The sequence below is a fragment of the Erythranthe guttata genome, chromosome 10 (assembly GCF_056151865.1).
Source record: "Erythranthe guttata isolate IM_541 chromosome 10, IM_541, whole genome shotgun sequence".
Classification (NCBI taxonomy): Eukaryota; Viridiplantae; Streptophyta; class Magnoliopsida; order Lamiales; family Phrymaceae; genus Erythranthe; species Erythranthe guttata.
Genome location: NC_142542.1, coordinates 877,501 through 985,468, shown reverse-complemented (window position 1 = coordinate 985,468; position 107,968 = coordinate 877,501). Strand labels below are relative to the sequence as shown.

Genomic DNA, 107,968 nt, shown 5'->3' with positions numbered 1-107,968 from the left:
TTTCCCTCACCATCAAATCGGTCCAAATTATTACAGCATCTTCAAGAAAAAAGAAGAATAGGAAAAAAAATAAAAAAAACCCTCCAAAATATTCATAAACACTTCCCAAAAAATTCAGAAAACCCGATCAAAAATAAAGTAGCCCAGATTTTCACCTCAAAACCCATTGCTCGCAATTTTTTTCTTCTCCAGCTACATCTTTGCAACTTTCGGTTTTTCTCCGTGGTGGTTCATCCCCCTTCTTGTCGTTTATGCGATTTTTTTATGCGGCGGTTTGATGGTGGGCTATTGGTGGTGGTCGGCGACGGGTGGATGTTTCAATATCCAAAACCCTCATCTTCTGTATTCACATTTTCCTCGGCCCTGTTTTTTTTTTCGATTTTTGTCTTTTTTTATTGTTTTTTTTTTTTGCTATTAGATTTTGGTGGATAAATCCTTCAGTCCTCAACAAGTCATTTTAATTTTCTTCTGTAATTTTTAATTTATGTTTTATAATTTATGTATATTTTTATTTAAAAATAAAAGACTTAATGAACATATGTTTATTGAAGAAAAATATAAAATAATTATAAAGTCAGATATGTAATTTTGAGAAATAATTCATTTAGAATGAAAAAATATGTCATATAAATTTAAAACATAATTTTAATAAGAGGAAAATAAAAGATTGGTGTAACAATTTTTATTAAAGGAAAGACAAAAGGATAACATGGGTATTTTAAAAAAATAACCTTGGAAAATCTTCAACCACCTCAATTTGGGGCGAGTGATATGCACTCACGATTAACTTTAACGGATTTTTAGACGGACGCTACAATTTGACAACCCCAGGGGGTTAAGTGCCCAAATCGATATCAGAAGGGGATAAAGTGTCAAACTGTAAAACCACAGGGGGGTTAAATGCAATTTACCCTAAATTATATAGTAACATGTTAACAAATAACTATTGAATCCTTTTAAAAAGAAATCATTTTCATAGAAGCCAAATCAATCATCCTATGGAATAAAGTCAGTTTATCGGCAGTTGTTTGGGTAGATTAATTGTCCAGCATTTCCTATAATTGCGTCTTGTCTGATGCATTCATCAAATTCACCCCGAACCTGAGTATTTCATAATGAAAGGCGAAGAAAAATGATTTAACTTCAGATCTGCTTTCTGCTAGATCAACGTAACTTTGCATGATACCGGTCACAGGAATTTGGTATCTGGTAAATATATACAGAGAAGCAATTACAATACACGCTGGCCTCAGGGAAAATATTTACTTGTTAAGAGGCAACTCAATTACATCAAATTCCTGCTACTCAATTCTGGCTTCTTCGCTTTACTTGGGGATCCGGATAGCCTAAACATAAAAAGAAAAACAAATTACATTTATACACGTTTTCCAGTCAAAGCTAAAATTATAGTGCATGGATGGTAAATCAAAATCAATTAAGACTGCTAGGAGTTGAAAATATTTTGTCCAAGTTCCAATAGCTGCAATAAAAAGTCATTCTCCAACATCACAGAGCCATAAGCAGCACATGGCATGGCTCTTTGGTTCTTTTTGCGACACCAAGTGACAATCCCTTCTGACCAATTCAGCGAAATCAAGATTAAAAAATGTACAACAGAGTTAAAACATGACATAAAACTTTCCCCTATCTTAGGGTGGCCAATGTATGTTTGACTAATTCACCTAGTTTCAATGAAATTATAATCGTTGTAAATATTTGCCAACATAATAGCTTTTAAATTAAGCATCAGACAATCAAGTTTCGGCACAAAAAAAGGATGACAGCTACACTGAAAGGAGGACTTGGAACGATGAAAGAACAACCGTTCATCACATTTTGAATTTACGTGGAAAGAAAGATGAAAGAAAACAACGACATTTTTACCTTGGACAAACGTAGATGGTTTCGTGTTCTGATGATTCACTTGAATGGAACAAGGGCTGCTTCAATCCTTAGCTCAGCAACCTGTCAAATAATTTCAACAAAATCACATTAAAGTCAGCTTACAAAAAATAAGACAAGGCATGTCTCTGAATAGAGTTAAGCGTTTGTTGACAGATATCACTATAGGATGATTAACAACAAACTTCCTTTGGTAACACAAAAGTTTGTAGATTAAAAAGAGAAAAAAGAAGAATAAAAAAAAAAAAAAAAAAAAAGGAGATACAGTTTGACTATAGGATAACTCTTGGATAGCAGTTACAAAGTAGAGACTGATCCATCAGTTTTTTTGTTTTACCTCCAAAACAGGAGTTCTGGAACGAGGAAGAGACAGCAGCTGAGAAATGAAGCAACTCGATCCACCTCATCCTGTTTCCGGTTCCCATATCTTGGGCAAGCAGATTAAAAGAGATGAGTGGTTTATCTCAAGAAAATCACCACTCACCATGAAACATCCACACGGCACTTGTCCAAGAATCCCAGATATTTAAGCTACTGAATTAGATCAACCATTGGAAGTATTGTAAGAAATTCCCACTTCAGAAGTTTTTTGTTTTGAAACCCCATTACTAGCAAGGACTTCTTCTGATCCAGGCTTGACATCCCAAATAAACCCATTTTCTTTCTCCAGAAGAAGCCGATCAAGATCATTTTCCACAGCTGTTGATTGAGGTGCAACGTAAGATATGTAATGATCTGCAATAAGCAACTTAGTTAGCAGCTGTACGCTATAATCAAGTAAACATACTGATGAGCACTAAGAAAACTTAATATCAGGGTTCTCACATAAACACACAGCTTAGAATTAAATGCCACTTTGCACGTGCATTACTTATTACATGATTTTAAGGAGAGAGATGGGTCTTACCAGCCAAGCTACGAAGGGCATTCGCTGCTGCCTGTTGCTGGGCATCTTTCCTTGTCTTGCCCATCCCAACACCAACTTTTTCGCCAGTGAAATAAACCTACAAAATGATTTAGCTCATTGAGCCTCCAAAAATCAAAGCAACTCAAGTGAACAGCACAAAAATATATTAATATCAGACAGATGAAGTTCATCAAGATAATTTGAGAATTATCAACTAAGCTGAGATCTCCAAACGACAATATTTGGAAGTTTTACAAGCTAATGAATCTATTTGCAATAAATGAAGATAGTTATACTCTGTCTCTAATTTAGAAGCTAAATGTTTGGTTTCATTTCCCAAACCTCATTTTCTCCAAAATAAAACCAAATGTTCCAACAGTCATTTCCCTCCAATACAATATTACGTTCCCCTACCCCCAAAATATTTCAAAACATCCTAATTAATACACTCTAAAATATTGTAAAACAAAATCAAACATATATGTTCCCCAAAACAGAGGAAAACACCAGATATGCCCTATCAAAACAGTTTTTTGAAGATATCTTAAATAGAGAAGTTGCTTAAATAGAGAAGTTCAAATGACACTGGCAATTAAAAGTGCAACGTAATATGAGGTTGATAACACTGACCTCTACTGAAAACTGCAAATTGTCACTGGTACTTACAACGGGCCTAAATTCAACCTGAACAGTAATGCATATAAGATAACACCCAAAGAGAGAAAAAGGTAAAGGATGATCAAGAGTATTACTGGCTAATAATAGGATTTACCTTTGACTTGCATCTTCTTCCAATCTCTTGGAGCACGCCAATAGCCAAAGATGGCAGCAGATTTATTTTATCACCTTCGGTCTTTAGTTCTTTATTATTGGAGGACAGCTGATTGTTAGACACACCAAACTCTGCAAAGAAAGAAGAAATAACAAATTAAGCAAGGAAGAAAACGATGGATATTATAAGGTAAAATCATGGTGAGATCTGCTCCGTCTCAACTGTTACTGGTGATATGTTCACATGGCAAACTCTGCACATATTCCTATCCTTCACAGAGTGTTACAGTTCTAAATTCATAGATATGTTAAGGAAGGCTGGTACGGAAAATAACCAATTATATACCATCTTCATTACAAGAGACACAAATTCAAACAAGCAAGCCAACCATTAATTGTGGGGACATGTAAGCATGAAAGATTAAAATACCTGGAAACCGATTTTGTGCAAGAGGGTTCTGTTTAGGGCTGTCATAGCCTGCATTAGCCTGCATTACAAGTTTACAAATGAAAAAGTTGTTCAAATAGGGGAAATCTAATGTTAGGATAAACTAGAAATGGCATGTTTTTAACCTCTTCAGTCTTTACTTGAGACAACTCTGCAGGAACTGAAGATGATGTACCATGACCAAGTGAATTTTGATGAAGTCGTTGTCTGTCCGATGGATCAAATTCTGAAATTATTCCTGGGGCTCGGCTTCTGAAATTACCTCGATTAGTATCTTCTTCCAGCCAGCCTCCTTGTGGCTGCAAGACAGGTGCCTGCCAAGGCAATCTAGACAATAGAGGTGGTTCATTTGAACGTGGATACCTGCTATCTCTTCGAAATGGATCACCAAGTAAACTGGGCTCTGCAATTTAATTCGGCAAAATAAAAGAGAACATATAAATTCATGCATGGTATTTAAGAACCAAACCACATCAACTATCCTACGAAATACAATCAGCAAAAGTAAATGGGAATGCCACAACGTATCTCACATAGTGCTCAGCACCATGTGTCAAGTTCTAAGAGTGAAGAGATCTACAGAACAAAACCATACTTTCAGAAGGTAACACTACTCTTGTGGATGCTGGAGCAGTGGCACTTGCAACAGACACTACGGGAATCTTGCAGCTTTCAGATTTCAACTCAAGGTTGTTAGCCATGGGATAAGAAACAGCATTAACAGCATTCTTCTCTTCCTGGACAGTAACAAGAGGACAATAGTGCCAAAGATCATTAACAAGCACAAATGAATGGATAAAGACAAAATAGGAACAGACAAATGGTATTCCCTGTTTCAGGTAGAGAGGAACTACATATAATATGGAAAGTAAGGAGCTGGTGTAAAAAACTACCAGAGACTGCAATCTTTGTGCAACTTCAGTTCCATTCATTCCCTCAGCAATTGGAGCATTTGTATTTCCATTTGGTATAAAACTAGCATCCTGAAAATATAACACGCTGTCATTAAAATGAAATTCAACAGTAGGATTGGGACACCCAAATTATATGTGCATACCTCTGAAATCAAGTAGTTGCTGACATCTGGTGGACAAGGTAAGTTCACAACCTCGTCTTCGAAGAAAATATCGGATATTCTTCTCAGTAAATTTTCATCGTACTCTCTGATAGTTTTAAGAAATAAATAAATAGTTGCCACAAAACGTCAGTCCAGAAGAATACTAAAAGGACTAAAATTAACATATCTATTAACCAATAACTTTAACAGAATATAAATGCAACTCACTTGAAGAAACCACCTCTGACATTGCAAGCCACGTTTCTCGCCACACACAGGACAGGAACAGGATTGGCAATCTGGAATAGTAAATACTTAATCATTAAAATGGTTCTAATCAAACGCTAAGAGATTAAAACAATCTCATGAACATAAATGCGGTACCTCGGCCTGTGGAGCATAATATGGAGTGAATGCAGGAACTACATGAACACGAGGCTGATCTTTGTCTTCCCAAACCTTTAAACGATCATCTATAACCATTGCCATCTTTGGATGGCAACTGCCATTCTGGAAGACATTGAGCAAGGATTTCCTAGCCCCTAAGAAAAATTTATCATAATAGTTTAATCAAATAGCAAATGGGATGGAAAACTAAGGATGAAATTGATTCATCAAGACAAAATGAAGAACTTCTACACAGAAACATCTGAAAGGGTAGAAGATAAGTAATGACTTTTAGAATTTATGTATATTACAGTACAAGTAGCAATGCAATACACTTTCCAAATCCAACATGCTCTAGTAATTAATTAAATTAATTTAGAGAACCTTAAACTAATTGTACTGCATAAAGGTTAAGAATTTCTGCCTACAGGAAAATCAAGTTCACCTGGTTTGACACAGACAACGCGGTCCAGTAATTGCTTTGAGCTAATTAAGCGCGCTTCTGGGTCAAGCAGCCTCCACATTTCCAGTGCATAATCTCTTTCAGCCATGGTACAGACATAAACTTCAAATCTTTTTCGGCCTTTTGCAGTTAAATAGTTTCTCAAGTCTTCCCAAGCAGGTCGTAATCTTACTAACACACTGGTGTCACGTATCTATACAAGAGAACATCCACGAATAAGAAAGCAGACTAATCAAACTAGAGTACAGGTATTAGACGAATTCTATAACAATCACTTGTACTTGAAAAATCTGGGTGATTCTCAAGGCATGTGTGTGTGTGTGTGTGTGTGTGTGCGTGTGTGTGTGTGTGTGTGACGGAGGGAGGGAGGGAGGGAGGGAGGGAGGGAGAGAGAGAGAGAGAGAGAGAGAGAGAGAGAGAGAGAGAGAGAGAGAGAGAGAGAGAGAGAGAGAGAGAGAGAGAGAGAGAGAGAGAGAGAGAGAGAGAGAGAGAGTTCAAAATTTAGAGAAACTCTACTTGAATACAATATACAAGTGTAATTAAAAAAATCGAGTAAATAGTGTGTAACAATTGAAAATTTGACAATCACAACTCGAAAGTACAGTATGAACTAAAAAATGGAGAATACCAAGATATAGCAACAAAAATGGAATATACAAGCAACACTATCTTCTAACCTCGGGATTAATTCGCGTAAGAACGATGTTTTTCTCAGGTAACCTTACAACAGGCCGAAGAACACGATGCTTTCCATCAGATAGGAGAGGCACTTCCTCCAACTGGATCTTATAAACTTTCCCCCCATCCACAACACAATCAGTCTCTGCATATTGCTTCAATAATGCCCGATCCTCAATATATCTCTTCATCTCTGCTTTCATCCCAGATTCCCGAATTGCGTCAGACTCACGTGTAATCCAACCCGTCAAAGCTTCGATTCTATCTTCAAATGACTTCAATGTATTGGCCACAATGAGAGTTTCATCAAGATCAAACACAATGGCTAAACACCTCGTATTCAGCATCCATAAACACGCATTGTACAGACCAGATGGCACTGAATAGCACCAAAAACATGGAAATTTCTTCTGCTTGCTAGGCATCGCCACTAAATGAATTTCCTCATTACCAAGCAATACAACCGCCGTCTACATTAAAAAAAAATTGCAAAAGTATCAGCCAGACAACCATACATACAACCATCTGGCATAATACACATCTAGCCAACAATTCGATGTTTACATCTGGGGGAGTGGCTATATACGGCGCTAAGAGAATTTAATCAATTCCCACCGTTACAATTACAGTGATACAGATTATACATGAGTAAAATTACAAGAACAAATAAACTAACACTCTCGATATCATTTCCAGATGAATACAAACACCAAGCGAGCAGAATATAAAGTGAAATAAAAAAAAAACAATGCTCTATTCAACTGATAAAAGTAAAAATGGAGGAACAAAATGCAAAACCTTAAGCTCGTAGAAGCAAGAGGCGTGGAGAGTAATCAATGGAGACTGCTCGGCGTTAGAATTAGAATTGCTATTAGAACAGGGCTCCAGCTTGCAACGAACAGAGGCATACGAAATCGTCTGCAGAACGGATAGAGGATGGCATCTCTCGCTGTTCGGCGAGATGTAGTGAATCCGTATCTCATTATTCGGAAATTGAAAATTCCCATCCTTCACTGAAACTGCTTCCAGTTCCCCTAAATACAAATCCCCGTGATAAACCGCGGATTTAAACCCTAATCGACTCATTCTATTCTCAAAAATGAAAAGAGGAAAAAACAGGTGATGAAATTATGCCGATTCTGAAAACAAACACAGAATTGATTGTGAGAAGAAATCACTCCCCACTCTGCATGATCTCTCTGGCCTTTTGCAGCCTTCTCTCACTACTCTAAAAAAAATTCTCTCTCTAGAGGCACTTTCTCTCTCTTACTCCCTCCCCAAGCAGCGGTTTCAAACAATGGGGGGTCGTGCCTTTATATAGAAGCGTGAGAAGGGGCAAATTACGTAAATTGACCTGAGTTTTGTGAAAATTACGCATGTGCCACCGCTTGTCCGTACGGAGTGTTTTTGGGGGGTAAAGATGGCAACTGGAAAAGTGGGGAGGTCATGCTTTTTGAGCCATGGGATGGGATTATGGCATTGTACACGTGGCGGACGATGAGGTGGTGCATTTTTTGTGCTGTGTGATTATAATCGCCGTTGATTTTCATGGCATTTTTTTTGGCAGAGTGTGACGTTTGCTTTGGCATGGATTTCAAATTTTCAAATCTTTTATTATTAAAAGCAGATACCCAAATTTCCAAATCTTTTATAGACACTTTGAAATGTTACGATATTGACTTATTTAAATTATTTTCTATTTTTCTTATAGCAATTGTCTCCATTATAATTGTATACTTTTTTTTAATTAAAATAAAAAAAACTCTAGCACTTAATTAAAAACAACGATATGATATTATTCGTATTGAATACGATCGATAATAAATAATGAATAAATAAATAATACTCTCGATAATAAATAATACCCCAAAAAGTATACTTTGTTCGTACCTTTTTATTTGTTGTGTGAGGTTTAACCACACAAACCAAAAAAAAAATTAATTAGTTTTTATTTTTGAAGAAGAAAAAAAACTAGATTACCCCTCTAACAAGATTATTTCAACATTAATTAATATCCTACTCACCTTTCTAAATTCTAATAATATCATGTCTATTTTAGTATTTTTCTTTATGTGCAGTTAATGACCAATGATAAAATTAGCAAAAAGATAATTAACTTTTATGTATTGAATTTCAAAACGGGTAAATGATATAGATATTTTTTTTTATTTTTTATTTTGCCAAATAGAAAAATAAATTGGACGGAGATAGTATTATAATTGAAGGGAAATTATATTTAATGCATAACTTGTATATAAATTTACTAGAAACACAATTGGAAAAAATATATATTTAATGTGCAAATTGTGTGTTTTGGTACACATAATTAGGCCGCCCAATGACCCTCTAGGCTATAATAATAATTTTTTTAGTTAAAATCTCATTAATAGTCATCGTCTTATTATTTAGTTTCAATTTAGTCCCTCGTATCTCCGAAGTCTTATTTTTATTTTTCAATCCTACGATTTATTTCATTACAGTCCTTAAGATAATTTAGTTAACTTTAGCAAAATTTTTTATTTAACAGATTAAATATTCTATTCTAACTTACTTTTAATAAACTATAAGCAAAATAAGAACAATAGAAGAACATATAATCAAATTAATTCTTTAAATATTAACATAAACTCATAAAATATATAAATAAATTCAAATAAAGAATATATGTAAATGGTTTATCATAATCATTTGATATATTCCTAAATTCAAGTCATATCAACGAAATAAATCTAAATGATTGTTTGTATATTAATATAAATTAATATATTGTATAATTTTTTAAGTTATATTGTTTATAAACTATATTTTTCTTGGTTGTAAAGTGAATTTTAAATTACAAAATTAATTATTTTATCTATTTATTTATAATTTATCCAAAATAATTCATAAATGGAATATTCGGTCCACCCTTAAAAAGATTTCGTTAAAGTTAAAAAATTAATTCACCAAGAGACTATATTTAGATGAGTTATAATATTGAGGGATGAAAATGAGATAATAGAGGCATAAAGGACTAAAGCGGGAGTAAATAATAAAATGATGGACTCAAGTGAAATTTGGCCAATTTTTTTACTAATACAAAATTATTGAAGCAATAATCTTACAGATCAGCATGCATGGAACCAAGACTGGTGGGGCACGCGCCAAATACTAATTTACTCCGGGTGCAACTTAAAAATTGAACTTTTAATCTTTTAAGCAACAACGTACAATCCCAAACAGAACGCGTACTACTTCTACAGATAAACCGCGTAGCAGGTGATTATTGCTCGGCAGCTTAACAACAATTGAGTTCCATCGACGAAAACGAAGAGACGATCAATCCGAGTCATCGTCGGAATCTAAAGAGAGGGAATCATGTCATCAGACTTTGCCGATTCGTTCAGTGGAGCCTCAGCGCGTTTCGGCTACGAGCCGCGGCTCTCCTCGCAGCGCTTTGACTCGGCTCGTTTCGAGTCGTTTCTCGAAAGCGAGTGGATGAGTGAGGGAGGTTTAGAGGAGGACTCGCCGTCTTCCGGCAGCGGCGGTGCGGTGCTTCCACCTCCGACAGATCGCGAGTTTTCAGGTAACGAACCTATTCTGCCGCCTCCGGCGGCGGAGGGTTTTGCTCTGAGAGAGTGGAGAAGGTTAGTTCAAAGAAACGCATGTATTTGTATATGTGATATGTCACGCGCCTGTTTGTTATAATCATAAACGAAATGAAAGTATCTTAGAGAGATCCATGCTTAATTATTATCAAGCTATCGTTTCCGTGTTGAATGACGAAAACGTTGCAGGAAAAACGCGCTTCGATTAGAGGAGAAGGAAAGAAGGGAGAAGGAAATGGTTAAGGATATAATCGAGGAAGCCGATACGTATAAAACCGAGTACTACGATAAATGGAAGATTATGTGCGATAACAACAGAGCAGTCAACAGAGAAAAGGAAAAGGTTAGCTTTGTTTTATATATTTTTTTTCTGAATGAATTTTTGATGTCGATTTGCGAAATGAAGTTTCTTGTTGATTGCAGTTGTTTCTAGAAGGAAGAGAGAAGTTCCATGGTGAAGCGGATACAAATTACTGGAAGGCGATTGGCGAACTTATACCAAAAGAAATCCCGACAATCGAAAAGAAGGGTAAGAAGGCGAGTAAAGCTTCCGTTGTTGTTGTTCAAGGCCCTAAGCCAGGGAAGCCGACTGATTTGTCACGAATGCGTCAAATTCTCGTAAAACTCAAACACCAAACACCCAGTCATATTGTTTCGCCGAAACCTCAAACTGTATCTGCTCTTGCAAAGTGAAGTTCTCGTCTCCGAATAACGTGTAAAAAGTGATGTTGCTTCTTGAGTGTTTTAGTCTTTGAACTTTTTGGACGATGATATATTAGTGTTTGATAACATTTGTCCGGAGTTTTATCCGAACACTGTCCACATTTGGTCTGCCTCGATAGTGACGTGTCAACTACTTACCAAGAAGCTGTGGGCTAAAGAATGAATACAATTAATTACCTGTGGGAGACTACAATAATAACAATGTATATGTAGTAAATGAAGTAGCTGGGGTTATCTAGGAAGCATTTCTGTAAAAGTTTGAGCATCATCAAACCGATCTGAAGTCAGAAAAGGAGTGGCGGCTGATGTTTTGCCTTTGTCTGAGTGAGAACTCGTTCTCGATTGAAGGATACTATGTGGTCTGTATAAACCAGGCTCCGACAGTAAGTTCTCGTTGAGATTAACATCTGTGGAGAGCATTTTCAACACCTGTTTCATGTCTGGTCTTTGCTGAACTGCTGCTTGTGTGCAAAACAGTGCAACTTTCGCGAACCGAGTGATTTCGTCCGTTCGATACTCCTTCAGTTCTGGATCAACAATGTCTACTATTCTACCTTCTTTGAACAGTTTCCATGTCTGCAACAAGATTTATAAATCAGATTTAAAAAAAAAAAATTAAATCGCAAAATCAGCGGTTCAAAATCGTGATAGAAACTTACCCATTCAAGAAGAACCAAGAAATCCTCTCCAAAAGAAGCTTTGCCACTACTTCTTCCAGTTATAATTTCGAGCAAGAGGACCCCGAAACTATATACGTCGGCTTTCTTTGTGAGTTGCCCCATTAAAGCATATTCTGGAGCTAGATATCCCCTGCAGTTAATCAGACGATAATAATTATAAAAAATTTATATAATTTTTTTTACATGAAAATAAGCGGGAAAAAAAGAAAAAGAAAGAACTTTCACTAACACAGTTCCTGCTACTCGTGTGCTAACATGGGTGACATTATCAGGAAATAGTTTTGCCAAACCGAAATCTCCGATTTTGGGGTTGAAATTCTCATCAAGAAGGATGTTGCTGGCCTTTATATCTCGATGGACAATGCTCGGTTCAGCATCTTCGTGAAGAAACGCAAGGCCAGAAGCTGTACCCACACATATTGCAGCCCTCTTGGACCAATCCAGTTCAACAACACGTTTATCATGCGAGACTGGGAAAAATAACAAATTTGTATTATTATGCTAAATGAAAAAAATACCAATATTATTATTTCTTAAGAAATATTTATAAGCTAATCAATACCGAGTAAAGCACTGGTGAGGCTGTTGTTCTCCAAATATTCGTACACCAATATTCTGTTGTTTCCCTCAATGCAACAACCAATAAGCTGAACGAGGTTCGGGTGTTGGATATTTGATATCGTATTAATCTCCGTTAAGAACTCATTAGTCCCTTGCTTAGAAGCTGCCGAAAGACACTTGATTGCAACTTGAGTTCCGTCTCTCAAAACTCCCTGCAGTTATGTACAGTTACACAAGTTAAACATAAGACAGAGAAACGAAAAGGCTGTAAATGCAAGTACGAACTGACCTTATAGACTACGCCGAAACCACCTCTGCCGATTCTATTCAAAGGATGGAAAACCTGTGTAGCTGATCGCAGAGAATGATAAGTAAAGAGCCTCACATTGTTTGGAGCAATTCCTGACCACACCAAATAAAACAACGATTATTATATAAACAAACACGTGGAATCACATTAAATGCAATAAGACAATTACAACACATATAAGTTGTACTACAGTATAGTAATTAAGATTGTCAATCAAAACAACACAAGATCACTGTACTAGCAACTAACGACTAATCACCCATTTCATTATTTGCAGACTAATTACTCACTAATCCATGGCAACTTTTCAAGAAAACCTAAGGTCCTAAAATTGGTCAACATGAGATTCTCACTCATCACACTTATTACAACATTTCTTGTATAAGATCCATAATAGTAATATATTCAATCAATCAATCTAAACGAATATTTTACGAAACAAAAATTTGCCATTACTAAGAAGAAAAAACAGAACATAAATTAGTGGCAGCACAACAAGAATTGATCATAAACACAATAATTATGCTACTCTTACCTTTGGCTTCTGTGACAATCTTCTCTTTGCAGGAATCAAATGCACCAAAACAAGTCTTAAGCCCCATTACCATGCTCACTCGTTTCGAAATACTAATAATAATAATATTTTAAAAAAAAATCAAATCTTTAATGGAGTCTCGCATGTAATCCAATCCAATCAATCAACCATCTTCCAACTGCAGCACTGCATATAATCATAGCCCAGATAAGAACTTCACAAACATAAGCCGCCCACAAATTCACAATAAAAAAAAAGGAAGGAAGAGAAAAGAAGAACCACGTTCACACCTGAAGAAGTTGTACCGAATAAAAAGAAGAGATTGTGGCCTGACGTGAGGGACTGTGTGTATGTATTTTATTCCTATATGCTTATATATAACACCTTAATTAATCATCATTAAAATAGTATTATCGAGATAATGTGTTGTCTTGGTGTTTGATTGGTTTAATTTTCTTCTCGCTTTGGACTTTGGGGAGGTTTGACAATGAAGAGAGAGAAAAATCTAGAGAGAGAAAACTCAAAGGGGGAAATTGGAAGTAATAGAAAAAAACGGAGGGAAAGAGGAAGTGATGGTGACGGCCCCCGTGGCATATTTCACGGGGATGTAAATTTTTACAGTTCACACCATTTTCGTTCAGATTTGTCCTGTGAGGCTGTGACGAGTGATTAGTGACGTACGATGACGATACTTTTTTTTTTTTTTTTTAACATACTAGCCTTTTCCTCCGGTTCTATTGGTACGATGTTATTCAATTTGACCTGAAATCGAGGGAAGAGAGGCAGTTAAATTAGCGACAGCTTGGAATTGGAAAAAATAAAAAGTCGACGGGGAAATTTCTATTTTAAGTGCAACTTAACCTACAAACTCTAGAAAACCTAACCACCAAACTTTAACCTAACTTATATCAATTATTGCCACTTTTAATAAAGAAACCAAACTTTCAACATTCAACTTCACGGCAAAAATTATGACTGCAAACTGTTCAACTTTGTAATGATTACTGAGTCAAAGAGGTTTTAATTTGAACTATCAACAAATGCAATTGAGTCAAACTTAATTTCATATATGTTTTTTTTTTCTTTGATTTTTTTAAAGTGATTATTTTTATATATGCTTGAAATGAATAATATAGAAAGATGAAGGATAATTATTAGTACATGATCATGCTTGAATATGAAAAAAAAACTATTAGGACTACTCCTTTTCTCAAGGTAGAATGGAAAATTCGTAGACGAAGATCATAGTTGTGTTTCTAGAATTTCCTACAAATAAAACGGTGTCGCTTAATCTAAAGAATGGTTCGTAGAGAAACATTCATTTGAAGAATATAAAACTACAAAAACAAATAGCTGGTCAATGCTTTCCTATATCATCTTTAACCATGAAATTCAAAATTATGTTCCAAAGATTACAACTGAATGCACATATAAGATGGTTTGGGCCCATTTTGTGGGCCTAAAAAATAGTGAAATATCTTAATTATTATAGGCCCATTTATATTTCCCTTAAATCCAAAGCTAGATAGTTTATACTTGTCTAACCTTAATACAATCCTTTGCAATTACAACCCAAAATCATGTATAACAGTCATTATATTCAAATTGACACAATAGTATTTCAAAATCTTTATAATAAGTACGTGTGCCTCATGTAAGCATAAGTAGCAACTAATCCACATCTCCGTCATTCCCCGTAACAAACGAGAAAAAAAGAAGATAAAAACCCTTACGAAATTTGCACCAAGAGGCATATAAATGGGTTTAAAAACCCATAATCTAAGCATGCAAACAAATGTCAAGAAAGCCATTCACATTCATGCTAGAACGATAGAAAAGAAGGGGTTTCAAATTGAAAAATCGAAGATGAGGCAGAATCAAGAACATGGGAAACGCATACAAGAGCTCATTTCTCAAGTCTTACTCATAGAGTGTCACTGAGACATGGATCATGTAATGGCGATCTGGCCACAAATTGCTAAAATGCAACAACCCTCGTCAGACGAACGCAATACAGCAGTGGCGCAATCAATAAAAAATAAATCAAGATTACAAACATTTGTGAAGGACTCGATGATACTGCACTATTTGAAAATTAACAATTTTTTATATAAATATTAGATATAGATTTTTAAAACGTGTACGTGTGTGTGTGTGTCATCACTACAATGCCATGCCTCAAATACGAGATAAGAAAATATGAATAAAAATATGAGTCAAGAGTTTTTGTTTTGCAACAAATAATTCATCAGTTTCCATGTTTTCTAAAGAAGAAACAATAACCTGCGGTTAAGTTGTGAATGGCAATCTGTCCTCAGATACTCCACTGTCAACTTTACCCATTCTTTGAGGTGGCCATACAACATGTGTAATTCGGCCACAAATCAAACCAAGAGGAATCTGTCAAACAGTGCCATTTTCAAAGGAAACAAGGAAGTTACTATAATATTGTATAAGTAACGACTTCAAACATGAATCAGAACCGTATATACAAGAACATCATAACGTAAAGTATAAATTTCACACGAGTTGGTGTAGTAAAGCAAGTTGTGACTTACGGGGCCAAATGATCTCGAGTCTAGGCTACAAGCTGAACTGTCTCCCTCAACCCAACAATGCCCTGATGGAATCCTCACAGTGTCAAATGAAGGGAGATGAACAGAGTCACCTGGAAGGGCAGTAATTCTCTTTACATTTTTCTCTTTGTAATTACTCGGTGAACTGCACAATACGGTGACTATTTCATCAGCATCACCCATCACCACAGTCAGCTTAGTTAAGTAAAATTTTAAGCAGTAGATTATTTATCATATCACTCGACAAATTTAATACTAGTTGTTCCGGAAATGGGGAAAAACACACAAATTCTTATGTACCAAAATCATCGACTGCAATTCAGTGAGATGTGTGATTCACAAAGCTATTGTGTGCATATCTCAAGTCTCGGGTACAACATATCCGGCATTAAGATATTATCCTGTCCTTCCATAAAATGAAACACCGTAAGAGCTATTTTTGATGCAACTAACTCCACCATCAAGTTAGCTTGCCACATATGCATAAGATGCAAAATGACGATAAATGTTCCAGAACAATGGTTGCATTTCTAGATTCTGTGCTCTAATCCATCATATGTCATTCTTAATTTCTTCATTTTTTGTAATAACAAGAGCAAAATTTAGCAGGGACCTACTACATTTTATATTTTCTTATGCTCTAACACAAAAATATTCGACAGTGATCTATACATCTATGTATTTAAGAAAGTGAAACAATGATCTCAATCTCAAGCGAAAACCTAATCAACTAACTAGATCATGCATTTTACCTGACAAAATAAAACCATAACAGAATTGGGAGAAAAAAAACTTGTAAATTGAAGAATAAAAATTAAGAACTAGATTTACCGGAAAACAACGACATCACCCCGCACGAACTCGTATTTGTCGAGGCATAACTTCTCGACCAAGACGTAGTCATCTGTAACAGAAGTGAACACACATTCAAGCGAAAATGCTTTAATACTTCCGGCGTAGGAAAATAAGAAAAATTGTAATAAAATTAGAAAATAGCAAATTGACCTAATACAGATCCGCTGGATTTTTGCTCGTAGGGATTGAAAGTGGGAGCCATGGAGGAACCACGAACAGCCATTAAGCTGGCATAACGGTCGGATATTGCGAGGCCAATCGCACCGCCGGCGAAATACTTTCTACCGATATTCCAGATGAAATTTCCATTCGCCATATTTCTATATAAATCAACTGAACATTTCCTGAAACTTTCTTCATTTTAGAGATCAGATTAATTATGAAGAAGAATTAACAAAAAGAAAATGGTGATGATCACCCGAATCCATTTTGATACGGGCCGGGTTTTGTTGAAAATGGTTTGGACTTTGGATCCGAGTTCAAAGCCCAATTCTCATTCATTTTCGGGCCAATGTTTAATAAGCCCAATGCTGACTTAAGCAACACCGCCATTCAACGAGGCTGCGATCGCCTGGTTTCCCTTCGACGCGCCATCAACTCATCTGTCTCCACGTGTCATTTCCTGAAATGCCACATCATATTCCCATGTCATAGCATGCAGGCGATAACTTCGTCCCACATCCTTACTTAAATAAACCGGAGAATTTCCGGTCCACCTCTTTATCCTTTTCGGACGGTTCAACCAAGATGGATTCTCGAATGTGCTACTTTCATTAAATGCGATTTTTTAGTGTAAAAGTTAAGGTGCTGTTTACCGGCTACTGGCTAGTCAGGTAACCCAAAGTAAAGGTACGCCTTCTACATTTCTCCCCGGGTCGTACGATTCTCTTCTTTATTTTATTCTCTAATCGGTTCTAGCTATTATTCACTGATCAGTGATCACCGATCGCTTGTTATCTTCAAGGTATGCTTATTTCTTACTTATTTACATTTATTCTACTGTTTATTTTGTTGTTATAAGAAACTGAATTTGCTGCGTTTTTTTTCCTTCTCCAAATTCATACGCAAAATAGTGCTCACGTTTTGCTCGTCGCTTTTGGTATTTTTTTTGTTATTTGTTGTATTTTTTGGGTATTGATCTTAGCTAGCTGCCTAATCTGCTTGATTAACTATTTTTTAATATTTTGTTTTTTGTATTTTATTCTGAAGTATGCTGATTTGTGTAGCTTTGTATCAGCTGAACTCTTACTGTTTTTAGTCATAATTAGTCTGGGCATGTAATCAGTTCTTAAATTTGCAGAGATGATAGGAGAGACGGAGATGAACTGTTTATTTAGTTCTTAGATTTATGTTTGGCTGTTTTTCTTCATTTTCCCGAACCTTTTTCATTCGGTTTAGGTACATAATTTTGAATTGTATGAACAGATATAAAATTTTGGATGTATGAACTGTAGATTCTCATAATTTTAACATAAAATTTATAGCTTAAATGTTTTTGATTTACTGTGTTTATCTGTGTGTTACAGCTGTTTAGATATGAAGCCTAACAGCAGGAGTAGAGGGGTTACGAGGCAGGAAACTAAAGAAGCTCTGAAGCCTGTCGAAGATAGGTCGATCTTTGTTAACGGATTATTGTCGCCAAAATTTATTCGGAGTTGCAATTATATCCTTTCGAAATATTTAATATGTTCTGTTCATCATAACTTAAAGCATATTTATTCTTTCAGGAAAGTTGGGAAAAGGAAAGTTGCACCGAAGGCAGAGAAAAGGCAGACCAAGAAGGAAAAGAAGGCAAAGAAAGACCCAAACAAGCCTAAAAGGCCTCCCAGTGCCTTCTTTGTGTTTCTGTATGAACTATTATTCTTCGAATTTTATGAATATTTCTATATTTGTGAACTATTTTTTGGCTCGTTCTTAGTTCTATTTTATTGCAGTGAGGAGTTCCGGAAGACTTTCAAAAAGGAGAATCCTAATATCAAGGCCGTCTCAGCTGTATGAAGCTTTAATGATATTAATTAGTTCAGAGTTTGTAGATTCGGAAATTTATGGTGTGTGGTTTTCCGTGTGTCTACGTGTAGGTCGGAAAAGCTGGTGGAGAAAAATGGAAATCCTTGACCGATGCTGTAAGCGCTAACCACTGTCTCTTTACATAACTTTGGCTGAAATATTGTTACAGAAGTCAGCTAATTAGAGGATTTAACTCGAAGCGTTTATCACCTGTCTATTACGTTTCATGCCGTGTGGTTTTTACATATGAAATATGACCTTAACATACGCATAATCACTCTGCTTTCGGTTCTGGTTGTTTGTGCACAAAAACTTAGCAGATTATGCCATCCCTTTTTTTTCCCCAGCAAAAGAAGAAGTTATATTGATAATTTGTGTATTGTATCTCATGTTCGATTGGCAGGAAAAAGCTCCATACGAAGCTAAAGCTGCAAAGAGGAAGGTTGAATATGGTAAACTGATGGATGCTTATAACAAGAAGCAGGTGAACACATTTTCTTATCTTCCCTCTCTTTTCCTCCACGTGTGTTGGTTTCTGCTGAGACTTAGCTTATGAGCTGAATGTTTAAAATTATACCTGTCTTCTAATTGACAGGATAGCTCTGCTGATGAAGGTGACGAAGGATCCGAGAAATCCGCATCCGAAATTCATGATGACGAGGAGAGTGTACAGGTCTAGTTCAAATCTGCTTAAATACACAATTTTTTTTATTAAATCTCTCCTTGTGCATTTTGTTTCTTAAAGAACACAGGCTATAATCCGAGTTTTTTCTAGATTACAATATGCGAAATCATGATTGAAGTTTAGGAACAAGTTTGTAGTCCATAAAAAAGCACGAAAACATTATAGTACTAAAATATTCCATATCTTGGTTTTGTTTTTCACCCCACCAGTTCTCGAGGCCTTCCCATTTTTTTTCTTTTTTAGTTTTTTTTAGTTTTTTTTAGTGTTGGAAGTTTATATTTTTGGCTGCTTCGAGTTCGTTCTGATATTACAAGATTATCTTTTTGAAATAATTTATCATCCAATTAATTTTCTAAAACTGCTGCTTCACAGGAGGCGGAAGATGAGGAGTCAGGCGATGATGAGGATGAAGACGATGATTGAGGTTTGATTGTCTAGTTCAAGACTTTTGTCTTACGTACGGCAGGGATTAAGTGCTGTGTATGTTAAGATGTTTCTAGACTAATATTTTGGTATATGTAAAAATCGAACAAACTTCAAAATGTAGCTTATGTGCGCTATGTAGCTCCTTCCCGGCAACTCGGCCATTGTTAAATATATATCTCTACTGTTCGAATTGTGCCACAAAATCGTTGGAAGGCCTGCATAGTTTTCTACTCGCTCTTTTGGATTAAGATTTCAGTGTTTCCGTTGGTTGAGTTCGATTTACCATTGTCTACATAGCATTTTCGAATTTGACAGCTAGTATTTTTGTTAGACAGGTCAAAAATATTTTGAGTTTAATAATACAACGAATGGAAGATTCAACTCAATCGTAAATTATATAAACACGATGTATCAACGCAATAGAGGATTGTTAACAATTTAAATAATGAAGGCAATCCTATGTATTTACAGATACAAATGTCGAAGTAAAAAAAAAATGTATAAACACAATCCTATATACAATAATTTGATGCCCTATGTACGAAAATTCGACAAGAATCCTTCATAAAAAATGAGGATCATAAGGAACTGCTATTGAACCTGGAATAACGAGAGGCAATCTATTAATATACGCGAAGAATCTCTTCAAATTTTCCTTTGCAAAGAGAGATAAATCAATAATGTCACAATTGCTAGGGTATATCCAAAGTTCATTAGAATTCATTCTCTTCAAACTATCTCGACAGAATGGGCACGATTGAGATCTCGTCCGCCTGAAAATACACAAGAAAAAAAAACATGAAAAAATACGATTTTATTAATTAAATATTCAAAGGAATCTCGAAGAAAGATGCATATAAAATCGGAGATGACAAAAAAAAACGCGCGCAATAAAAGACGGTCCATTTGATTCTCTCTTACAAAAACAGTCTTGCCATACTATTTTCCAGCTCAAATTCAACACAAAACAATTAACTACGGACGTATATTATTGCGTTAGTCTACTTACCAATCTCTGTAGCACTTAATACACAAAGAATGACTGCAACTCGGTAGAACAACTTTAGTTTTTATCTCCATACAAATCTCACATTCTTCCTCTCGCTCGATTTCAATTTCGGACAGTTTACCCTTGTCCATCACATCATCTTTTCTCCTGTATTTGCTCGCACAAATCTCCCTCTGTTTCCTCTCTTCGGCATCGCTTATTCCGCCATTAAGTTGCACCAAAGATGGGAATATCACGCCTACATATATATCCAATATGTAATATCACCCGTTATTATTTATCAGATCAAGAAAGAAAGTGAATTCGAAATCTAAAATCTACTCACCGTAAAACTCCCTAATACTAGCTTTCCTCTCATGAATATACATAGTTGTCTTACCATCCTCATAAGCCTACAAATTACCAAAAAAAACTCGTCAATTTCCTTATTGATTTTGGCGTAGCACAATTAAAATCGAGCAATTATGAATACACGTTGGTGAACAAAACGCAATGCTACCTTGTAAATAAGGATCCTTATTAACCCGAGTGCACCTGCAAGATGACAATCGGTCCATTGAACAAGGAAGAGAAAAATATGCGCACAAGGACTATACGATAGTCTCATCTGAAGGCAAGCACCGTCGTATTCCTTCGGATAATCGGATGCCCTGCATCTCAATTAAATAAACTGCATTTAGAGAGAGAAAAAATATTTACTAAATTTCACCTCTGAATAAAGCTATTCTTATACAAATATTCAACCAATTAATCCATCAAAAAATTTCAAAAAAAAATAAAAAATGATAAAGTGAAGAAAAAAGACATACAGAGTGTTGGCATGTTGAATATCAGCTTCAAGCGCTTTGAGAGATTCTTTAAAAGAGTTCCTCATCAACCTCGCCCTTGATTTTGTTCACTCCCATCCAATTTTTCACCTCCGATTACTATTTTATTCGCAAACACCCCCCCTGAAAACTGTAAATTATCCTAAAATCCTCAACTTTAGATATTTAACAAACCCCAAAGGAAACAGAAAAGAAGAAGCTAAGTGAATGAGTTTTTTTGGCGAGGGTTTTTGGGTGGTTACAACTTACAATGAACAAAGATGTGTCTTTCGCTTGAACCGCACGCTTCGCTCACTGCTCCGCTTTCTGTAATTAAATCATATTTTTATAGGGAGTAAATTGCAAATACCACCCTTGTGTAATCCTTAATTGCTAAAAAAGTCATTGTGTTATAAAAATTAGCAAAAACCCCCCTATGATTAAAAGTCAAAGGCAAAAAAGTCCATTAAAGCTGCTCGTGGCACTCACGCGCGGGTTGTGCGGTTCTTTTTGAAAATTTGGGGGTAAAATGACATAAACATCCTTCTATACATATAAATAAAAAAATGTATGTTAAATTTGATATAATTATAAATAATTCAAATTCAAAGGACCAAAATAGCAATTTTTAAAATCTTAAATCCTAATCATCATCATCGTTCTCCCTATCAAAAAAAATCCAGCACCTAATTCTCTTCTTCCCCAAAATTTCTGGAACTCAAAACAACAGCAAAGGCAACAACCACGGTCACTAGTCACTACCGCCGCCGGAGCCGCCCCTAATTCTCTCAAATCCTGTAGCTCTGTCGAAGCAGTGGAGGAGAAGAGCAAGGTATTTGATGCCTCCAGATCCAAACCTCCCATTGTTTATCTATTTTTTATCGTCTTCTCCGACGATGGTTTTAGAGGTTGCGAAAGAAGAAAAGGCTGGTGTGGAACTGGTCGACGGCGCCCCGCAAAGGAGGCAGGGGGCTGTGCAATCCAGCTTGTGCGTAGTGTGTGTTTCAATCTAGGTTTAATAGTATTTTGGAAAATTACAATTCAATCACCTAATTAAGTTTCAGAAATTTAGTAAAATTACAATTTGGCCTCAATTATATAATAATTCAAATTGTATGCTATTAACAAGGGTATATTTATCTTTTCATCCCTGGTCAATGACTAAAATAACAATAGGTGCGGTGAGCTAATAAAAAAAATATATAGGGGGGTTTTTGCTAATTTTTATAACATAGGGACTTTTGTAGCAATTAAGGATTACACAGGGATAGTTTTTGCAATTTACTCTTTTTATAGGACTTGTTTGGTTGTTAATATTAAATCATTGATTAATTAATTGGATTTTAATAAAATTATTTATTCTCACTAAATCAAATACGACGCCGTGTGGATTTTCACCGACAGTGTCCAGCTTCCAAACATGGGAATGCTTGTTTTAAAAGCTAGCTGAAATCGGAGGGTGGGCTGATCTTCAATTATTGATTGAACTTGTTCTTCACAATTTAAAATTCCTATAATAAATGTGTGAAATTAATTAATTAATTAATTAAATTTTACCCACAATTGTTTTGTGTGTATTGAATTATTGATGGGTAAACGTAAATGCTCGTGCCGGCTATTCAACACTTTGCCTGCCTCCTAAATGTTAAAAAGTCTCTCAACATGATCACGTAGAAATCTATCGAAAATCGAATAATAACACAATATTTGTTGGTCGATAAATATATACATACGACTATATAATATGATGTTGCATGAGTAAATAGTATAAATAAATGAACTGGTAAGTGGTAACACAATTGGTTTTTGTTTCACTCTCTCCAAAATCAGGCCAAAAGTGAGAAATATTGCCGATTCTAATAAGTCAAATAAATTGAACGACGAGCTCGAAAAACAATAATTCAAGCAAACACAAGTTCTAACGGAATCCAAATAACAACCTAGCTAAGCTAATAAGTCCATCATCAACAAACACGAAAAAGAAAGAAAAAAAACTAATTAAGGTTTTATTTTAAATCGGGGTGGTGGTGGTTTGGAGTGAACCACATAGGCGAAGGTTCAATCCTTTGTATGCTCTCGTAATCACATGGATAATAGGACGGCGAAAACGTACCATCTTTATAGTTGAAAATGCGAACATCGTGCCCACCGTACGTATTTTCAAGCAAATCCGGTGGGGAATATGTGTCCGTAAAATAGATGGAATCGGGTTTTAACTCCGGGAATTCATCTCCCTTAAGCACAAACCCATGGTTGAGACCAATGAACAACACAAGTCCATCCAATGTATCCATGTAACAAGAACAAAATTTAGCAGGGACCTACTACAATTTATATTTTCTTATGATCTAGCACTTAAATATTTGAAAAGTGATCTATACATCTATGAATTTAAGAAAGGAAGACAATGATCTCAAGCGAAAACCTGATCAACTAACAAGATCCGCCGACAAAAAGAAACCATGACAAAATTGGGAGAAGAAAAAAACGTGCTAAATGAAGAACAGTAATTAAGAACTAAATTTACCGGAGACCAACAATATTATCCCGCAACAAAGTAACTACCAATGCATAACTTCTCGACCAATACGTAGCCCCTGCAAAATAAACACATTTCAAGAGAAAATGCTTAATACTGTCGGTGTATTGTGCTGGTGGTCCAGGAAAGTAGGCTTGAGCCGCTGGAGTGGACGGGTGGCCCGGTGTATTTGGAGCGGGTCCTAGAATTGACGGAAACGATTGTTATCGGTAAGGTGCGCGCCAGGGCTGAGATGCGCTATGAGCACTATGGTGGCCGTAGTGCTGCATGGGGTGACGATTAGTGCCGCGTCCTCCGCGTCGGTTGGATACCCCCACGCTGATAGCGCGAAGAACCACCTCCGCGGGAACTGTTGCAGAAACTATTGCAACTGTTGGATGGACAGTTCGCGTTGGAGGCGTAGAAAACAGCAGTGGTCTGCTCAGGTTCAGCAAGTCTTGTTTCTTCCATCTGAAGAAGCGATCGAATCTGTAGAAAATTCAGAAGGGGATTCTGAAAGGAGATGAGATTGGCGACGGTCCCGTAATTTTTCGGAAGGCCGTGTAGGGTTTGTACGACGAGTTGTTTGTCGGAGATTGAATTTCCGACATCGGCCAAGCTGTCCGCCGTGGTTTTGATTATTTGACAATAATCGTGAATGGAGAGAGTGCCTTTCTCGAGGGACTTGAATTTCTCTTCAAGTTGAATGGCCCGATAATCTTTCTTATCGGTGAAGAGAGAAGAGATGGCGGTCCAGAGATCACTGGTAGGGCTGGCAATCGGGCTATGTGAGCCGAGCTTGGGTCGGCTCAAGCTCACATACTATCGGGCCTCGTTATAGGTTCAAGCTCACATGTCATCGGGCCTCATTAGAATAGGCTCAAGTTCGGCTCATGTATTTTTTTGGGTTTCGGGTTTATATCAGGGCCCATTACTATATAATTGTAATGAGTAAATTTTTTTTATAAAAATAAGTGATGAACACGATTTACCTCCATTGAAGCCAATTAAAAAAAAAAAAAAACCCTAGACGATCTTTAAAAGTTATTGGAAAACTTGAAAATAAAACCGAAACAAGTAAAAAAAGATTAGTAACTCTTATTATTGGAAACATTTTATATTCTCAAATCTCGGTGATATGTTGCATTTGATTCATATTTAACTTATTGCCACTGTCACTATTTAATTCCTTTTATTTTGACTTTTTTCTTCGCAAAATCAAATAATCTTACACGGTCATAACTTGTATGTTGAGTCATAGTATTAAAATAATAAATATATTATATATTTTATTATTATACTAATCGGTCGGGCCTTATTCGGGTTGAGCCATGGTAAGCTCAAACTCGACTCATAAATAAATCGAGTTTAGTAAAATGGCTCAAACTCGGCCCGGCCCACTAAAAAGTAGGCTCGACTCAAATATAATCGGGCCGAGCCATTGGGCTTCGGTTAGGCCCGGCTCAATTTCCGGTCCTAATCACTGGCGGTGGATGTTTTGGAGAGAACCACGCTGGACAAATCATCGGAGATGGTGCCGCAGATCCAAGATTGGAGGAGATAGTCGGCGTGCTGCCATTCATCGGCAGAAATTGACTCGGGTCGCGCGCCATGGAGAAGGATAGAGGCGACGACTGAGAAGGGAAGGGTGGTGGTGACGGCTAGGTTAACCTGGTGTATGATACCATATAGGAGAAATAGAGTTGGAGAAAAAGAGAATTATGTCTCTTACGTATATTAATCATATATATAGTTACATGTATGAAACCCTAACTTATTACAAAAAATAACCTATTACACAAGGTAAATATAATAAATAATAATTATAATATATACGTAATACATACGCTAATAATCACGAACAGAAGCAGGCGGAGGGACAACATCACGAACAAGTGGCGGCGGAGCGACAGCGTCACGAACTGGTGGCGACGGATGGACAATACTACGAGTAGGCGCAGGCAAAGGGACAGCATCACGAACAGGAGCAGACGGAGGGACAACATCACGAACAGGTGGCGGCGGAGAGACAGCGTCACGAGCAGGCGCAGACGAAAGGACAGCATCACGAGCACGAACAAGTGGAGGAAAATCATCAATAGAAGGCACATGCGGAGGGATGGCTTCTTAAGGCAGATGGATTGCTTCCTCAGGCGACCGAGCGATAGCCGGTAGTAGTGGATGACGGCGTGCCCAGTTTCTGAGCGGGTGGTTCGGCATTTCTTTCTCTCTATTAAAACTGAAATTAAACAAACATAAATTAAAAAGTGAAAATGCGTGTGTTGCTTGCGTGTGTTGTTGGGTTATATAGACACGACCATGGGCCGGTTTGGGCCGGTTCTGGGCCAGTTCACTCTGGTTCACGGTTCATTTTTTCCGGAATTGAAACCGGCCCGTCCGGCACACGGTTCGGCTGGTCGGATCGGCCCACCGGTTCACTTTGGTTCTGGGTCGGCCCGAAAATATATATATATATATATATATATATATATATATATATATATATATATATATATATATATATATATATATATATATATATATATATATATATATATATTGAAAATACTTGATGGATAAATAAATTAAAAGAATTACTTTTAAATATGAAAAAAGACAAAAGAAAATAAATAAAATGACTTGAACTTAATTTTATAGGAAAAAATGGGGTGTGAGGGTATTTATCGGAAAAAAATGGGGGGGGGGAGGGAATTAAAAAAAAACGAATAACGACCGGTTCACTGGACCGGGTTCACGGGGTCGGTTCAAGTTTTTTAAGCTTTTTCAGCTTTTTAATTTTTTTTTTATTTCGGATGAACCGCCGAATTAGCCCGGCTGTTCACAGTTCACCTATTTCAAGAATCGGGACCGGCCCGAGGAACACGGGCCGGTTCACGGTACCGGGACCGGTTCACCGGTCAACGGACTGGTCCGATTTGTCAGGGCCAATTTGGACCGGTTCCGGACCAAAAACCGGCTCATGGCCATGTCTATATCTATACATATAGATCAGATGTATGTATACGTATGTATATAAAATAATACTGAGAGAAAAGATTTAACAAAAAACCGTTGGGGTCCTTCACGATCGGCACATAATTTCATACGATGTGAAGCGTTGATTACTTAATAATCAACGGCTCAGTCGACAATCCGCATCAGTCATGAACAAGAGCTGATGATTGGTCATTGGTTGGTGCAACTTGGGGTAAGTTAAGCTAAGGATCAGTATTTTACAATTTTATACATGTTCACCATATGATGGCCCCCTCTTTAAGTATGAACATATTTAATTCTCCGCCCACTGTTCGTGGAATGAAATCCCAGAAATGGTTAATTGCACATTACACCTTCACGATAATTTTTTTACATTTTCTTCAACCTTTCTCGATATTAGTTTTATTAGTTTTTTTCTTTCAATAATTATTTATTCTCTTCGTTTTATTTTATGTGACCATATTATTTTATCTAGATCGATTCTACTTTTTCCAAATAAGAAAATCTAATTATTTAGATTAGATTGACAAGTTTGTTTAAAAAAAAAAGAGCAAACAACAGCCGGTTCACTTGACCGGGTTCACGGGGCCTGTTCAAGTTTTTTAAGCTTTTTTAGCTTTTTAAATTTATTTATTTTATTTCGGATGAACCGTCGGGTCGGCCCGGTGGTTCACAGTTCACCTATTTCAAGAACCGGGACCGGCCCGAGGGACACGGGCCGGTTCACGGTTTCGAGGCCGGTTCACGGATCAACGGACTGGCCCGGTTTGTCAAGGCCAATTTGGACCAGTTCCGGGCCGAAAACCGACTCGTGGCCATGTCTATATCTATACATATAGATCAGATGTATGTATACGTATGTATATAAAATAGTACTGAGAGAAAAGATTTAACAAAAAATCGTTGGTCCTTCACGATGGGCACATATTTTCATATGATCTGAACCGTTGATTACTTAATAATCAACGGCTCAGTCGACAATTCGCGTCAGTCATGAACAAAAGCTGATGATTGGTCATTGATTAGTGCCAACTATGGGTAAGTTAAGCCTAAGGATCAGTATTTTACAATTTTATCCATGTCCACCATATGATGCGCCCCTCTTTAAGTATGAACATATTCAATTCTCGGCCCACTGTTCGTGGAATGAAATCCCAGAAATAGTTAATTGTGTTGGGAAAATTGGTTAAAAATTGAGTCATGAACAATTTTTTATCAATGTTATTGTACGGTCTAATTGAGTATATAAATCAATTTTGGATTAGAACCAATTTTGTGGTGAATGAAAAAATTACTAGTCCAAAATATAAGGAAAGTGGGATTTGAGTTATCCCACATTGGAAAAGTAGAGAAGTACTGAGCTGTATATATATCAAAATATTGGGACGGGCCAAAAACATTAGGTCATGGGCTTTTAACCCGTTAGGCTCTTATTACTCGAAGCCCATCTCGATTGGTCTGACTGGTCTGAATTGGTGCGGCCGAACCAATGCAAACCATTCGGCTCAACTCGAAATGGTGCAACCACTCCCAATTGGCTCAACTCGAAATGGTGCAACCATTCAAACAAAAGGTACCTTTGAAATGGTGCAACCATTCAAACAAAGGTACATTTTTGCTCCAAAGGACACTACTTTTCGAACCTTATAAATAGACCCTAACTTTCCCACAATTCCTCACTTCAATCCAAAACAAGCCTACTACATATTAAGCCTACCCTTCACAGATTCTCTCGAAAAGTTCTACACAAAGTACAGTTCGTCGTACTTGGGATTTGGAGTGCTCCTATTCCAAGTTTTGCCGTTGTATCTTGGGAGACGATTTCCATTTAATCCGTTAGCACCGTTGCGGGGAAATTTCGTCTTAAGGACAGAGTCAACTCGCCTCGGCAAATTTACGTTCATTGCAGATAATCTTTTCGTATTTTCACTAATTAATTTGTTCAACCAATTTACTAAATTCACTACCCGTTTTATGTATCGGGAACAACAATCTTAAGACGAAATTTTTGTGATTTAGTAAATTGTGTTTTCTGCACACGTGGGTAAACGAGATGGAGAAGAAGATAGTCTGCCAAAAATCAAGAAGTTACAAAATACAATTGGAAGAAAGTTCATTTTGCGGACAGAACATGAAGTCCACATTCTTTCCCATTTTCGAAGGTGTTAAAGTCCGAATATGGCAAATTAACATTTCACAAAAGTTGTAGATAATCAAATTAGCTTTCCAGAACGTGTTAAATCGTCAAAATCGGAGATCGTACGAAGAAGTTATGATGAAAACACGAAAGGGTGGCAGAACTGACGATGCACCTTTTCATGAAAAAATACAACCGTTCGTGACCAATGCAACTTGTCGCATATTAACGCCTCACCAATGTCCAATGCACGAAATTTTGGTGAAAGAAGACTGAATCGAAGATCAATAATGAGGTTTTATAATATTTTCGATTCATGAATATTATTTAATATTTTTTTGGTTCCATTGTAGGTGCAAATTTACAGCACACCTATTCCGACTTCGAGGCTTATTTTGATCATGACCCAGTCCGAATCTCAGAAAACGTAAAAGATAAAAGTTGTAGAAAATTTTGTTGGCTATTCGGATCATATTGAATCAACAAAATCGGACTTCAGACGGAAGAGATATGATTAAATTATTCAGCACTGCCATAATATTGACACGATTTGGTGCTACCCACAAAGTTTGAATTGACGAACATATAATTTATCGGGTACGTTTTTTTTTTATAAGATATCTATTTGTGCAATAAATTGATAATGATATATGATATAATGGTGGATTATTGCATGATAGTTTAATTTCAATATGTGGAAGAATGGTAAACTATATACAATAAACTATATACAATATATTTGCTTAATGAATATTCATTATGTTTGTGTATCTACATTAATATTTTTATCCTAAATGCAATAAAGTGATATGGTATGTGTTAATAGGTTTATCATAAACCGCATAACGTTTCTCATGAAAATGCAATATTTATTTTCATAAATTGCATATAGTTTTGATACGGGATTAACTTTCTCCCAATTTTCATTTGATGTGGAACCGTCCAATTGATTAATTTTCGAATATGTGAGTACGTGATCTTATTAACGTTTTTATTATTGTCTCGTATATTAAGTATGAGTTACTTAGTAAGAGGAATATTATTATACATATTATTATTATTTGCGTAAACCATAATAATTCCTTAGAATTGTGTTATTGCATGGACATGCATTGATTACGTGCTATAGAATGTTTATCAATTTATTATGTTGGACATGAATTTATTTATGCCATGAAATATTATGTTCAAATTTGATGTTATTATATACTCGTGTGTATACTATGTATATGTTGATATAATATGCTTGATATATTGTTTCTTTCTATGATCAACTAGTATGAAAGACGTGCTCACATGTCAAATATTATGTTTATTATAATATTAATGTACATATGTTTATATATGAATCATACTACGGTTTAATTAAAAGCATGATTTGAAATAAAATAGAAAGAAAGAGAAGCTCAATTCATGAGAGCACATGAGTAGTTCTTGTCTCAAGAACATAAAAGAAGATCGAGTCGTTGGGTTCGATTTGATTTGATATCACATTTGCAAAATAATGATCTACAATGTGAATGGATGAGATCGGATTTTGATTTTTCAAAGATCCGAACTAGTTGTTAACAACAATGGATGTTTTGTTGAAATAAAATTCGAGCAGTTTACTTAACAGCTCGTTTTGTAGAATTAAATCGTTGGATTTGTCTGAATTTTGAACAGCATGTTTAGGACATGCAATCCTAAATTATGAATGATTAAGATTAGAATTTATATATTCTAACTTTAATGTTGAATAGTGGAGATCAACCACCATTTGAAGAGATTAATATTCTCTTGTTTATTGACAAGATTTAAGTATCTTGACGAAGTTTATCTTTTGAGGAAAAGGAAGAAATCTTACTATCTCATTTGTTGACAAGATTTAAGTATCTTGAGAAGATTTCTCGTTTTGTGATTTCTTGAAATACAATTTCTTTTGTAATTAAATCATATTGGTGATCCAGTATATTTATCTAACTAAAGAAGAAATGTATTTTGTTACATTGTGTATCCTTATTGATAAATAAAAATAAGGATTTCAAAGCATTTAAATGCTATCTGAATGAAAGTTGGAAAATGCAACTTTGACAAATGAATTAAAAAATGAGTATTGAAACTCTTGCAAAAGGTTTATGGATATCATATTGACAAATTCTAGAATACATACTCTAGAATTTGTGGGGGTCTTTAGGCCCTAACCACATAAATTAAATATTCCGACCTAACCACATTAATATTTAGAAATGTGGGGGTGTTTAGGCAAAGGTAAAAAAGTACCTAAGTTAATATACAATGCCTAGTATAGTTAAGTGGATAAAATACTTAAGCATAAGATAGTCATTCTTGATGCAAATTACATTATATTTTTCTTGTAAAATAAGAAAATAAATAAGTTCTAAATAAGAGAACTAATAAATGTCTAAGTGGTAAATCATCAAAGTGATGAACAACCAAGTTAAAATATGTGTGATTGATAAATCATCAAAGTGATGAACAACCAAGATACAACAAGATAACAAAGAAAATCAATATGTTTGATTTTGATTTGATTTTATAATTTATGAGTTATAAAATGAACAAAGGACAATTATTGAAATATTGTCTACATTGGAAGAATGTACTTTGAAGTTAGTTTGTCTTCTTCCAAGTAGTAAACCATTAATGTTTAAATGGACTATTCAAAAGAAGAATTAAAACGGTGGTCCAATTAAGCTAAATTAAATAGCTATGGAAAATCTTGATTATTTATAACAAGATATTGAAACTCGTTAAGTGATTCTAAAGTAATATTTGATAAAATTGTGTTATCAAATAGTTCTCGTAATAACGAGTGTGACCAGTGTGTTTATATTAAAAGTAGTGGGAAGTGTATGTCCATAGACGACATTATAATCATGAGATAATGATCATGATATTATTTTGAACATATTGAAAATAAAAATAAAATTATGTTTGATGTCAAAAGACGAGGGTCTAGACGATGTAATCTTATAGATTAAAGTCACTAAGACAAAGATAGTCTTATTGAAAGTCTCATGTTGAGACACTACTAGAAAATTGATCTAGTTGTCTAAAATACCAAGTGTTTACCTTGCCAAAAATAATGATGAACAATGGTTCAATTACAAATATTTTTGGATAGCTTGGCAGCATAATGAATTACAAACTAGTAAATATGTAATTCCAAAATAAATAATCATTCAATGATATTATAAAGGTTCTTAGGTAATCTAAGTATCGCCTTTAAATGGATTACATTAAAGAAAATATCTTATTGTATTAGGAAAGTACATTGGATATTTGAGTCCACTAAGATTATGTATCTTGGAAATCCTCAAACAAAATTGAATAGCTCGATTCATGGACGAATTCGAATGTATAACTTGAGATAAGGTTAGAAAATAAGTTGAATAAATTTCATAAAATTATTGGAGGATGTTCCGTGTTGGACTTAGTCGGTGTCTACAATTATGAATAAACTGTGATAACCAATCGGTTACGTTAAAGGCACAAATGACATGTATAATGGCAAGTATTGATACACTCGTACACATAAGACCATTAGGCAATTGATCTCAAAAGAAATATTATAACATTGATTATGAAAATCAATGGTTATTAGCGGATCCGCGACTAAAAGTCAACTAAAGAGATCAAACATATTGCCTATCTAGGGGAATGGGATTAAAACCCATAAATTAAGGACAATCTTGGTGGTAACCCAACCATGCTGACTGGAGATCCCAAGAACTGGTTCAAAAGGGACAACTAAGCTAAGAAAGTTCAGTTGAGCACTAAGGAACTCATTCCTAACTCATTCCCGCGAAAGATAATAGTGCTACCTGCAGAGAGGGTAAAGGATAAGCGAAAGCTTCTAATGATTCCAAAACCTTGTAACAAAAGGTGAGGTATTGGCAGGATACCTTTAATAGGAGATCACCTATGTAAGTGTATGAAGTGAGGGCCGCTTCAAAAGAATTGACAAACACTTATGAATCCAAGATGTGTGTCCATGGCCAAAACGGACACAATCATGAGAACTAAGGAAATGTGAGAATAGTATTGTGTGGGTTGCATTGTCTTGGTTTACACGAACGGCTGACAGTTCAAGACATCGCGTTCACTACTCAGCCTAGTAAATCCGATGTAACTCCACTACGGAAGGTTCAAAGCTATATGCTACCTATCCCGATGCAATACTATTCGTGGGAACTCTAGAGAGAATCGACGCCCTCGTTTTCATTCATGTGGGGGATTGTTGGGAAAATTGGTTAAAAATTGAGTCATGAACAATTTTTTATCAATGTTATTGTACGGTCTAATTGAGTATATAAATCAATTTTGGATTAGAACCAATTTTGTGGTGAATGAAAAAATTACTAGTCCAAAATATAAGGAAAGTGGGATTTGAGTTATCCCACATTGGAAAAGTAGAGAAGTACTGAGCTGTATATATATCAAAATATTGGGACGGGCCAAAAACATTAGGTCATGGGCTTTTAACCCGTTAGGCTCTTATTACTCGAAGCCCATCTCGATTGGTCTGACTGGTCTGAATTGGTGCGGCCGAACCAATGCAAACCATTCGGCTCAACTCGAAATGGTGCAACCACTCCCAATTGGCTCAACTCGAAATGGTGCAACCATTCAAACAAAAGGTACCTTTGAAATGGTGCAACCATTCAAACAAAGGTACATTTTTGCTCCAAAGGACACTACTTTTCGAACCTTATAAATAGACCCTAACTTTCCCACAATTCCTCACTTCAATCCAAAACAAGCCTACTACATATTAAGCCTACCCTTCACAGATTCTCTCGAAAAGTTCTACACAAAGTACAGTTCGTCGTACTTGGGATTTGGAGTGCTCCTATTCCAAGTTTTGCCGTTGTATCTTGGGAGACGATTTCCATTTAATCCGTTAGCACCGTTGCGGGGAAATTTCGTCTTAAGGACAGAGTCAACTCGCCTCGGCAAATTTACGTTCATTGCAGATAATCTTTTCGTATTTTCACTAATTAATTTGTTCAATCAATTTACTAAATTCACTACCCGTTTTATGTATCGGGAACAACAAATTGCACATTACAGCTTCACGATAATTTTTTTACATTTTCTTCAACCTTTCCCGATATTAATTTTATTAGTTTTTTTCTTTCAATGATTATTTATTCTCTTCGTTTTATTTTATGTGACCATATTATTTTATCTAGATCCCATCTTGCTTCTACTTTTTCCAAATAAGAAAATCTAATTATTTAGATTAGATTGACAAGTTTGTTTAAAAAAAATGGGTGATTACAAATAAGTCCATCAATGGGTACTTATTCATAAAGAGATCCAAGTCATTTACCAATAAGTCCACACATGGTCCAGATTTTTGTAAAGGACTAAAATAACCCTCATACTTTAATATGCTCCAATTTCAACCTTAACATAATTTAACCTCAATTTGACCCTAAATTTCACAAATTATTCAATTTTGACCCAAAAAAATTTTCAAAACATTTTTTTTTAAAAAAAAAATTCCCGCCGGATTCCGGTGTTGACTTTTAAATTTTTTTTCTTTCTTTTTGTAACATTTTTTTCGTTTAAACAACAATATTGTTGTGATTTACAGTAATATTAACTATATTATTGTTAAACACAGTAAAATTAACTAAATTACAGTTTAACACAGTAATATTGCCATATTAATCTCTAGCACAGTAATATTACACAACAAAACTCATTATTATTGTGCAATAGAGTATTTTACTAAATTACAGTTTAACACAGTAATATTGCTATATTAATCTCTAGCACAGTAATATTACACAACAAAACTCATTATTATTGTGTAATATAGTAATATTACTATGTTGACCGTTCAACAAATGTAAACATAATAAAAAACCAAAAGAATTAATATTATTGTGAGTGACAGTAATATTACTATAACAACATTAATATTACCGTCAACCACAGTAATATTACAATAACAGACAGTAATATTATTACGTTACCCCGTGATAACTCAAACAAGCAAAAAAATTCAAACAAAATAATAATATTGATGTGGTTGAAGCAATATTACTATAACGACAGTATTATTACTGTCAACCACAGTAATATTATTGTGTTTACAGTAATATTACAATAATAGACAGTAATATTATTACGTTACTCCGTGAATAACTCAAACAAAACAAAAAACCCAAAAAGATAATAATATTGATGTTGTTGACAGTAATATTATTGTGTTTACAGTTATTTTACTGTCAACGACAGTAATATAATTACGTTGACTTGTCAACAAATCAAAAAAAATAAAAAAAAATAAAAAATAATAATATTACGTTAATTTACTGTCAACGGCAGAACAATTATATAAATGTATTGTCAACGGCAGTACAATTACATTAATTAACTGTCATTGACAGTATAATTACGTTAATTTACTATCAGTGACAGCACAATTACGATCAACGTTTAGCGGCGGACGTAAAAAAAAAATAAAAAAAAATAAAAAAAAAAATTAAAAAACACTATAAAAAGTCAACGCCGGAAATCGGCGAAAAAATTCGGAAGAAAAGAAAAAAGAAAAAGTCAACGCCGGAAACCGGCGAAAAAATCCGAAAAAAAAATGAAAAGTCAATGCTAGAATCCGGCGGCAAATTTGGGGTCAAAATTGAATAATTCATGAAATTTGGGGTCAAATTGAGATTAAATTAAGTTGAAGATGTAATTGGAGTATATTAGAGTATCCTCAAAAAAAAAAAGTTAAAATTAAATTTTTGTGGTCAAAATTGGATTTTTGTGAACAAAATTGGTTAAATTTGGGTTACAATTAAGAATTGAGTATAAATGATTGAGGGTAATATTGGCATGTATATGAATGTTTTCTTTATTTATAATAAATATTAAAGGGATGAGCTTATTGGTGAAAAAGATATATAGGTCATAAGAATAATAAATTAAAGATGTTTGGTTGGAGACGTATGCACAAAAACCCCTAAAAAACATCATCTCAATATTTGATATTATTTTAATCGAATTTAATAGTCGGAATTCTAGCCAGAATATTGACATGTATAATTCTATTTTTAACCAATTCAGTGCTTCGTCATCAGAATTATAGTATAGTTAGATATCTATATATTAATACAGTTGGGACCAACCAAATTTTATTAATTTAACGAAATATCTTTTAGCACGTTGTCCTCGACTTACGTTGTCCTTGAGTCGAGACCGAAAAAGAATATTATTTAAACGAGATTATTAATTTTATCGAGTTCTATTGTTTCCGTCATGCTGTAAAACATTATTTAAAGAAGTAACTAGGGAATGATTAGAGGGTAAGATGTTCCTGGATTGAGATTTCCTTTGGGACCTTGAGATTCATCTGATCTGTATCCCATCCACTCTCTTTTACTTGTATCAAAAAATCATCAAATTTATCCTTCAATTCAATCAAGCTTCCCTCAAGCTGGCTCGATACGTCATCATCGTCTGATCTGGTTCGATTCTGATGGAGCCAATACGATTGCCACACACTTCGAAGCACTGCAACATTTGTAGCTCCCTCCTACAACATGAATTCAAGTTTAGTTCGTATATGCATATATGTGTATATTTGATAGGGCAGCTATTCGACAATTTCATACCTTGAATGACACAAAGACCTCAAATTCCGTTTGCGTTTGGTTCACCACAAGAAAATACTTCTCCTCCGCATATAGTTTAACAAGTCTCCTCAACTACTCAAAAACAGATAAAAGAGTTGAATCCAGCTTTGATACAGGACCTTAAACACATCCACAGAACATAGACAATGCGTAGAGAAGAATGTAAACAAAGATCCATTCACTTTTTATTTTGATTCTCTCATATTCTCACTTTTCGTCTTTTAATATAATATTAAATTCATCCACCTCGTCTTTGCGAATACATTCACGTGCACAAAGATATGTAAATGTTTCCAACTCAAATCGGGTGATGTTTATACTAAATTATTTCAGGAAAAACATGAATCAAGAAAATGAGGTCGTACCACAGAGCCACGTTTTTTGCCAGCAACCATCTCTTCCAAGGGCACACCGAAAGTAATTTTCGGTCGAAGAAATCTTTCCCACACTAAAACATTTTCCATCCTGTTGCAGTCACTGATTCCTGATCAAAATATGTTATTTATTCCATTCAAACAAAATACTCAAAAAATGCTCAAGTCGACTGAAGAACAGAATCTTACCAGGAACCTTTTGGTGTAAAACATGCGAGTTCACTAGTATGCGAGCACGCTTGAGATTTATCTGTCAGAATATGAATAGTTAACAACGAGGATGTTTCCTTGTATTGGATTACTACGATCTTTTAAAGTACACTTCATCACATGTTACCGTGTTAAACCGCAGAACTGAGAGGGACAAATAGCGGAACCAGAGGTGAAGAAGACGCACACCCAACCATGTCGATACAAAAACAGTGTATGACGACGTAATACCAGGTGTATCCTAAATTGTTTTTCTGATTAAGCTATCAAAAAATAATTGAGATGAATCGAGATTTATGTTCAGATAAAGTGGAATTAAGAGTGAAGATAATCAATGTACCAGAGCAAGTATGCCTAAACCAAGGCCGACCAGCTGGGCGGCTACTTCCCAAACTTCCTCCTGCCAATTTCAACAACAAAAGTCAGTAAGATTACTATTTACAATAAGCACATTATTACGTTATATTACGATGAGCTGTAATTATAAATTGATTACATGCTCAAGGAAAATTTTATATATTAAATGAAAGCTCGTTAAAAATGAAGTTAAGAAAGTAAACTATGAAATGAGGAACATTCAGAAACAATTACATGGTATGACGTAAGTCATAAGTTACCAATAGAGAAGAGTGTCGAATGGCCTACCTTTGCAGATACATCTCCCAAATTTCCGGAGATTGCAAAATGGTTTTGTATTACTCGAAATGAAGGATCTCTGAGACCCCTCCCAACTGCCTGCAAAAATAGAACATTCAGTTGATAAACCCCTCGTAACCAAATATATCTTTAACAATGTTCTGTACTTAAAGATACTACAAGAAACATTTATTTCACAGTTTTGAGCTGTCTATTTTTCAGTCCATTGATTAGGATCCACGATGGAAACACAGTTCCTTAATTCCAGAATAGGAATATAATGAACCAATGACAGTTTTGAGAGAGCATATACTCAATAACTTTACCTTTGCAAGATTTCCTAGTGACGCCAACGGCAAGAAATAAGCAGGATATAGTTGGGTACTCAAATCAAAGATGCTGCAACAGAAGATGATATTTTCATCACAGAGTACACCAAATTACAAACACGATTTTTTCCTTAAGAACAATACGAGCCTAACCTCCCGGTGCTGCCAATGAAGTCTGCATACAAGCGCCATTGTTTAGGATCGTCGTCAAAAAGATTACCAAATCTTCCACCTGCAATAAATTAAATAAATAAAAACTATTAATTGAGCATTCATATGATTGGTTTTCTTGTATTTTGCAATAGATAGCCATACCAATGACTAAGCGCCCAACTGCACCAATGCCATCCTTTGACACCCATCTGCAGACGAACAAAGATGACCCTACTTAAATATGCTTAGTGCCCGCGTTTAAGAGAATGTACATCAACTTCTCAGATTTTTCCATAGGTGGGCAAGATATGTCAAACTAAACAGTTGAATAAGGATGCAAGCTATTACCTAATGGCAGCAGCAGAAGCTGCAGCTGTTGCTGCAGCTGTAGTTCCTGGAAACGATCCTACTCCAACAGCCTGCATATAGACTGCCAGATTTTAGAACCAACTTTTAAATTCTACCTTTGCCGGTGCGAGTTGGAACTTATGATATGCTCGAAATATTGGTTACAAACTGAAAAGGATAGGCCCAAAATGGTTGGATGCGTAACTGTTTCTATATGAACAGAAGGTTAATAGAACCAATTCTGAAATATTCCCACGACTTCTAATAAAGAGTAAAAAGTTGTGCTGGCAAAATTTTATAATACTTATCATACAGGACAGGGAGTAATTTTGTTGGATGTCATCTTTGTTGACTTCTAGTAAAGAGTAAAAAGTTGTGATGGCAAAATTTTATAATACTTATCATACGTTACAGGGAGTAATTTTGCTGGATTTCATCTATGTAACAACAGTAGCATACACAAGCTAAATTAAGGGCCAGAGTTAGATTCACGTGCCTTTAAAAGACTGGACGTCACCAAAGTATGACATATCCACCCTGTAACATTAGTTGGAAACTGAAGCAATATGTACTCCAAGTAATCATCTGAAACTGACTCTGCATCATAAATTGGAAACTAATTCAAACGACTGCAAACTATTCAAGAGAACTGAAAACCATGAACGAACATTATTTCAACTTCATATTTAGAACTGCAAATTCAAGAGAACTGAAAACCATGAACGAACATTATTTCAATTGTGATGAATGTTTTATTTTGTAATAAGTTTGTTTGATTGGTTTACAAATAAAATTTTACTTTGATATATATAGCTAGTACTTCATCTCCCTAGTTGTTAGATTGATCTAATATTGCGGTTGAGAGCTATTCTATAGAGCATTTCATATTCTAGTTATATTACAAAATATAAGTATAATCGAGATGTTTTAGAGAGTTCTTAAAAATCTTTACAACTTGATAACAAGTTCGTATCTACAAGTAGTCTATTTAGATAGGAGTGTGAACGAGCCAAACTCGCCTGTTTTAGAAGGCTCGAACTCGACTATTTGTACTTGAGTTCGGCGAGTTGAGATTTTCTGGCTCGAGCTTTAAAAATAATTAGGTCATTATTATTATTATTAAAAATTATTGTATAATATATAAAATAATAAATAAATAAGAAGCCAAGAGCCGGCTCGCGAGTTGTCGAACAAAATTCGGGCTCGGGCTCAAGCTCAAGCTCGAAAATCCGAGCTTGAGTTCGAGTCTTTGTCGAGTTGGCTCAGCTCGATTACCACCCTTATATTTAGGACTTTGTCGTTGGGGCAATTTCTTTTTTTATCCCAAGGAGAACAAATATGGCCAAATGAAATAACGTAAAATTGATGCAAAATAAGAGGACCGTGGCATCTCATTCTTGTTTGTTATTTAAAATTATTAATTATTACTAATTTTTTTTATAAACACCTTACTAAATCTTTTAAACACCCCCAAAGTGGATAATATATATCAAGATACCTGGGAAGCCTGCAGGCAGAACAAAATCCTTGATGACTTTTGGAAGCCAAGACAAGTCCGTGTCGTTTTCCACCGCACGCGAATTTTGCAACACATTAGTTGCGGGCAAGTGTTTCTCGAGTACTATTCTAATTTGCGAATCAGTTTCCAAAATATATCTGGATCAAAGTGCAACAGTTCAATATAAGTCAAAATTGACTATCTATGCCCTAATACTGCTGCAGAGAGGAAGGATACAAATAAACAGGTTTATGCAAACTGAACATATATAGCGAATAATATTATGCAAACTACACATGAACGAGAGATTAGTGAAATCTAACATCACTAATAATAAGTAAGTTAATAATACAACCTAAACTCAGTAAAACTTTTCATTAATTACCTCTTGGAAGTGCCATTCCCGTATTTTTCCAGCAAAACCAGATGCGGTTCACTTTCCTCCCTTCAATCAAACAGTATCAAATTGAATGAAAACTACGCATAGTATGAACAGAAAAGTGAAAACAGCAGTTGCTGATAATTCGAAGGCAAGTAAACTATTCATACTTGAAGGATCGGGAGTCATCTGCTCCGGCGGAATGCGGCGGCGAGGAATTGCAGAGAATCTGAAATCGGTCAACTCTAGCAGGTATCGAATTCCTCCGGCTGAAGCTATGGCAGGATAACCGCACAGCGGAAGCCATTTTCGATTTTTATTTTTGTTAGCTCGAGTTCAAGCATATTTTGTCTGGAGGAGATGTGAGAGTGTAGGTGATATTCGTACCAGCATATTTTATTGGATCTTTATTATTATCTTTATTTTATTCGCAACCAACTTTTTTTATTTTCAATGACTATTCTTTTAAGTATTTACAAATTGCACCCATGTACTTATTGCCAGTGTCGCAATATACCCCTATACTATAAAATGTGACAAAGTGGCTCCTGCTGTCAAACCATATTAAGAAATCCGTCAATTTTCAAAGTTGACCGACCATTCCACTAGATAAAGAGGTCATGTACCTGTATTTTCCTAATTCAATATGTTCGAATTTTGTTTGGTTAACGAACTCGAATTCGTTACGTTACAATCAAATTAATATGTGTACATGACCCAGACTGTGTTTTTAGTTACATACAGACTAGTGGCAAAACAATCGAAGCTCAACGAACAAATAAGCATATCGGATAATGCTTTTCCATTATTCAATTTAAGACGATAAAAACCTATTTGAAAATATTACAAAGACATATAGGTGAAATACAATACCAGAAAACTAACATCATCTCAATAGTTGTTTTAGACACTACAGCTGATTGTATCACGAAAAAATAGAGCCCGGAGTATAATCCGATTACCCGAAGCTAAATCTCACATTTCAAATACCTGTTTTTCATTCAGACATATTTTTCTAGTTCCTACAAAATAAATATGTCGAGGGAGACTAAAAACTAGATACCGTTGTCGCTAGAGCTTTGCTCTTGTTTCTTGCGATTCCCCTCTGTGATGCTTTCAAATTCTTTTTCTGCTGCTGCAATTAGACGCTTCACTGTGTCGAATGTAGTAAGCCTTATGCTGCAACATACAAATAACTGGAATGAATGAATGAATGTGTGTGTGTGTGTGTGTGTGTGTGTGTGTGTGTGTGTGTGTGTGTGTGTGTGTGTGTGTGTGAGTGAGAGAGAGAGAGAGAGAGAGAGAGAGAGAGAGAGAGAACCTGCTATTTGGTAGCGTTTTTAATGCATTGGGAAGGAAACCTCTGTAAAGTCCAACTAAACCATCACGAGCCACAATGCCTGATTCGAAAACGTTCGTCCAGACAATCAGCAATTGGAGTTATGCATAAACTTAACATTGATTAACTTAATTAGCCGTCTAAGTATAATTAATTACCAGGAAAGGCATCCAAAATTGTTACGTAAGGAGTGCCCCTCATTTGCATTTGTCGCCGAACTGTGTCCAAAGGATAGCACATGAGTGTGGCTACCGAGGCTGAAACAAGTGCTGTTACCAGAGACGCTTCGGTTTTCTTCTGGTATTTTTCAGGCAAAGACTTCTTCACCCTGAGATTCAGACAAGATTACGATTAAAGTCTGTAAACTTATTCTGCCTGAACAGCAAAAGAATTGGAGAAATACTAAAATTAGTAAAGCTCACAAGTCAAACACGCAAAAATTCACTGCAATGTAAGGCGCGATTCCGATAAGAGAAGGTCCTAGACCATTATAAAATGACGCAAATCCTTCCTCTCTCATCATGTTTATAGCAACCTGCACAACATATAAGATAAATTATATATTTTTCATCTCATACAGAGAGCCGAAAAGGGAACAAATAGTTTTTTTTTTTTTTTTTTTTTTTTTACCTCTGACATTGTTTTGTATCCAGGTTCAACAGCCAACCTCAATCGAAGGACATCGAGCGGATAGGTAACCTAGGAAAATAACATATAATTGAGATACAATCACTTTTTCGAAAAGCAAAAATTTACAAAATTCAGTAGTGGTGAGGACATGTAATAAATTCATTTCAACTTACAAAAGTAGAAGTCATGCCAGCACATGCACCTGCTGCTAATCTTCCAATTACAGAGAGCTCACCATCTTTCCCTCGAAAAAGTTTCTGAAAAACGAAACGTAATCAATTTACATCATTAAAAAATTAATATCTGATGTGGCGCTATGCTACTTATAGAATACAGTTTCACCGTCACCTTGTATGTTTCATAGGCGAAAAGCTGTACGGCACTGTAAGGAATGATCCGTATCACCTAGAGATTGAAAAAAATGGAGCAAAACCGTGTTTTAATAGAAGATCATAAACTAACTAAACTTCGGACGCTGTAGAAAATCTCGGAGTGCAGAGAGCAGATGAATACCTGAGGGAGATTCCCTTTCCAGTACCCTTTTAATCCTTCTTCCTTCCCGATCAACGTGAAAGCCTAATTTTAAATTCAAAAGATTACTGCATATGGAAACCTTGTACAGCTAATTCAGAAAATATACAGAATTATTCAAAGTAAAGATGAAAAAACTCGGGATTAATCAAATAGATAGCTTATATAGAAATTAGGAAACCAAAGAATCCATTAAATGGGCGTATCTTTTCATAACTATGGTGACGTCATCTTTTAATGAATGCTTTATGCTCGTTCACAAGTCGCAACATTTGTAGGCAATAGAAAATCAGAGATAAACCATTACTCATAAAGGATTAAAAGGTAATGCTTTACACATCGTCTTGTATTTCTACTGTCAACGAAAGTACTTGCGTTTCCCAATTGACAATAAAAAAAATTAAATTGTGGAATATTGTGCGAAAAAAGGAAAAACTCGTAATCAGCATCAGTAGGAAAGATGCAATTGGAGTACCTCTGCAAATCCTATTGCCTTCTTTGCGCCTTCTTGTCCAGCTCTAAGTCCATGAGTCTGCATAATACGACCGAATAAATAATCAGTAAATGCAATTAACATCACTAAGCTTTAGTAACGAGAACGAGTAATGCAACAAGTGCGTCAGATTCATTAACTTAATTTAATCATCTTATAAATTAGTAGAATCAACCCCCATAATTATATCAAAATTCTTCTTTTAGCAGCAGCTACAATTATTTTAGACAAGTATGGTAGTTGACACATGCAACAAAACTAGATGAATTCATTATTTTACAAATGCTTTTAAAACAAACGACAAAATCGCATGACACATGAATAAGGTAAAGAGTAGAAAGCATCAGCATTATCATTTTTTTAATACAGCATTAGCACAAAAAAAATTAGGAATAATATACCTAATAAAACCATAAATTAAATTAAATTATATTCACTAGAGATATATTAAAGTACACCAGCAAATGCAGAGTTAAAGCTTCTAAACCTGCCTAACTTTCATAAATAATGCAAAACTTTTCCTAACAGATTATGCATTCCCCCAAATACTGAACATAACCGAGAAAAAAATTTAAAAAATAAAATTAAAAAATAAAACCTTAGAATACAACAACAAAATCGGGGGCGAAAAAATCAGTCGATTTACAAAAAACCACAAAAAATTCTGATTTTTAGAAAAAACAAACCTGCAACAGAAGCTTAATTCGGTCGAGCGGCGCGGTGACGGTTTTGGCGGAGGCGCCGGCAATTGCGCCGGCGGCGAAGAGCGCGGCGTCTTTAGGAAGCAATGCAACCATAGCCAATGGGTGCTTGAGAAGCTGGTCGAACGAAGGCGAGAATTCCTTTTCATCTCGTTTCTCCGCAAGCGATACACACGCGAAATTGGACCTTCTGACATTGCGACCGTTGGGGAACAATTTGGTTCGACATTGAACCGGTTCTGGTGAATTATCCGGGTCAAGACCCGGAATTTTGCGCCATACTAATTTAGCTCGATTATTATCGGTCATAGCTGAATAGAGGTTGGGCTTCTGTTTTTCTCCCCCTCGGTTCAGATAAGGTGCCGAAGTTTGGTTGCAGTTTTCTTGCAGACAAGAGAGAGAAAGAGGAGAGAGAGAGAGGGAATGAAATAGAAAGAGAGGACAGTTTTTGGGGGTTTTATTCTATTTTTGTTTAATTTTTAATTACTGGGTCTCTGTCTTTATTTATTTTCATACACCCCCAAATCTGAAAGTGGGTTGGATTTTTCAATATTTTATTTGAAAACGACTGCGATTTCATAAAATGTTATATTTTATTTTAAATATATTTTTTGTTTATAGCATAGTTGCTATAAAAAAAATTATTTTGTAATTTATTAGAAATAATTTTATTTTTTTAAACTAATTTCTGCGGGAATCTTTTTTCTTCTCTGAAATATTTAAAAAAAAAACTGTTATGCAATATTTTATTTTCTGCATGCATTTTGCATGCACCAAAATTGCAAGTAGAATAATAGTGGAGAATTACCAAACGATGTCGTTTTGATGAAGGAGGCCCGTATATTGGGCTTTTGGTTCACTTAATTCAGTAACATAGGCCCATAAAACATAGGGCCGCCAGCCACTAGATCGCAATAATTCAAACTCTCAAAGCCTTAATTATGCTACTGATTTAGGTCTACTGTATTTATGTGATGCAAAAAAGTTGTATTTATGAGTGTATATAATATAATTTTATTAAGTTATGATTATTAATTAGCCTAATTATCAAATTTATTAATTTGTAAAATATCTTATCTTGATTTTATGGCTACTGCGATTCATTCACACGTAAAAACACACGCTCGTATTAGTGTAGACGAACGGTAATAATCTAACGAGCGTACATTAATACACTTCACCGCGTTTGCAACAAAATATAAATCTATAATAGTACATCATTCCAACTTGTAAGGTTATTTACAATACATTAACGAAGATTTTGATGTAGAGTTTAATTAATGCTGACTAAAGTGGCGCGTCAAACAGGAAAAAACACGCCGCAATGACAACGTAACATAGCAGAAGAACGAGCCCCTTTATGTAATGAGACGTTCCGTCCTGCAAAAATTCGGACATATCTTACCATCACTAATTGTTTTTAGAATAAATTAACGTCGCAAATTAGAAGTTCGTAAACTAATTAGACCAGCTTAATTAAGTACCTGTAATGTGAAGCTTGTTACAAGTATTGATAGAGCAAGAGCGCTTGTTCCAAGCAGACTGAAATCGAGATCCATTCCGATTCCCGCGATCCATGATACTATTACACTTAATGGTATCTGATTTATTATTTTTTATTCAGACAAATAAACAGAATTTAGTATTATTTATCGACTTTGATTAATATTTCATAGCAAGAAAGTTGAAAATCTCACCACAAACATCGAAATTTGAGTTGCTGAACCTAGAGCAACGCCTAAAGATATATCCTGCATCGTAAAAATAGTTAAAATCTAACTTTTTTTTTTACATTTAAATATATTGAGAATTAATGAAAATTTAATCGGGGGTTACCAATTTATTTTTGAATGCGAAAATAATAGCCCCGGCGTGTTCTGCTGCGTTTCCGACTATCGGCAGTAGGATCACACTAATGAAGCTGATAGACAATCCCCAAGTATCTGATGCTGCCTACATATTTAAATTCCAAATTATCCACAATTAATTGTATTCAAATGTATTATAAAGTTGAAGATATATATATTTTAAACATAAATAAATAATATATGTGCAATATAAATATTAGGTACTTACTTCAATAGTTGCCACAACATATTCAGAGAGAAGAGCAACAACACCAGTCATTAGAGCTAACCAAATAAACGCACTCCAGAAACTAATCACCGGTGATTCGTCATTCGATACAACATCTTCGTCATTGTTTTCTTCGCTCTGAAAAATTTATACACAAATCGATTTTTCATACGAAAAAATCATCAACACTAACGAAGCATTATTAAGAAAATAAAAAAAAAATAAAAAAATTAATTAAGTCACCTCTTGTTCTTCGAAAAACTGTCGATGAGTCCACAACTGGAAAAGTAGATAAGCAATGTACGCAACTAGCATAATTACGCTACACGCCCTCGACAACTGAAGTGTCCGAACGGCTATCAGCTCCGTAGATTTTCCAGCAAATTTAAAAATTAACGGAAAAACATGGCACATTAATCCCAACAACAAAAGCAGCGAGTTCACATCCGCTTGTTTCTGTCGATTTCGATACAAAGAATATCAATAACGTTAATCAGATAAAATTCATAATATTTTCAAATTAATATTATTATATATACTGATTTAATTTTAATTTTAAATCTAATTTTTTTACTTACTCTGTCGAATTTTTGTTGCTTGGATAAATTTACAATGCCACCGCAGAAAAGAGAGCTTCCGAGAACTAAAAGAAGGTTCGAGAGAATCGAGCCAAGAAGAGAGTACTTGACAACATCTACTTTGTGTTTAATCAGAGCAAGTATTGCAATTATCAGCTCTGTTGCATTTCCACATGTTGCATTTAAAAGTCCCCCAACTGCATAACATAATTAATTACAGCAATAATTAATAATTAATGGTATAATTAATGTTTTTATTAATTACAGCCAGAATTGTTTTTAAATTGCAATTCGAAGGAAATAAGGTTGAAATGATTTGATTTAATCACCTGTTGGCCCTGTGAAGAAAGCAATTTGCCTGCAATTTGACAAACTGTTAGCCCCTGATAAATATTATATAGTTTATTAATAAAAAAAAATGAACTATATATATTAAAATTAAAATTAATCATTTCTTACTCTGTGAGGAAACTGATACGTTCGGCAAGTGGGGTGAGACCAAGCAGACTCAAAGCAAATATCCATGGCTGCTTATAATTAATTAGAAGATAATTAATTAACCACAATTAATTATTTGAGATAATTTCAATAAATGCAAATGAGCACATTATATTATATTAATAAAAAAAAATGCGTCAGAAACAATTTTTTAATTCATTCAAAATTAAATGCAAAATAATTGATTAAAAATTTAATATTTGCCATGCAGGCTGCAAGATGCTATAGAACTGGATGCAATAATTAATTAATTAATTCAAATTACCAATAAAACAAAAAATGAAATAAAAAAAATAATAAAAAATTCTTACACTTTGGTAATTGCGACATTTAGCAAAAATGGCAAAAGGGATAGCAACAAACAAAACAGAAAGCTTCGTCCCCAGCAAAACTTCCTGCAAATTAGCCAAAAACAATCTCAACAACCCGACCCGAATTCTTGAAACCAGTGAAAGATCCGATTTCTTCCGGAGTGAAGAAGCCGACATGTTGTGGGATCTCCGGCCGCCATTCTTCATCTCTTTGCTCAACACCTTTATATTTCCATTTTCCAAAAGCCACGCCTCTGGTTCTGGAGATGCCGCCATTTAATTTCTTCTTCTTTTTTATTTATTTATTTATTTTAAATAATAATAAATTGTTTGTGAATTTAGTGGGTTTTGGGTATATGCCTAAAAAACAACGAAAACTCATGCAAATAGAAGCAAGGCTGAAGTGACAGCGAGTGTACGATGTGCAAAAGGTGGCAGCATTAATCAACTTTTATTTTGCTGCCTTCTTTTTTTTTAGGTCTGGTGATGTAATAAATCTGTATGTGCGCATGTTTTGTGTGTATATATATATATACAAAATATATATATTAACAAATAAATACATGGATTGGGAATTTTCCGCGAAGCTTCAGTTCTTACCATGAGGCATGAACAACGTAACAGCATCCAGCTTTTGCCACCTGTGTATATATATATCCCGTGATTCTTTTCTTTTAATTGAGTTTCCCATTTTTTAAAAATTTTCAGATTGGTGTGGATTAATTGCAGAGTCCTAAAGTATTTATTTATTAGGAGATCATATAAATTTATTTCTGTATTTGGCAAGAGTTATTAAGGAATACGAATTTATGGTTTTTAATTGAGTTTCCCATTTTTTTTATTTTCAGATTTGTTTGCATTTATTTCAGATTCCTAAGCTCTTTATTACAAAATAATATTTGTTTTTTTCTTTATTTGGAACTAATTATATTATTTAAAGATACATAATTTCGTAATTAGACTAATAGTCCAAATCAAACAGGCCCGAGTAGAAAAGGATCAAGCTAGCCCATGTCCAAGTAGGCCCAATTTGATACTTTTAAATTAAATAAATAAATTGAAATTAATATAGGAACATATCCTAATTAATATATAATAATAATATGCATATATAAATCTTAAAACAATGAAATTTAAAATTGAAAAAAAAAATTTTATTGGCTGCATAATGATTGAATAGTTGGTGTACGGCCCATGTACGTTTGTATCGAAACTTCCTCGAAATTTCTTAAATAAAAACCGTGACATGCAAGAAGACACCAAATTTCTATTTTTGGCCATTCTCTAAAACATAAATTATAGTGATAAGTTTTCTTATTCTTCAACTAGTGATTATTCGTTGCATGTTTGAATTAGAAAAAAAGGTGAGAAGATTATAAAGTCAGAGTTCTGTTGGAACAAAATTATGGTACTTAGAATTATAAGGCATGGTAACTTTCTGCGAAAACGTCAAGTAACTTGCTATTGGCGCAAGAACGAACATCATATGAATGGACAAACAATTACGAATCGCTCTATTTTCAGCTCGTGTCCAAAACTATGTTATGCAGACCCATATTTGATAACTCATCATATCATAAACTATATCGCTGCAAAATACAACGATTATGTTATTTCCTCGAAATTTCATCACGGCATGAGTAATGCAATAAAACGCCGATGTCACACGCAACGTTTGTAGCTATACAAGTTGTGGAGCCTAAAATAAATAATACGTGTTTCTAGCTATACAATGTTACATTCGGTGAAATATACCAGGTGATCTTGAACCATTGATTTACACGTACGTGTTCTTAGTGGTAGTTATTTGTATAGATCTATGATGCAAAATTGTCCGATGATTTTCACCCGATATAGCATCTCATAGACTGATGTACATATAAATAAAATGAATTGAAAATGAGTTTTTAATGCAAGAATGGGCTGAAATTATAAAAAAATAATGGGCTGTGACCTGTGGGCCTATGCTAACTAAATAGTAAAGATGGGGAATTCTTACAAGTATGGCCCATTTATTTGGACAGCCCAATTAAGTATACCGGGCTTATATTTAGGAACCCAATTATTTTTTCTCTTTTTTTTTTTTTTTTTTTTTAATAATTCAATTGACACGTCTGCAAAAGAAAACAAAACGTTGCTGATTCAGCATCGTTGAGTTCGATGACAACTGACATAGCTCTTATCAGGTATGTTACACACAGTGAGTGAGAACTGAGGAGAAGAAATGGTCGGGCCGGGTCGACCCCAGTTCGTGTTATTCGGGTCATCCATTGTTCAGCAGAGTTTTATCGATGGAGGATGGGGAGCTATTCTTGCCGATCTCTACGATCGCAAGGTGCGTAAGCTGAAACCCTAATTTCGTTTTTTTTCCACAATTCATTTAATTAAAACTTAATACCCAATCAAGCCTAGTGAATATTCATGTTTGGATTTCTGATTGTATGAATATTAATAGCTTTAATCGAGTAATTGTTGCTGAATAGAAACAAGTTCCGCCAAAGATTCATTCTTTACAGTAACTGAGTTGATTCCAATTTATGATTTTGCTTGCATTCTGATCATGGTTAATTTATTATGAGTGGCAATTTAATATGATTTCTGCCCCATTTTAGGCAGACATATTTCTGCGAGGATATTCCGGGTGGAATTCGAGGCGCGCTCTTCAAGTTCTGCACCAAGTTTTCCCAAGGGTATGTGCTTGATCATGAGTATTTTTAATGGTGGTCAAATTAAATATAGTTTTTTTGTTAATTGAAATTGAAACATGGTTTAAATCTTGTTTAATTAGGACGCGGATATTCAGCCGTCTCTGGTGATTGTATATTTCGGTGGCAATGATGCAATGCACCCTCACCCTAGTGGCTTAGGTGCTCATGTTCCTTTACGTGAATATATCGAAAACATGAAAAAGATTTATCTTCATCTCAAGGTAACTTACGTTTTGCTTTTATTTCCGTCCAATTATGAAAAATAATTATATTATACGTAATTACCACTAATTTTGCAGAGTCTTTCGGAGAACACGAGGATAATTTTTCTCACTTCTCCTCCTCTGAACGTGGCAATGATTCGTGAACATTTCGGGTGATTTAAATCTTTAACTTAAATTCGCCTTTTAAATTTACGTCTCGGGATTTTAGAGTTTGGTCATCTTAGTATTTTTTTCTCGGCTTCTTGTTCTAACCAGTAATGCACACGATAATCAAATTCGCACAAACGAATCATGTGGTGTGTACGCTGATGCTTTAGTGGACTTTTGCCGACAATCGGATATTAAAGTCATCAACCTTTGGAAAGCGATTCAGCAAAGAGAAGATTGGGCAACAGCTTGTTTGACGTAAGTTTTTATGATCTTTGTCTTTAATTTTAACTAGATATTGTTTCCGCTTCCGCTTATGACTAAGGGTTAAAAAGGTGCGATCGTGTTATTTAATTATTTTTTTCCTTCGTATTTTACGATTGTCATATGTATAGAGATGGAATCCATTTTTCGCGAGAAGGGAGCGAAATTGTAGTGAAGGAGATATTGAAGGTTATAAAAGAGGCTGGTTGGGAACCGAGCCTTTATTGGACAACAATGCCAAATGAATTTGCCGAAGATTCGCCTTATTACATGGTCCGCAGTGATGGTAAAACCACCTTCAATGTCTCTAATGGAATTTCTCGATGGAAAATCAAGTGGACGGGTAATGAAATTAAGTCAAAGCTTTGACCTTTAGTTCTACTTCTCCCTAAACTATGTCTTGTACACATAAATTGAAAGCTGAATTGTATGGTTAATTTGGTCTGAACGGTTCATGTAATCAACTTTCGAATATATGTTTATTGGTAACTATTTATTTTACACATATCCACATGTACGTCAGTACGTGGGTGTAATCGTGTCCAAATTCATCGATACTACTCTGTCTAACTCACCGAAACCCCAATGTAGCATAAACAAGACCGTTTGTAGCTATAATGTTTTTTTTTTTCTGAGTTGAATTATTCATTTGGAAACGGCATTAGAATTTGATCATAGTTTTTACACCCACGAACCTCTCGATTATTTCCATAAAAAAGACAAGAAACTCGAAAAGAAATACTCATTTGCTTTCAAAATTGTTTTTTTTTGGTAGTTGGCCTCTCATAAGTCATAAGGACATATTCAGAAATAAATGATTTCTGAATCATTATTTTTTTCCTTTTTTCCTTTTTAACAAGTGGAAATTTGGTTTGTCTGGACTCTGGATAGGACTTGCAAAATTTAGGCATGTTTTGCACGGATGCCTAAAAAAGGAATATTCTCTCCTTTCCTTTTTTTTTTTTTTTTTTTTTTTTTTGGTTTTCTTTTGTGGTGAATTCAAGTTGTGTGTACTCTGTTCAGAAACGTTAAAGAAGCAATCCCCAGACTCAGAAAACTCTCCAAGAACAACAATGAGAGTGAAGAATATGCTCAGCATTTGAAATCAATAATCACACATAGTTACACACACAGTGAGTGAGTGAGAGAGAGTAGAGAGAGAAAATGGTGGGGCCCAGTCGACCGCAGTTTGTGTTATTTGGGTCTTCAATTGTGCAGATCTCCCTCAACGTTGGAGGCTGGGGTTCAATCCTCACTGACCTTTATGATAGAAAGGTATTTATTTCTTTTCTTTTATTTTCTTGATTTTATTTTATTTATTCTTCTTCATCTAAATTTGTATATACAGTTATATTTTGTGATTTGTTACTCAAATGAAGTTAAATTAATGTTTTTGGGGTCAATCTATAATTTCGTGTTCTTCGGATCCTTTTTACAATGTAGGCAGACGTAATATTACGAGGCTATGCCGGCTGGAATTCGAGGAATGCTCTTCAAGTCTTGAATCAGATTTTCCCACATGTACATTTACATTAACTGCATCTCCTAATGAATTATATTGACGAATCGGTTCTGTAATATCTATATCTAATTCGCCGGTTTTGACAGGATGCTGGTGTTCAGCCGTCTCTGGTGATAGTATATTTTGGTGGGAACGATGCAATGCGCCCTCACCCTAGTGGATTAGGCCCTCATGTTCCTTTACATGAATATATCCAAAACATGACAAAGATTTATCTTCATCTCAAGGTATAATAACACAACGCCGTCGATACCGTTAATTTTTAGGAATTTATGAAACGTGTGTTGTCTTTGTGCTAATTTCGACCCGTTGCTTCTATGTCTACATATATATATATATATATATATATATATATATATTTCTCGTTCTATATATATATATATATATATATATATATATATATATATATATATATATATATATATATAGAACGAGAAATATATATATATATATATATATATATATATATATATATATATATATATATATATATATATATAGAACGAGAAATATATTAACATTTAGGATATTTTGATGTTAATAATAGTTATTAGCATGTATTTGCACCTGCAGAGTCTTTCGGAAAATATGCGGATAATTTTTCTTACATGTCCTCCTGTAGACGAGGCAATGATCTTCCAATATTACGGGTGATCTTAACTTCGTTGAATTTTATTATCAGTGTTTTTTTTTTAATATATATGTCGAACGTAATCATCTAAAACGTCTCTCTCTCTCTCAGCAATGCGTTTGATAATCAAGAAAGGACAAACGAGGGCTGCCGTATCTATTCTGCAGCATTGGTCGAAATGTGCAAACAAATCGATTGCCAAGTCATCAATCTCTGGACAGCTTTCCAGCATAGAGATGATTGGGGAGCAGCTTACTTATTGTAAGTCCATGCTTAATTACACGATTCCGGATTTAATTAATCTCTAATCCCCAACTAAAAAGCTAACTCAAACAATTAGTTGAATATATATATATATATATATATATATATATATATATATATATATATATATATATATATATATATATATTTTGATTGTTTCTCCACACACACACACATATATATATAGGGATGGAATTCATTTGTCGTCGGAAGGGTGCAAGATAGTAGTGAAGGAGATATTGAAGGTACTTAGAGAGGCAGAATGGGAACCAAGCTTGTATTGGATTAAAATGGCTGATGAATTTTCTGATGATTCACCTTATTACACAGTTTGTCCTAACGGCAAAACCACTATGAACATCTCCCACTATATTTCTCGATGGAAAATCGAGTGGATGGATCGCGACGAAGCTGATTCTATCGATTCCAAGTCTTTATTAATGTAGAAATATTCCAAACTTGAAGATGCCAATATTTTTTGCTAGTAAGAAGAGCTCATGATTAATTGGAGGGCCATTTATGATTCTGAATTCTGAAACTGTGTCAAAATTTAAAATTAGGTGTGTGTTTGGTGACAAAATAAAATATTGCATTAAATTGTGTAAATTACAACCACCTCCCCGAGATCAAGTTTAATTACAAAAAAAACTTTCTTTTTGAGAAATTACATCCAGTTCCCTTAAGTTTGTAAATTTCTTACATCCACCCCCTACAGAAGGTTTTTAATGAAAGAAATCTATAAATTTGAGGATGAATGTAATTATGGAAAATTGAGGGGGGGTTTCGTAATTTACTCTAAAATAGACCTTACCTACCAAACCCCCTCTGTTTGACAATCTAGTCTAGAAACAAACGTGTGTTGGTTTTATTTTGACTTACGAAAATAAAATGAAGTAGCTTTCACATTGGTCCGCATTTATAAATTTTGAGCTAAACAAACTATAAATGGGGTAGTTAGAACTTTGTTTACCAGTCCTATCCACTCGTTGCCCTACCAAATTATTATCGTACCCTATCGAAATGTTTTGGTAGAGCAACGACACTCTATATTATTAAAATGGTATTACATTACTGTATCGAAATATTATTGATAAATAAAATTTTATTTTCATAATTAATTTATTATATATAAAAAGTAAATATATTCTTTAACTATCTACTATTAATTAAAATTAATATATTCTTTAGGTATGTCAAAAATATTTAAAATTGCTTTAATTAATAATGATATAATTGATGTTAAAAGTTTTTATATTATAATTTTATTTACAAAATATTTAATATTAGATAAATTAAGAACATATATTTAGAATACTTATGTCATAAATAATAGTTTTGAAAAGTTTAAACATGCATGTACCTTGAATTGTTTTGAAAAAAATATTCAATTTATACTTAAATAGTAGATAATATAAATTGGTAATTAGTAATTATCATTACCATATCCTATCATACCGAAATTTTGATACCCAAAATGGGTAAAAGGATAAGTGGGACAGGCAAAAATATGAATTAGAAAAACATATGATACAATACGATGCGATACGATACTGTTTAGAAAAATAAATGTATTCACATGGTTAATATTTATATTCGAAGAATGGGTTGACTTGTCACAACCAAGGACCACCTACGAAATAACAAAGAAGTAAGAAAAATTAACAGCTACCTAGTACCTAGTACCTACCCACAAACAAAGCATATACACACAACCAAAGCTTCAAAAGCCAACTACTTTCTCTTCATAGCTCCAACCTTCCCTTTTCAATTAATTCCTTCAAAAAAGAAAAAAACACACACACACACACAGCTGCAGCAGAAGAAAGAAGAAGAAGAGGAGAAATGGTGGGACCCACTCGGCCGCAGATCGTGCTATTTGGTTCATCTGTAGTTCAGATGTGTTACAACGTTGGAGGCTGGGGTGCTATTCTTGCTGACCTTTATGCTCGCAAGGTACCCTTTCTTTTTCTTTTCTTTTTCATGCTTTCTTTGACTTGTGGGGTGGGGGGGGGGGGGGGGGGGGGGTGGGGGAGGCTAGATCATTTATGGGTCTGGGTTCTTCCTAATGACTTTTGGATCATACCATATGTTGAATCAAGAATTTAAAGAAAATAAAAAATAAAAAGTACATTTATATCTATTTGTGGGGTTTAATTATATATTCTGATTTGGGATCTTGTACCTTAAAAAATATGTCACTTAATGATGGTACTGATTGATTTTAATGGAAGGCTTTTTTCTTGCTTGCTTGTACTCTCTTGTTTGTTGGGATTTTGAGTAGAGATTCTATATATATAATATATATATATATATATATGTTGAAGCATATGAAGAACAAAATCATTTACTGAATTTGGCATTTAAAGTTTCGTTAAAGGATTCATTGAATTATTTCATTCTCGATTTTTTAAGGCGGATGTCGTACTGCGAGGATACTCTGGTTGGAATACAAGGATGGCTCTCCAAATCTTGGATAAGGTTTTCCCCAAGGTACACACACACACACACACACATGCATACATAATGAAGCTAGTCGATTAAATATGCGACTTGTCGAATTATTGAACAATTCATTCGATTCATCCAAATATCATTTGCATCAGCAATGTTGTCCCCTCGAGTTTCATATACAGTTAGAACTCAAAAACCGAGACACTAACTAATAGCTTACGTGTCATTAATTAATTAATTAATTAATGGTTTGGTTTACAGGATGAAGCTACTCAGCCTTCTCTGGTTATATTATATTTTGGAGGTAATGATGCAACGAACCCTCACCCGAGTGGCCTCGGTACTCATGTGCCTCTCCCTGAATTTCTCGATAACATGAAAAAGATGATTCTTCATATCAAGGTTCGTTTTCACGTTATTCGCCCTCGTGTGTAATACAAAAAAACATTTGCAGCTGAATGCATATTGATTTTGTGGCATTTGGACAAACAGATTTATTCTGACAATAATTCTAAACAAAATTTCAGAATCTTTCGGATAAGACGAGGATAATATGTCTTACTTCTCCTCCTATCAACGAAAAACAAATTCACGCAATTTTCGGGTAATCTTATCGTGTAATAATATGTTTCGTTTTTAAGGGTTGCTCTTCTTTTGTTAATCAAGATTCGGCAATTTTTTTACCTAAAAAACAGGGATGCACTTTCTGATCAAGCGCGCACAAACGAAGGCTGTCGTATTTATTCCGAAGCTTTAGCAGAGCTGTGCCAAGAATTGGATGTTGTGCCCATCAATCTTTGGACTGCAATTCAGCAAAAAGATGACTGGGCCGATACTTGCTTTATGTAAGTACAATTTATAGCTCATTTTTGTCACTCGTTTTTTTTCTTATAAACTAAATATACTTATCGATAATTATGTTGCAATACGTCGTAAAAACTCATAATAGTATTAAAATAGCTTATCGTTGGGAACCTCTGTGTAGAGATGGAATCCATTTGTCGGCTGAAGGGAGCAAAATAGTGGTGGGGGAGATATTGAAGGTTCTGAAGAAGGTAGATTGGGAGCCAAGTTTGTACTGGTTGTCGATGGAATCCGAGTTTCCGGAAGATTCTCCGTACTATGTTGTTGGTCCTGATGGTAAAAACACTTTCAATGTGAGCACTCATATCTGTACTTGGCAAAGGGAGTGGCTCAATATTTAGTGATGGTCACTAATTTTGCAGCACGAGTTTTGGTAATTTTATATGTTTGTGTCAATGTCCTATTTTTTTTATTGGGTGTATCTCGTTTTTCGACGATATATGCATTACGTGTACCGGTCGTATTCAGAGGGATAACTCCAATTGCTGAATAAGAATTCTTGGATTATCAGATTATTGTTTTGTCACAAGTTGTTAGGCAGATACAATTCAAAGGCTTTGTTTGGCTAATTTTCAGAATTTTCTTTCTTTCATCCAAATAAATATGTTAAAACTTTTTTGTGGGAATAATGTGAAAGAATTCATTTTAATTTTTGGACAAACTAGTGTGTGGGGGTAATGGACAAACTTTTGCCCCCACATTCCTTATAATACATCAACTCATCAAAGGGTAATTATATGTATCGAACTCAATATCTGACATGCTGCGAATTAAGTAAAAATCAATTTTACATCATAATCAAACAATTGATACATACAACAGGCAGAAAACAAGTGAAAAAAACACGACACCAGATGGTAGTTGAGTCACATGTTAGTCTCTTTTTTTTTCAGGCAATTAAATCAAATTAAATCAAAAAACCGAGCTGCACACACCCATCGAGATCATAAAATCACTCTATAAATACATAAACCGGAAAGTCCACCATACTCGAGTGTTGAATCTTCAGAGTCAACGTGTTCATGTAGAAAGTTGGAATCTGCCACTAGGCTTTTTTCTTCTCCATCCCTGAAATTTACACCATGCAACAGCTTAGAGCTCAGGCTTCATGCGCAAACACAAATAAACATAACGCATTAGAAATCAAAGGTTGACCAAACTTACAAAAGCACCATAATATACAAATGTGAGCCCCGCTAGAACAATGAATCCAATTTGAAACACGTTATACCTGAAAAAGGAAAATAAAATAAAATTTACTAGGGAAGATTATGATGGCAAAATACTATTGGATACCGAGAGTAGGTTGAAAGTTTACTGACTTGTACAAGTACTTGATGCCCCGAAGTGATTGTAGTGTATGACCAAATATCTCTTGAGCTGCGGTAGCTTGGGCATAATATCCAAATGCAGTGGCGCAAAATTGAATCACACTGAGACCAAAACAGTTTAAATAATCAATTCAACATTTTGAAGGGAGCACAAAAGCTCGTTGAGGTACAAAGTAAATGACAGTCGCAAATTGCATTAAATTACAACAAAACTGAATAAACTGACAAACAAGATGAACAGAAATGCGGACATAAACTTATAAACAGATCATATGATTGCATCAAGAATTGAAGCACCTACAATTCAAGACAATTACCTGATTGAGGAAAGAAGAATGAGGCCCACATTAAAAAGAAATGAGTTCATAAGTGTAGCTCCCCATCTGTAACCAAATATCAACTTTAAGGTACCAACTCTTCAAAGGCAAGAGGTATGCAGAGTAAATGAGATAATTATAAAAAAAAATAGGAAAGAAAACACAATAAAGAAATACATACTTCATAGGATGGATCGTAATAAAAACCAACTTCAAGCCAAGCATCATTGCGCCAGCAATTACAGCAAGCAGAAGATAGAAGCAGAAGAATGCAAATGCTGCAGTTCCGAGAAGACCTACAAGTAAAAGAAACCATTATCCTCTCCAATTAAATACACCATTAGATGTTAAAGAAAGAAACCACAAACATCAGTCAGCAGTTTACCCCAAATATCATCCAATTTGATGAAGACTTCGTTGAGAAATGCCGAAAGGGGAGGATCAATCAGCAAATATATCACTATATGTGCAATCCAAGCCACTGAAACAATCAACCTGTTCAAAGTAACAAACTTGTTTAATAACATTGTCGATCTGCAGTACAAAACCGTTCAACTCCAAAAACGATCGTGGCAGCAGGGCTAAGAAACAAAACATACCCTATAACTCCAAGTACCAGTTTGGCAAGGTAGCCAAGAACAGTCATAGCCCATGAAGTCTCAGCCTGAACAAGTTAAGCAAGAATGTCATGAGGTTTTCCTTTCCACATTTTTTTTAGTATTTCAACTTTTCAGGGGGTGGGGAAGGTCGAAGAATTAGAATCTACTACGAGCATAACAAAACATGAGTTGTACGATAAGTCATTATACTATCATATATCACCTTTTCACCTTGAGGATACATTTCCTCCAAAGACTTCACGTCTTCTTCCAGCAGAAGTACCTCCTGCAAGTAAAAATAACTCGTGTAAGTAGTTATTTTGCAGTAAATAAATCCAGCAAGAGAGAAATTACATATATGCCACTAGAATATAGCTTATCTGGCCAACTGATGAGATCATAAAAGAAAACAAAAGAGCAGTAGGGGGGGAATGAAGACACGTAGCTCTGAATAAAAAATAAATGTGAAAGGTGTTTCCTATAAAACATCCACCAAGCAAGGTCAAAATATTTTAAAGTACATTTCAAATACTCAGCTCAACAAGGTCTAATCGAGAACGTCGAAATTACTATACAAAAGATGATAAAAAAAAAAAAAAAAAAAAAAGAAACTGCAAAGACGAGACAACAAACCTTTTCTACAGATTTCACATTTTTACGCCATTTTCTTCCCTTATTGCCGCTCCTTTCTTCCTGATGAAGTGCATCAGCTGCTTTTTTCAGTTCTCTTGCTTTTTTCCCCAGTTCAGTTGCTTCCTAAATGAGATCAAAATTAAGCTTCACGTGTCAATTATAGATGTCTAATCCAATAGTTAGAAGATTAGAGTTGTCTTTCTAGTCCACATGGAAAAATCTACATAACCAAAAAAGCACAATACCTTAATATATTGTGAACGTGTGATAACAGCCTTTGGACGCCGGACAAATGAAAATATAAGTCCTAGTGGAAGGCAAGCTATGCCAACCCCACCAAAGATCTGCAGATTGCAGCAATCCAAAAAAATCAGCACAACGCTAAGAATAACGTGAAAATAAAATACACTTGGAGAAAAAACACAATTCAAGGCATAAAACTATTTATAAACTAAAAAAATTTACTATATAAGTTTCAAGCAAGTGTTATTCAATATATTTTAACAGTGGATACCTATAGCCCACATTATATATTTAAAGCTTGCATACAAGAAAGAGATAATTTCATATGCCACATTAGCAATAGTTTGTGCATCCAACACAAGAGAAATTGTGGAACACCAATCATTGTTATGGAGATATTTGCTGTAAGAAAATCTAAACGGGGAAACATACGGTGAAGAGAACAGATCCCGCAATTGTAGCGAGAGCAACAATGTATTCTGGGAAAGTAGTGCGCATGGTCCATGTTGTCTCAGATGCAGCATTGGCAATATATGCGGAGCACTGAAGAATGCAAGAGGTAAGTTTAGAAAGAATCATGAAGCGAAACCAGTAAGCAATATAATTAATATATACATATTTAATCTGACCTGTCTAGTTCCACCAATACATTGTTGACCCTCGGAGAAGTTAAATGATGGTGTGAAGGGCTCAGTGGCCGAGGAGAGGTGCCTAACAGTAAAGTCCACCTTACCAATAAGCCCTAGGACAGCCAATCAAATAATATGCACAAGTAAGCCCAAATCGAAATTGATAATTGCTTATATGGAAAGAAAAATGCACTAACGACACAGATTTAGAACAAAAAAATTCCCATTCGAATGGCACATAAGGACGCCATGTTCAGCAGAAAAATATTTTCCTTCCATGAAGGTATTTAAAGTCCATATCATCCAATTATAACAATAGATGAAAATAATTTATACACCATAAATCATAATGTCGTATAACATCAACATTCATTATAGAAGTGGGGACAAATATATAAGAACTAAATAACCCGGTAAACTATTATACATTTTCCGTTCAACAGTTCAACTATAATACATGGTCAGCATCACGAGCCAAATGTGACGCCTACAAAATACAAACATTTTTATTTCACGACCAGCAAAACAGTGACCAATTAAGGAACGATTAGGTAACTAAACCACTAACGCCAATTAGAACACTGTCATAACTGAGGTAAGTCGACTAGTCGAGGCTTCATAACTATAAAGAAGCACGACTGACAAATTCTATACTGAGCTTGCAGGCTGCAGCTCAACAGTACTAAAGAATATATCACTCTACTTCAATCCAGTAAAATCATCGAATAAAACAGCAATTACTAAAGGCTTTTCCCACCAAAAAAAACCTACCGTATAAAATTCCCAGAACGAGAGCACAAACAACAGCTGTCACAATCACCCACAGCGACGCACTTTTCACCCTTTTCCATACAGTCCTGAAAAACCAAAACACAACAACAGAAACAAAATTAAGCACAAATAGGCAACAAACAAAACATGGCGAAAATTGAAAAAAATAGAAAAAACATAATGATGATAAGCCCTTACTTGTCTTGGTCGCCTTCGTAATAGAACATAGCAAACGGGATGACGAAGAAGACAAGTATGGCATCAATAATGTAAATAGCGAGCCACAAATCCTTCATCGGGAGCGTGAGATTGCAGGCGCCGTTGTAAATCGCGTGGCGGCAGGCCTGCCGGTTAGCCACGTCGGCGGGGAGCATGAGAATGGAGATGGCGGCGATTGAGAGCCCCAAAACGACGACGAATTTGGGGAAATAAGCCTGGTTGGCGTCATCTGGATGCTGGTAATTGACGAGCAGGTAGACGTTGAATACGAACACCAGAACGCAGACGATTACCGCCACAAGCAGTAGGGCTAGATTGAAATCCCCCATTTCTGGGCGGGGTGGAAATTGAGGGAGAAGCAACAGAGCAACTCTCCCCTTTTTCCAATCAACGGGTTGATCCGATTAAGTTTCGGGTCGGGAAATTGGATCTGGTTTCTTTTCTTCTTTCTTTTTTAGGATTTCTCTTTCTTCCTTCTTTGTTTAGAACAGGAGAGAGAGAGAGAGAGAAGGCGCGTTTGCGCCGGTGACAGATTCGGTGGAGAGGGGGGCTGGGGTTTGACGGACTACGCAAAATTACCATACTAGCCTTGTACTTAACATCAAATGAGGAGCTGTGCTGGAAATAACAGTTATTTTTCTATTTTTTTTTAATTGAGGATATGTGCTGGAAATAACAATTGTTTTTTTCTAATAATAAAAAAAAATCATGATCTAATAATTAACTTTAATGTATATTGATATTCTAAGTAGCACGTAAACTTCAATTTCTTAATGTTTTATGTGTTTCGGACACGTTTCATGTTCGATACTTGATGACATATATCGAACATTTTAGGGACCATTTTGCAATTTCTAAAAAGTTAGAAATGTGTTTGGAAAACAAACTTTCATATTTTTTTGTTATTTTCCTAGTTAATTACATGATTTATTGATCGACTACAAATAGATAGTTGATAATAATATTAATTTTGAATATAATTGTATGGAAATATACATAAAAACTTGTATGTGTTTGTTTATATAGCATATTTATACATATACCTTACACTTTTAATATTTATATGTTTCGTCCAAGTTTTCGTATTCTAATTTTTCCGACATGCCGTTTCCCGTATAGTCGTTTTCGATGTTTGTGCTACATAGTTGATATTAAATTATTAACATAGTGATTGTAATTTATCGGAGTTGGTCAAATTCGATTTTTACTTTTTTAAATCGAGATGGACATGGCAACAAGGATGAAGTCAATATAACTTATATAATATTTATTTTAAATGATATACTAAAACAATAATAGTTCAATTAATTTCGGATTAATAAGTATAGATGTAAATGCTATAGTGTCAAAATGATGTTCTTAAAGATTTTACACACCACCTCCTTTTTTTTTGTTTTATTACAAAAATAAGTCAAAACAAATAAATATGTAAATCAATAGGAAAAATATATGGGTTAAAATTTTAAAATTAAAATTATTAAATAATAATAATAATAATAATAATAATAATAATAATAATAATAATAATAATAATAATAATAATAATAATAATAATAATAATAATAATAATAATAATTAAACTACCGGTGCAAATACAATTACTGGTATTTTCCACTATTAATAAAAAGAAAATCCCAATAATAAAAAATAAATAAAAAGAAATAAAAAACTGCTTTGTGGGTCCCACGACAGGCTTATGCAATTAATTCCTCTCCAGTTCCAAAGCCTGCATTTAAACGTTTATTAAATTACCAAACTGCTTTGTGGGTCCCACGACAGGCTTATGCAACTAATTCCTCTCCCGTTCCAAAGCCTGCATTTAAACGTTTATTAAATCTGAAATGCTAATTGTAGCGGAACTTTTACTGAAATTGGCTTATTTGCAGCGGTAGTCTCATTTGTCAATTTTCTAACTTTCTAAAAAAATCGAAAACTTAGAATTTGAAGCTCGTTCGACAAATTCAAAAACGAACAACGATTTCTTCAATTGCTAGTCCGAATAACTTTTAAATGGTAAAAAGAAAGAAAAAAAAAATAAAAATTAAAAGTATGTTTAATCGTGCTATACAACACGAGAAGTATAAAAAATGGGGAAAAGATTGAGTTACCCGTGCTGTTAAGCACGGGAACTTGGGTTTCAATTTTTTTTTTTTTTTTTTAATTATTAATTTTCATATTCCTTTATATTATTAATTTTTATAATTTGGTAGGGTGATGATGGTGACTTTGACGAAAAATTTGATGATGAATGTACAAACGAGTACAATAATCCGAATATGTGTTATCATGTTCCTTAAATAATTAGAAAATTCGATATTTAGAAAAAAATATTAAAAAAATAAATAAAAAAAATATTAAAACTTTAAGTTCCCGTTCTGCAGAATACGGGAACTTGAAGAATCTTCAAGTTCCCGTGTTCTGCAGAACGGGAACCTCATGTTTTTTGAGTTCTCCGTTCTGTAGAACACGGGAACATGAAGATTATTCAAGTTCCCGTGTTCTACAACACGGGAGATTCATATCTATTTTTTTTTTATTTTTTTCCGAAAATAAAAATTCAAAAAACAGTTTGAAGGTCCTGTTTTCTGGAGCACGAAAAATTGAATCTCCCGTTTTCTGCAGCACGGAAACTCGAAGAAAATTCAAGTTCCCGTGCTCTGCAGAACGGAGGATTCAAGCCGTTTGAATATCCCGTTCTGCAGAGCACGGAAACTTGAATTTTCTTCGAGTTTCCGTGCTCCAGAAAACGGGAGATTCAATTTTTTTTACGAAATTCGAATTTCTAGAGAGTGTTTGGAATAGGAGAGAGAAATTTAAAAAAAAAAATTAAATGAAAAAGGTACCGCTGCAAATAAGTCAATTTCAGTAAAAGTCCCGCTGCAAATAGCAAAACCCTTGTTAAATTACCAATGCAGATGCAGTTACTAGTCAGTTATGATTGCATATATCACTTTTCTCGTGCAGAGGGAATCTTCTAGAAAACATGCAACGCCGATAGTGAATTAGTGGTCATTTTCCTCGTGTAATCTCAATTCTGCGGGTCTACTTCTGAACGCGCTTCATGCGCGTGAAGGCCAAGCTGGCCTATCGTTGCTCATAATTTATTATTATTATTATTATTATTATTATTATTATTATTATTATTATTATTATTATTATTATTATTATTATTATTATTATTATTATTATTATTATTATTATTATTATTATTATTATTATTATTATTATTATTATTATTATTATTATTATTTTGATTTTGAATATAATTAAATTCGACTGTTGGAAATCCTTCCAATGCAAAGAGAAATACAGAGAAATGCAAATTCTTTAGATTTTTATTGGCAAATATTTCATCAAGTATAAATTATATTGAAAAACTAAAAATAAATTAAATATTGTATGATATATTAAAATTAAAATTAATGTTAGGAAGTAAATGGGAAGCCTGGTAAAATTTGGATCTAAATTAAAATAAAATCAAAATAATAAATTAAACAGCAAAAATGGGGTATTTAATTTAAAAGTAACATGTAGATAGTAAATATGAGAATATATAAATAATATTAATAAATCAGAGTGACTGAAAATTTCAAATCTTGGTAATCCCGCCCATATTTTCAGTTTTCCCCCTCTATAAATACTCTATTAAATGCGCATGGAAAGACACTGCGTGCAATTAATTTCACTTTTCTCTCTCCACCAATAAAATGAGTCTCGTCGATGCAGAATACTATAATCCACCACCATCTCCAAAATCACCTCTCTCTGTTGAATCACGCGAACGGCGTCGTAAAAATCGCCGTAAAAATCGCCGAAAGGCGGCGGCATTGAAACAAGCTCTCTATGAGGAAGCCCACCCTGAAGTGGCGAGGCCTGCCAAGGAGCGTAAACGGCGCAGAAAAAGGGGGCCGTCGCCGGATCCGCCTCGCCGCGCTGAAGTGCCGGCGCAATCTTCAAAATCCGACCGGAAGAGGGCGAAGAACGACGTAGGTGCGCCGTCGCCGGATCCGCCTCCCCGCGCTGAAGTGCCGGCGCAATCTTCAAAATCCGACCGGAAGAGGGCGAAGAAGGACGTAGGTGCGCCGTCGCCGGATCCGCCTCCCCGCGCTGAAGTGCCGGCGCAATCTTCAAAATCCGACCGGAAGAGGGCGAAGAAGGACGTAGGTGCGCCGTCGCCGGATCCGCCTCCCCGCGCTGAAGTGCCGGCGCAATCTTCAAAATCCGACCGGAAGAGGGCGAAGAAGGACGTAGGTGCGCCGTCGCCGGATCCGCCTCCCCGCGCTGAAGTGCCGGCGCAATCTTCAAAATCCGACCGGAAGAGGGCGAAGAAGGACGTAGGTGCGCCGTCGCCGGATCCGCCTCGCCGCGCTGAAGTGCCGGCGCAATCTTCAAAATCCGACCGGAAGAGGGCGAAGAAGGACGTAGGTGCGCCGGATCCGCCTCGCCGCGCTGAAGTGCCGGCGCAATCTTCAAAATCCGACCGGAAGAGGGCGAAGAACGACGTAGGTGCGCCGGATCCGCCTCGCCGCGCTGAAGTGCCGGCGCAATCTTCAAAATCCGACCGGAAGAGGGCGAAGAAGGACGTAGGTGCGTCGGTTAGTTCTCAAGTCCACCCCAAACCGCCGCCGCCGCCGCCGCCACCTTCAAACTCCGGCGGGAAACGTTATCGGAAGATGGCCAAGATAGACGAAGGTGAAGGACCGGATCCACCTCGCCACCTCATTGTTCCGGCGCCACCTGCAAATGACCGGAAATTTGGCGGGAAGAAGCCTAAGTACTACAAAGGCGAAGGGTCGTCATCGAACGGAGGTGTTTCTCCGGCAGATGTGCGGGTGAAACTCCTTGAGTTTATGGCAGGCGACGAGAAGGGAGATTCTGAAGATGAGGAGAAGCTCGGCGTGGCAGTCGACCTTTCGTTTGTAAAAGTCATACCAGTAAAGAATTCGGAAGAGATTCGGGCTGTTCATCGTCTGAAATCTAGATTTGGTCTTGGTGGGGTGAGAGTCAGTATTAACAGTGGATTGCGCAACTTTCAGTCGCTGTGGAATTTAGCAAAAAGAAAAGGCCTGAAACCAGATCGTGGGTAGGAGTCAATTGCTTTTGATTGTATAGATCAGTATGAGGTTGATTTTAGTTTTTACTTGTTCATGAGTCTCTGTTTCTAATTCTGTTTGAGTTCTGTTGGGATATTCGTGTTAGTATGATTGATTAGTACTCTGTTTCTAATTCTGTTTGAGTTCTGTTGGGATATTCGTGTTAGTATGATTGATTAGTACTCTGTTTCTAATTCTGTTTGAGTTCTGCTGGAATATTCGTGTTAGTATGATTGATTAGTACTCTGTTTTAGTGTTGGAGTCTTCTTCTCCTTCTGTTTTAGTGTTGTTGTTATTTGAGTCTTCTCCTTCTGTTTTAGTGTTGTTCTCATTACTAATCAGAGCACATCATTTTAATTGCAAATTCTCATACCATTACTTTCAATACAAATAGCACTTTAACATGCACAAACGGCAAATTATTTAATAAAATTCATATTAATTATGAATTAATGGTAGACTAACTATTCAAATGTAACGACTCGTCTTCTATTTTGATTTCTTAATATGAATTCGAAACGCCAATTACATATTTTCTCTCCACTTCAACATGCAATGGGAAAAAAAAAAAAAAAAAAACGCACGTGTACACATTTTAGGAAAGTTTTGCAATTCAATATATAATTGTAACAATTAGCCTTGATAAGCCAAGGTGTAACAGCTTTATACATATAGTAATGCAATTAATTTTCATTTTGCAAATGGTCTGCTTTCATATAATCCTTTTCGCAACTTACATGCATGTGTTTTTGCCACACAAATAAATTTATATAACTAACCACGTAAAATAACATGCTCAAAGAAATATCATTTGTATGCAATTATTCTTCACACAACTATCACAAAACACTACTAAAAAAAACGCCATATAGCAACGGACACTAGCGACGGATAGTAAATCTGTTTCGAAATGAACAATTAGCAATAGATTTAACGACGTACAACAAAATTGTCCCTTCGGTCATATATAGCTACGTAAATTTGCGACGGATATCAAATTCGTTTCTAAAGTAACTAGTTTGCAACAATTATAGCGACGTGGGACAATACAATGCTAATATAAAATTAAAACATTTTCTTTCTTCAATGATTTACCCTACAAATTTTATTAAAATCTATTTAGTTATTTTAATTTATTAATTTATTTGACTCGTGTGAACTATCTTCACACTATCTTCTTATTATTTTCGAGTTTCCTTTAGAAACCAACAGTTTCTCTATCCCGCTTCAACCCTTCGTCGCCATCAGTCATCCCATCTTGCCGTGCTAACTCAATTCATTCGTTGTTCTTGTGTTTGCCGACCACTATTCTCTGTCTCCGACTCCAATTTCCAGCAGTCACAGTCGCAATGACGCACTGTTGTCGTCTCTAGCCCTAGAGCGGCTGATCTAAAAAATACCTAATTATAAATAGGTATATTCTTTTTGATTAATTATTTTTGACTTGGGGTTTCAGTGTTTAATGTCTTATGAGGTAAATAACCCTATTTTTTTTTGGGTAATCTATGAATCCTTATTTTATTTCGTATTAATTTTTTTATTTTTGAATTTCTATTAAGATGCTTCGTCTTGTTGTCGGCTACTCAATTTGTTTTGACTTTCAATATTTTTGAATTTAATTTGCACCCAGATTTGAAATTGTAGTGGGTTGACCGCACTGACCTTACAAGCAATTGAAAATTCTTAGAGTTGGCTAATTCACATTTATGCAACAATTTGCATTGAGAAGCCTCATGTATCTGAAGGTATGACCCCTTGATATGATAAATAGAAAATCCCAAGAGTGGCATGTAATGTAAAAATATGTTTTATTAATGTATTGAAATTTCAACAAATTATTTGGATGGAAGGCTGATATGCCTATTGGGCCAGCCCAATAGACCCATATTTACTGGGCCACAGGCCCAAATTAATAGTTATTTATACGAAGGCCCAATCATACCCAAAGAAGGTTGGGTCCGATAAATTGATCTCGGCCCAATCAATAAAGTATAAATACAACTTAAATTCATTTTATAAAGGTACGTTATTATTATTCCCTCAATTCTTCTATTCGAATTCTCTCCTCATTTACCCACTATCTTCACGTCTGACTTGAGCGTCGGAGGGGTTTCCGCCGGATCAACCCCCGGCTTAGATTACGTGTTTTCTGTTCGCAGGATCCTAGAGTAAATTAAAGTTCTCAGGACTATCTAGCTCGTGAGCACGTGACCTACTTTGCTCTCCCAGCTTCAACACACTAGGTGATTTATTTTTTACGTCATCATTTTGGCGCCGTCTGTGGGAATGCAGACCAGATCACGTAGCCAGCAAGATCCTCCTGAGTCCACTCGGAGAGAGAATGACACAACTAACAACCTCCCAGTTCGAGGAGGCTCTGGCTTACCACCTCCTCCACGTGCTTCGGATCCACCACGCGAGGTTCAGGCGATTCCCCCTCGGGACCCACCACTCGCCGATCCTCCACTACAGACTCCACCTCTACCTGCTTCTCGAACGGCTCAAATAACCGAGGAGGCACTCCAACGAATGATAACAGAAGTTTCTACTCGCGCCGCCACTGATGCGGTGGCGCAATACATCGCCACGATGGCAGCAAACGCTCCCCCCGCGATCCCAGCTAACGCTCCCCCCGTGATCCCAGCTAATGCTCCACCCGCAATGCCACCCAGGGTACAACAACCAACCCAGAACAATGACGATCGGATAAGTGTATCCTCATCCACCTCAGATCCAAGATCCCGGATGCAGCTATCTACTAATCACAGTGAGCCACAACCCAGACAACAACGCCACCATTCACTCCAACGGGGTGATGCGTCTCTACGAAGAGCTCATATCTTCAATGAAGAGGAAGACGAGATAAATAGTAGAGTATCTCGCCAAAACCAGTTCCCCAGATTGCACAACCCAATTGACGGAGGAGCACCAATCCCAACAAGGCGCAGTCCTTTCACCTTGAACATCCTCAACGAGGTATTGCCTCAAGGAGTGAAAGTATCAGGCTTACCTCAGTTCGAAGGAACTACCGACCCGCAGGAACACATAGAGAAGTTCCACGCTATGGCAGATTTATATGGCCCAACAGATGCAGCAATGTGCAAGATGTTCCGCACCACTCTTTCCAAGAGAGCCATGAATTGGTTCAATGCTCTGCCCACAGGATCAATTGACACTTTCGCTCAGTTATCATTGCGCTTCACCAACCAATTCGCCATCAATAAGCAATATGCTAAAACTCCAGCACATCTCTTCTCTATCGTACAGAGAGACAATGAAACACTCCGCAACTACATCAGGCGTTTCGTGGAGGCTGTTCATGAAGTTCCCAGTGTAGGACAAGATATGCTCTCAGGGATTATGCAGCAAAACCTGAAATCGGGTAGGTTCAAAGAATCTATCGCAGGAAGACCTCCTGGCAACTTAGATGAGTTGTTAAATCGAGCTGAAAAGTACATACGCATAGAGGAAGCTTCTGCCAATGCTCCTCCCAAGAGGAAGAGAGAAGATGACCGCCCGGATATTAGGAGACGGGATGATCGACGTCCTCCACCCCCACCTCAAGGCCAATCATCTTCAACTTATAATCGATTCACTCCACTCAATACTCGCCTCACTGAAATACTTCATGTGATTGAACAAAAAGGTCTGGCAGAGCCTCCACGCCCAATGCAACCCAATGCGAAACGAGAAAGATCGGATCGCTATTGTTGATTCCACAAAGATAAAGGGCATACTACCGAGGAATGTGCACAACTCAAATTGGCGATTGAGAGGTTGATCAAGCAAGGCCACTTGAGCGAGTACATTGATAAGCCTCGAAATAAGCGCCGCGATGATCTTCCACGCCGAGATAACAATAGAGATCAATAGCAACGACGAGAGGAGGGGGGTCATCGGCGCGACCCAGATAACAATGATAACCAACCCACCCGAGGAATCATCTCCTTTATCTCCGGAGGACCGGCAGGTGGCGATTCACAAAATGCGAGACGCACCCTCGCTCGATCAGCACGTATGAATCAAGAACATGCTTCTCCATCCGCATCCATCTATCAAATACAAAGACCTGATCATGGCATAGTCTTCAACTCCTCGGACCTTGAAGGTCCAGATGAAGATCATGTCGATGCGTTAGTGATAACAGCAACGGTGGCCAACTTCATAGTTAAAAAGATATTAGTGGACGGTGGGAGCTCAGCCGACATTATGTATCTCCACACATTCAAGCAGCTAGGCATAGATAACGCACGGTTCAATCCCATCACTACACCATTGAAAGGATTCACGGGAGAAGGTGTTTTATCCATGGGGGAAGTAGAGTTACCCATCTCCTTAGGGGAAGATCCTTGTCGAGTAACGAAAATGATAAAATTCCTTATCGTCGACAAACCATCCCCTTATAACATCATCGTGGGAAGGCCCGCGATCCATACATTCAAGTCTGTGCCTTCATCTTACCACCAAAAGTGGAAATTCCCCACTCCTTACGGGATGGGAGAGGTACTTGGAGATAGGCGTCTCGCTCGAGAATGTTATGCGAGAGCTCTACGTGAACCATCTAAGAGACCCAACCCGTCAGGGAAAGGAGACGACACACCGAGACAAGATAAGCGAAAATGGGTCAACGCGGTCATCGAAGCTGATAAAGAAATCCTAATCAGTGTACCCGACGACACCGCCAAGCTAGCCGCGGTTGAAGAACTAAAATCAGTAGAACTCATACCCGGAGATAATTCTAAGCTTCTCCGCATCGGCTCTGATCTAGATCAAGAAGTGGAGAATCAACTAGTTAACTTCCTTAGACGCAATGGGGACGTTTTTGCTTGGAAAGCTCAGGATCTGACGGGAATTCCTTCCAAAGTAGCATTGCATCGACTAAACGTTGACAAAAGATTGAAACCGGTCAAGCAACGTAAAAGGATTTTTGGTCCTGAGCGCAACAAACATATCAAAGAGGAAGTGGCAAAACTCTTAGATGCAGGCCACATTAGATCGGTTCAGTATCCCGAGTGGTTATCCAATGTGGTATTAGTACCTAAACCCGGAGGCAAATGGAGGTTATGTGTAGACTTCACCGACCTCAACAAGGCATGCCCGAAGGATCCATTTCCCTTACCAAGGATTGACCAGCTCATAGACTCAACCTCAGGGTGCGAACTTCTCAGCTTCCTCGATGCATATCAAGGATACAATCAAATTTTGCTCGCCCCAGAAGACCAAGAGAGAGCTAGTTTCATTACAGACCAAGGCATCTACTGCTATCGAGTCATGCCGTTCGGTCTCAAGAATGCATGAGCTACTTACCAACGCCTAGTAAATACGATGTTCGCGGACTTGATTGGTAAAAACATGGAGGTATACAGTGATGACATGCTCGTCAAGAGTATTAAAGTCGCGGATCACCTAACCGATTTAAGTCAATGCTTCTCCATCTTACGCAAATACAAGATGAATCTCAATCCCCTAAAATGTTCGTTCGGAGTTCGAGGCGGAAAATTCTTAGGGTACATGATATCACAACGGGGAATTGAAGCCAACCCAGCAAAGATTGAAGCTATCACCTCCATGGCCCCTCCCACTTCGATTAAGAAGGTCCAACAACTTAACGGTTGTTTGGCAGCCCTAAACCGATTTATATCCCGATCAGCTGATAAGGGTCTTCCTTTCTTCAAGATACTAAGAGGTGGGAAAAAATTTGCGTGGAATGAGGACTGTCAAAAAGCTTTCACAGAATTGAAAGCATATCTCACTTCCCCACCTCTACTCACAAAGCCCCAGCCAGGAGATACTCTCTTCCTATATTTGGCTATTTCAGCAGATGCCATTAGCGCAGTGCTCATTCGGGATGGTGAAAAAGGTCACCAACCGATATATTACATAAGCCGAGCTCTCCAAGGCCCAGAGCACCGTTACACCAATATGGAGAAACTTGCTCTCGCCCTCATCAATGCAGCCAGAAAGTTACGCCCGTACTTCCAGTCGCACCAAGTGATTGTTCTCACCAACTATCCCCTTAAACAAATATTGAGAAGTCCCGAGACTTCCGGGCGATTAGCTAAGTGGGCTATAGAGCTAAGTGAATATGGGGTTGAGTTCAAACCACGCCCAGCCATCAAAGCTCAAATCCTAGTAGACTTTGTAGTAGAGATGACTACATCGGAGGAGAGCACCTCCATACCCACTTGGGCCATCAATGTCGATGGATCATCCACCGCTACAGGAGGAGGCGCGGGTATTGTATTAACAAGCCCAGATGGAGATGAATTTGAGTATGCTCAACGGTTTGATTTCAAAGCTTCCAATAATGTAGCCGAATATGAATCTTTGATCGCTGGTATCCGCCTCGCTTTGGCAGCTGGAGCTCGCAAACTCATAGTACACAGCGACTCCCAGTTAGTGGTCAACCAAATCCTTGGGAACTATGAAGCCAAAGAAGAATCCATGGCAAAATACCTTGCTCTTGCACTTACCCTCCTCTCAAAATTGGATAGCTACGAGATAAAGCAAGTACCGAGAGCCAACAATATTGATGCAGACAAGTTAGCTAGACTTGGTAGTTCCATGGCAAGCATTGGAAGCCGGAAAATTACCCTCCTCACGTCTTCCCAACCAGAAATAGTCTCCACCAACGGAGTGAATTGCGCTGAAGAGAGCGAACCCTGTTGGATCACCCCCATTACAAACTATCTCAAAAGCGGGGAACTTCCGACTGACATCGCCCAAGCGAAGAAAATAAAGGTAAGGGCGGCCCGTTTCCTAATGATAGGTGAAGATCTCTACAAGCGAGGGTTCTCCTTCCCATATCTTAAATGCCTTAACCCATCAGCAGCAGACTACGTGCTTAGGGAAGTACATGAAGGCATTTGTGGTAATCATTTAAGTGGAAGAAACTTAGCTCTCAAAATATTGAGACAAGGTTACTATTGGCCCACCATGCATGAAGATGCGAAAAAACTAGTGCGGAGATGCAAGCCTTGCCAAGAACACGCTAACATCCTTCATCTCCCAGCAACACTGATGCAACCGATTGACAGTCCCATACCTTTCGCTCAATGGGGAGTTGACTTGGTCGGTCCTTTTCCACCAGCAACAGGAGGACGCAAGTTCCTCATTGTAGCTGTAGATTACTTCACCAAGTGGGTAGAAGCAGAACCTTTAGCTCGCATTCGAGAAGAAGACGCCATCCAATTCCTTTGGAAGAACATCGTGTGCCGCTTCGGCATTCCCCGTTCCATTATTTCGGACAATGGAACACAATTTTGTGGAGACAAAGTCAAGAGTTGGTGCCTTGGCTTATCTATTAAGCAATTCTTCACTTCGGTTGCTAACCCCCAAGCAAATGGTCAAACGGAAGTAACCAATCGCACGATACTTCAACATCTCAAGACAAGGCTGGGAAGTGCCAAGGGAAAGTGGGTTGAAGAATTACCCAATGCTCTGTGGGCATATCGAACAACCCCACGAACAGCAACAGGAGAATCCCCATTTAACCTAGCTTTCGGAACAGAGGCTGTAGCACCCGTCGAGATTGGCGAACCCTCTTGGAGAGTCATCAATTATTCACAAGAGGCAAATGAAGAAGCAATGAGAGCTAACCTCGATCTCGTCGACGAACTAAGAGAGATTGCCTCCATCCGACAACAAATGTACAAGAGTCGCATGGCGAAAGCTTATAACTCCAAGGTCCGCCCTCGCTCTTTCCAAATAGGAGATTTAGTTCTCCGCAAAGCCGAAGCCTCACGCCCAATCGGTAAACTCGACCCGAAGTGGGAAGGACCATATAAAATTACGCAACTGGTCAACAATGGAGCATATCGTCTCGAGAACCTCGACGGACACCCTATACCCAGAACTTGGAATATAGGGAATCTCAAAAGGTTCTACGCTTGAGGTATACATCTACCTTAAATCCAATTTGTTTATGTTTGCATCTACATTTTCCTCGTACGAAAGTCGCTTAGAAACAACTACCCTTGCAGGCTTCACAACCTTCCACGTCTCTCTTCTTGCAAGAATGTCTCTAAAAGTCCGAGAAGGGGCTCCATAACGAGGTGTGTAAACATCCCTCCCAAACTGGGGGGCTATTGATATTATCTACATCAACATTCCATAACACGTCTCATCATCTTCGTACGGATTGAGAGTCAATTACGAAAGGATGCCTACCCCCCACCACTCGCCCAAAGAGAGAAGATACTCTGTACTACCTTACAAAGGGTAACACCATTTTTTACTAAGTCATATCACAAGAAATTAATGGATCTCTATACTAAACAATAACGCTATCTTCTTTGACACGCAGGGACGCGCAGCAATTCACCACAACTCATGAATTGATCTCATATCTCGGAATGCGAGAAACAGAGATAGTCCCATTATTGGGTACGTGATCCCAAATACGCATCACTCCAACTTATGAAACAATTAAATCTTCAATACAAGTATTTGATTTTTTCTTTTTACCCCAGTACTTTTCAGGCATAGAGACACCAAAGACAATAGACATACTACCCATACACCAAGTACGGATGAACACAAGGAAGACGTGGAAGAAGAATAAAACTCTTATAGTTACATAGATTACTTTTCGATATTTCGATTTATTTGTTTTTACGATTTATTTCCCTTCGCCTCACAGCGGCTTACGACATTTCGCATTCCCTATTAATGATTAAATCAAGTTTCTACTTTACTCTCAAAGTTATTGTTCATATATCACTTCACCGTAACAACGGATTCATATCATCCCAACCCTAAAAACACGTAGAGAAATTAAGATAATCCATATAGCCTGGCCAGCTGGATTATCTGAATCTTTCTATGTTGATTTACAGGGTCCTCATATTTAAAACGTGGCCATGGACTAAACAATACTCAGACCTACGAGGTCCCAAGCAAAGGGCATGACCCCAAAAAATTATAAAAATAAAAATAAAAAAAAATCTTGAGAGACTGATCCCCTCATCAAGAATATCTCGAACAATGATATATGCAAAACATTAGTGCGAAATCAATAAATAAGAAGAAACAATAACTTTGATAGCAAACTCAACGTCTCAAGGTGGAAACAAATATCAAGTCATGAAGCATGCAACAATACTAGTGGACATACCCACTTAATAAAAAATAAAAATAAAAACAAGTCTTTTTCTAAAGAAAATAAACATAACATCACACCAAACTACACTTTACGAGCAGAAGTAGCTTCAGTAGTTCGGTCATCTGCTTCCGCATCCGAGGCAATTTAGTACACTCGACATCAATATCCTCTCCATCATCTGGAATGTCCTCCTCCATGCCTCGAATAATCTTCTCGTCAATACCACCTACCTTGCGTAAGTACTGACGACACGTCCTAACCAAAGGAGCATAAACCCCAGCTATTGCTCGTTCTTCGATCATAGCTCGACAGACTTCACTCTTCTGAAAACGACGTTCCCCTTCTAACATAACCGACTCCTTGTAAGCAGCTCCAGCTGAGGAAGCCAAAAACCTCTTCCCCGTAAACTTCTCGGCATCATACTTCTCCTTCAGCTCATCATAACACCGATCTAGTTTCGTTAGCTCAATTTTACTCGCCTCGGTCTCGCTCCTACTAATCTCCAATTCGTCGGTCCTCTGAATGAGCAAAGTCTCGGCCACTTCTAGTTTGGATTCCGCTGCCTCCAATTGAGCCTTTAGCTCTCTCTCCCTTGCCTCCCAACCAGCACGCTCTTCATCATTGTTTTTCTCGACTTGCTCCTCCTGCTCCATAAGATACCTCCATATAGCTATAAGCTATATCAAAATTCAAACATATAATATTAGATTATCGAAACTTACTATTTAAAACCCAAAAAAAAAAAAAAAAAAAAAAAAAGGAATTTACCCTACACATGTCTCCTCCAGCCAACGAAAGCATATGAGCACGACCTTTACCCGACATCCGACTTCGGTCATACTCCCCAACAAAATCCTCGGTCTTCCTCAACGCGATAGTATGATCGGTCGTATCCCACAAAGAATTCTTTCCCTCTCGGTTCACCCCGTACGTGAACAGGCATTTGCCTGCACCCCCTGGAGGCACATGAGAAACCTCAGGATCCACTCGAGGCCGTTTCGGTGCAGGCACATACTCGATCTCAACCAACTCATCCTTCCCATTATTAACCGCTCGATCCAGCTCATCCCCCTCAACCATATGATTACGATCATCTCCGCTCACATGCGAAGCCTCCACGCGGGTCACTTCGCGCGATTTGCTACTACTCGATTTCGCTTGCTTCAAAGGATCCCTCTTCGCTTGCTTTTTTGCACCTCCAGTAGCCTTCTTCCGAAGAGCCGCGAAATCAATACACCCATCTAAAAAAAAAAAAACCATTTACTCACGGATAAAATAGAATAGCAGAGACAACACAAAATAAAGCACATATGCATAAAACATGTAGACTACACGCAACGGTGTAGGCACCTGACCCTTTGGAATAAGACAACTCGGATCGAACTCCAAAGCACACAACCCCGACTCCTTAATACGTTTCTTCATATTCTTCATTATCTTAAAAGATTCGCATACCGGATTCCAAACAAGGGGAACATCGGACGTCAGAGCCCTTACATAAAAAAATATAGTACTCCATTTATCCCACTTCAAGTTAATGCTCTTCAAAAATTTTAAAGGAACCCGAGGATGTGTGCAGAAGAAGGGTAAATCACTTGAACGATGTAGGGTAAACAAGGCCTTGAACATCTCAACACTAATCGGTAATCCCACTTCGATCATTCTTTGTCGAAAAGCTTCGAACGTGAGAATCACGTTCGGAGTTAATTGACTATATCCTACCCGAAATTCCTCACATACCTTCAAAAGAGTGGAGTGAGGCACAATCTGCGAGGAACATGTCAAATATGCGACATATTGGGTGTGGAACCCTACGGGGGGTGCATACAATCGTTCACCTTTTTTAGGTAAGAGCATCTCAATATTCCTCGGAGCCCCAACTAGCTGACGAAGAACACCGAATTGAGATTCGGTTAACGAAGTATCATAATCCACCAAACTCAAATTAAGTGGTTTTATTTTCTTCCCTCTATTTTTATCTATAATGACATCTTCTCGTGGAATATCATCACCATCTCCCACATCTCCATCCGGATTTACATCACTCTCGGATACCTCGGATCCCTCGGACTCGTTAGAAGAATTCGACTTAAGCGATTCTTAACTATCACTCCCAAAGTCCACAAATTGAGACCGAATACGTCTCCTACTAGTACCAACATCATCACCAATACTAGGAATACCAACATTTGATGCCAAAAAATCACCCGGAGAAGAAACAGGTTGACGCGCCTCAAAAAGGCCGAAAACGGCCCCTCCACGCGCCCGCACGCGCCCGCACACGCGCCCCCACGCGCGGCGGACGCGCCGGACGCGCGTCCACGCGCCCAGACCCCCCCCCCCCCCATCCCGCGCGTCGCGCGGGTACCCCCCCCCCCCCCCCCCCCCCCCCCCCCCCCCGCGACGCGCCCTACCCTACCCCCCCTAACCTTTTCCTCCTCTCTCTCTCTCTCCTCCCTATCCCTACCCCTACCAGCCCTACCTACCCACTCCTTCTCTCTCTCTCTCTCTCCTCCCTCCCCCTACCCCTACCAACCCCAGCACCACTCACCCCAACCCCACCATCTCCACCTACCCCCTTCTCTATCTCTTCTCTCTCCTCACACACTATTCCACTCCGGGCTCCGTGCCCGGCTTCAACATCACACATGGAGTGCGCGGCTCCACTTCGCACGGAGCCGAACCGCGCGGCTCCCCTCACATCCTCGAGCCGCGCGGCTTCATCTACTGGTTCCGCAGAAATTTCTCTGGATATCCCCAATCGCGTGCAATTGGAACGCGCGATATCTTTCTCCGGTGCAACTTTTTTACCGGAACTCGACCCAATTACCTTCCCTACGGTGCCAAAAGTCATCTTGGTCTCTACAATCGACTTCCGCAGGATAATTTTCAACTGTTTCGCCTTCCCCACTTGGGACATATAAATTATTTTATCTGATGTTCTTCTCAACCAGAGAATATTTTCTTTTCTACACCGGAGTATATGGAGCAAAATAAAGTAGAGAGATATATAAAATAATAAATTTGATTACTCACCCATATTTATTCGACGTGAATCTTGATACTCCTCTGTACCGTTTCACAAAGGAATTATTTACTACAAGGAGCAAACTTATATTTAAACACTTTAAATATAAATCCACTCAAGACACAAACACGAAGGGCGAAAAACAATTCTACTCTCGACACGATCCGGCACTTCACCCCAATTCACTCCCACATTGACTCGAGAGTGGGGGGCTTAATGATATGCCTATTGGGCCAGCCCAATAGACCCATATTTACTGGGCCACAGGCCCAAATTAATAGTTATTTATACGAAGGCCCAATCATACCCAAAGAAGGTTGGGTCCGATAAATTGATATCGGCCCAATCAATAAAGTATAAATACAACTTAAATTCATTTTATAAAGGTACGTTATTATTATTCCCTCAATTCTTCTATTCGAATTCTCTCCTCATTTACCCACTATCTTCACGTCTGACTTGAGCGTCGGAGGGGTTTCCGCCGGATCAACCCCCGGCTTAGATTACGTGTTTTCTGTTCGCAGGATCCTAGAGTAAATTAAAGTTCTCAGGACTATCTAGCTCGTGAGCACGTGACCTACTTTGCTCTCCCAACTTCAACACACTAGGTGATTTATTTTTTACGTCATCAAAGGCGATGTGCATATTTTACAAATATGTTTTTATATAGAGTTATATAAAAATCTGTACAAAAATTATTAAAAACCACTATAATTTTTGTACAGATTGTTATAGTGGTTTATGTAAAATATTGAAAACCACTATAAAAATATGTATATGATTATTGAAAACCACTATAAAATTCTGTAAATAATTATTAAAAACCACTCCACATTTCCGGTCATTAGTTTATGCTCTGAGGCTAACGCAGACTTGAAATATCGTATTGCTCAATCGATACAACGCAACCCTTTGGGAAAACTTTCGTAATCCCACAGACACGATTGTGATTGGCTAAATAAGCCAATTGCTTCACAAACCCCAACAATGTATAGTCCAAATTCAGCCCCACCACAGTGCATCCCCAAAATTCAAATCAATTCAAAACCCAAACCCCACAAAATAATATTGTAAATCATCAATAAAATGAAATGAGGAAATTAAAGAGTTAAAATTAACCTTTTCCTCCTAAAATTCAATACAACTTGCGGGTGAAAACTGATGGACCAACACACAAAAGCTATCCATCCCAAAACATTGTAAATCACCTTCAGATCAACTGAATTCCACGACGAAATTCTAATTTTTTTCTTTCTTTTTTCCTCCAATTTTATTATTATTTTTTATAGCAGTAAATGGTTCATCCGACACAATTAAATTGGATGCTCAGAGATGAATTAATTCCAAGTAAAAACCGCGGCGGAGAAGATGATGTGAGGATCGATTCTCAATGAGGCCGGGTTTGGGTGTAAGGAACCCGGTTCGAGTTCCGGGTCCTGAATTGGCCATCCAGATTCTTACAACAAATCCAGTAATTCATTCTTCGCGAGTGTTCCAACGCGGTTTGGGAGAAATCGAGCATCAGTTCTTTGCAAAATATACTCTCTAAATTTGCTAATATTATGGTTTTAGATATACTAAATTCATTCCACATGTATGATTATATGTTAATATTATGATTTTAAATAATTTAACATACAGTAGTTTTTTGGATTTTTTATTTATTTTGTATGATGGCGACTCGAAGAGGAGACATGAGGCGTGGGTTGCGTTGGGAGATCAAGGATGGAGATTTATGGAGTTTTAATTATGAAAAATATATTACATTGTGTATTCCTAAGTCTAAAATAGGTTTTAGATTAGTATCAGAGTATAATAGTAAAATTTAGTTAATTTTAATATATTAAAAATAATTTGAATTTAGTTTAAAATCCAGAAAAATAAATGGACTCCTTGTAAATGCACATGTATAATGAGGGGTTTTGTTAAATAATCACTAGAAATAAACGAAGGTAGCTGAATCGCTTCTCCGGTTATCACATCCTGGTGAATTCCAAATAAAAGTTTTTGTTCTTGAAATTTTTTTTCTTTTTTTTGAGAAAATAAAAATTTCATATCAGAGAATTGATTCAACTATTACAATGTTTTGAATTTTCAGTGGCAAAGAACCGGAAAGAGTCGGGTCTTTAAAAGACAACTGAGCTAAAGCATGAGCAGCACCATTCCCATTCCGACATATATGGAGAGCAGAGAAAACCTCGAAACATGGTATAATAGCATGAATATCCGCAATAAGATTTCCATACGGCGATCGATCATCGTCCTCGCCTTCAATCGCCTTGATGACCACTGTAGAATCGCCTTCAATAACCACTTTCCGCCAGGCTTTGTCCCGAGCCAATTCAACCGCCAGCAAAGCTGCTTTTGCTTCTGCTGAAGTAGGATCTAGAGGCTGATGAATGCAAATCGACATCTGTTGGGTGCTAAATACCCACACGCAAGTGCACGTATCGCTAACAAGTAGTAAAGTAGACTCGTGAGAGTCGGATGTCGATCCCACAGGGAATACGCAAATTATTTAATCCTAAGTACCAAATCCTAACAATTATGATTTTTATTCAGCCTACGCAGGGTTGTCAAATTAATTAACTAAATAAATTAAACTAATTAAGAAAGCAATTAATCACGATAAAATATCAATATAAAACAGATCTAGGATTTTATCTTCCCCCTATGCGATAATTCTTCACCCAACTAATCTCCTATTATGCAAGTTACGATTCCCGATTATTAACCCAAGACACGAAATTATTCATAACCAGCTGTCGCTGCGCTATAAACCTATTATTCATAAAAGATTCACTATATGTCTATGCAAACCTAATATAAATAAAGCATTAAATAACAAGTCTCGCAAACGGCTACCTAAGGTATTATCTGTATGTCTACGATAATACATGCAATCAACACACGCATTCGGTGAAAAACTACTCGAAGGCTCTTCTATCCCTGTTCTAATTATTAAAACGATCTGTCAATCAATTCTAACAATAACAAATAGCAACATAAGTTAGCTACGCTCATGCACTAAATAAGATCAAGATAGAAGAAATAATCGAAAAATTAAACTTGCATAAAAGTCGAATAAGAGGTTCGAATCACCACATAGGGTTCCATTAAAATCCTAGAATAAAAACTTAGCTACTCATGTTCGTAACGAAAAGCATAATAAAAATACGGAAATTCATAAAAATTAGAAAAGAAAAGGAAAAAGGAAACTAGGATGAAGATTCGTCAAGTCTTCGTCTTCGTTCTCTTGCTCCTTGATTGCGTGTAGAAAAGATAAAAACTCCAAATAAAAATAAAAGGTAAAAGATCGAAAAAAGACCCCCCAATTGTGTGCCTGACTTGGTCTTATATAGGGTGAAGAACTTGGGGAAGAAGGCAGTTTCCTTGTGCAATTAAAATCCCTTTTCTGCGCAATTTCGGAGTCTCGGACGGGGGTCCCACGATTTGCACTAAAACTGGGACGGGGTCCGAGCTTTAAATCTTCAGAATTTTGATTTTTTCACTTTTGGCCCATATTTTCTCCAAAATTGCAGTTTTGACCCCATACTTTTCCAATTCTTCAATTTGTCCCTAAAATACAAATAATAACCAAATTAAGCACCAATTATCGTAAAAACACATCAAAAGCTCCAATTAAAAGGTACAATTAAGTGTATAAATATACACTTAACACACCCCCAAACTTGAACTTTTGCTTGTCCTCAAGTAACATCAAATTAATAGCAATAGCACAAAACAAAACCATACATCTCATTACATAGATCGATGGGTCAACTTAGCGTTTTCAGAACTTGCAATTATGATGATAATTCCTAGGTATTCGCAAGTTTAACATTCAACGGTACTTAGTCACTCACCATTACCAACAATCACAAATCATACAATTGCTTCAAGTATCCAATATTTGCAAGTTAAAGATAGACAGAATTTATACTTACATGCATATATTTGACTCCAAATACTCACCAAATTATTTTACTCAACTAATATTGAACAATAAGCTATTGGGATCATTGGGGCTTTGTGGCTTTCAATTGTTAGGCTCTTTGGTCCGAGGTAGGTAATATGGGAATGTGTGGCTAATTTTCTTGAATTGAGGTGATTACGCCAAAATTTGAAAGCTAGGCGTTTGAAACAATAAATTCACCTCTAGGGACTTTTATAAACTCGACTCTCCAAAATTCACACGTCAACACTTTTGCCTTGAGGCAATGGATCGAGTTTTCAACACAATTCAACCACTAGTCCTTATTTCTCCCTTCTAATCTATTCTTCTTCTTCTTTTTTTTTTTTTTTTTTTTTTTTTTTTTTTTCGAAGAAGAAGAAAGATCTTATAAAACATTTCGATCGACTCGAAGGGATAATTATTCAAAAATCTCCACTTTTCTACCTTCCACATATCGGCTAAAAGAAAGAACACCTTTTTTTTTTTTTTTTTTTTTTTTTTCACCGAGGCTCAAATCAAGGTTCTAAGGATAAAAATTTAAAGGTAGGCTTGAAAGGCTCAAACGGGTCAAAGAAGGCCCAAATCACATCCCAAATCGCTTACTACCCAACACTTCGTATCATAAATGTCTTAAGGTGAGATTTAAAACCGAACAAAGCATGATTGAGCACAAATAAATTCCAAATTTAAAATGCAAAACATTCAACCAAAGCAATGCATAAGGTGTGATTCCTAGCAATAATTCACTTCTACGTTCCGTTGAATCGAAAGCTAAACAAATACTAATTCCTTATCACATAAAGCAAGCAATTTCCTCATCAAACATTGACCATCTCCCATCATCATAATTCATCGATGCATCGAATTTTTTTTTTTTTTTTTTTTTTTTTTTTTTTTTTTTTTTTTTCGGAAAAACGAGAAAAACAATAAAAACGAATAAAACCTAATGCATGCAAACTAAAAAAAATAAGCACGAAAACATGGTTTTCACCCCCAAACTTAAAATTTTCGTTGCCCTCAACGAAATTAGCTCAAAGTTTAAGGATAGAAAACACCTGATTTAGTTGGAGTCGATGTGATCGGGGTGCTCCTCCCTCGCTCTCTCAAGCTCATCCTCATCAGAAAGCTCGGGTACGGGCTCAAGAATGGGTGCCGGTAAAGGTGCCGGCTCGATGCAATCGGGCGTGCCGCATCCCAAGTGTTGGACAATAGCTTGTAGCATCTTGCTCGACCACCGTTGAAGTGCCTCCACCGTATTGACTTTATGCTCGACGGTAGTCAATCGGTTCCTAGTAATTATCATTTCTCGCTCCATCTTCTTTCGGAACCGTCGATCGGAACGGGAGCTTGAGGCTTCGGGCTCGTCTCGGGCTTGAAGAGCGGCTTGCGGCTCGTCATAGGTGGCTTCTTTGAATAGCGAGGCCGTAAAGTCGGCAATCGGCTTCCGGATGTTGAGCTCGATATCGTTTGGTAATTTGGGGACCCTCTTTCTTTTGCATAAACCCGTTACAAGGCTAGGGAAGAAGATGCCTTTTGTATTATTTTGCATTGTCCTCCATAATTGATCGTATATGACGGTCCCAATATCGACGGGCTTACCCGTGATAATGTAATAGGCGAGCGCACACCGTTCATGGTTGATCCGACTAAATGAAGTAGTTGGGATTATGTTGGCACAAATGAACGTCAACCATGCCTTGCCTTCATAATTAATGCTCTTCCAATTTAGCTCAAACTTCCCCTTGTCCGGGTATTCAATCCACATTGGATGCCCGTCACTCAACACGTCACCAATTTGCTCTTTGGTGACTTCATTTCTCATCTCTCGCCAACTTTGCATTAAATACGGGAGTCCGTAATATTGACTTATATCGTTTGCTTCCCACTCAACATAGATGTTGCGCACTACACTTGTGGATTGACTTGGAATTTTGAGTGCCAACGTGTTGGCGTAGAACTCTCGCACGATTGAGATATTATAAATTGGCTCCGGTTCACACAACCTTTGCCATCCTCGTCTTATGATTTCTTGGTTAAGATTTGCGAAATGTGGCAACGTGATTGTCAAGGCCCGTTCCGTGATGACAGTCTTTTTGCCTTGTTTAGTAAATAGAGCCGCGGCGCCTTCCACACTAAAGGCTTCTTTTTCGGGAAAAGGAACCGTCGTTTTGGTGGCGCCTTTCTTGCCTTTGCCTTTGGAGGATGAAGCTTCGTTCGTGCGACCTCGTTTGTTGGACGTCATATTTGGGAAAACTTTTGGAATGGACTTGGTGAGAATTGGACGAGAATGGACCTCAAAATTTGGTTGAGGCAAATTATCGAACACCTTGTGGGCGTGCCTTGAATGAGTAGATTTTGTAAAGGTTGGTTTGATTCTCTAGCCTCCCTGTCAATACCAACACAAAATAAGAATTGGATAATGTGTGAGTGAATTATGTGTGTGAAATTGAAGAATTTTCGGAAGAAAAAATTGAAAAATTCGAAAGGTAGTGTGTGGGAGGTTGAGAGAATGAAAGAGAAGGGTTTAAGAAATAATGGGGGTGAAAATCTAATTTTCGAACTTTATAACGCCCAATATAGCTTCGGACGGCCGTCCCATGTTTACGCCTATTTCTCGGACGGCCGTCCGAGATTTACCAGTCCCTCTCTGTTTCCGGGACGGCCGTCCGGGTTTTATGCCCAATTTTGGGACGGCCGTCCGAAAATTACCGGTCCTCACTGGTTCCGGGACGGCCGTCCCGGTTTTATGCCTGTTTTGTGGGACGGCCGTCTCAACCCTTCTTCCCCCTCTTTTTTTTTTTTTTTTTTTTTTTTTTTTTACGGACGGTCGACTCGACCCTCGATCACGTTTTCGACCCTGAAAAATAAAATTAAAATAATAAATTAGAATGCATGCTTATGATATTAGAAACGAATCGAAACGAAATAATAAAATAAAAAAAAATACGAGAAAAAAAAGAAAAAAACAATAAAGCTCGGGTTGCCTCCCGAGAAGCGCTAAGTTTACAGTCTTCAGCCGGACTTTGTTTGCTTCTTTGTTCAAGCTAACGTGACCGAAGTCACTTGGCGATTGAATTCCCCTCCATGACTCCATGATAATGCTTGAGGCGTTGTCCATTGACCTTGAACGATTTTTCGGTCTCGGGGTCCAATACTTCGACTGCGCCATGCGGAAATACGTCAAGTATAGTAAATGGTCCAGACCATCTTGACTTGAGTTTTCCCGGAAACAACTTTAGACGGGAGTTGTAGAGGAGAACCAATTGCCCCTTTTGAAATTCTCGATGCAATATCTTGTTATCGTGCCAACGCTTGGTCTTCTCCTTGTATACTCGATTGCTTTCATATGCATTCAATCTCAATTCATCGAGTTCGTTTAGTTGCAGCATTCGCTTCTCCTTGCACGCTTCCATATCGAAATTCAGCTTTTTAATTGCCCAAAATGCATTATGCTCCAATTCAACCGGTAGATGACACGCCTTGCCATAAATCAACCGAAACGGTGTCATCCCAAGTGGCGTCTTGTAAGTTGTACGATATGCCCAAAGTGCATCATCTAATTTCCTCGACCAATCTTTCCGGGTAGGACTCACAACCTTTTCGAGGATGTTTTTGATTTCACGATTCGTGACCTCGGCTTGCCCGTTCGTCTGAGGGTGGTAGGCCAATGCGACCTTGTGCTTTACTCCATACTTGGCCAAGAGTGCTTCGAATTGTTTATTGCAAAAGTGGGTGCCTCCATCACTAATAATTGCTCGTGGTGTTCCAAAACGAGTGAAAATCTGTCTTTTTAAGAAAGCACAAACCACTGCAGAATCATTAGTAGGAAAGGCGGCCGCCTCAACCCATTTAGATACATAATCGACGGCCACTAAGATGTATAGGTTATTGAATGATGGGACAAAAGGCCCCATAAAATCTATTCCCCATACATCAAAGGGCTCTACTTCGATCATTGTATTTAATGGGAGTTCGTGCCTCCTTGAAATATTACCAACTCGCTGGCATCTATCACAACTTGAAACAAAATTATAGCAATCTTTAAACAAAGTTGGCCAAAAGAAACCTGATTGAAGCACCTTTCTCGCCGTGCGCTCTCCTCCATAATGTCCCGCATAATCCGAGCCATGGCAGTGGAAGAGTATATCTCCTTGCTCGCTTTCCGGTACACATCTTCGAATGACTAAATCGCTGCATTGTCTAAACAGAAAGGGTTCTTCCCAAAAGTAGAAATTCACATCGTGTAAAAACTTTTTCCGTTGATGAAAAGTGAGCTCGGGTGGTAGTACATGGCTAACTAAATAATTCACAAAATCCGCATACCATGGTACTTCTTGATTATTAATCGCAAGCAATTGTTCATCCGGAAAATTTTCATTAATGCAAATTGGATCTTTGACTTCCGTTTCTAACCTAGATAGGTGATCGGCTACTTGGTTTTCGCTACCCTTACGGTCACGAATTTCCAAGTCAAACTCTTGCAACAATAATACCCACCTAATAAGTCTAGGTTTTGCCTCTTTCTTTTCTATCAAATATTTTAAAGCCGAGTGATCCGTGAAGACAATGACTTTGGTGCCTATAAGATATGATCTAAATTTTTCAAATGCAAAAACAACTGCTAGCAACTCTTTTTCAGTGGTGGTATAATTCAATTGTGCATCGTTGAGAGTTTTACTAGCATAGTAAATTGAATGAAAAATTTTATTCTTTCTTTGACCTAACACGGCACCTACCGCAAAATCGCTGGCATCACACATAAGCTCAAAAGGTTCATTCCAATCGGGCACAACAATAATAGGGGCAGTTACTAACCTTGTTTTCAAGTCGTCGAAGGCTTTGAGGCATTCGTCATTGAAATCGAATTTGATATCCTTCTCCAACAAATTGCACAATGGTTTGGCCACCTTGGAGAAATCTTTGATGAACCGCCTATAGAATCCCGCATGTCCCAAGAAACTTCGAATTCCCTTTACGGAAATTGGTGGCGGTAGTTTCTCGATTGTCTCGATTTTTGCTCGATCGACTTCTAACCCCTTCTTTGACACCTTGTGTCCTAGCACAATCCCCTCTTGCACCATAAAGTGGCACTTTTCCCAGTTGAGCACCAAGTTTGTTTCTTCACACCTGCGAAGAACCTTAGCCAGTATTTGGAGACAAGTGTCATACGTATCACCGAAGACAGAAAAATCATCCATAAAAATTTCAAGACCACATTCAACCATGTCCGTAAAAATTGCCATCATACAACGTTGAAAAGTAGCAGGAGCATTGCACAAACCAAAAGGCATACGTCTAAAAGCAAAGGTACCAAAAGGACAAGTAAAAGTGGTTTTGTCTTGGTCCTCGGGAGCTATGGCAATTTGGTTATAACCGGAATACCCATCTAAAAAACAATAAAATTCTTGACAAGCTAGCCTATCAAGCATTTGATCAATAAAGGGCAACGGGAAGTGATCTTTTCGAGTGGCTTTATTCAATTTTCTATAATCCATGCAAATTCGCCAACCCGTTACTGTCCTAGAAGGGATTAATTCATTTTTTTCGTTTTTTATAACAGTCATTCCCCCCTTCTTGGGTACACATTGTACCGGACTAACCCACGCACTATCGGAGATAGGAAAAATAATACCTGCGTCTAGCCACTTGATGATTTCTTTCTTCACAACTTCCTTCATGATGGGGTTCAATCGCCTCTGTTGTTCCACCGAAGATTTATGGCTTTCCTCCAATATGATCTTGTGCATGCAAAAAGTTGGACTTATGCCCTTGATGTCGGCGATTGTCCATCCAAGTGCTAGCTTATGCTCTTGCAATACCTCCAAAAGTCTCTTTTCCTGTAGACCTGTCAAAGATGAAGAAATAATAACAGGTAAGGTCTCATGAGCTCCAAGATACATATATTTTAAATGAGATGGTAAAACTTTAAGCTCAAGTTTCGGAGGTTCGATCACTGAAGGCTTAAAAGTGACAGATAATGGGATCTCCGTCTCCAAACTCTCAAAGCGTGGTCTTGACAGCGGCTTTGCCGAATCCAACCAACATAATTGTTCCGTCACTTCTTCTTCTTCAACTGATGTTCCTACACACAAAGATGCTTCCAACGGATCCGCAATTAAAGGTTCAACAAAATCAAAATTCAATTGATCTAACACGTCAAAAGCAAAGCATTCATCAACCTCTTGAGGGTGTTTCATTGTACGGAAAACATCAAATTTAATCGTTTCATCCCCCAAAGACATAGATAAAATTCCGTTATACACATCAATTATAGTTCTACCCGTTCTCAAAAAAGGTCTTCCCAAAATCAAGGGAATTTCTTTATCTTCTTCCATATCAAGAACTACAAAATCTGCAGGAAAGATGAATTTATCTACTTTAACCAACACATCCTCTACTATTCCTTTTGGGTATATGAGTGATCTATCGGCTAACTGTAAAGTCACAGATACCAATTTTATATCTCCTAACCCCAAACTTTGAAAAACCGAGAAAGGCATGAGATTAATGCTCGCACCTAAATCTATGAGAGATTTTGCAAAGAACTTACCTCCGATAGCGACTGGAATCGTAAACTTACCCGGGTCTCCAAGCTTTGGTGGAATTGGGCGCGTAAGAATGGCACTGCATTGTTCGGTTAACGCTATCATCTCATGTTCACCGAATTTTCGTTTCTTTGATACCATGTCTTTCAAAAATTTCACCCAATGAGGCATTAGTTCAAGTGCTCGAGTAAAAGGAATATTAATATGTAATTCATTCAATTGCTCAAGAAAACTTTTGTAGTACGACTCATTTTTCGCCTTTATCTGGCGTTGAGGATAAGGTACCTGAGGGGTCGGCTTAGGCGCAACGACCTTTTTTTCACCTGGTGAATCTGTCAGAATCTCCGCTTCTTTTTCTTGTTGCTCCTCCCCATCCTTGCTTGTTGCCTTGTTCGCCACTTCTTCTAATTGTCTTCCATTCCTCAAACTTACGGCTTTGCACTGCTCGTTGGTGCCCTTTCGAGGGTCTTCCGTATTGGACGGTAGTGTACCGGCTGGCCTCGCGTTCAATTGGGTCGCAAATTGGCCCATCTGTGTTTCCAAATTTCGGATGGAGGCTTGGGTGGTTGTCATAAATTGCGCCAATATATTTGCGAGATCTCCTCCTTGAGGTTGAGCTTGAGGCGGATTTTGAAATCCGGGAGCTGGTCGTGAATAATTAGGCGGTTGGCCTTGAGGTGGTGCTTGCCTTTGTCCTTGCTGATTTCCTCCCCACCCAAAGTTAGGGTGATCCTTCCATCCCGGATTATACGTGTTGGAGTACGGGTTTCTCTGTTGTCGGTTGGCGTCATGCACATAATTTATCGACTCCGTTTCGTCTACGCCTTGATCTGGAGCTTGGACTGCATGGACTTGCTGCGTCTGCAAAGCCGCTACTTGCTTTGATAGCTTTTCCAATTGGGCCGTGATTGCAGTGACTCCGTCTAACTCCAAAATTCCTCCCGTCTTGACTGCTCCGCTATTCGACCGGTCCGATGCTCGCATGTATTTATTTCTGGCGATTCGTTCCAAGAGCTCGTATGCTTCGTCATAGGTTAGACTAGGGGTGGAAATCGGAACGAAATTTCCGATTTTCGCCGAATCCGATCCGAATAATTCCGATTTTGGAACGGTTTTTTCAATTCCGAATTCCGAAATTCCGAATTCCGAAAATTCCGAAAAAAATCGGATCGGAATCGGAACTAGATATTGAAATTTCGGAATTTCCGAATTCCGATCCGAAATTAGTTCCGATTTTTCCGATTTTTTTCCGATTATTTCCGATATTTTCCGATTATTATTAACATTTATTAATTATTATATATAGTCAATTTTTTTTTTTTTTTTATTTAAAAGGTTCAAAACATGTACTGATGTAAACCCTAATTCATTCTCACTCTCACGTTGCGCCGCTGCACCAGCCCTTTACTCTCTCCCGTAAATCATCACTCATTTCTCCTACCACCACCGCCCCAGCCCGTCCCCTCATCTCTCCGTCGAGAACCACCAGCGCCACCCTCATTCTCTCCGCCGAACACCAGCCGCGCCGCCCCTTATTGTCTCCACCGAGCACCAACCGCGTCGCCCCTTATTTTCTCAGCCGAGCACTAGCCGCGCCGCCACTTGTTGTCTCCACCGAGCACCAGCTGCATCCCTTCATTCTAGAGGTACTTCATAGAAATCGATCATTTATTACTCTTAAAATTGCAAAAAAAAAAAAAATTAAAAAAAATTATTGTTAGAACATGTCAATCCCCTGTTTTCTTCCTTCTGCAACCTTAAACCTACTGTCCTACTTTTTATTTTTATTTTTGCATATTAGTTATTGAAATATGTTACTTGTTATATCTATTACTGAATTTGTTTGAACTTGAATTCAAAATGTTTGTAGGGGCAACCCGCAGATTAATTGTGGAGGATAATCCTTTGGTAGACTTTGCTGAGTTTCCGGATAAATTGTCAAGGCCTTCATTATATATTGCAACATTTTAAGTGGAACTGTTAGAGATGGTAAGTTGTCTCCCATTTATTAATTTTATGAATTGTTAGAGGGGCTTTTGAGATGCTTCTTCATGAATATCTTATTCTAGTACATAATTTGTATCATAATCTTATGATTTATGTTTTTTCTTACATCTCCTATTGAGATACTTCTTGGTTGTGGCTAACATATTAATGTCAAAACATCTTATATGACAATTCAAAATATTTGCTGAAAGTTTAAGATGTATGCTTCCTAAGTACAATTTATGAGTTCATCAGCTCCTTATGTTACGAAGGTCGATTTTTTTTTTCTTTATCTTAAGATCCAATAAGCTCCTTCAATTTGATGTTTATGAGTTTAGGGCTTCAATTTGATGTTTATGAGTTTAGGGGGAATTACACATCCCCTCATATATCCTTGTCTGGAACTTGTGATCCCTTCTACTCTAATTGTCATTTACCTATAGCAACTATTTAAGGAATTAAGCTTTAAGGGCAAAACAAGGAGAGAAACAAGAGAAAATTTTGGTAGCAATGTAATTGATCTAAGATACATCTTTAGTGTGTGCTCAAGATTGGTTCGAGAAGCGGTCCTTTAGTTGATGTTGAAGAAGACCTCGATAAGCTCTTATCAATAGAAAAGAGTATGTATTCGTCTTCAATTTTATAATACTTTTACTTTGTTACAATTATTTCTAAATGTTAATATTTTTGATTGTTTTTTCATTGTAGATATCAATGCATTGAAGGTTAACAATTGAGAAAAATTGGAGAGTGGTTCTATGTGGATGTCCTCTCGGTTTTTTTGTTTGGATGTGTATTAGGTGTTGTATTGTTGGTATTTTAAACCTAGGCATGCTTGTTCCCTTTATTTCTTTTTTTATAATTTAATTTCATCAAGAAAGCAGGGCTTTGTGTTTGTTGTTGATGTTATTAGTATTGTTCTACTGTGTTTCTGTCTTTATGATGAAGTAGGTCTTTTTTTATTTTATTTTTTATTATTAATATTATTCATTCAATGATATATTTTGAAAAAAAAAATTTTTTTGGAAAATCTGAATATTCCGAAAATTTCCGAAAATTTCCAAAAATATTCCGAAAATTTTCCGAAAATTTTCCGAAAATATTCCGAAAATTCCGAAAATGAAATATTCCGAAAAATTCCGATTTTCCGAAATTTCCGAAAAAATCGGAATCGGAATCCATTTTTAAATTCCGAAAAAATCGGAATCGGAATCGGAATGGCTAATTGACTTCCGAAAAAAATCGGAAATATTCCGAAAGACCTAAATCCGATCCGATCCGTCCGATTTCCACCCCTAGGTTAGACTCATGAACATACCTCCAGCTGCAGAGTCGAGCACTGTCCTCGAGTTGTCTTGCAGTCCATCGTAAAATATTTGCAATTGGCGCCACTCTTGTAGTCCGTGATTCGGGCACCTCCTTACTAGCTGTTTGAACCGCTCCCACGTCTCGAATAGTGCTTCACCGGCTTCTTGTATGAAATTTTGAATTTCTCTCCGGATTCTCTCAGTTTTTGTTGGGGAGTTGTATGTGTTCATAAAAAGTTGAGCTAGCTGGGCCCACGACGAGATGGAGTGCGGTGCACGAGTTTGCAACCATTCTCGGGCTGCGCCTTGTAAGGAATGCTTGAACAGGCGGAGTTGCAGTGCTTCGGGTGATACTCCGTTCATCTTGTGCGAATCACACGTCTCGAGAAAATTCACCAAGTGGAGATGTGGATCTTCATGAGCTAGGCCGCTGAATAATCCATTGTTTTGGAGCATAGTGAGGAGTCCCGCTCGAATTTCAAAATTGTTGGCTTCAATGGGGGGTTGCTGGATGCTTGATTGAAACCCATTGAGCGTTGGAACGGTATACTCATGCAGTGCTCGTTGACGAGGTGGTGGATTAATTAGCAGGCGTTGGTTTTGCTCGTTGATGATTTCTCCTGCCGCATTCGGTGGGCGCCTTTGGTCACCTTCCCCACGATTATTCTCGTCTTCCATCGTTGCTGGAGTGTTTTGGGCTAACCGTTGATTTCTCCTGGCTTGCCTAAACGTTCGCTCAATTTCGGGATCGAGAGGTAGCAAGCTCGTATCGTGTCCTCTGCGCATAAAAAGTACCTACAAAATAAAAATAAACTAATTAAATAAATAAAAAAAAATGGCTGAAGTAAGAAAAATTGCTCAAATTTAATATTAGGATAAATAAATAATTTAGCCGTATTCCCCGGCAACGGCGCCAAAAACTTGTTGGGTGCTAAATACCCACACGCAAGTGCACGTATCGCTAACAAGTAGTAAAGTAGACTCGTGAGAGTCGGATGTCGATCCCACAGGGAATACGCAAATTATTTAATCCTAAGTACCAAATCCTAACAATTATGATTTTTATTCAGCCTACGCAGGGTTGTCAAATTAATTAACTAAATAAATTAAACTAATTAAGAAAGCAATTAATCACGATAAAATATCAATATAAAACGGATCTAGGATTTTATCTTCCCCCTATGCGATAATTCTTCACCCAACTAATCTCCTATTATGCAAGTTACGATTCCCGATTATTAACCCAAGACACGAAATTATTCATAACCAGCTGTCGCTGCGCTATAAACCTATTATTCATAAAAGATTCACTATATGTCTATGCAAACCTAATATAAATAAAGCATTAAATAACAAGTCTCGCAAACGGCTACCTAAGGTATTATCTGTATGTCTACGATAATACATGCAATCAACACACGCATTCGGTGAAAAACTACTCGAAGGCTCTTCTATCCCTGTTCTAATTATTAAAACGATCTGTCAATCAATTCTAACAATAACAAATAGCAACATAAGTTAGCTACGCTCATGCACTAAATAAGATCAAGATAGAAGAAATAATCGAAAAATTAAACTTGCATAAAAGTCGAATAAGAGGTTCGAATCACCACATAGGGTTCCAATAAAATCCTAGAATAAAAACTTAGCTACTCATGTTCGTAACGAAAAGCATAATAAAAATACGGAAATTCATAAAAATTAGAAAAGAAAAGGAAAAAGGAAACTAGGATGAAGATTCGTCAAGTCTTCGTCTTCGTTCTCTTGCTCCTTGATTGCGTGTAGAAAAGATAAAAACTCCAAATAAAAATAAAAGGTAAAAGATCGAAAAAAGACCCCCCAATTGTGTGCCTGACTTGGTCTTATATAGGGTGAAGAACTTGGGGAAGAAGGCAGTTTCCTTGTGCAATTAAAATCCCTTTTCTGCGCAATTTCGGAGTCTCGGACGGGGGTCCCACGATTTGCACTAAAACTGGGACGGGGGTCCGAGCTTTAAATCTTCAGAATTTTGATTTTTTCACTTTTGGCCCATATTTTCTCCAAAATTGCAGTTTTGACCCCATACTTTTCCAATTCTTCAATTTGTCCCTAAAATACAAATAATAACCAAATTAAGCACCAATTATCGTAAAAACACATCAAAAGCTCCAATTAAAAGGTACAATTAAGTGTATAAATATACACTTAACAACATCCAACCCACACAACCACCACAATGGTCTCGAGCAATGATCCCCACACCAACTAATCCATCTTTGGCATTAACGGCTGCATCAAAATTAATTTTAATGACGCCCGTACTAGGCAACAACCATCGACTATCGGACGTTACTCTTAGAGCCTGATTTGACAAAACTCGAGCAGAGGGTTGTCGAAGCTGGTTCATAAATTTTTGCGCGAGTGAGATAGTAGTAAGAGCGTCCACCTCTTCGTCTTCAAATAAAAAGCGGTTGCGATAAAACCAAATAGCCCAACAAACAGTCACACACATCTCAAAACCTCCGGTATCCGTCAATTTTCTCATGTTAGCAAACCAATCCACCATATCGTTCCCCCGCCACTGATACACGCTCCAAGGAATATTACTCAAAGCCCAAACTTGCCTCGCAAAGGAGCATAGCACAAAACAATGCCGCAAATCTTCATCATCAGCTCCACATATTTCACAACAAGACTCTGATGTTACCTTACGTCGCCGCAAATCAGTTCTAGTCGGCAGCAAATTTTTACAAACTCGCCAAACAAAAATTTTAATTTTATTTGGGACACTCATAGACCACACCCATTGCCATGTATTAAGTAAAGCACCAGAGGAGCTACTCGCTGCTTGATTCGCTCTTTCATTTTCCAGCCGAACGGCGAGGTGGTAAGCACTACGAACTGTAAACCTCCCATTACGATCATAGTGCCAAACTTGTGTATCCCCATTGCAAGCCCGTCCTAATGGAATTGAGAGTATAGTTTTCCTATCTTCCTCCACAAAGCAATCCCGAAGTAACTCCGCGTTCCATTGATTAGTGTTATTAAGGATAAGATCACTAACCTTCCAGTCGGAAGGGAAACTCCCCATTGGTGAAATAGGCCGGAAAGTGACTTCACTAGGAAGCCACTTATCTTTCCACACCAATATCGACTTGCCATTACCAACTCGCCAGCGAAGACCAGCCTCGAGAATCCTTTTAGATCCCAAAATGCATCGCCAAGTGAATGAGGGGTTTGGGCCAAGTTTAGCACCAAGCACATCCGAATTTGGAAAATACCTTGCTTTAAAGATGCGTCCCAACAGGCTATTGGGTGTAGTGAGCAGCCTCCATAGCTGTTTAGCGAGGAGTGCCATGTTAAAAGCCTCCAAATCTCTAAATCCAAGCCCTCCTGATTGCTTGCTTTTACACAACTTGCTCCACTTAGACCAATGAATTCCATGTCCTTTGCTATCCTCCCACCAAAATTTATTCATCAGTTGTTCAATATCCTTAGAAAAGTAGGCTGGCAACTTGAAACAACTCATAGCATAGGCCGGAATAGCTTGTAGCACCGCCTTAATCAAAATTTCCTTCCCCCCCTTGGATAACCATTTCTCGTTCCATCCCTTAAGCCTCTTGCACACTCTATCTTTTATGTTGGAAAATATGGTCCTCTTTGATTTACCGATAGCAGCTGGTAAACCTAAGTACTTATCGTGTTTCTCCACAATTTCCATCGGAAGTACACATTTAACTTCCTCAATCGTTTCATTCTTAGACGATTTGCTAAATACAATGCTCGATTTTTGGAAATTAACTTTTTGTCCCGACGCCATCTCATAAACCTCAAGTATATAATTAATCGTTTCTGCCGAGTGCTTGTTTGCATTACAAAAAATAATTGTGTCGTCGGCAAACATTGTAACACCCCACATTTTCGAAACCCTAATCCCTAACCCAAAATTTCATAACTCGGAAATTCTCACGTAAGAATTTTTAGGAATTTATTTACCTTATTAATTTAATTTCTCTAAGTGCCTTATTCACTTAGACTATTAATCCTTATATGCCGATTTGATTATATGACTTATGTGCTAGGAATTTATTGAATAATTATGTGCCAACTTTATTTCGGTAATTATGTGCTTAAGTGGATTAAATGTTTATAATTGTGTGCTAGATTAAATTATGTGATTTTTGTGTATAATTAGTTTAATTATGTGATTTCATGATTTAATCATAATTACATGCATAATACATGCATATATACGTACATGTATGCATACATATATGCATATGCTATATAAGCTATGTTACTCTAGACTATAGGTATGTGCATTTAAATATATGTGTGTGTGTTTTCGGATATGTGTGTGTGTGAGTTAATTAATAATTTTATTAATTAAGAAATAAAATTAGAAAAAGATGCATGCTTGTCCACATGTCAAAGTGTGATGATTTACACTAATCCAACACTCAATGTGGATTAGTAATGTGAAGAGACACTCTTCCTTCTTCTTTTCCTTACACCTACACCTACACTTGTCTTCTCTTCACCATCACCACCGAAGCACCACCATCTTCATCGGCCAACACCTCAAATTTCTTCAAGAAAAAAATAGAGAAATCAAAATGCAAATCCCCTATATAAGCTTCACCCTTGAATATGCCAAGAACACCATCAAAAACACTTGCCCTCTTACGGGAGAATTAAACTCCTCCCAACTTGATATCAAAGCTCTTACCTTCTCCATTCAAATAGCTTGGTTCAATCTTGGAGCCACTTCTTGAAGGAGGTAACATTGTATTTTTATTTTCTTCATTTTCCTTCATCCTCCTTTTCTTCCTCTAAGAAACCCTCTTTTCTTTTGAAGGTTTCTTTCTTCGGCCAACACTCTTTGATAGGTAAGAAATCTCGAATTTCTTGCTGCAATCGAAGGGTATCATAGTATGGAAAAGAATTTTTGAAACTACCTAAAAGATTTCCTCACTTTTCGAAAAATTAGGGCTTTTTGTGTAAAATCCGAAATCTTGTGATAATCTTGTTATTTGAGTTCTTGCATGTCTAATCCATGTTATAATCTGTGAATCTAAGCATTTTGTGTTGAAAGATTTAATATTTCGAATTTTTGGGAATTTTGGAGAAAGAAAATGAATTTTCAAGATTTTTGGGGTTGCATGTGTAGATCTATGAATCTTTAGGGCTAATCTGCAATTTCTTGAAATTTCAGCATGAAAAATGTTTTCACCTTTAAAATCTCAGTAGGAGAAAGTGGAATTTTGTTATTTTCTATTTGGCCATAGTTTGGGATTAATATTTGTTGGAAAAATCACTTTTTGGCTTCAACACTACTTGCCGAGCATTTTATTTTTTATAAATCCGATTTTTAAGGAAACTGCAAAATTCTTTTTGTATCTGTTCATTTAGTCAGTTAGGTAGCATATAATTAAATTTGAGAATTTTTAGATACTATTTGCTATTATTTCGAAATATTGCTTGTGCATGTGTCATAAATAGGACTTTTGTGTTTTAATCATTATGTCTTGAGTATTAATTGTGAGAATGTGAATTGATGGTTAAAAATCTGCAGCTGAACTATGTTAAGGGGCTGTAAGAATTTTAATTCATTAAATGAATAAAAGTGGGAGAAATCCCATAAATGAAAAGATAGAAATGTTGGTGCTTTAAGAGCATGGTTTGCTAATTAAATGCTAATTAAAGTGTGTTTTGGGGGCTGCATGTTATGTGCATGTGTGCCGTGTGTGTGCTGCTGTGTGTGTGTGATTTATATATATATAATATGATGCTATATTAATTATGTGAATTATGTGCTATATCTAAGTGGTTGTATATATGTGTGATTTCCGTGTATATATGTGTATTATGTGGATAAATGGATGCTCGTTGATCGATAATTGTGATGTCGTAAAGTGTCATTTTTAGAGTCTCATTCGTCTCATGGTCTTGCATAAAAAGAGATTTCATTTTTACGAAAGGAAAGGTTAATGGAATACTTGGGTTGGATAAGTCGGGATACGGGGGGCCGGTATTCCAACCATAGTTACTATAGTCAAAGGGGTGGTTTGATTCCACCAAAAGAACGGGCTCAGAATAATATGCTTATCATCCAAGTAAAGAAGTTAATTTTTCACGGATCCGAACAACAGAAAATGTTTTCATTCATGCATTTGCACGAAAAGGGTAATTTGGTAATTTTCAGCAATTGAGTCGATTTATGTGATTTACGTGCTTAAATGAGATTGAGCGCTTGTGTGTGTGTTTGTTTGCCGACGGATGGTAAGATGTGATGCTTATGTGTATATATTAATATAAGTACGTAAAACCATATTTTAAAACCTCGTTATCCATTCGAATTTCTTACTGGGCTTAATAGCTCATATAGATACTTCTTTGATTGCAGGTAGTAGTAGGAATCCCTCAACGGAATGGACCGAGTAGTGGATCGGAGTCTTGGCCGAAGCTTTTGGAGGGTCGTACGAGGGGTCTATAAACTATGCTTATTTTATTTTGGTGATGTAAACTATAGATAATTTCCGTATTTCCGTTTTCTTTAAACTCTAATACTTCCTCGTTAGGGGAATTAAACTCTTACCCTATTACGGGCCTTATTTTGATATTAATATAGTTGGTCCGCTTATTTTGATAATTGCATTTCTTACCCGAAAATCCCTACTCACCAAATAGCTTTAAACTCTGATTTATTTTCGAACCAAAAGTGAAACCGATAGTTAGATAAATGTAGCACTCGAATAATAATCTCCCTTTCCAAAGTTATTTCTAAACGAAAGATTTTAAACAACCAAAATCACCCTAAGGAGTTTTAGAAATTCTCAAGTTTTTCTTTTAAGGTTTTCAAATGACCCAAAAAGATATTTTTAGAAATTACATTTTGGTCATGTTCGAAAGTTTTAAAATTACAAAGAGATCCCTTTTTGCTTCCGCTATCTACAGTTTTTCGATAAACCGGTTCGATTTATCGCCCGACCCGAGGGGGGTGCTACAACGGTGGTATCAGAGCATTGTTTATAGAAAACTCGTACGAACCAAAAGCCGGGCTTGAAGACTAACGAGACACGATGACTCGTCCATTCGGTAACATTATGTGTATTATATGTTTTATTTATTTATGTGCTTTAATTATAAACTGCATAATAGGTTATAGAAATTATGGCAAGACGACTCACCCGGAATTCTCAAGGCACTCCCACTAATGAACCAACCGACCATAACCAAACCATCCATAACCTCTCGAACCTTATTCGAGAACAAGCCCAAAACCACCAAAGACAAATCGACCAACTTCTCCGACGAAACCATCCTCCTCCGCCTCCTCCTCAAGCAGCACCTCACGCCATTTACGAACGATTTCTCAAAATGAACCCCTCCGAATTTCATGGTGGAACCGATCCGACAATAGCCGAAGAATGGGTCAAATCCCTAGAAGTGATCTACGACTACATGCAAATGACCGATCGTGATCGTGTGCATTGCGCTCTATTCTTACTCCGAAACGAAGCTCGTCACTGGTGGGAAGGAGTCAAAGAAGGAGTCGACCTCGACACTATACAATGGACCGACTTCAAACTACAATTTTTCGAAAAGTATTTTTCCAAGGACGTACGTGCCCACAAACTGAAGGAATTTTTAGAACTTCGTCAAGGTGAACTACCAATGCTCGAGTACATCCGTCGCTTCGAACGTGGCTGTCTCTACGCCCCATTCATCGCTCGAGACCCTGAAGAGAAAAAGAATCACTTCATCCGTGGCCTACAACCGGAGATCCGACGAGATATCCGTATGTCCGACGCCTCGACTTTCAGACAACTAGTGGACAAAGCCCTGATGGCAGCCCAAGACGAAAAAGAGATTCAGCAGAATCGTCGATCCCAAGGTACGAGTCAACGCCCATGGAAGAAGGCTAACGTCGGCAACCACAAATTCAAGGGCAACCGAAGCCAACCATCGAACCAATCTGGACTTCCACAGCCGCCTAAACCGACTTGCCAACAATGCGGGAAATCACACTTTGGAGCTTGTGTACAAGGGACGAACACGTGCTTCAGATGTAGAAAGACCGGACACATGGCAAGAGATTGTCCGAACGCTCAGAATCGTGCTCAAGGACGTGTGTTTGCTATGACAAAGGAGCAGATTGAGCAAGATCCCTCAATGATAGCAGGTACTATATACATTTTCGACGAACCTGTCTACGCCTTAATTGATTCCGGTTCTACTCACTCTTTCATATCGGAGAATATAATTAGAAGCCTTAAGATCGAACCTAGTCACTTGAATCACGAATATAGTATACTCATTCCCTCTGGCGAAGAAATGATCTCTAACCTAGTAGTAACCAACTGTCCGATCCGAGTTCATTCCCAACCTATGAATTTCGACCTCATTGTCCTACCGATCCGCAATTTTAATATTATTCTAGGAATGGATTGGTTAACCGAATACAAAGCCCAAATTGACTGTGCCCCGAAAACAGTTATTTTTCCTCTACCAAACGGCCAAATCCTAATATTTCAAAGCCAAGCCAAAACTTCGATTCCAATTATCTCAGCCATAAAAGCCGTCAAACTCATTCATAAAGGGCATTTCGGCTATCTAGTAGATGTCGTGAATTCCGAACTCGACGCCAAACCTCAATTGTCCGATGTCCGAACAGTACAAGAATTTCCTGACGTATTCCCCGACGATATTCCCGGACTTCCACCCGACCGAGAAATTGAGTTCGAAATCAATCTAATTCCCGGAGCCGCGCCAATTTCCAAAGCCCCATATCGCATAGCCCCGCTCGAATTGAAAGAATTGAAAGATCAGATCCAAGAGCTACTCGACAAAGGTTACGTTCGACCTAGTCACTCACCATGGGGAGCCCCAGTGCTGTTTGTCAAGAAGAAAGACGGATCCCTTCGTCTTTGTATCGATTACCGAGAGCTCAACAAAATCACTGTCAAGAATAAGTACCCTCTTCCTCGAATTGATGATCTGTTCGACCAACTCCAAGGTTCTTCTGTCTTTTCCAAGATTGATCTTCGATCCGGATATCACCAACTCAAAATCAAAGAATCCGACATTCCAAAAACCGCCTTCCGAACGAGATACGGCCACTACGAATTCATTGTCATGCTTTTCGGTCTAACTAATGCCCCCGCCGCATTCATGGATCTCATGAACCGAGTCTTTCATCCGTATCTAGACCAATTCGTAATCGTCTTCATCGACGACATTCTCATTTACTCCAAGAACGAAGAAGATCATTCCTCTCACCTCCGCACCGTCCTCCAAACTCTTCGATCTCATCAGTTGTACGCCAAATTCAGCAAATGTGAGTTTTGGCTATCCAGTGTCTCTTTTCTTGGCCACATCGTCTCAGCAAGTGGAATCTCCGTCGACCCCAGCAAGATAGAAGCAGTTTCCAACTGGTCAATTCCGAAGAATGCAAAGGAAATAAGGAGTTTCCTCGGTCTAGCCGGTTACTACCGCAAATTCGTACAAGATTTCTCGAAACTTGCCTCGCCACTCACTCGACTCACTCGAAAGGACGTCAAATACCAATGGACCCCAGAATGCGACGCCAGCTTCACCGAACTCAAGAATCGACTCACCTCTGCCCCAATTCTAGCACTACCGGAAAGAACTGGAGAATTCATAGTCTACAGCGACGCCTCGAAGCTAGGGTTAGGAGCCGTACTCATGCAGAATGGAAAAGTTATAGCCTAAGCCTCTCGACAACTCAAGGAGTACGAACGGAACTACCCGACCCATGATCTCGAACTAGCCGCCGTCGTCTTCGCACTCAAAATCTGGCGACACTACCTTTACGGCGAAAAGTGCACCATCTACACCGATCACAAGAGCCTTAAGTACTTTTTCACCCAAAAGGAATTAAATATGCGGCAGAGAAGATGGCTCGAACTAGTCAAGGACTACGACTGCGAAATACTCTATCACCCGGGTAAAGCAAATGTCGTGGCAGACGCTCTTAGCCGCAAATCAATCAACGCCCTCGTCGTTCAGCCAAATCTGACAGAAGCAATTAAGACCGCTCAACAAACCGATCCCCAAGTTCTCAAGGTTCGCGACAACCTCGATTCGAATCCCAATTTCCGAATCTCCGAAGAAGGAATTGTCCGATTCCAAAATCGCCTCTATGTACCTAACGACCCCAAGATTCGCCGACTAATCCTAACCGAAGCCCATCAGACCGTGTACACTTGCCATCCCGGAGCAACCAAGATGTACCAAGATCTGAAGAAACTCTACTGGTGGCCCGGAATGAAAAGAGAGATTACCCAATTCGTCACCGAATGTCTAGTTTGCCAGCAAGTCAAAGCAGAACACCAAAGACCCGGAGGCCTATTGCAGTCCAATCTGATTCCAGAATGGAAGTGGGAAGCTGTCACTATGGATTTCGTCCAAGGGTTTCCAAAGACCCAAAGAGGATCCGACGCCATTTGGGTAATTGTCGACCGATTAACCAAGTCCGCTCATTTTCTCCCTATCCGAATGACCTTTAGCCTAGAGAAACTAGCGGAGCTATACGTCCGAGAAATTGTCCGACTCCACGGTGTTCCAGTCTCTATCATTTCCGACCGAGACCCTCGATTCACGTCTAAATTTTGGAAAAGCTTACACGGAACCCTCGGAACTCGCCTCAATTTCAGTACCGCTTTTCACCCGCAAACCGACGGTCAATCCGAGCGAACCATCAAAACCCTAGAAGATCTACTCCGCGCTTGTATTCTCGATTTCGGAGGAAATTGGGAATCGCGACTTCCACTAATCGAATTCGCCTACAACAATAGCTTCCAATCATCTATCGGAATGGCACCATATGAAGCTCTCTACGGTCGCAAGTGTCGATCCCCACTCCATTGGGACGAAATTGGAGAAAGAAAATTCCTCGGCCCAGAGCTAGTCCAACAAACCGTCGAAATAATTCAGAACATTCGAGAGAGAATGCGTACCGCCCAAAGTCGACAGCAAAGTTACGCCAATTCTCGAAGAAGAGATTTAGAATTCGAAGTTGGAGACTCCGTATTTCTTAAAGTGGCACCTTTCAAAGAATAATGCGATTTGGAAAAAGGGGAAAGTTAGCGCCTCGCTTTATCGGACCCTTTGAGATTCTCGAGAAAATCGGCACCCGAGCCTATCGTCTAGCCCTACCGCCTAACCTGTCCAATTTCCACAATGTATTCCACGTGTCCATGCTTCGTAAATATATCCGTAGCCCAGATCATGTTCTAAAACCCGAACCGATCGAATTAACCCCCAACCTAACCTACGAAGAAAAACCCTCCCAAATCCTCGAATACAAAACCAAAACCCTACGTAACCGAACCATTCGCTTAGTTAAAATCTTGTGGCATAATCATACTTTAGAAGAAGCCACGTGGGAACGCGAAGAGGAAATGCGTAAACACTTTCCGGAATTATTCGGGTCAGGTAACAATTTTGGGGACAAAATTTTTTTAAGGGGGGAAGATTGTAACACCCCACATTTTCGAAACCCTAATCCCTAACCCAAAATTTCATAACTCGGAAATTCTCACGTAAGAATTTTTAGGAATTTATTTACCTTATTAATTTAATTTCTCTAAGTGCCTTATTCACTTAGACTATTAATCCTTATATGCCGATTTGATTATATGACTTATGTGCTAGGAATTTATTGAATAATTATGTGCCAACTTTATTTCGGTAATTATGTGCTTAAGTGGATTAAATGTTTATAATTGTGTGCTAGATTAAATTATGTGATTTATGTGTATAATTAGTTTAATTATGTGATTTCATGATTTAATCATAATTACATGCATAATACATGCATATATACGTACATGTATGCATACATATATGCATATGCTATATAAGCTATGTTACTCTAGACTATAGGTATGTGCATTTAAATATATGTGTGTGTGTTTTCGGATATGTGTGTGTGTGAGTTAATTAATAATTTTATTAATTAAGAAATAAAATTAGAAAAAGATGCATGCTTGTCCACATGTCAAAGTGTGATGATTTACACTAATCCAACACTCAATGTGGATTAGTAATGTGAAGAGACACTCTTCCTTCTTCTTTTCCTTACACCTACACCTACACTTGTCTTCTCTTCACCATCACCACCGAAGCACCACCATCTTCATCGGCCAACACCTCAAATTTCTTCAAGAAAAAAATAGAGAAATCAAAATGCAAATCCCCTATATAAGCTTCACCCTTGAATATGCCAAGAACACCATCAAAAACACTTGCCCTCTTACGGGAGAATTAAACTCCTCCCAACTTGATATCAAAGCTCTTACCTTCTCCATTCAAATAGCTTGGTTCAATCTTGGAGCCACTTCTTGAAGGAGGTAACATTGTATTTTTATTTTCTTCATTTTCCTTCATCCTCCTTTTCTTCCTCTAAGAAACCCTCTTTTCTTTTGAAGGTTTCTTTCTTCGGCCAACACTCTTTGATAGGTAAGAAATCTCGAATTTCTTGCTGCAATCGAAGGGTATCATAGTATGGAAAAGAATTTTTGAAACTACCTAAAAGATTTCCTCACTTTTCGAAAAATTAGGGCTTTTTGTGTAAAATCCGAAATCTTGTGATAATCTTGTTATTTGAGTTCTTGCATGTCTAATCCATGTTATAATCTGTGAATCTAAGCATTTTGTGTTGAAAGATTTAATATTTCGAATTTTTGGGAATTTTGGAGAAAGAAAATGAATTTTCAAGATTTTTGGGGTTGCATGTGTAGATCTATGAATCTTTAGGGCTAATCTGCAATTTCTTGAAATTTCAGCATGAAAAATGTTTTCACCTTTAAAATCTCAGTAGGAGAAAGTGGAATTTTGTTATTTTCTATTTGGCCATAGTTTGGGATTAATATTTGTTGGAAAAATCACTTTTTGGCTTCAACACTACTTGCCGAGCATTTTATTTTTTATAAATCCAATTTTTAAGGAAACTGCAAAATTCTTTTTGTATCTGTTCATTTAGTCAGTTAGGTAGCATATAATTAAATTTGAGAATTTTTAGATACTATTTGCTATTATTTCGAAATATTGCTTGTGCATGTGTCATAAATAGGACTTTTGTGTTTTAATCATTATGTCTTGAGTATTAATTGTGAGAATGTGAATTGATGGTTAAAAATCTGCAGCTGAACTATGTTAAGGGGCTGTAAGAATTTTAATTCATTAAATGAATAAAAGTGGGAGAAATCCCATAAATGAAAAGATAGAAATGTTGGTGCTTTAAGAGCATGGTTTGCTAATTAAATGCTAATTAAAGTGTGTTTTGGGGGCTGCATGTTATGTGCATGTGTGCCGTGTGTGTGCTGCTGTGTGTGTGTGATTTATATATATATAATATGATGCTATATTAATTATGTGAATTATGTGCTATATCTAAGTGGTTGTATATATGTGTGATTTCCGTGTATATATGTGTATTATGTGGATAAATGGATGCTCGTTGATCGATAATTGTGATGTCGTAAAGTGTCATTTTTAGAGTCTCATTCGTCTCATGGTCTTGCATAAAAAGAGATTTCATTTTTACGAAAGGAAAGGTTAATGGAATACTTGGGTTGGATAAGTCGGGATACGGGGGGCCGGTATTCCAACCATAGTTACTATAGTCAAAGGGGTGGTTTGATTCCACCAAAAGAACGGGCTCAGAATAATATGCTTATCATCCAAGTAAAGAAGTTAATTTTTCACGGATCCGAACAACAGAAAATGTTTTCATTCATGCATTTGCACGAAAAGGGTAATTTGGTAATTTTCAGCAATTGAGTCGATTTATGTGATTTACGTGCTTAAATGAGATTGAGTGCTTGTGTGTGTGTTTGTTTGCCGACGGATGGTAAGATGTGATGCTTATGTGTATATATTAATATAAGTACGTAAAACCATATTTTAAAACCTCGTTATCCATTCGAATTTCTTACTGGGCTTAATAGCTCATATAGATACTTCTTTGATTGCAGGTAGTAGTAGGAATCCCTCAACGGAATGGACCGAGTAGTGGATCGGAGTCTTGGCCGAAGCTTTTGGAGGGTCGTACGAGGGGTCTATAAACTATGCTTATTTTATTTTGGTGATGTAAACTATAGATAATTTCCGTATTTCCGTTTTCTTTAAACTCTAATACTTCCTCGTTAGGGGAATTAAACTCTTACCCTATTACGGGCCTTATTTTGATATTAATATAGTTGGTCCGCTTATTTTGATAATTGCATTTCTTACCCGAAAATCCCTACTCACCAAATAGCTTTAAACTCTGATTTATTTTCGAACCAAAAGTGAAACCGATAGTTAGATAAATGTAGCACTCGAATAATAATCTCCCTTTCCAAAGTTATTTCTAAACGAAAGATTTTAAACAACCAAAATCACCCTAAGGAGTTTTAGAAATTCTCAAGTTTTTCTTTTAAGGTTTTCAAATGACCCAAAAAGATATTTTTAGAAATTACATTTTGGTCCTGTTCGAAAGTTTTAAAATTACAAAGAGATCCCTTTTTGCTTCCGCTATCTACAGTTTTCCGATAAACCGGTTCGATTTATCGCCCGACCCGAGGGGGGTGCTACAAACATAAGATGCGATATAGATGGAGCTCCGTTGCAAACCGCTAAACCCTTTATATTCCCACTCGTTTCCTCCCTTTTAAACAAAGCACTAAGTGCCTCCGCACAAAAAAGAAAAAGATAAGGCGAGATCGGATCACCTTGTCGAAGTCCTCGATCCGGAGTAAGATCACCGAAAACCCCACCATTCAAAACAAAAGAATATCTCACTGATGTTATGCATCTCATAATAAGATCAACCACCTGGACGGCAAATCCTAATTTTAGCATAACCAAACGAAGAAAATCCCACTCGATCCTATCGTAAGCCTTGCTCATATCAAGTTTCACCGCCATATGCTCTGCCGAACTCCTCTTCATATAATGGGTAACTTCATAAGCAATAAGAATATTATCAGAGATTAAGCGAGCTGGAACAAAGGCAGATTGGGATTCAGAAATAACCAAATTCATAGTGGGCTTAAGTCGATTCACTATACACTTTGATACCAATTTATACACCACATTACTCAAACTTATAGGGCGGAACTGAGCCATGTACTCTGGGTTCTGACATTTGGGAATGAGAACGATATGTGTATGGTTGTACCTGGCAGGAGAATCACCATGATTAAGAATCCGTAGCACCCATTGAGTGACTTCCATTCCTACAATCCTCCAATATTTCTGGTAAAACAAAACAGGAAATCCATCGGGCCCCGGAGCTTTAAGAGGTTGCATACTGTCTAGAGCAGATTTAACTTCGGCTTCAGTATACTTGGCCAGAAGCTTATCATTTATTTCTTGGCCAACT

General features: G+C 37.2%; 13 protein-coding genes and 2 long non-coding RNA genes across 26 annotated transcripts; 7 read left to right on the top strand and 8 right to left on the bottom strand.

Annotated features, from left to right (window-relative positions):
• Nucleotides 1-1,136: 1,136 nt before the first annotated feature.
• Nucleotides 1,137-8,003, bottom strand: CPL2 (carboxyl-terminal domain (ctd) phosphatase-like 2). 6 transcript variants are annotated; one of them, XM_088823807.1, is made up of 17 exons: nt 7,412-7,971; nt 6,613-7,083; nt 5,918-6,128; nt 5,470-5,627; nt 5,314-5,384; nt 5,086-5,191; nt 4,922-5,011; nt 4,624-4,765; nt 4,392-4,431; nt 4,154-4,280; nt 4,011-4,068; nt 3,582-3,712; nt 3,440-3,493; nt 2,810-2,906; nt 2,240-2,637; nt 1,885-1,965; nt 1,137-1,575 (listed from the first exon to the last, which is right to left on the bottom strand). In XM_088823807.1, exons 1-15 carry the CDS (start codon nt 7,697-7,699, stop codon nt 2,447-2,449), a joined length of 2,235 nt encoding a protein of 744 aa, XP_088679933.1. In that variant the 5' UTR covers nt 7,700-7,971; the 3' UTR covers nt 1,137-1,575; nt 1,885-1,965; nt 2,240-2,446. The 6 variants fall into 6 exon arrangements, with proteins under 6 accessions (XP_088679933.1, XP_088679934.1, XP_088679932.1 ...); XM_088823808.1 differs by having other exon boundaries at nt 1,137-1,572; XM_088823806.1 differs by having other exon boundaries at nt 1,137-1,346.
• A 1,655-nt stretch (nt 8,004-9,658) lies between these two features.
• On the bottom strand, nt 9,659-13,644 carry LOC105953073 (Protein kinase superfamily protein). Of its 2 annotated transcripts, none has more exons than XM_088823810.1 (7): nt 13,300-13,644; nt 13,010-13,195; nt 12,454-12,566; nt 12,166-12,376; nt 11,833-12,073; nt 11,583-11,733; nt 9,659-11,499 (listed from the first exon to the last, which is right to left on the bottom strand). In XM_088823810.1, the coding sequence occupies exons 2-7, from the start codon at nt 13,080-13,082 to the stop codon at nt 11,155-11,157; spliced, it is 1,134 nt and encodes a 377-aa protein (XP_088679936.1). In that variant the 5' UTR covers nt 13,083-13,195; nt 13,300-13,644; the 3' UTR covers nt 9,659-11,154. The 2 variants fall into 2 exon arrangements, with proteins under 2 accessions (XP_088679936.1, XP_088679935.1); XM_088823809.1 differs by having other exon boundaries at nt 13,010-13,187; nt 13,300-13,420.
• On the top strand, nt 9,876-11,013 carry LOC105953076 (clathrin light chain 3; the record flags this gene model as incomplete). The annotated part of the gene is given in 4 exon segments (XM_012976700.2): nt 9,876-9,968; nt 9,971-10,239; nt 10,390-10,543; nt 10,624-11,013. Coding segments are annotated over 4 exon segments (786 nt in total), but the record flags the coding sequence as incomplete, so codon positions are not given.
• Nucleotides 13,643-16,935, bottom strand: LOC105953077 (uncharacterized). Of its 2 annotated transcripts, XM_088823813.1 has the most exons (5): nt 16,591-16,935; nt 16,417-16,489; nt 15,568-15,730; nt 15,293-15,409; nt 13,643-13,771 (listed from the first exon to the last, which is right to left on the bottom strand). In XM_088823813.1, exons 1-4 carry the CDS (start codon nt 16,754-16,756, stop codon nt 15,299-15,301), a joined length of 513 nt encoding a protein of 170 aa, XP_088679939.1. In that variant the 5' UTR covers nt 16,757-16,935; the 3' UTR covers nt 13,643-13,771; nt 15,293-15,298. The 2 variants fall into 2 exon arrangements, with proteins under 2 accessions (XP_088679939.1, XP_012832155.2); XM_012976701.2 differs by lacking the exon at nt 13,643-13,771 and having other exon boundaries at nt 14,959-15,409.
• A 227-nt stretch (nt 16,936-17,162) lies between these two features.
• On the top strand, nt 17,163-19,761 carry HMGB1 (high mobility group B1). 2 transcript variants are annotated; one of them, XM_088823814.1, is made up of 9 exons: nt 17,305-17,404; nt 17,514-17,539; nt 17,975-18,050; nt 18,168-18,287; nt 18,375-18,432; nt 18,519-18,563; nt 18,851-18,931; nt 19,043-19,120; nt 19,505-19,761. In XM_088823814.1, exons 3-9 carry the CDS (start codon nt 17,977-17,979, stop codon nt 19,553-19,555), a joined length of 507 nt encoding a protein of 168 aa, XP_088679940.1. In that variant the 5' UTR covers nt 17,305-17,404; nt 17,514-17,539; nt 17,975-17,976; the 3' UTR covers nt 19,556-19,761. The 2 variants fall into 2 exon arrangements, with proteins under 2 accessions (XP_012832156.2, XP_088679940.1); XM_012976702.2 differs by lacking the exon at nt 17,514-17,539 and having other exon boundaries at nt 17,163-17,404.
• Nucleotides 19,762-19,969: 208 nt separating this feature from the next.
• LOC105953074 (E3 ubiquitin-protein ligase AIRP2) lies at nt 19,970-21,716 on the bottom strand. 2 transcript variants are annotated; one of them, XM_088823811.1, is made up of 6 exons: nt 21,644-21,716; nt 21,377-21,524; nt 21,067-21,217; nt 20,893-20,959; nt 20,568-20,805; nt 19,970-20,331 (listed from the first exon to the last, which is right to left on the bottom strand). In XM_088823811.1, the coding sequence occupies exons 2-6, from the start codon at nt 21,439-21,441 to the stop codon at nt 20,121-20,123; spliced, it is 732 nt and encodes a 243-aa protein (XP_088679937.1). In that variant the 5' UTR covers nt 21,442-21,524; nt 21,644-21,716; the 3' UTR covers nt 19,970-20,120. The 2 variants fall into 2 exon arrangements, with proteins under 2 accessions (XP_088679937.1, XP_088679938.1); XM_088823812.1 differs by having other exon boundaries at nt 21,377-21,536; nt 21,644-21,710.
• Nucleotides 21,717-23,128: 1,412 nt separating this feature from the next.
• Nucleotides 23,129-41,070, bottom strand: RUS5 (root UVB sensitive protein (Protein of unknown function, DUF647)). Of its 2 annotated transcripts, XM_088823699.1 has the most exons (16): nt 40,775-41,001; nt 40,611-40,670; nt 40,226-40,383; nt 39,224-39,324; nt 38,728-38,798; nt 38,542-38,588; nt 38,380-38,458; nt 38,224-38,296; nt 37,907-37,996; nt 37,602-37,661; nt 37,389-37,502; nt 37,241-37,301; nt 37,043-37,161; nt 36,657-36,749; nt 36,331-36,577; nt 23,129-24,008 (listed from the first exon to the last, which is right to left on the bottom strand). In XM_088823699.1, exons 1-15 carry the CDS (start codon nt 40,909-40,911, stop codon nt 36,341-36,343), a joined length of 1,500 nt encoding a protein of 499 aa, XP_088679825.1. In that variant the 5' UTR covers nt 40,912-41,001; the 3' UTR covers nt 23,129-24,008; nt 36,331-36,340. The 2 variants fall into 2 exon arrangements, with proteins under 2 accessions (XP_088679825.1, XP_012832161.2); XM_012976707.2 differs by lacking the exon at nt 23,129-24,008 and having other exon boundaries at nt 36,160-36,577; nt 40,775-41,070.
• Nucleotides 41,071-41,367: 297 nt separating this feature from the next.
• Nucleotides 41,368-44,772, bottom strand: LOC105953081 (putative envelope ADP,ATP carrier protein, chloroplastic). The gene is made up of 10 exons (XM_012976708.2): nt 44,284-44,772; nt 43,580-43,636; nt 43,087-43,149; nt 42,922-42,978; nt 42,747-42,830; nt 42,574-42,642; nt 42,366-42,478; nt 42,102-42,271; nt 41,926-42,004; nt 41,368-41,783 (listed from the first exon to the last, which is right to left on the bottom strand). The coding sequence occupies exons 1-10, from the start codon at nt 44,605-44,607 to the stop codon at nt 41,660-41,662; spliced, it is 1,140 nt and encodes a 379-aa protein (XP_012832162.2). The 5' UTR covers nt 44,608-44,772; the 3' UTR covers nt 41,368-41,659.
• A 675-nt stretch (nt 44,773-45,447) lies between these two features.
• On the bottom strand, nt 45,448-48,272 carry LOC105952805 (vacuolar cation/proton exchanger 3). Its single transcript, XM_012976385.2, has 10 exons — nt 47,762-48,272; nt 47,412-47,479; nt 47,282-47,310; nt 46,953-47,149; nt 46,618-46,830; nt 46,375-46,512; nt 46,135-46,251; nt 45,996-46,049; nt 45,783-45,899; nt 45,448-45,678 (listed from the first exon to the last, which is right to left on the bottom strand). The coding sequence occupies exons 1-10, from the start codon at nt 48,035-48,037 to the stop codon at nt 45,586-45,588; spliced, it is 1,302 nt and encodes a 433-aa protein (XP_012831839.2). The 5' UTR covers nt 48,038-48,272; the 3' UTR covers nt 45,448-45,585.
• A 1,616-nt stretch (nt 48,273-49,888) lies between these two features.
• On the top strand, nt 49,889-52,269 carry LOC105953083 (GDSL esterase/lipase WDL1). 2 transcript variants are annotated; one of them, XM_088823894.1, is made up of 7 exons: nt 49,974-50,096; nt 50,374-50,451; nt 50,550-50,690; nt 50,769-50,845; nt 50,949-51,098; nt 51,236-51,447; nt 52,128-52,269. In XM_088823894.1, exons 1-7 carry the CDS (start codon nt 49,986-49,988, stop codon nt 52,205-52,207), a joined length of 849 nt encoding a protein of 282 aa, XP_088680020.1. In that variant the 5' UTR covers nt 49,974-49,985; the 3' UTR covers nt 52,208-52,269. The 2 variants fall into 2 exon arrangements, with proteins under 2 accessions (XP_012832164.1, XP_088680020.1); XM_012976710.2 differs by lacking the exon at nt 52,128-52,269 and having other exon boundaries at nt 49,889-50,096; nt 51,236-51,609.
• On the top strand, nt 52,238-54,059 carry LOC105953086 (GDSL esterase/lipase CPRD49-like). The gene is made up of 6 exons (XM_088823893.1): nt 52,238-52,379; nt 52,548-52,625; nt 52,713-52,853; nt 53,200-53,276; nt 53,369-53,518; nt 53,709-54,059. The coding sequence occupies exons 1-6, from the start codon at nt 52,269-52,271 to the stop codon at nt 53,965-53,967; spliced, it is 816 nt and encodes a 271-aa protein (XP_088680019.1). The 5' UTR covers nt 52,238-52,268; the 3' UTR covers nt 53,968-54,059.
• A 1,003-nt stretch (nt 54,060-55,062) lies between these two features.
• LOC105953085 (GDSL esterase/lipase CPRD49) lies at nt 55,063-57,351 on the top strand. The gene is made up of 6 exons (XM_012976711.2): nt 55,063-55,474; nt 55,934-56,011; nt 56,234-56,374; nt 56,500-56,576; nt 56,668-56,817; nt 56,958-57,351. The coding sequence occupies exons 1-6, from the start codon at nt 55,364-55,366 to the stop codon at nt 57,175-57,177; spliced, it is 777 nt and encodes a 258-aa protein (XP_012832165.2). The 5' UTR covers nt 55,063-55,363; the 3' UTR covers nt 57,178-57,351.
• A 255-nt stretch (nt 57,352-57,606) lies between these two features.
• On the bottom strand, nt 57,607-62,174 carry LOC105953082 (LIMR family protein At5g01460). The gene is made up of 14 exons (XM_012976709.2): nt 61,558-62,174; nt 61,360-61,445; nt 60,589-60,701; nt 60,392-60,502; nt 59,962-60,060; nt 59,717-59,839; nt 59,307-59,369; nt 59,084-59,148; nt 58,870-58,979; nt 58,666-58,780; nt 58,485-58,550; nt 58,159-58,269; nt 58,001-58,067; nt 57,607-57,904 (listed from the first exon to the last, which is right to left on the bottom strand). Exons 1-14 carry the CDS (start codon nt 61,905-61,907, stop codon nt 57,857-57,859), a joined length of 1,527 nt encoding a protein of 508 aa, XP_012832163.1. The 5' UTR covers nt 61,908-62,174; the 3' UTR covers nt 57,607-57,856.
• A 34,757-nt stretch (nt 62,175-96,931) lies between these two features.
• Nucleotides 96,932-99,226, top strand: LOC148767230 (uncharacterized). The gene is made up of 3 exons (XR_016034104.1): nt 96,932-97,354; nt 97,433-97,463; nt 98,981-99,226. It is a non-coding gene; the product is annotated as an uncharacterized LOC148767230 (long non-coding RNA).
• Nucleotides 99,227-104,528: 5,302 nt separating this feature from the next.
• LOC148767229 (uncharacterized) lies at nt 104,529-106,823 on the top strand. Its single transcript, XR_016033844.1, has 3 exons — nt 104,529-104,951; nt 105,030-105,060; nt 106,578-106,823. It is a non-coding gene; the product is annotated as an uncharacterized LOC148767229 (long non-coding RNA).
• The last annotated feature ends 1,145 nt before the right edge of the window (nt 106,824-107,968 follow it).

Excerpts from the sequence above, each read along its gene's own strand:
- CPL2 (XM_012976697.2), bottom strand. The coding sequence starts at position 7,699 with ATGAGTCGATTAGGGTTTAAATCCGCGGTTTATCACGGGGATTTGTAT. Across the intron at positions 6,129-6,612 it reads TTACGCGAATTAATCCCGAG|ATACGTGACACCAGTGTGTT; the intron begins GTTAGAAGATAG and ends TCTCTTGTATAG. Across the intron at positions 5,628-5,917 it reads CGTTGTCTGTGTCAAACCAG|GGGCTAGGAAATCCTTGCTC; the intron begins GTGAACTTGATT and ends AATTTTTCTTAG.
- LOC105953073 (XM_088823810.1), bottom strand. The coding sequence starts at position 13,082 with ATGGTAATGGGGCTTAAGACTTGTTTTGGTGCATTTGATTCCTGCAAA. Across the intron at positions 11,734-11,832 it reads ACACGAGTAGCAGGAACTGT|GGGATATCTAGCTCCAGAAT; the intron begins GTTAGTGAAAGT and ends GATTAACTGCAG. Across the intron at positions 11,500-11,582 it reads TCTTGGTTCTTCTTGAATGG|ACATGGAAACTGTTCAAAGA; the intron begins GTAAGTTTCTAT and ends ATCTTGTTGCAG.
- LOC105953077 (XM_088823813.1), bottom strand. The coding sequence starts at position 16,756 with ATGGCGAATGGAAATTTCATCTGGAATATCGGTAGAAAGTATTTCGCC. Across the intron at positions 15,731-16,416 it reads GGTGATGTCGTTGTTTTCCG|TTCACCGAGTAATTACAAAG; the intron begins GTAAATCTAGTT and ends CGTATTGTGCAG. Across the intron at positions 15,410-15,567 it reads ACTCGAGATCATTTGGCCCC|ATTCCTCTTGGTTTGATTTG; the intron begins GTAAGTCACAAC and ends ACTGTTTGACAG.
- HMGB1 (XM_012976702.2), top strand. The coding sequence starts at position 17,977 with ATGAAGCCTAACAGCAGGAGTAGAGGGGTTACGAGGCAGGAAACTAAA. Across the intron at positions 18,051-18,167 it reads CTGAAGCCTGTCGAAGATAG|GAAAGTTGGGAAAAGGAAAG; the intron begins GTCGATCTTTGT and ends TTATTCTTTCAG. Across the intron at positions 18,932-19,042 it reads ATGCTTATAACAAGAAGCAG|GATAGCTCTGCTGATGAAGG; the intron begins GTGAACACATTT and ends TCTAATTGACAG.
- LOC105953074 (XM_088823811.1), bottom strand. The coding sequence starts at position 21,441 with ATGAGGAACTCTTTTAAAGAATCTCTCAAAGCGCTTGAAGCTGATATT. Across the intron at positions 20,806-20,892 it reads TAGTATTAGGGAGTTTTACG|GCGTGATATTCCCATCTTTG; the intron begins GTGAGTAGATTT and ends ATATATATGTAG. Across the intron at positions 20,332-20,567 it reads ATTAAGTGCTACAGAGATTG|GCGGACGAGATCTCAATCGT; the intron begins GTAAGTAGACTA and ends GTGTATTTTCAG.
- RUS5 (XM_012976707.2), bottom strand. The coding sequence starts at position 40,911 with ATGGCTTCCGCTGTGCGGTTATCCTGCCATAGCTTCAGCCGGAGGAAT. Across the intron at positions 37,503-37,601 it reads GTTTAGGCATACTTGCTCTG|GATACACCTGGTATTACGTC; the intron begins GTACATTGATTA and ends AAAACAATTTAG. Across the intron at positions 36,750-37,042 it reads GCAAAAAACGTGGCTCTGTG|TTGAGGAGACTTGTTAAACT; the intron begins GTACGACCTCAT and ends GTTTTTGAGTAG.
- LOC105953081 (XM_012976708.2), bottom strand. The coding sequence starts at position 44,607 with ATGACCGATAATAATCGAGCTAAATTAGTATGGCGCAAAATTCCGGGT. Across the intron at positions 42,479-42,573 it reads GATACAAAACAATGTCAGAG|GTTGCTATAAACATGATGAG; the intron begins GTAAAAAAAAAA and ends TATGTTGTGCAG. Across the intron at positions 42,272-42,365 it reads AATTTTTGCGTGTTTGACTT|GGTGAAGAAGTCTTTGCCTG; the intron begins GTGAGCTTTACT and ends TCTGAATCTCAG.
- LOC105952805 (XM_012976385.2), bottom strand. The coding sequence starts at position 48,037 with ATGGCGGCATCTCCAGAACCAGAGGCGTGGCTTTTGGAAAATGGAAAT. Across the intron at positions 46,050-46,134 it reads TCGCATTCAAAAATAAATTG|GATATATCTTTAGGCGTTGC; the intron begins GTAACCCCCGAT and ends TTTACGATGCAG. Across the intron at positions 45,900-45,995 it reads CTCAAATTTCGATGTTTGTG|ATACCATTAAGTGTAATAGT; the intron begins GTGAGATTTTCA and ends ATAATAAATCAG.
- LOC105953083 (XM_088823894.1), top strand. The coding sequence starts at position 49,986 with ATGGTCGGGCCGGGTCGACCCCAGTTCGTGTTATTCGGGTCATCCATT. Across the intron at positions 50,452-50,549 it reads TGCACCAAGTTTTCCCAAGG|GACGCGGATATTCAGCCGTC; the intron begins GTATGTGCTTGA and ends TTGTTTAATTAG. Across the intron at positions 50,691-50,768 it reads AGATTTATCTTCATCTCAAG|AGTCTTTCGGAGAACACGAG; the intron begins GTAACTTACGTT and ends CTAATTTTGCAG.
- LOC105953086 (XM_088823893.1), top strand. The coding sequence starts at position 52,269 with ATGGTGGGGCCCAGTCGACCGCAGTTTGTGTTATTTGGGTCTTCAATT. Across the intron at positions 52,854-53,199 it reads AGATTTATCTTCATCTCAAG|AGTCTTTCGGAAAATATGCG; the intron begins GTATAATAACAC and ends TTGCACCTGCAG. Across the intron at positions 53,519-53,708 it reads TGGGGAGCAGCTTACTTATT|GGATGGAATTCATTTGTCGT; the intron begins GTAAGTCCATGC and ends ATATATATATAG.
- LOC105953085 (XM_012976711.2), top strand. The coding sequence starts at position 55,364 with ATGGTGGGACCCACTCGGCCGCAGATCGTGCTATTTGGTTCATCTGTA. Across the intron at positions 56,012-56,233 it reads TGGATAAGGTTTTCCCCAAG|GATGAAGCTACTCAGCCTTC; the intron begins GTACACACACAC and ends TTTGGTTTACAG. Across the intron at positions 56,577-56,667 it reads CAAATTCACGCAATTTTCGG|GGATGCACTTTCTGATCAAG; the intron begins GTAATCTTATCG and ends CCTAAAAAACAG.
- LOC105953082 (XM_012976709.2), bottom strand. The coding sequence starts at position 61,907 with ATGGGGGATTTCAATCTAGCCCTACTGCTTGTGGCGGTAATCGTCTGC. Across the intron at positions 60,503-60,588 it reads GTATTGGTGGAACTAGACAG|TGCTCCGCATATATTGCCAA; the intron begins GTCAGATTAAAT and ends TGCATTCTTCAG. Across the intron at positions 58,781-58,869 it reads CAAATTGGATGATATTTGGG|GTCTTCTCGGAACTGCAGCA; the intron begins GTAAACTGCTGA and ends TTTTACTTGTAG.